This window comes from Rhinopithecus roxellana, chromosome 6 (assembly GCF_007565055.1).
Source record: "Rhinopithecus roxellana isolate Shanxi Qingling chromosome 6, ASM756505v1, whole genome shotgun sequence".
Lineage (NCBI taxonomy): Eukaryota > Metazoa > Chordata > Mammalia > Primates > Cercopithecidae > Rhinopithecus > Rhinopithecus roxellana.
Genome location: NC_044554.1, coordinates 119,983,220 through 120,105,115, shown reverse-complemented (window position 1 = coordinate 120,105,115; position 121,896 = coordinate 119,983,220). Strand labels below are relative to the sequence as shown.

At 36.8% G+C, this 121,896-nt stretch overlaps 2 protein-coding genes across 9 annotated transcripts; both read right to left on the bottom strand.

Moving 5' to 3' along the window:
* Nucleotides 1-4,686: 4,686 nt before the first annotated feature.
* CFAP69 (cilia and flagella associated protein 69) lies at nt 4,687-79,685 on the bottom strand. 3 transcript variants are annotated; one of them, XM_010354659.2, is made up of 23 exons: nt 79,315-79,685; nt 69,390-69,449; nt 66,402-66,467; nt 62,462-62,571; nt 59,484-59,560; nt 56,470-56,568; nt 52,872-53,021; nt 52,589-52,766; nt 50,447-50,570; nt 44,566-44,614; nt 44,353-44,474; nt 41,821-42,037; nt 38,686-38,850; nt 35,363-35,481; nt 33,410-33,528; nt 17,980-18,061; nt 15,761-15,953; nt 11,638-11,775; nt 10,914-10,990; nt 8,590-8,787; nt 7,857-7,943; nt 6,352-6,456; nt 4,687-5,645 (listed from the first exon to the last, which is right to left on the bottom strand). In XM_010354659.2, the coding sequence occupies exons 1-23, from the start codon at nt 79,432-79,434 to the stop codon at nt 5,475-5,477; spliced, it is 2,826 nt and encodes a 941-aa protein (XP_010352961.2). In that variant the 5' UTR covers nt 79,435-79,685; the 3' UTR covers nt 4,687-5,474. The 3 variants fall into 3 exon arrangements, with proteins under 3 accessions (XP_010352961.2, XP_010352962.2, XP_030788610.1); XM_010354660.2 differs by having other exon boundaries at nt 5,353-5,645; nt 56,524-56,568; XM_030932750.1 differs by lacking the exon at nt 8,590-8,787 and having other exon boundaries at nt 5,353-5,645.
* Nucleotides 79,686-84,834: 5,149 nt separating this feature from the next.
* Nucleotides 84,835-113,811, bottom strand: STEAP2 (STEAP2 metalloreductase). 6 transcript variants are annotated; one of them, XM_030933266.1, is made up of 7 exons: nt 113,508-113,666; nt 108,972-109,143; nt 99,804-100,328; nt 97,117-97,644; nt 94,516-94,680; nt 92,049-92,196; nt 84,835-84,917 (listed from the first exon to the last, which is right to left on the bottom strand). In XM_030933266.1, exons 3-7 carry the CDS (start codon nt 100,293-100,295, stop codon nt 84,892-84,894), a joined length of 1,359 nt encoding a protein of 452 aa, XP_030789126.1. In that variant the 5' UTR covers nt 100,296-100,328; nt 108,972-109,143; nt 113,508-113,666; the 3' UTR covers nt 84,835-84,891. The 6 variants fall into 6 exon arrangements, with proteins under 6 accessions (XP_030789126.1, XP_030789124.1, XP_030789125.1 ...); XM_030933264.1 differs by lacking the exon at nt 84,835-84,917 and adding an exon at nt 87,251-87,985; XM_030933265.1 differs by lacking the exons at nt 84,835-84,917; nt 108,972-109,143 and adding an exon at nt 87,251-87,985 and having other exon boundaries at nt 113,508-113,811.
* Between the last annotated feature and the right edge of the window lie 8,085 nt (nt 113,812-121,896).

The window sequence follows — 121,896 nt, the reverse complement described above, 5'->3', positions numbered from 1 at the left end:
TTTTGTGTCCATGAGTTCTCATCATTTAGCTCCCACTTAAGTGAGAACATGCGGTATTCGGTTTTCCGTTCCTGTGTTGGTTTGGTAAGGATAATGGCCTCCACCTCCATCCATGTTCCCTCAAAATACATGATCTCATTGTTTTTATGGCTGCATAGCATTCCATGGTGTATATGGACCACATTTTCTTTATCCAGTCTGTCATCATGGGCATGTTCAAAGACAAGGTTGATTCCATGTCTTCGCTATTGTGAATAGTGCTGCAGTGAACATTCATGTGCGTGTGTCTTTATGGTAGAATGATTTATATTCCTCTGAGCATATACTCAGTCATGGGATTGCTGGGTCGAATAGTAGTTCTGTTTTTAGCTCTCTGGGGAATTGCCCCACTGCTTTCCACAATGGTTGAACTAATTCACACTCCCAGCAACAGTGTATAAGCATTCTCTTTTCTCTGCAACCTTGCCAGCATCTGTTATTTTTTGACTTTTTAATAACAGTCATTCTGACTGGTGTGAGATGGTATCTCATTGTGGCTTGATAGCATTTCTCTAATGATTAGTGATATGGAGCTTTTTTTTTCATATGCTTGTTGGCTGCATGTATGACTTCTTTTGAAAAATGTCTGTTCATGTCCTTTGCCCACTTTTTAATGTTTTCTTCTTGTAAATTTGATAAACTTTTCATTTTAAAATAGTTTCAAATTTGAAGAAAAGCTGCAAGATGGTACAGAGTTCCTATATACCTCTCACTATTTTTTTTTCTTTTTCTTTTTCTTTCTTTCTTTCTTTTTTTTTTTTTGGCAGATCTTGCTGTGTCAGTAATGCAATCACGGTTCACAGCAGCTTCAACCTCCTGGGCTCAATTGATCCTCCTACCTCAGCCTCCCAAATAGCTGGAACTACAGGTGTGGTGTACACCACCACTCCCAGATAATTTTTGTATTTTGTAGATTCAGGATTGCACTCCATTGTCCAAGCTGGTCTCCAACTCCCGGACTCAAGTGATCTGCCTAAGTCAGCCTCCCAAGTGCCAGGATTACAGGCCTGAGCCACTGTGCTGGCCCCATGTTTGTTCTTATTGTTAATATCTTACATTATATATGTCACAACTAATAAACTGAACTCAATACAATATTAACTAAACTTCCCATTTTATTCAGATTTCAGTAGTTTTCCCCTAAGCTCCTTTTTTGTTATTGTTGTTCCAGGATCCCATGTTACACTGAGTTGTCGTGTCTTCTCAGGCTTCTGTGGGTTGTGACAATGTCTGAGACCATGTTTTTGATGACCTTGACAATTTTGAGTACTGCTCAGGTATATTGCAAAATGCCCCTCAATTTGGGTTTGCCTGATGTATTTGTTAGACTGGTATTATAGGCTTTTGGGATGAAGACCACAGAGGTAAATCATACTCAACACGTCATATCAAAGGCACATGTCAGTGACGTGACTTGCCATTGATGGTGTTTAACCTTGGCTAAGGTAGTGTTTGCCAATTTTCTCCATTGTAAAGTTTCTTTCCACTTTCTTTCTATATTATACCCTCTGGAAAGAAGTCACTAAGCATAACCCATACTTGAGAATGGGTAGTTATCTTCTACCTTCTTGAGGAGGGAATATCTACATAAATCATTTAGAATTCTTTGTATGGAGGCTTCCCCCACTTTCTCTCTCTCTTCCTTCCTTTTTTCCTTCCTTTCATCATTTATTTATATCAATATGGAGTTTGAACATTTGTTTATACTTTGGTTTATAATCCAACCCTACATTATTGATTTGTTCAAATCATTCCAGCTTTGGCCACTGGGAGCTCAGTAAGATGCTCCAGAATCATATATTTCTGCCCCAGCCTTAGAATTAGCCATTTCTCCAAGAAGCCCTGGCTCATTTTACTGGAGAATGATATTAGAAACCAAAGTTGGGGTATTGGGTCTATCTATAGAATTTTGACCTGATAGTACCAGGATAGTTCCTGGATGTCAGGGTCTGCTATTCTTTTTCAGAAAGTGTCCCTGACATTTTCCTTGAAAGGCAACTAAATATAAGCAATAAAGAAAATTGGTTGATAATGAAACTAATGAAGTTAAGGTTGTGTTGGCAGAATGCGTGTTAAAAATGAGAGGGACTACGTTGATCCTGCTCACCTGAAAAATCTTTGTTCCGTTTGGTCACAGTTTAGAGGTATATTAACAAATTGTAGCACTTCAGATGGAGCTGACCAGATTCATAAATTCTAGAAATTATATTATCAGAAGAATGATGAAAGAAACTGAATATTTGACCTGAAAAGACTTAAGGTTGATAACATAGTTGTATGTAAAATATACTTTATGTTCCATGAGGCAGACTGAGGATGCCAGATAGATGAAAGTTATTCACCCAATTATTCACTGATTTTTCACCCCATGTTAAGTAAGCACTGTCTGACAATTAGTTTAACCATGCTAGATTGAGCTCCCCCTTGTGGTCAAAGTCTCATTACTGAGATTGTTGAAGCTACTTTTATCTGTGCTCACTGAATTCCACACTTTTATTCTTTTGACTTTCTTTTCATTCAGTTGGTTAGTAAAAATTTCAGTTTGAAAGCTTGAAATTTTGTCTCACTTGACTAATGTAAGAAAATATGCCATCCTTCTCTCAGCCAGGCAGGATCGGGTAGGCATCATGTCCCCTAGGGCTCAGGGGTGGTGTGAGAGTATAGGATGTGATGAGAGACAGAGACTTAGAGTTAGTGACATTGTGAGAGAGATTCACTCACTCATTGTGTGGTGGCTGGAACTATAATACACAAACTTGGGTGAATCTGTCTACCAAGTACAAGTGTCTGCATTAAGGAACATTACTGCTCTCCATCAACTTAAATTTATTTGTCTATTAAATAGCTGTTACATAATAATCTGCCCTGTTTTACCTTTCTTCTTGCTGATGGGCAAAACCTACATGGAAGAAGAAAGGTCCACAGACATCACAAATTATCTAGAGTCAGTCCTAATCAATCTGAGACATTTAGTTGTACTACATACAAAAATGATTCTCAAGCAAGTAGTACTATTTCCACACCTTGGTTATATTTATGTAGATTTTCAAAAATCTATCATGTTATGAAGTAAATACTTTTTTTTTTTTTTTTTTTTTTTTTTTTTTTTTTGAGATGGAGTCTCGCTCTTTCACCCAGGCTGGAGTACAGTGGCGCAATCTTGGCTCACTGCAAGTTCCACCTGCCAGGTTCACGCTATTCTCCTGCTTCAGCCTCCCGAGTAGCTGGGACTACAGGTGCCCGCCATCACACTCAGCTAATTTTTTGTATTTTTAGTAGAGATGGGGTTTCACCGTGTTAGCCAGGATAGTCTCGATCTCCTGACCTCGTGATCTGCCTGCCTCGGCCTCCCAAAGTGCTGGGATTATAGGCATGAGCCACCACGCCCGGCTATGAAGTAAATACATTTAAACTAACATGTTGTCTGTGTTGAGCATTACTTGTATAGTATTTTGTTGGCTGAATCTTCCCTTTGAGCTCAGTACTTTGCTGCATTTGCAGAACTCAAGGGAAAGGCTGCCAGGAGCTGAGGCCACCATCACATTATCTAATAATTTATTTCCTGAGATACTGAGTACAATAATTAATGAGATATGGTGTCTACCTTGTTCTTAGAGAGCTTATAGTCTACAAAATGGAGCAAAGATTCGTTGTTCTTAGCCATGGACACTTTACATCAATTCTGGGTTTACTGACGTGTACCTAAGATGTATCTGGTGCTTTTTGTATGGGCATCTCATTGTTGTATGCTCCTACCCATGCTTAGGCTTTCCTGTGAAGGAAAGAAACAAATTATGCCTTCTAATATCTTCTTGAGGGTGGTAGACTAGAGGAAGGGATTCAGGAGAGAACAAAGCTCACTGATAAACTGATGCATGTTATCTACTCCTATGGGGCACAAGAGGATGGGCATCTGGGCCAGGGTGAGAGGCCGCCAATCAGAGGTGAACTGGCAACTCATTCTAATTAGAACAATAACAACAGCTGCAACCTCTACCCCTCAATGAAGACGTTACTATCTTCACAGACAGGATAATGGAAAATCCCTAGAAGAATATGAGTTGAGGGAAGAGGAGGAGGAGGAGGAGGAGGGGGAGGAGGAAGAAAGAAGAGGGAGGAAAATGTGGGTCCACTGAGGTGATACAGCCTGCTCTTATCTAATAATGAAAGACCCTATCTATGTTTTCCCAACCCTGTATTCAATGGCATCACGTTGGTAGCTTGAGATTGGTAATAGTGGCAGTATTTATACCGTGTGAATTGGTGAGAACATGATGTAAATCAGGGCTTTTCCCTCCTGGAGAGCCAGTAGTTATACATTTACCAGTACACTGCTGAGTGTGCCCCATGGGGCCAGAATCTAGACTCGAATTCGTTTATTTTCCTAAGAAACAGGTCCTTGTTTCTCTGATCCCTGGACATGAACTCAACTTTATGGCTTCCAGGCTGGAGGAGGAGTGTGAAGGGAATGAAGGCAGGAGAGGGAGATTTCATAACAGCATCCAGGGACACAGATTTGCTCTATGTCTAGCATAAAGGCATTTATCTCCTATTCTTTGACAAGATACCTCTACCACCAAATGAGGGAAAACACTTCCCCCATTACACCTTTCTCTTCCCCATTAAAGAAGAGAAGTAGCATTAGAGTTTGCTTTGCATATTTATACATTAAGAGTAAAACCAGCTGTATTTTTCTTTTTTACCATTTAGCTCATGACTAACATTTGCTTTTATAGCAGAGAAAACATAATTTTATTTTGACCAACATATTTGTTGCAGAGTTATTGTTTATCTTGCTGCCCAATATTCATATATACGTGCTTCTGGTAATAGTACCCTGATTCCCCACTCTATCCATGTGTTTTGGATGGAGTTGCCCTGCTTCTGGCTCCAGGAATAGGCAGTACTCAGCCATGGCCAAAGTCATGGTGAATGGCTCAGAAGTAGGCATGTGGGCAATCGGGGTCCTGAGATGCAAAACCAGGAGACACAGGCATGAACCTAAGAGAATATAAGCCAGGAGCTGCTAGGGAAGGAGAAGATCCTACTCATATAGTTTTAGTCCTTAGATTCAGCAATGCCTGTAGTTTAAATTCCTCCTAGATTTGATAGATACAGAGCCTGTAAGAAATTTTTTTTCTGGCTTAAACTAGTTAGAATAGTTCACATGCAACCAACAGAGCCCTAACTGATGTTTTACAATTTCACTTAATAAAATTGGTAGCCTTTCCAAAGAAACTGATGACAACTCTTCTGATACTACATGTTGATGTTTTCCATAAAAATAAATTACATGTCCTTTTATTTTTATAGTATTTTACTAACATATTTATACTAAAATACTTATTCTAAAATATTGGCTTTACATATGTATAAAGATATATTCAACTAAAAAATTACGAGCTGATTTTATTTCAAAAAGTCTGTAGAGTATATTACGTAGGAATACTCTTTTTTGGTGCATCCACAATTTCAACTGCTTTCACCCTCTGCAAGGCTCCTCCTCGAATGGGCAGTTTTTTAAGAGCAATATCCGTATCAGCCAGAGGTCCTCCTACCAATCGGGCAGGAGTGCTTTCCACTGTTACTACCCCACCGGTGGGGACCTAAAAAAGGTAAAAGGTAAATGTCAAAAGTCCATTTACACAATTTTCAACAAGAGAAAAATTCATCCTTCAACTTACTTTTGAAAAGACACTAATGTACATATGAGTAACTAGGAGGTAGTTATGGTATAATAGAAACATAAGGGCATTGGAGCCAGGAAAAGTAGGTTTGAACTCTATTTCTATTGCTTATCAGTTTTGTAACTGGGGGCAAATTAAGTCTAGCAGAGGATACCAGGAACACTTGGGATCTATTTGCCAGGAAAACGAAGCACTGTGTCTTTTCTGCCAAAGAGAGATAAGGACAGTTATAAGCTGACTAGTGTTTATAGCAGTTTCTTAGAAACCCTGGAGGACTGGGCCTACTCTAAACCAGAACTGGGCAAGAATGGATATACCTTGGAGATAAACATGTCTTAATGATGTGAAATTTGAACAGCAAAAAGAAAAAATGTGAGATGAAAATCCCATATAAATAAAATTTTGGGAACCTAAGTTTTTCTTTTTTTTAATTAAATTTTTTAACTTCTAATTTTTAAATTTAAACTTTTTTTCTTTTTTGAGCAGTTTTATTGAGATATAATTAAATACCATATAATCCACCCATTTAAAGTGTAAAATTCAATGGTTTTCAGTACATTTGCACAGTTGTACAAACACCCTAAATTTAATGTCTATTAAGAAAATGTTATGGAGAAAATCTTACCGTTGTGTTAAGGCCTTTAATATCTGTTTGGTGAAATACTGCATTTTGTGGTCGTTTATGGTATCTGGAGGCTTCTATAGCTTTTTCTTGAAGCCTTTTTGCTTTCTGAGGATTTTTTAATTAAAAAGAAAACATTAATTGCTATGAAATCAGTAATGATGGTACTTACAATGAAAAATATATTTAATTGTGTCTAGCTTATGCTTTGGCTGTTTATTAGATAGCGCTGAAATTTGCATTTACTCATTTAGACTAAAAAGACGGTAATTAGTAAGTTAGATACTTTGCACATTGAAGAAGACTCCTGTCACCTAAAAGTCTTCCAGAGATTTCCGGAAGTACTGGTCATACATGACCAAGGAGTCAAGCAGGTCCTAAAGAAATCAGGTTCAATTTTTAGCACATAATTTAATAAGCTATTAAATTTATATCAGGTGATGCATGTTGCAAAATATGTTGCATAAATTACCAACTGATTAAGTACACTTACATATTAAGCATTCAGAATAATATAAATTATGTAATTCATTGCAGTTATATTTAAGCTATTTGAAGTTATTTTCAAGTTATTTGCGACACTAAACAAGTGAAATGTGAAGTAATAAACCATCTGCAGGAAAGGAGCTGATCTTCATTAACTAGTGCTAAAAATACAGGCAGTCATGAAGATATTTTATAAGTAGAGTTGAGAAGAACTATCAGTGAAAAGGGAGATAACTTGGTACCTTGAGTGAGCTTGTTCTTAACTTTGGTTTTGCTATCTTAATATGGTTCCACTGTCTTTGTGGACTAACATAACATTTAGCAATTTTATATCTACAGGAAGAATTGGAACATTAGGTAAAGTGTATCCAAAGTATCAGAAATGAAGGAGAGAATTTTTAAAAAGTGTATCCAATATATTAATGGAAAAAGGATGGGGACAGTAATGAAATTTTGGAAATCCATGGTGTTTCTCACATATTTCAAGTGAATGATTAGCACTATACATTTTTTAGATGAGTTTCTAGCTTACAGTTGAAGTAGCTTACCACATTTTTCTACAAAGGCATATTTATCCCCAGTTCACATTTAAGTTTTAACATAATGCTTCTTTTGGTGATCACAGAGGGGAAAGCTCTATGGGGGAGAGAGTAATACAAGATAGTTGCTCTTTGTGTCCTTTACTTTGCCTCTCACAGAAAAGAAATCAATGAATAAGCAAGTTCAGAATGGAAAGCAGAACACATTTTTCCTGCTCATTCCTGGCTATCATCTTCTTCTTTATGTAGGTCAAGAACATCAGCCTTGCTTCTCCCTGATAAACCAAATGAAACTCAAAGCAGCATCTTCTGTAACTGTGAAATGCAATTTCAGTTATCACTCTAAATTGCATATGAGCATCTAATAGTGTTGGTAGTATATGGAAAGGTCACTAGGAAAAAAACGAATGAATATTTGTTCCTGAAAAAGTCTGTCTGTTAAGAGTTGGCTGTGTGGATACTGTAATACATTAAAAATCCTACCTTTAACGTTTTCGCATTTGATGTTCTAGCCAAGAAATTTTCCCATGATTTATTAGCCAGCTCTCTTTGCTTGTGTGTGGCCTGTATCTGAAATGAGAAAGATAATTAAGTTTCAGTTTCTTTTTTTTTTTTTTGAGACAGAATCTCACTCTGTCACCCAGGCTGGAGTGCAGTGGCATGTCTCAAGTATCTCTCTGCCTTTTAAGACTGTGGAAATAAAATTATAATGCAAAAAAACAGCACTGAATACAGTACTGAATCTCAAACTTTATAGTTTCTTTTAAAACTGCACAGAGACACTGAAAATGACTCTAAGAGAAAATCACAAAATAACTCAAGGCTGACACACAAGTAAGAAAAATAAATCCTATGGATAACTTCATCTGGGTTTATACATTGAAATTAATATCTTGTGCCTTAATGGTATCTGTGGCTTACTTTTTTATTGATATATAATAGTTGTACATATCTATGGCATACATGCGATATTTTGATATGTGCATACAATGTGTAATGATCAGGGTGATTGGGACATCCATCCCCTCAAACGCTTATCATTTCTTTGTGTTAGAAGCATTCCAAGTCTTCTGGGTATTTTGAAATATACAATAAATTATTACTATAGTTGTCCTACTGTGCTATTGAACAACAGAACTTATTCTATCTAACTGTATTTTTGTACCCATTAACCAACCTATCTTCATTCTCCTTCCTCACTACCTATGTAGCTTACTTTTGCATATACTTTTTGTTCATTTTGCACATCTTGGCGTGCTTGGCTTTCAATTATCTCACTTTGCAGAGAAGCAACCATCTTTCCAACATTTTCTGATGCTGTTGTAATAGCTTCCAAAGCTTTTTTATCTGTAGTGACTGGTCTTAATTTTTCTAATTTTATTTCTTCATATATTTCATTCCATATTTCTCCAATCTGTTACAACAAAGTTTAACAAAGTTAAATTAACCAAAAATAAATAATGCAATTGTACAATTATACAATCTTTTAAATGGTTAGTTACTCCTGTTAACACTTAAACTTTTCCTAAATTACTTCTTGGGAATAAGTGCATTGGGAATGATTGAGGGTACCAGCTACATTTGAGTACGCAGTAGGAATTTATCAAATGTTTTTCAATGGAGCCTTATTCATGGATAAGGCTCTCCTATGCCTAGTTCACTGCCATCATCACCATCATCACTGCGTTCTAGTTTATAGTTACCTTGATTTCACAGCTGCAGAAACTGCTGATTTATTCTCATCTTTTTGAACTACTGTTACTTTCCTCCCTAAAGCTATGTATTGAAGGCTAGGTCAAGATGAACTTGTAGGAGAATGAACATGGGGATTACTAGGACCCTAGAACACAGCCACCCTGAGAAAAGGGGCCCTGCCCTTCACCTTCTAGCTAAGGAAAATTATAATGGAATCTCAAGCTTTTAACTCCATAGTTCCATCATGCTAGTGGCTCCATTTCATATTTTAGGCTGTCTAGAAATTAATGTTCTTGAGTGTATTTAGAATTAGAGAAAAAAGAGCAGAGTTGTGCAGCAGAAGTGTGCTGGGCCCATAAAATTAGAGAAAAAAAATATCTATGATAAGGAAAAAATTCATCTTTGGGCTGAGTGGAGTGGGTAGATCACTAGAGCCTAGGAGTTTGAGGGCAGCCTGAGCAACACAGTGAGACCTTGTCTCTATCCAAAAAAAAAAAACAAACAAACAAAAAGCTGGATATGGTGGTACACACTTGTAGTCCCAGCTACTTGGGAGGATGAGGCTGGAGGATCACTTGAGCGTGGGAGGTTGAGGCTGCCGTGAGTTGTGATCATGCAACTGCACTTTAGGCTAGGTGACAGGGTGAGACTCTGCCTCAAAAAAAAAAAAAAAAAAGGAAGAAAGAAATAAAGATGATAGATGTTTACTCATTTACAACATTCAAATACACAGCACTAATATTAGTAGGAGAATGTTAAAAAGACTTTCTTGAGACTTCAAAAGTATTTACTGACAAAATTATAACTAGCAAGGTAAGTAACCTACTATCTTTTAATCAAGATTGGATCATAATATAATGATAAAATAAACTTTAATAAGTATTAATAATTTGTTTTAATAAGTAATAACTTATTTAATTCCAACTCCAAAGAGAAGAAACTTTATGGCCAGGCTGATCCCGAACCCCTGACCTCGTGTGATCTACCCACCTCAGCCTCCCAAGGTGCTGGGATTACAAGCATGAGAATACAAAAATTTAAAAATACAAAAATTAGCTGGGTGTGGTGGCAGGTGCCTGTAATCCCAGCTACTTGGGAGGCTGAGGCAGAAGAATCACTTGAACCTGGGAGGCAGAGGTTGCAGTGAGCCAAGATCATGCCATTGTACTCCAGCCTGGTGACAAGAGCAAAATCTTCATCTCAAAAAAAAAAAAAAAAAAAAAAAAAAAATATATATATATATATATATATATGTATATATGTATATATTTTGGTAGGCTTCTGAATAGTTTTATATCAGGTTTTGTTGTTGTTGTTGTTTGTTTTTGAGACAGAGTCTCGCTCTGTCGCCCAGGCTGGAGTGCAGTGGTGTGATCTTGGCTCACTGCAAGCTCTGCCTCCCGGGTTCACACCATTCTCCTGCCTCAGCCTCCCAAGTAGCTGGGAATATAGGCACCCTCCACCATGCCTGGCTAATTTTTGTATTTTAAGTAGAGACAGGGTTTCACCGTGTTAGCCAGGATGGTCTCGATCTCCTGACCTCATGATCCGCCTGCCTCGGCCTCCCAAAGTGCTGGGATTATAGGCGTGAGCCACCGCGCCCAGCTTATATCAGTTTTGTACATCTTCTTTCATAAACTAAGTTGGATGAAATCTTAACCCATGGAAAACACCCAATCATGGGATGGGTGTATGCTGTATTTCTTCAATAGCATCAGATGCAAAATGAAAAATAAAAACTATATAATATGTAGATGATTGCTTACAACCATGAATAGCTTTTATTTTCCAGTTATTTTTTTGCTATCTAGATTTTAATAATCAGGTTATTAAAAAGATACTTACTTTAAAATCAAGATATCTATGTATGATACAGAGGGTGACAAAATCTTCAGCAGAGAGGCCAGGTAAATTTTCAAAATCTAAAATAAAGTTTATAAAGACAGAATTACTTTAGCAGAGCAAGTGATTAAAAGAATCTATCTATCTTATCTATCTATCTATCTATCTATCTATCTATCTATCTATCTATCTATCTTAAAACAAATGCAAAGTTACTTTTGATTTCATCTTGCTTTATGATAAAGTTAATTCTGTGAGTAGCTTGTGAGTAGGCTTCCTTCTATAACAAATTTCTGCCAGGTCATCCAATATATAGGAATAGTTTCTTGCTGTGTTGTAGTCAGACAATAATATCTTACTTCAGAAGCTGAAAAGTGTTTGATAACTTTTTACTTAATAGAAAGCAAAGTCTTAAAAAAAAACTGAAGTGACTCAGAATGTTAGTATTTTAAGCTTAATCATCTAAACTAACTATCCTTAATCCTATCTGCACATTGGAATTGCCTGGGGAACTTTAAAAAATACTATTGCCTGGATCCCACACACAGAGATTCTGATTTAATTGGTGAGGGGTGCAGTTTGGGAATTGGGGTAACAATGGAAAATACATTTCTCTGTGTAAAGAGACTTTTGCTCATTATATTTGAAAAACTGACTCCAAAGTAAAATCAGTGTGTATACTTAGCAAAACAGACAGACTCTTGCAAATTTGAAGAGAACTTCTTACCTAGTTTGCCCAATATAGCATAAATTTTTGCTCTAATATTCTCAGAAACATCCATAACCGCAACAGATGGGCAGTTAGCAGGCAGTGGGATGATTTTTTGCTCTTCTTGAAAGCTAGTAAATAGAGGTTTTTTTGTATCTAACCATTGGATAGCATGAAAATAGAAAAGGGACAGATCAAAACCATAGTAAACAAATACTTAATTTTGAGATTTTACTCTAGATAACATAAAACACATAAAAATATTGTAGCAAAAAAAAAAAAAAAATAGTGCCTATTACATGGTTACACTTTTGAAATAATAATTAAGCAGCTATTTCTTCCCCACTCTGTGGCAAAACTTAGAGCTTTCATTTTTATTGCTTATGGAAAATATTAAAATTTAACAAAATTACCTTTTAAAAGTAAAACTTCTATGTAGCTAATTTTAAAAATTTTGAAATCCAGAACATGAGTAATGTCAGTTTAACAGTGATGTAATCTTCTTTACTTATGGTTTCTATATATTATGCTATAAATATAAAAACTATTTTATGATGCTATAGGTCAAAATTCAGAAACAATAAAAATAGATTGAAGGAAGATACAAGTCATCAGAAGGGGGAAGTATTTTCATTTAAAAATAAACAATACTTAAAGAAACATATCTAAAAATAATAAGAGCCATCTATGACAAACCCACAGCCAACATTATATGGAATGGAGAAAAGCTGGAAGCATTCCCTTCGTAAACTGGCAGAAGACAGGCATGCGCTCTTTTACCACATAGTATTGGAAATCTTGGCCAGAGCAATCAAGCAAGAGAAAGAAAAAAAAAGGCATCCAAACAGGAAGAGAGGAAGTCAAACTGTCTCTGTTTGCAGATGACATGAGTCTGTATCTAGAAAACTCCATAGTCTCGGCCCAAAAGCTCCTTTAGCTGATAAACAACTTTAGCAAAGTTTTGGGATATGAAATCAATGTACAAAAGTCACTAGCATTCCTACACACCAACAACAGCCAAGCCAACAACCAAGTCAAAAACACAATCCCATTCACAATTGCCATAAAAAGAATAAAATACCTAGGAATACAGCTAACCAGGCAGCCAAAAGATCTCTACGATGAGAATTACAAAATACTGCTTAAAGAAATCAGAGATGACACAAACAAATGGAAAAACATCCCATGCTCAAGGATAGGAAGAATCAATATCATTAAAATGGTTATACTGCCCAAAGCAATTTACAGATTCAATACTATTTCTATAAAACTATCAACAACAATCTTCACACAGCTAGAGAAAACTATTTAAAAACTCCTATGGAACCAGAAAGAGCCCCAATAGCCAAGGAAATTCTAAACAAAAAGAGCAACACTAGAGGCATCACATTACCTAAGTTCAAACTAAACTACAAGACCACAGTAACCAAAACAGCATAGTACTGGTACGAAAACAGACACAGTTCAATGGAACAGAATAGAGACCCCAGAAATAAGGCTACACACCTACAACTATTTGATCTTCAACAAAGCTGACAGAAACAAGCAGTGGGGAAAGAACTCCCTATTTAATAAATGGTGATGGGATAACTGGCCAGGCATATGCAGAAAATTGAAACTGGACCTCTACCTTATGCCATATACAAAAATCAACTCAAGTTGGATTAAAGACTTAAATGTAAAACCCAAAACTATAAGGACCCTGGAAGACAACCTAGGCAATACCAACCTGGACTGAGGAATGGGCAAAGATTTCATGACAAAGATGCCAAAAGGAATTGGAACACAAGCAAAAACTGACAAATGGGATCTAATTAAACTTAAGAACTTCTGCACAGTAAAAGAAACTATCAACGGGATGAAAAGCCATCCAACAGAATGGGAGAAAATTTTTGCAAACTATGCATATGACAAAGGTCTAATATCCAGCATCTATAAGAAACTTAAACAAATTTATAAGAAAAAACACAACCCCATTAAAAAGTGGGCAAAGGACATGAACAGACACTTTTCAAAAGAAGTCATACATGCAGCCAACAAGCATATGAAAAAAGCTCAATATCACTGATTATTAGAAAAATGCAAATTGAAATCACAATGAAATAGCATCTCACATCAGTCAGAATGGCTGTTATTAAAAAGTCAAAAAATAACATGCTGGCAAGGTTGTGGAGAACACGGGATGCTTATACACCATTGCTGGGAGTGTAAATTAATTCAGCCATTGTGGAAAGCAGTGGGGCAATTCCCCGAAGAGCTAAAAACAGAACTACTATTCGACCCAGCAATCCCATGACTGATCATATGCTCAGAGGAATATAAATCATTCTACCTTAAAGACACACACACATGAATGTTCACTGCAGCACTGTTCACAATAGCAAAGACATGGAATCGACCTAAATGTTCATGATGACAGACTGGATAAAGAAAATGTGGTCCATATACACCATGGAATGCTATGCAGCCATATAAACAATGAGATCATGTATTTTGAGGGAACATGGATGGAGGTGGAGGACATTATCCTTAGCAAACTAACACAGGAACAGAAAACTAAACACCGCATGTCCTCACTTATAAGTGGGATCTAAATGATGAGAATTCTTAGACACATAGAGGAGAACAACATACACTGAGGCCTATTAGAAGGTGGAGAGTGGGAGGAGGGAGAGGGTCAGAAAAAAATAACTATTGGGTACTAGGCTTAGTACCTGGGTGACAAAATAATCTGTACAACAAACCCCTGTGACATGAGTTTACCCATATAACCTGCATGTGTGCCCCTGAACCTAAAATAAAATAAATAAAAATGTGAACCATTTAGATGAAACCATAAGAATCTTAAAAGGCTTAGACAATGTAGGCGGGGTACAGTGGCTCACATCTGTAATCCCAGCACTTTGGCAAGTGGTGGCAGGCAGATCCCCTGAGGTCACGAGTTCGAGACCAGCCTAGCCAACATGGTGAAACCCTGTCTCTAATAAAAAAATACAAAAATTAGCTGGGTATGGTGGCACGTGCCTGTAGACCCAGCTACTTGGGAGGCTGAGGCAGAAGGATCCTTTGAACCAGGGAGGCGGAAGTGGCAGTGAGCCGAGATCGTGCCACTGCTCTCCAGCCTGGGCAACAGAGTGAGACTCTGTCTCCAAAAAAAGAAAAAAAAAGAAAGAAAAAAAGAAAATGTAATATATTGAAAGGTGTGGTGGCTCATGCCTATAATCCCAACGCTTGTGGAGGCTGAGGTGAGTGGATCGCTTAAGCCCAGGAGCTTGAGATCAGCCTGGGCAACATGGTGAAACCTCATCTCTACAAAAAATACAAAAATTAGCTGGGTGTGGTAGCGCATGCCTATAGTCCCAGCTACTTGAGAGGCTAAGGCAGGAAAATTGCTTGAGCCTGGGAGGCAGAGGTTTCAGTGAGCCAAGATTGTACCATCACACTCCAGTCTGGGTGACCTGAGTGAAACCCTGTCTCACCAAAAAAAAAAAAAAAAAAAAAAAAGTAATATAGCACTATGGAATATGTAAATGAACTAAAAATTATGATACTGTAAGTATCATTAATTTAGAATCTAGTAACTAAAATTTTTGAACATTTAGACTATTTTTATTTAGGAAATAATATCTTCTTTCATATAAAAAGTAAACTCTGTAAACATTAATCAGATCATGGATTAAATGGATTTAAAAAAAGGAAAAATGGATTTAAAAAATCCATTTTTTATGGATTTTTTATGGATAATACCTAATAGATTTAAAAAAGGAAAAATGAACAGAAATGTATAAAATGCCAAAATATTATTTTGAAGCAATCTATTTACATCTCAATGAAATATTACCGAATCTATCTGTAAAAGCAGAAAACTCAAAGAAGCATCTTTAGGAACTACTTTAATTTTTTTTAGTTAAAGAATACAATTAAATACCATTTCTTAAAAATTTCTCTAATAATATGAACCTACTACTAACTTACTTAGTTTTCTTCCAATCACTTATGATAGCAAATTTTTCAAACTCTTGTTAAAAAAAAAAAAATTTAGACAAAGGAGTGAAAGGCCTGATGCTTTCCTAATACCATTTAAAGATCTTTTAAAATATATACATTAATTGCTTCTACTAACAATTATAAATATACTCACCAATGATCTTCCCATTTTTATCACGTTTTACTCCTAGTTCTTTTTCCTCCTTTCTCCACAATTTAATTAAAAGACTAGCAGCTGTTTGATCCTTCGTCCCTTGCCAAGCATTGACATGAGCTGCAGTTTTGGGATTATCACAAAATTCAACCATTATTCCAAGTATTAGATTACAAAATTTTTTTTGGTTCAACTTTAGCAAGGAAACAGAAAAGGAAAAAAGTTGCAATAAATATTAAGAATTATTGTCTTCAAAAAAAAGAGAGAGAAACACTTGTATTATCATTAAGTTTCTTCTAAACTCAGAGTCAGGAAAATCTGTTAAAATGGACACCCATTGTAATGACTATATTTTCAAACATTAGAAATTTAAAAGGATAAAAAGAAAAAGATTTAATGTAATGCTGAAGTCATTATAAACATATATCATGACCAAAATGTGACTGATGTGGTTGAGTTGGAAAAAGGAGATTTGCAAAAATAAGTGAAGATGCTGTTGGTTTTAAGTGGTGAAGCTCAATAGTGTTATACAGAGTTCACTGTAATTACAGGATCTTTCCAATTTATATGCTTTATTAAGGGTTGCAAAGATTCATACTAACTGTAATCTCTTTGTTATTAAGAGAGTAACTGATGGTAACTGCAAATGACAATCACATGTGAAAATAAAACAAGATGTAATTTGGTTTTGTGGCAATCATCATCCATAAAGAGTATTTAAGGATTCAAAAAAATTCTCCTATTATAAAGCATATTTCCTTTATTTTGCTACAAGTAGTTTTCAGCACACCAAAATTTAGGTATAGAAAATTCCATCCAAAGCAATGGCCTCCATAACCTAATTATTCTGTGTGAAATACTTTTTGTTGATTAACTTTTATAGTATACTGCTATTTGAATATAGCAAAGGAAATATGTAAGGTTTGTTTCAATTGCAAACATCATCGTTTCCTTTTATAAAATGAAAGGATAATAATATTACCTGCAAAGGGTTATTATGAGTTATATGAGACTGCCTGGCACATAGTAAGCTCTCATTAATATTTAACCATGATTAGCAGTTATCATTGCATACTTTTTATTTCAGCAGAATTGTATTAAGCAAAACACTCAAGGAAATGAGTTTTTTTATTTCTCTACAGGAGACAGGCAAATGTGAAAGATTGAAATTGATATAAAATTTCATTAAATAATATTTGTAATTTGCAATTAATTTGGTTGAATCAGCATTAAACATACTCTAGTAATAATATTCATAATAACAGTAAACACAGGAATCATGACTTAGGCACTATATTTAATCCATAATATATATGTATGCATGCACACTCAGATGCACATGCACACATACAATCACTCATTTAATCCTTCCAACAATACAACAAGATATATAATGTTGTTATCTCTGTTTTACAGGTAAAGAAATTGAAAAGAGAGAAATGAACTAACTTTCAGGGAGGTTAAGGGGCACAAATAATTTTAGCACCTTTGCTAAATCAAAGTAGGTTTGTCATTCTGTTAATAAAATCAAGAATGGTGGCAATCACAGAATCACAGGGATCTGGCTAGATCCCTGTGTGAGAATCTCAAAGTTTTATTGAAACAAAATTGTACGTTTCCTCCCATATCATCCTGACTAAGGACTCCGGTTAGAATTGAGGCTATTAAGGGGCTACATTCTTCACAGCTGCTAGATGGCACTATCTCTATTGGAAGGCCTAGCTTGCTCACACCTGCTCATTCTGCAAAACAATGATCTATGACTCACTAGACTTCTTCACATTACCTCCAAATAATACATAGTTCTTTAAAAATGCTTATCTTTGCTCCTTGTCTAACGTGGCCCTTATATTTTAATATCAGGGGAAGAAACTAGAAGTTATTAATAAATGACTATGGGTTTTGATATGGTCGAGCTCTTCACAAGCTGTTTCTTAGTAGGCTGATGGAGTACAAAGAAAAAACAAATTCTTTATTCCCGTGTATTGAAAACATTGAAAAAATACTGGTAAAATGATTTTCCAACCAGAGGAATTTTCAGAGCCTTTAATACACTGTGTATTATGAATCTCTAGGAGCAATTTTGTTTAGGACCATACCTTTGAACATGATTTGGGGCACATTTATTCATAGAATAATGCTCTGTGGCATTCAATTTGGAAGAGGTCTTTATTAGACATATTTGTCTTTTGTCTTACAATTGTTATAGCCATACTTACTGCCAACACATCCAAAAGGAGAAAAATGCCTTCCTTTTCAAGAAAATAATCCTCTGAAGGATAACATCCCAAAATACAGCACCTTAAATTAAAAGAAAGTAATTCATTTGACAAACATTTATCCTTAAACTCAATTTGTACAGCTTTATTTTTATCAAAGCATTTTCAAAGAATATGTTTTCTTCATCTTCTTAAATCAAGTAGCTAATGTTTTTACCTAAAAAAATAGAACTTCGGGAGCAAGATGGCCAAATAGAACAGCTCCAATCTCCAACTCCCAGCGCAAGCGACACAGAAGACCGGTGATTTCTGCATTTTCAACTGAGGTACTGGGGTCATCTCACTAAGGAGTGCCAGACAATCGGTGCTGGTCAGCTGCTGCAGCCTGACCAGCGAGAGCTGAAGCTGGGCGAGGCATCACCTCACCTGGGAAGCACAAGGGGGAAGGGAATCCCTTTTCCTAGCCAGGGGAACTGAGACACACAACACCTGGAAAATCGGGTAACTCCCACCCCAATATTGTGCTTTAAGCAAACGGGCACACCAGGAGAACATATCCCACACCTGGCTGGGAGGGTCCCACGCCCACGGAGCCTCCCTCACTGCTAACACAGCAGTCTGTGATCTAACCGCAAGGCAGCAGCGAGGCTAGGGGAGGGGCGCCCGCCATTGCTGAGGCTTAAGTAGGTGAACAAAGCCACTGGGAAGCTCGAACTGGGTGGAGCTCACAGCAGCTCAAGGAAACCTGCCTGTCTCTGTAGACTCCACCTCTGGGGACAGGGCACAGCTAAAAAAAAAAGCAACAACAAAAAGGCAGCAGAACCTCTGCAGATGCAAACGACTCTGTCTGACAGCTTTGAAGAGAGCAGTGGATCTCCCAACATGGAGGTTGAGATCTAAGAACGGACAGACTGCCTGCTCAAGTGGGTCCCTGACCCCTGAGTAGCCTAACTGGGTGACATCCCCCACTAGGGGCAGTCTGACACCCCACACCTCACAGGGTGGAGTACACCCCTGAGAGGAAGCTTCCAAAGTAAGAATCAGACAGGTACACTCGCTGTTCAGCAATATTCTATCTTCTGCAACCTCTGCTGCTGATACCCAGGCAAACAGGGTCTGGAGTGGACCTCAACCAATCTCCAACAGACCTATAGCTGAGGGTCCTGACTGTCAGAAGGAAAACTATCAAACAGGAAGGACACCTATACCAAAACCCCATCAGTACGTCACCATCATCAAAGACCGGAGACAGATAAAACCACAAAGATGGGGAAAAAGCAGGGCAGAAAAGCTGGAAATTCAAAAAATAAGAGCGCATCTCCCCCTGCAAAGGAGCACAGCCCATCGCCAGCAACGGATCAAAGCTGGTCAGAGAATGACTTTGACGAGATGAGAGAAGAAGGCTTCAGTCCATCAAACTTCTCAGAGCTAAAGGAGGAATTACGTATCCAGCGCAAAGAAACTAAAAATCTTGAAAAAAGAGTGGAAGAATTGACAGCTAGACTAATTAATGCAGAGAAGGTCATCAACGAAATGACAGAGATGAAAACCATGACACGAGAAATAAGTGACAAATGCACAAGCTTCAGTAACCGACTCGATCAACTGGAAGAAAGAGTATCAGCGATTGAGGATCAAATGAATGAAATGAAGCGAGAAGAGAAACCAAAAGAAAAAAGAAGAAAAAGAAATGAACAAAGCTTGCAAGAAGTATGGGATTATGTAAAAAGACTAAATCGACGGCTGATTGGGGTGCCTGAAAGTGAGGGGGAAAATGGAACCAAGTTGGAAAACACTCTTCAGGATATCATCCAGGAGAACTTCCCCAACCTAGTAGGGCAGGCCAACATTCAAATTCAGGAAATACAGAGAACGCCACAAAGATACTCCTCCAGAAGAGCAACTCCAAGACACATAATTGCCAGATTCACCAAAGTTGAAATGAAGGAAAAAATCTTAAGGGCAGCCAGAGAGAAAGGTCGGGTTACCCACAAAGGGAAGCCCATCAGACTAACAGCAGATCTCTCAACAGAAACTCTACAAGCCAGAAGAGAGTGGGGGCCAATATTCAACGTTCTTAAAGAAAAGAATTTTAAACCCAGAATTTCATATCCAGCCAAACTAAGTTTCATAAGTGAAGGAGAAATAAAATCCTTTACAGATAAGCAAATGCTTAGAGATTTTGTCACCAGCAGGCCTGCCTTACAAGAGACCCTGAAGGAAGCCCTAAACATGGAAAGGAACAACCGGTAACAGCCATTGCAAAAACATGCCAAAATGTAAAGACCGTCGAGGTTAGGAAGAAACTGCATCAAATAACGAGCAAAATAACCAGTTAATATCATAATGGCAGGATCAAGTTCACACATAACAATATGAACCTTAAATGTAAATGGACTAAATGGTCCAATTAAAAGACACAGACTGGCAAACTGGATAAAGAGTCAAGACCCATCAGTCTGCTGTATTCAGGAGACCCATCTCACATGCAGAGACATACATAGGCTCAAAATAAAGGGATGGAGGAAGATCTACCAAGCAAATGGAGAACAAAAAAAAGCAGGGGTTGCAATCCTAGTCTCTGATAAAACAGACTTTAAACCATCAAAGATCAAAAGAGACAAAGAAGGCCATTACATAATGGTAAAGGGATCAATTCAACAGGAAGAGCTAACTCTCCTAAATATATATGCACCCAATACAGGAGCACCCAGATTCATAAAGCAAGTCCTTAGAGACTTACAAAGAGACTTAGACTCCCATACAATAATAATGGGAGACTTCAACACTCCACTGTCAACATTAGACAGATCAACGAGACAGAAAGTTAACAAGGATATCCAGGAATTGAACTCATCTCTGCACCAAGCGGACCTAATAGACATCTATAGAACTCTCCACCCCAAATCAACAGAATATACATTCTTCTCAGCACCACATCACACTTATTCTAAAATTGACCACATAATTGGAAGTAAAGCACTCCTTAGCAAATGTACAAGAACAGAAATTATAACAAACTGTCTCTCAGACCACAGTGCAATCAAACTAGAACTCAGGACTAAGAAACTCAATCAAAACCGCTCAACTACATGGAAACTGAACAACCTGCTCCTGAATGACTACTGGGTACATAACGAAATGAAAGCAGAAATAAAGATGTTCTTTGAAACCAATGAGAACAAAGATACAACATACCAGAATCTCTGGGACACATTTAAAGCAGTGTGTAGAGGGAAATTTATAGCACTAAATGCCCACAAGAGAAAGCAGGAAAGATCTAAAATTGACACTCTAACATCACAATTAAAAGAACTAGAGAGGCAAGAGCAAACACATTCAAAAGCTAGCAGAAGGCAAGAAATAACTAAGATCAGAGCAGAACTGAAGGAGATAGAGACACAAAAACCCTCCAAAAAATCAATGAATCCAGGAGTTGGTTTTTTGAAAAGATCAACAAAATTGACAGACCGCTAGCAAGACTAATAAAGAAGAAAAGAGAGAGGAATCAAATAGACGCAATAAAAAATGATAAAGGGGATATCACCACTGACCCCACAGAAATACAAACTACCATCAGAGAATACTATAAACACCTCTATGCAAATCAACTAGAAAATCTAGAAGAAATGGACAATTTCCTGGACACTTACACTCTCCCAAGACTAAACCAGGAAGAAGTTGAATCCCTGAATAGACCAATAGCAGGCTCTGAAATTGAGGCAATAATTAATAGCCTACCCACCAAAAAAAGTCCAGGACCAGATGGATTCACAGCTGAATTCTACCAGAGGTACAAGGAGGAGCTGGTACCATTCCTTCTGAAACGATTCCAATCAATAGAAAAAGAGGGAATCCTCCCTAACTCATTTTATGAGGCCAACCTCATCCTGATACGAAAGCCTGGCAGAGACACAACAAAAAAAGAGAATTTTAGACCAATATCCCTGATGAACATCGATGCAAAAATCCTCAATAAAATACTGGCAAACCGGATTCAGCAGCACATCAAAAAGCTTATCCACCATGATCAAGTGCGCTTCATCCCTGGGATGCAAGGCTGGTTCAACATTCGCAAATCAATAAACGTAATCCAGCATATAAACAGAACCAAAGACAAGAACCACATGATTATCTCAATAGATGCAGAAAAGGCTTTTGACAAAATTCAACAGCCCTTCATGCTAAAAACGCTCAATAAATTCGGTATTGATGGAACGTATCTCAAAATAATAAGAGCTATTTATGACAAACCCACAGCTAATATCATACTGAACGGGCAAAAACTGGAAAAATTCCCTTTGAAAATTGGCACAAGACAGGGATGCCCTCTCTCACCACTCCTATTCAACATAGTGTTGGAAGTTCTGGCTAGGGCAATCAGGCAAGAGAAAGAAATCAAGGGTATCCAGTTAGGAAAAGAAGAAGTCAAATTGTCCCTGTTTGCAGATGACATGATTGTACATTTAGAAAACCCCATTGTCTCAGCCCAAAATCTCCTTAAGCTGATAAGCAACTTCAGCAAAGTCTCAGGATACAAAATTAATGTGCAAAAATCACAAGCATTCTTATACACCAGTAACAGACAAACAGAGAGCCAAATCAGGAATGGACTTCCATTCACAATTGCTTCAAAGAGAATCAAATACCTAGGAATCCAACTTACAAGGGATGTAAAGGACCTCTTCAAGGAGAACTACAAACCACTGCTCAGTGAAATAAAAGAGGACACAAACAAATGGAAGAACATACCATGCTCATGGATAGGAAGAATCAATATCGTGAAAATGGCCATACTGCCCAAGGTTATTTACAGATTCAATGCCATCCCCATCAAGCTACCAATGACTTTCTTCACAGAATTGGAAAAAACTGCTTTAAAGTTCATATGGAACCAAAAAAGAGCCCGCATTGCCAAGACAATCCTAAGTCAAAAGGACAAAGCTGGAGGCGTCACGCTACCTGACTTCAAACTATACTACAAGGCTACAGTAACCAAAACAGCATGGTACTGGTACCAAAACAGAGCTATAGACCAATGGAACAGAACAGAGTCCTCAGAAATAATATCACACATCTACAGCCATCTGATCTTTGACAAACCTGAGAGAAACAAGAAATGGGGAAAGGATTCTGTATTTAATAAATGGTGCTGGGAAAATTGGCTAGCCATAAGTAGAAAGCTGAAACTGGATCCTTTCCTTACTCCTTATACGAAGATTAATTCAAGGTGGATTAGAAACTTAAATGTTAGACCTAATACCATAAAAACCCTAGAAGAAAATCTAGGTAGTACCATTCAGGACATAGGCATGGGCAAGGACTTCATGTCTAAAACACCAAAAGCAACGGCAGCAAAAGCCAAAATTGACAAATGGGATCTAATTAAACTAAAGAGCTTCTGCACAGCAAAAGAAACTACCACCAGAGTGAACAGGCAACCTACAGAATGGGAGAAAATTTTTGCAATCTACTCATCTGATAAAAGGGCTAATATGCAGAATCTACAAAGAACTCAAACAAATATACAAGAAAAAAACAAAGAATCCCATCAAAAAGTGGGCAAAGGATATGAACAGACATTTCTCAAAAGAAGACATTCATACAGCCAACAGACACATGAAAAAATGCTCATCATCACTCGGCCATCAGAGAAATGCAAATCAAAACCACAATGAGATACCATCTCACACCAGTTAGAACGGCAATCATTAAAAAGTCAGGAAACAACAGGTGTTGGAGAGGATGTGGAGAAATAGGAACACTTTTACACTGTTGGTGGGATTGTAAACTAGTTCAACCATTATGGAAAACAGTATGGCAATTCCTCAAGGATCTAGAACTAGATGTACCATATGACCCAGCCATCCCACTACTGGGTATATACCCAAAGGATTCTAAATTATTCTACTACAAAGACACATGCACACGTATGTTTATTGCGGCACTATTCACAATAGCAAAGACTCGGAATCAACCCAAATGTCCATCTGTGACAGACTGGATTAAGAAAATGTGGCACATATACACCATGGAATACTATGCAGTCATAAAAAAGGATGAGTTTGTGTCCTTTGTAGGGACATGGGTGCAGCTGGAAACCATCATTCTTAGCAAACTATCACAAGAACAGAAAACCAAACACCGCATGTTCTCACTCATAGGTGGGAACTGAACAATGAGATCACTTGGACTCGGGAAGGGGAACATCACACAGTGGGGCCTATCATGGGGAGGGGGGAGGGGGGAGGGATTGCATTGGGAGTTATACATGATATAAATGATGAATTGATGGGTGCTGACGAGTTGATGGGTTCAGCACACCAACATGGCATAAGTATATATATGTAACAAACCTGCACGTTATGCACATGTACCCTAGAACTTAAAGTATAATAAAAAAAAAAATAGAACTTCGAAGAAACTTTACCAGCATTGTTTAGTTTCAACGTTTTTAAAAACCAGTATCAATTCTTTTTCATAACTGCCTATTTCTTTCCTACAGAGAAAACATTCTCCTTTGCTTTCGTGATATTAATTATTCTTAGTGATCTTCTCTGGCTGGTCTCGTAACTTTTTTGCAAGATATATCCATTTATTGTTGCTGTAAACCAAAAATAAAATTCTAAGCCCCCCAATCAACTGAACAAACCCTTCTCTCAGCCAAGGCATTCCAAAGTAAACTTGAAAAACTAGTTCAGGCCATGATGGGAAGCAGGGGTTGGACATGCCTCATTATACCTTCCTCCCTTTGGAATTCAGGCACAACTGACCAATGAGTATTAACATTAAAACAGAGATCTTAAGAATGAAAAAACAGACTTCACAGCAATGAGATACCGAATTCCAACTTGACTCTGGTATAGCATCACATGACAGTAGGTTCTCAAAGAAATTGAAGTATTTTGCCCCAAAATATATTCCTTTGACTTATTTTTAAATGGCTCTTCAAAGCAGTCTCTCCTGGGGAAAATCTACATTCTGTAGAGAATCCCCTCCCCTGTCCAAGTATTTTCCTGATCCAGGAGTGATTTAACTAAGTCCGGCACCTTTTAAGGTCTGATAAGAGTACATTTACCAACTATTCTACATAACAAGAAACTTGGCCTCAACAATCCCTTATTTTAACCCAGATACTCCTTTCTATTGATCCCCAGTTTTTAAATAATAACTTACCCATTTCAACAGATAGCAATCAGGAAATTTTTGAATCCACCTCTGACCTGTAAAATCCCGCTTTGAGTTGCCTTTCCTTTCTGAACCAAGCCAATGCATACCTTATGTATATTGATTGATGTCTTATATCTCCATAAAACGTATAAAACCAAGCTGTAGCCCAGTCACCTCAGGCACATTTTCTCAGGACCTCTTAAAACTGTGCCTCAGGCTGTGCGTGGTGATCACGCCTGTAATACCAGCACTTTGGGAGGCTGAGGGGTGAGGATCACCTAAGGTCAGGAGTTCGAGATCAGCCTGACCAACATGGCAAAACGAGGTCTCTAATAATATACAAGAATCAGCCGGGCATGGTAGTGGGCACCTGTAATCCCAGTTACTCAGGAGCCTGAAGCAGGAGAACAGCTTGAACCCAGGAGGTGGAGGTTGCAGTGAGCTGAGATCACGCCACTGACTGGGTGACAGAATGAGACTCTGTCTAAAAAACAAACAAACAAACAAACAAACAAACAACTGTGCCTCAGGCCTTGGTCAATCATATTGGGCTCAGAATGAAACTCTGTAAAATATTTACAGGCCTTGTCAACACTGCTGTTTCAAGATGTTGGTGCACTTCAAACATTGGATAATGATTATATCTCATCTTTGCAGTTGAGATTATTTTGTCAGAGGTGTTTGAACGAGAGCAACTCCATCTTGAATAGGGACTGGGTGAAATAAGGCTGAGACCTACTGGGCTGCATTTCCAGAAGGTTAAGGCAGTCTAAATCAAAGGATGAGACAGGAGTGCAGCACAAGATACAGGTTATCAAGGTCTTGCAGATAAAACAGGTTGCAGTAAAGAAGCCAGCTAAAACCCACCAAAACCAAGATGCTGACAAAAGTGACCTCCGGTCATCCTCACTGCTACACTCCCACCAGCACAATGACAGTTTACAAAGGCCATGGCAACATGAGGATGTTACCCTATATGGACTATAAAGGGGAGGCATAAATAATCCACCCTATGTTTGGCATATCATCAAGAAATAACAATACGAATGGGCAACCAGCAGTCCTCAGGGCTGCTCTGATTATGGAGTAGCCATTCTTTCATTCCTTTACTTTCCTAATAAACTTGCTTTCACTTTACCCTGTGGACTTGCCCTGAATTCTTTCCTGCACCTGATCCAAGAACCTTCCCTTGGGGTCTGGATTGGGACCCCTTTCCTGTAACATCCTTCTGGCAACCATGGGAGGGATGATAGTGAGAAAACCCTGACCTAAAGGCTAATGTTGGGTAAGTGTTGGGGTCTCGTGACATCTTTCTGGCAAGCCCCGAAGGGACAATACTGAAGAAAGCCCTCAGCCCCAATCCAAAGGAAAGAGATGGCAGCACTGGTTGGCTGACCTTGGGTAAGTGGTGGGGTACTCAGCTAAAGGATGGCATTGGGTTAGAGGTCAACTTAGGGGAGTTAGAGTCTCTCCTTAAGTTAAAGTGGGTAAAAGCCTCTCTTATTAAAAAGCAAGGAAACTTGACTGACCCTGGTTTGAAGGCCAATGTAGGAGGGTTAGAATCCCTTATAAGATTTAGGGGGTTAGAGGCCCCTCTCAGTAAAGTCCTTTTTGGCTAAGAATGGGTTTGGCACTATGGGATGTTAACTGTTATTCTCTTTGGAACAATCTGCCTTGCACTTTTGCTTATGGTTACGGGTGAGAGGATTAGGCATGTACAGGACTGTGGGACATAGGGAGCTTTTTCCTCCCTAAAAGGGGAACCTTGAGAGCAAATGGGAATGCTGGAAGGGATCCCTTCTTGACTTAAAAGCGACTGGCTGCACTTTTGATTCAGTGTTGGCACCAATGGGCAGGTCTTTCTCTGGCCTCCCTGAGCACCTCACCTTCCTCACACTACCACAAGCAATGCTCCCTTCCCTTCGTCCCTTCCCTTCCCTTCTGTGCAAACCAGTTGAATGAATGGTAAAATCACTGTCTCCTCTGTAAAGTTTTGATTAATGGAAGAAATGATTTGCAAGCCTAATCTTAAGCTGTAGCCAATCTGGTGTACTTTGTCTTTCTGTATTGTTCTGTCATAAAGAGGGGTACCTTAGGAGAGATCATAGGGCACCTGTAAGCCTGCTTTCAAGATGGCCCAGCAAACTGATCAGTTACAAACTTTGCTGCAGGTCCCCCAAAAATCTAAAACTGGACACGATTTCCCTCTTGCCTTGTATGTCCTTGGGAGCTTGACCTTGTTTAACCGTGTGGCCATGCTTTCTCTTTCCACAATGGTGGCCCAGGTTCAGGGTTCAATTCCTAGCTTAGGGAAGGAGTCCTTTATCATCTGTGTATCTCTGTATTTAAATGTATTATGTGTGTGATGTTTATATATGAAAGAGCTCTAATTAGTTTATTAATAATAAGAGCTTAAATCAAACATTTTTTTGACTAAAAAAATCAAAAGTAAAAAGTAGAATGCCTTTTAGTTCGTGTGACTTTAGTAATCTTTGAGAAATCAAAACGGTTTTAATAAAGATTATTGGTAAAACAAAAATATCTTCAAAAATGTAAACATTTGGTGTAAATTATGCAGGTCAGGTATCAGGTTTTCCAAATGCTGTAAGGTCATAAGTGGCTTCTTTGACTTTTGAAAATTGTTCAATTTATTTAGGAGCATTAGATTGTAGATAGGGCCTGGGGACATGTGAAATTAGCCATGCCCCCTAGCTATGCAAAGAAGGTTATAAAGAAAACAGATTTTATATAAAAAACAATCTTGTATGGTAGATTCTTGTCCTAAGGTAAAACAACTGGTTGTTTAAAAAGAGGGATGTTTAGGACAAGTTGGAAAGTCTAAGCATGTCATAGTCTATCTAAGTTGTGAAAGGATTAGTGAAAGGGAATTTGTGCAAGAAATGTTGTACAGTTTGAAGGTCATTAGGCCACCTTAATACTTCATAAAATGCCACCATGACTCTTACTGTAACTTGCCTGTTTTATGGCTAGGTAAGGCCTGGGACACATGGAATACGATGCTGGAAAGAGTCAGACCTTATCTGTACTTCTGTCTGGGTCCTAGGCTCCATGCTTAGTATATAATTAGAATGCTGAACTTACCGAGCTTTTTGCCAAAAGCAAAAGTCACCAAGAGTTAACAGTGTAACATGTATTTGAGACTACTAAAGAAACAGTTTTATATGTAAGGTGTATAAAGAAAGTGAAATGTGCTTTTGTCAAAAGATTATAAGAAGTCATGGGAATGTGGATTTTTTTTTTTTTTTTTTTTTTTTTTTGCCTATATTAAAGGGTTAAAGGATATTTTACAATTAGATAAGATAAAGCTGAAGGTTTAAGCAAGTTGGGGCAGGTTTGTGAAAAATTGTAAAAGAAATTCTGTGTGTGGCCATTGGCTAAAATTAAAGGGGTATTATTCAAACATTAAAATTGGGTAGATATGTCTATAAGGTTTTATTAAGAATTGAGTTTAAAATAGTACACTCATGTAAAGGTAAAATTTGGCTTATTTGGTATAAACATCATATAGGAAGCATTGTCAAATGTGAAACAGTATTTAGCTTTCTTTGGGCTATATTTGCATAAATGTGTTACTGGCATGTGTTCCAAAATGATGGGAAACTCCTACAATTCTGATATGACTTAGTATAGGTCATTAATAGTTATAATTGCTACATAAAATCATTGTATGCCACCGAGGTGACTAAACTGCTTTGTCAATTGTGTTTTTGACTGTGTGATATTTTGTCATCCATAAACAATTGTTTTGTTTTGATCCTCTTCAAAAGATCATTTATAGTCAGCTATAGAATTGTAATAGGTATTCTTAAATGCAGGTTTCTGATAACTTTGGAGATTGTGACTTCTGAATAGAGGAAAAAATCTTTCAGAACTCTCATAGAGAGCTGAAATGTTCATGAATATCAAACAGAAATTAATTGTGCAGACTAAACTAAACTAATCTTTTTAATTTGTTGCTTAAAACACTGCTGATCCTTTCCCCCCCCCCCAGAGTCAAGACAATTCATCTTTGGAGCTATTTACAGCTTTTAACAATTAGGTAAAGTATGCTCCTGTGAACAGAATTTGGAGCATATTTGTTTTTCTCTACTCAATTTCACCAGAATTTGACAACTATTCCTGAGTATTCTTAATTTATGGCAATATAGATATTTGCAACAAGAAGTGCAATAAGAATCTATTTTCTTTTGCAACAGGACACAACTGGAGACACTGGTTATTTTACTAAGGCTTTGACCAGAATGGTGTGCTTTGAGGAATCAGACTTGATGTGTAAAGCCAATAAAAGTCCTTTGGGAAAACTGGATACTTTATCTACACAGTCTCTGTATAGGGTTCCTGACCTGTGGTAAGTAAAGAATGTCACTTTCTGACAGATACAGGAGCCCCAAGTTATCTTGGGACCTCATGAGAAGAGGAATTTACCCAACTCTTAGGTATGTGAGGGTACAAACCCATGGCTGGGCTTAGCTTTAAAAAAGTCTTATCCGAGATTCCTTATGGAACAGAGTTCCATCAAAGCCAATTCAAATAGTCCATATGGCAAATAATTATTCTTGCTGTACCTTATACAAATAATCAGGCCAAGTATAATAAAGCAAATTGGTCTTACCACCATTTGTCCTTAGGATAAATGAGAAACTGGAGAGAGAAATATGTTTCAAGAACTATGGTACACCTGTTGTAAGGTTCTAGTCTCATCAGCTGTTTTCAAGTTTGTTTCCACAATTTAGACTAATGCTGCTCATTCCTGGGAACCCACCAGTGATCTCTGACTGCTGCTCAGAAGAAACAAGAGGACTAGATAATGGGAAAACCTGAATCAATATTCTATTCATTTTTGTCAATATTAATCAACAATTAATATTCAATTATTAATCTTTCAGATATCGTTTTTGTCAGAACTCAGGAGTTATGAATGACCCTCGACATACCGATGCTTTCTGACTGAGCTCACTGTACCCTGAACACAAGAGACCATAATAGATAGGCAGGAATATTATCACCCCTCTTCAGCCTGAAGGTGTTACAGAAGACGGATCTTCATCCCTCTGCAACCCTTAGGATTAAGGCTTCTCTTATAAAAGGGATGGGGAAAATGTCAGATGCATTTGAACCAGAGCAACTCCATCTTGAATAGGGGCTGGGTAAAATGAAGCTGAGACCTACTGTGCTGCATTCCCAGATGGTTAAGGCATTCTAAGTCACAGGATGAGATAGGTCACAAAAAACACTGGTCATGAAGACCTTGAGGATAAAACAGGTTGCAGTGAATAAGCCAGGTAAAACTCACCAAAACCAAGATGGTGACGCAAGTGACCTCTGCTTGTTCTCACTGCTACATTCCTACCAGTGCAATGGCAGTTTACAAATGCCACAGCAACATCAGGAAGTTACCTTATATGGTCTATAAAGGGGAGGCATGAATAATCCACCCTGTGTTTGGCATGTCATCAGGAAATAACCATACAAATGGGAAACCAGCAGCCCTCAGCGCTGCTCTGATTATGGAGTAACCATTCTTTTATTGCTTTACTTTCCTAATTAACGTGCTTTCCCTTTATCCTTTGGACTCACCCTGAATTCTTTCCTGTGTGTGATCCAAGAACCCTCTCTTTCGGTCTGGATCAGGACCCCTTTTCTGTAACAATTTGTAAAGTGCCTACTTTGGTTTGTGCAGCTCACATGGAATCAGGGGTTAAAGCTGCTGCTGGGGCTACTTACACTTTTTTTCCTGATAGGGAATGTGGACTGAACAAGCTATCACTGGTGGTAGCAACAGATACTATTCTCAGTTCCTCCCAGAAATTGCAAGCCTGCTGTGGTCACTTTCCTGTGTCCCCTTTCTAAACATAGCTTCCTCTTGAAAAAAAAGAAAAGACATTGTTTCTACTGCCTGTTTCATCATGGTGTGTAGACAGTAGGAGTGGGGTAGAGGCTGGTATATAAAATGCCATCAGCTTTGCTCCTCCCATTCAGGTGGTCCCAGGTTTTACCCCTGGGGTGGCCAGAGATTTGGGCAAACATTATTCTGGATGTGTCTGTGAAACTGTTTCTGTATGTAATTAACATTTTAATCAGTAAACTGAAAAAGGTAGCCTGCCCTTACTAACGTGGGTGGGCCTTATGCAAGCAACTGAAGATATAAACAGAACGTAAAGGCTGAGTAAGAAGGAACTCCTCTGCCTGACTGCTGAGCTGGGACTCATACGGATATATTTGCTCTTCTTGTGCTTCAAGCATCCAGCTTTCAGATTGGCACTTAGACCACCGGGTTTTCTGGTCTTTGGGCCTTCAGTCTCAGACTGGAACTGCATCATCGGTAGTCCTGGGTATTCCACTTGCCGACGGTAATTCTTGGGACTTTTCAGTCTTCATAATTGTGTGAGCCAATTCCTTATAATAAATCTCAATCTCTCTCTATGTTTTTTCCTACTGGTTCTGTCTCTCTAGGGAACCTTGATTGTCCAAATGCAAGGGGTCAGCAAAAGCTAAGACAATTTTAATGGAGAAGGAAAAAGTAGAAAGACTTACTCTACCAGATGTCTAGACTTATTAAAAAGACCTAATTATTAAAATAGTACATTACAAAAGGATAGACAAAAGACCAGTAGAACAGTACAGAAAGCCTAGAAATAGATCCAGATATATATGGACATTTGATTTATACAAAGAAGGTACTGCAAAGCAGTGGGTAAAGGATGGTTTATCCAAAAACAGCATTGAATTACATCCACACAAAAAAAGGAAAACTTGTACCTCACCTTACACCATACATACCAATCAATTCTGGGTAGATTGTAGGTCTAAATGTAAAGGGCAAAAACAATAAAGCTTCTAGAAGAAATATAGGCAGTGATCTTCATGACTATGGGGTAAGGAAAGACTGTTTAAACAGGGCACTATAAGTACTGACGATAAAAAAAGACTGGCAAATTAGACCACACTGAAATTAAGACTATTGGTTCAACAAAAAGAGAGTGAAGAGAGTGAAAAATGTAAGCCTGAGAGTGGCAGAATATATTTGACAAACATACAACAGAAAAAGGCTCATGTCCGGGACATATAAAGAACTCTATAAAAAACAATAGGTAATTCAGTAGAAAAGTGAGCAAGAGACTTGAGTAAGGATTTCACAAAAAAGAGGCTATTCAAATGGCAAATGAACTCACTAGCAATCAGAAATATGAAAATTAAAACTACAAAGAGACACTGGCACAAGTCCACAAGAATGGCTGCAATGAAAGATATAATGCAATGTGTTGGTAAGGGTGTGGAGCAAGGAGAAACCTCCACGCTACTGGGAAAGGTGTAACTGATGTAAGTACTTTGGAAAATTTTTTGGTATTATCTCCTAAAGTTGAACAGACATAAAAATGCCCAGATCTAGCCATTTTTACATCTAGGTGTATACTGGACAGAAATATCTATGCATGTTTAATAAAATATATGCACAGAAATAATTTTTTCATAAGCCTAGACTAATTTGTGTTTGAATCTTAGTTTTTAGCAAAATATTTAACAATGTTTAACAAGTAAAAACAATGAAATGTTTTTAAAAACAGAAGAAGCTTACAGAATAAAAAATATAAAGAAAGAAAATATTTTTTGTATGGCTATACAATGTATTTGTATTTTAAGCCAAATGCTATTACGAAAGAGCCAAAAACTTAAAGAAAATTAAAACATCTATAAAGTAAAAAAAAATTACAGTAAGCTAAGGTTAATTTATTGAGAAAAAAAGAAAAAATATTTAAAAAATAAGTTTAGTGTAATCTAAGTGTAGAGTGTTGATAAAGCCTATAGTAATGTATAATATGGCCCTAGGCCTTCACACTCATTCACAATTCACTCACTGACTCACTCACAGCAACTGGTACTGCAAGCTCCATTTATAAGGGCCCTATACAAGTATATTAATTTTTTTTTAATCTTTTATTCTATAGTCTTACTGTACCTTTTTACATGTTTAGGCATGTTTAGATACACAAATACTTACCATTGTGTTACAGTTGCCTAAATCTTCAGTACAGTAACATGACAGTTTGTAGCCTTTAGGTTATACCATCTAGCCTAAGTGTGTAGTAGGCTATACCATCTATGTTTGTGTAACTACACCCTATAATGTTTGCATAAGATGAAATTGCCTAAGGAAACATTTCTCAGAATGTATCCTCACTGTTGTAAAGTGATGCATGACTGCTGTGAGTCTACTTAATTTGAGTACAGTAATACTCACCAAATGCTGTCCAATGTACTAAAAAGAAGTACATTATAGCCTAAGCCACTCTGTAACTTCCTGGGGTCTGTTTTCATCACATGAAGAACTATATCTACTCCTTCGGTTCCGAAAATTTCCTGTTTAAGATATTTGTTTTAAATTATTTCTCAAATAAATAATTCTTCCCTTTCCTACTTTATCTGTCCCCTAAAATTGCTTTTTTACCAGAGAAATATAGCAACATTGTTAGAAAAATACTATTTTTACTACAATTTAAAAAACTGTACTTACTTATTTTCAGGAATTTAAAATAAATTTTTATAAAACTAATCATTTTAAGAGGGGGCATCAATCAACATGCCAGCTTAATAATATCCCTTGATATTTTTTGTTTTATTCCCTTTCTCCTAAAAAAAGTCATAAAACTTGCACCATGATTTTCTTCAACATTATAACGACTGCAGTCTAGCATTATGTCAGATTAATTCTTAGATAGTAAGAATTATCATGCAAGATTTTCTAATGACCCGAAGAGAGAAATAGGATATAAACGTAGTTAAAACCTTTAATAATTTATGCGAAGTTTTAACCACTTAATATTTTTCTCTTACTAATTACCTTTCTCATTGCCTTGATGTTCAGTTCTGGTTCCCAGTAAGGAAGATTATGATTATTTTTCCAGAGGAGCCCAGGCACAGGGTGGTGTAATACAATGAGAAGTTGCATCAAAACTTGGAGCTAAACAGGCATTCACTTAAAATCTATCTACTGAAACCACCATTTTTTTGTTTTTATATTTACAATTCCATCCCTTGCTATTTAATATTTAAATTATCAATCTCTGAGCCTCAGAGTTCACTATGGAGCTACAAAAGATAAAAGGGGATTAAGATCTTGTTCTAACTTTTGGCTTTAGGCTTGAACCCAATTCAAACCCCAAACAACATTTAAAATGGTATAGCCCACTTTGGAAAACTCTTTGGCAGCTTCTTATAAAGATACACCTACTTTATGATACAATCAATTCCAATTATAGATACTTACCCAAGATAAATGAAAGCATTATACCCAGTAGTACAAGACTAGCACAAGAATTTTCACTCAGGCTTTATTCATCATAGCTGTAAATAAAAACAACCCAAGTGTCTACCTATCAATAGGGGAACAGATAAACAAATTTTGGTATATTCACACAATGGAATACAATTTAGCAATAAAAAGAAATGAATTATTGATACACTGCAATGACATGAATTTCTTTTTGTCCCTCTCTCTCTTTCTTTTTTTTTTTTTTTTTTGCTTTGGAGTCTTGCTCTGTCACCCAGGCTGGAGTGCAGTGGTGAGAGCTGGGCTCACTGTAACCTCCTAGGTTCAAGCAATTCTCCTGCCTCAGCCTCCTGAGTAACTGGGATTACAGGCACACACCACAATGCCTGGCTAATTTTTGTATTTTTAGTAGATATGAGGTTTCGCCATGTTGGCCAGGCTGGTCTCGAATTCCTGACCTCAGGCAATCCACCTGCCTCAGCCTCCCAAAGTGCTGAGATTACAGGCCTGAGCCACCATGCCCGGTCAACATGGATATATTTCTAAAATATGATGCTGGATGACAGAATCCAGAATAAAAGAGTAAATATTGTGCGATTCCATTCATATAAACTTAAAGAATAGGCAAAACCAACCTTTAGGAATAGAAAACAGTTTGTCTGGAAGTGAGTGGGGGCATTGCTTCTAATGGGATGAGGAAATTTTATAGACATAGAAATATTCTCTGTTTTAATTGGGGGTATTAGTTAAATGGGTGTATACTGTTGTATATTTTTTACCTTTTACTTTATATAATTATGCTTTAATTATTAACAAAAATGTTTAACTTTCACAAAATTAAATACAATTATAGAAACTTCCAAAAATAGTTTATAGTGTTAGGTGACTGGGAGACCTGAACAAAACTTTCACAGGCATACATACCTTCCTCTGAATGTGATTCTCACAAAGACCAGATAGGATAAGTAAAATATCAGACTGGATTTCCAAAACAATGGCTTCTTCCTTTTCATTAGGCTTGCTTATTATATTTTTAAAGATTCCTGGTATGAAAATGTTCAAAGAATGTATAGTTATTGGACACTACTTTTATTTTGATCAATTACTTTTAGGAAATCTCTTCTAAAAAGTTTCTTTGGCTAGATAAACTTTTATTTTATTTACTTATTTATTTTTATTTGTTATAAAGAGACAGGGTCTCATTATGTTGCCCAGGCTAGTCTTGAATTCCTCGGCTCAAGTAATCCTCCTGTCTCGGCATCGCAAAGTGTTGGGATTACTGGTGTGCACCACCACGCCCAGCCTATAAAAATTATTTTAGAAGAGGATATTTTCATTGCATAGTAACCTAGAGGCTGTGAAAAGAAGATGATAAATGAATTCCTGGAGCTTTCAATACAATCAGTAGCCCTACCTACATATACAGAATTTCTCAGTATAATCCATAGCTTCATATATATAGAAATTCTAGTACAGAATTAATAGTATGTCATTAAAGGATGCCCCAATAACCGGACACTTTGCTCAGCAAACTGTGTTTAAAAATATGCAGCGTTTCATGAGGTAGGAAATGAGTGCCTTTGCAAATGTATGACCAAATTTCCTGACTGTGGTTTGCCTAATCTCTTCTTCTCCTCATGGTTAACAGGGTCAATTCTAGGCAAAGGTGGCAGATCTCTTTAGGTGCGTTTTCTACTCCTGTTATTGCTTTCTGCATCTTTCCTTGATGTCTAACTGAAGGTGTTTTAAACAACTGTAGGTAACAGTATTCCATGTCGTTTAAAATCCCTCTTTTGCTTGTAATTGAAATTGAAAAGGACTGAAGATGGCCACTAACACTGGTGAAATGATATTCATGATACACTTTTGCCCCAAAAAGGATTTTTTAAGCTTCAAATAAAGAAAAAAAGTCACTTTTTCTCTGTTAAAGGGGTAACTGGCATTAGCAGGAAAGTATGGAGCTATGTTCCAAAGCAGAAGGGCCACGGAAATCGCAGCCTATCTCCATAACTGGCCTCAGTGACTATTCGAGGTCCCATTAGATGAATTACAGGTGGGGGATCAGACCCTAAGAGAGGCTAGTTGAGCCTGCTGGAGACCCAGTGCTGGGGTATGCCACGGATAGAGGGGCCTATATTGCTTTATCAGGAACATCTTCTGGGAATCCAATTTGACTGGCCGTATGTCTGCTTCTTCTTTCTAGATCATCTCATTCTTCTTCTGACCTGGGTGCAGGGAGAAACTTTCCCTGCTGCCCGTAACACATAGTATAATGCTCATATTTATGTACCTTTCAACTCCTTGCCTTTATTCTCTCCTTGTTATAGATCATTCTATTTCTCCCAGATTCTTCTTCCTAAAACACAACATTGTACATATATCCTCACTAATCAAAACCCTTTGAGGCTCTCCATGCCTTAAGAGGATGAAGTTCGAACTACTGTCAATCACTCAAAACTCATTCTGTCTTGGCCTCTGACTATACAGTTAATCTGTCTTGTGTTATCTTCATAACACTTTGGCTCCTCTCAAACTAGCTCTGAACACATCACCATGCATATTTCAGGACCATGTCTCTCTGTTCATGGTATTTCCTTGCTTGAGGGCCATCTTTTCCACCTCTAAACTACCCTGATCTCACAGAATCCTAAGACTTCCTAGCCTTGAAAACTACCCAAGATTCTTAGTTTCTGTAACATTTACTCTGTACTACTCACTAAGTGTCTAATTGATGACGTGTAGGACAACACATGCTATCTTTCTATGATATATACATAGTTTCTATTTTCTCATTAAGGAAAAGGTCCTCAGTGTCCTGCTCTATACATGTTTGTAACCCCAGTGTCTACACAGGAAATAAAACATTTATATTTTATTTCAATAGTTTTTGGGGGAACAGGTGGTTTTTGGTTACATGGATAAGTTCTTTATTGGTGGTTTCTGAGACACTGGTGCACCCATCACTGCAGTGTACATTGTACCCAGGAAGGATATAAACATTTACATTTAAAATCTAGTTACTACTTATTGAGCACGTTACTACTACAAAGCTATGTTAGACTCAATAAGACAAGGTCCCTGCCTCTAAGAACTTAACATAAAGATCAGCTTCTTTCCAGTTAAAGGGAAAAGGTTTTAAGAAGAAAAAAACCATTGCTATTTGTTTTCCCTTTTCCCTACCCTATTCCCTAGTGCAGGTAGGATTAAGAGTTCTTCTTAGACATATGAAAGATTACATGTCCTGGATTTCCTCTGGTTAGACTGAGTTTTGTACAACAGAATGTGCACAGGAATGATAAAATGTACTTTCAGGTTTGTTCATCCCAAACAAACTGGGCAAAAAGGTAAATGTTTTCACCTAGCTCCTTTTTAATATACTTCGATTTCCTGTTATTTCCTATATTATTATTATTGGAGAGCACCACTCCACTAATGATGGAAGAGTAATCATCTTAATTCAACAAGTAGAAGAGTTTTTGAGTAGACATTTATAATTAATGGACATCTAGCAGATTATATAATTGACTAGTGAAGCAAAGCCTGAATATGAATGAAATAGCTCTTTTCAAAATCAAGGAAAGGTATGATCTAGAGAATTATTTATTTTTTAAATAACAAAAGACAAAGCAGCTTTTGTTTAGGGGTTCTGAATTTTACACTGAGTTTATGTGTACTTATTTTAGGGGAAACTCATTAAGTGTCTACTTGATGACATATAGGGTAACACATGCTATCTTTCCATGATATACATAGTTTCTATTTTCTCATCTAGCATAGCCAAGTGTTAAGTTGAAAGTCAAGGATATTCTGATATTTCATATCAGAAAAGAAACTCCTCTGTACATATCTGTAAATACCAATGTACCAATGTTCTGTTATGACACATGCATTGGAACATGCCATGTTATCCTGTTTTAAAATAGTTCCAAAAGGCTTGGTCAAAAGTGGTGACCTTTATTACAAAAAGAGTAAAACATAACAATAGCCCATTTTCAAAAAAGATAGAGATAATCCTAAATGAAATGATATCTGAGTTGAAGAAATAAATGTTTAAAGGGTTAATGAGTATGATATTTCAATAAGAAGACACACTGATTTATAGCAACAATATGAAACAAAAATCAAGAAAATATTCAGGAGTTTCTCAGTCATAAAGACAAAATAAATTTTGGAAAAACATTTCAAACAAAACTACTACTATAAAAAATATTTCTCTTTCATCAGTAAACCATCACATTATATTTTACCTATCATTTGCTGAATTGTTCCCTTTTCACAAAGATCTGTGTTTACAGTCTCATCTTCGAGGTAGACCATGGCTCTCAGGAGTCTTAAACTGTAACGCATCTGGGCAAACTTGTTGCCTCGGCCACCTGTACCATGAAAACTGTTACCATGACTGAAAAACAGATCTGTGGAGAAAAATTGATAATTTAAAACATAAACATTTAAAATAAAACAAATATATCAGATATCTTATACATCTATCAAAACTTTAAACAAATGTTAAAATTTTGTCGTATTTGCTTTAGTTTTTTTTTAGAGAAATAAAATATTATCCCTTTTCCTTCTTATTCTCAGAAGTAGGTGTTTTAGAATTTTACTCAAATGTATCATATTATATATATCTTTTGCAATTTGCTTTTGTTACTCAACATGTTTATTTCAAAAATTATTCACGTTGTCACAAGTAGATCTAGATTATTCATTTTAATTGGTTTCAGCATTCATTTTAATAAATGAATTATAGTTTATCCATTTGCTAGTATAAATTGTTACAATAAACATTCTGGTTCATGTCCTCTTATATTCATTGAGAAGAATTTTTCCATGTGCCCAGAATAATACAGGATACATCCACACTGAATTTTACTAAAGATACAATGTATAAGATGAGTTAATTTTTCCTTTTTAAGAGACAGGGTCTTGCTCTGTTGCCCAGGCTAGAGGGCAACGGTATAATAACAGCTCATTGCAGCCTCAATCTCCTGGGTTCAAGTGATACTCCCACCTCAGCCTTCCAAGAAGCTAGGACTACAGGTGTGTGCCACTATGACCAGCTGATTTTTTTTTTCTTTTTTTAAGAGATGGGGTCTCACCATGTTGCCCAGGCTGGTCTTGAACTTCTGGCCTCAAATGATCCTCCTGCCTTGACCTCTCAAAGTGTCAGGATTACAGGTGTGAGCTACTGCACCTGGCCTTGATTTTCCCCCATGAAATCTGTTAAATGTGAAATGGTAGTTCATTGTTGTTGATTTGCACTTACCTGATTGCCTTGGGATTGAGAGTTTTAAAATGGTTTTTGAAAATGTGGGGGTTTCTCGGTGACATGGCAGTTCCTAGTCTTTGTATACTTCTCTACTGAGTTGTTTTCTTGTTGATATATAGGAGTTCTTTATGAACCTGGATTCTAATCTACTATCAGTCACAGGGGTAGTAAATGTCATCTCTCAATCTGTAAATTAGTATTTCACTTAGATTTTGTCAAACAGACATTTGTACGTTTTACAGTAGTTAAACGCATCAATCTTTTCTTATACCTTAAACTCATGAGTATTTTTAAAGAAACCTTTCCTATGCTGATATCTAGCAAAAAGATATTTTCCCATGTTTTCTTCTAAGAGTTTCACTGTATGACTTTTCATATTTACATCTTTATTACTTTTGCAATTGATTTTTAGAAAAAACAAAGTGAAGAGGTCTAATTTTTATCTTTTCACATGGAGGACCAACTGCCCCAACACCACCCTTCCCTCACTGATTGGCAGTATCATCTCTCATAATGCCAACCTTCCATATATTCCATGCCATTGGTCTATCCATGACCCAGTACCACAAATTTTAATTACTATAGCCTTATGGTAGGTCTTGATAAGTAGCAAGGCAAATCCTCCCTTCTGCATGCTATGCTTTCTTTAAAAGCTTCTTTTAGAAGTAGCTTTATGTTTCCAGCTAAAAAAAAAAAGTTGAAAATACTGTTCTAAGTATCGAATGTTGGTTACAATTGTGGGTTCTATTATAGAATCTTGGTTAAATTTTTGCTCTGCCACTTGTGGCCAGGAATAATTATTTAGCTTCTTAGACTGAGTTCTACCCATCTGATACACAGGGATAATAATAGTACCTATACCTCCTAGGTTTGTTGAGAGGATTAAAATGACTTAATACTTGGAAGGTGTTTAAGGCTCACCAGATAGTAGGTTCTGAAAAACTATCAGCTATCAGTCTTTCTCTTATTAGCCAGCATTTCCCCTTTTGCCTTAAAGTTTTCTACGAACATAAATGATATAAAGGATAGACTGAAGACTTGCTTCATTTAGTGGAAAATAATTTTACAAGACTAAATTTAGTAGCTCAGCATATTAGAAACTAGAGAATAAAGAGGCTTTTTTTTTCCTCCTTCATGCATAAATGGGTGGTATTCTTGATCTAATGAAAATGCATCATACAAAATTATTTCCAGAGCAAATTTACTACCAGAAAAGAAGCAATATCTTCCTTATAAACTTTATTAAAAAATGAATGTATTTCTTATTTCCTTTCTAAGAACTGAAACAAAATACAAACAAATTGGGGCTCTACTAATTTGGTAGACCACGTTGGAGTCATCACTTCTGGCTAGAGGTCTAGATTTTAAGCTCCACAGAGAAAACGATGTTTATTTATTTAAAGCCTAACTGTATTTTCAGTAGTTAAGACAGTATCTAGTACCCAGTAGCAAGTCATAAATATTTGTTGAATGAATGTATTATAATACTGCCAGACTGGGCAATATTGTAATTGATTGCAGGCTCACGCCTGTAATCGCAACACTGTGAGAGGCCGAAGTAGGCAGATGGCTTGAACCCAGGAGTTTGAGACCAGTCTGGGCAACATGGCGAAACCTTGTCTACAGAAAATACAAAAATTAGCTTCGCGTGGTGGCATGCACTTGTAGTCTCAGCTACTGGGAAGGCTGGGGTGGGAGGATCGCTAGAGCCCAGGAGGTTGAGGCTGCAGTGAGCCATCAGCATGCCATTGCACTGTAGCCTGGGTGACAGGGTGAGACCCTGTCTCAACAAACAAACAAAGCAAATACAACATTGCCAGGATTTATTTTCTTCCCAAATATAATTTTTAGATAGGTCTAATAATACAAAAATTTAAATTACATGTATGATTTCTTTCAGGTGTGCATCAACTATGAGGTTTACTAATGTCTGACTTTAAATCAAATCTGTGTTTTTCTTAAAACAACATATAAATACATTAAGAAGACAGGTCTATATGTTTTTACTTCTCATAGCTTTAATTGATTTCATTGTTATTTCTACGCATATATTGAGCATTCAGTTGAAATATGAAGATTAAAATTTTGACAAGAATCTTGAAGGGCCACTCACCTTCACTCTCACACCATTCTAGAAATGCAAGGACTCGAGCATTTCCCTGGCATGACATGTATTCTTCTATTAATAAAGGAGCCACTGATGACAAAGTGGCAATTGCATGCAGTTGTAATTCTTCATGCTGTGCTGCAGACCAGTCCATTATTTTTTGTTTCTCAGGCTTCTTAACATAGGTAAACAAAGCCAAAATAACTTTGCCATCAATTAATAGCTGTGAGAAAGAACAAAGGATACTTTGTTAGAAACATAGCTAAAAATCCTTTAAGGCAATTAAATTAAAAATTTACATTTTGATGTTTTATTGAGGATTATTTCAAAATAATTCCTTTATAAAATAATCCTCATCTATGATAGGTATCAAAAAAAATAATAAAAAAACAAAAATTTAATAATGATTATAATCCTCTTTTCTAAGGTATGTACTCTCTGACAATAACATAAAATATGTGTTAATTTTTTGTTTTTGCTGCTCATATATGTAATTTAGTTCCTGCTTATAATAAAACCACAGGAGTAGAATATTTTGGGGTAAGTGCTGACATTTCTTTCCTCACTCTCTTCTTAAAAGGGAACTATCTCACAGACTCAGTTGTGTACCATAAGAAACAATTTTGTGTGAGGTAATGACTAAGTGAATATTTAACCACATGCAACAGAACTTACATAAACATTCTACCAAATAAATGTCAATTAGGTCACAAGCCATGTTTCATTACATGCCTAGTATTTTAAAATTTTATTGAACCCATCATTTTAATAAAAATGAGATTAAAATGCATAGCTATTATGACAACAGAATTAATACAGCTGATTCTGATGGATGCATATTTATGATTCACAAGAGAATAAAACCCCATATGCTATATTATATTTAATTTTCTTTTAATTTAACATTGTTCTAGTAAGATTTTCACAAAAATAGTTAATTTTTCTAATTCCCTACTACTCCATGTGAAAAGAATGCAAGATTTAGGGTTGAGAAAACAGGAATAACTACTAGTTCTAACATAATTGTTAGAATTAAGTATATGATGTTTCAAAAAAAAATCCTGTGTTTTGCAAATGATAGTGTACATATTCATTATCATTACTAGTAATACTACTGGACCACAAATTATGTGACACATAAAAATTGTTGATTTCACTGCTCACAAAGTGTTTTAAGAAGCTCGTCACCATAATCTGTGCTACTTGGCTCTGTTGTCTATAAAATGTTGTTCAATCAATTAGAATTGATTTATAAACTGTAGTGTAAATTTTATTATCTTTATAGGTCTAATTTTAGAATTTATATAATACTCTAGTGGAATAATAAACCATACTTTATGGAATAATTTTCCAAACTGATTTTCCATTTGCATTTTGGAAAATGCATTTAGGTTCTACACAGTATGTATTTTTTTTGTCACAAATAACAAAGTTATAATTGTAAAGACAATTTTTCTTTTCCTGAGCATTAGAAAATATATATATTCCTTAAAGTTGCATTACTAAGAAAATGCTCAATTCAGTTAAATCCTCATAATAATCTCGAGGTAGATGTTATCCCCCTGTTGAAGTTGAGTTCCTGGGATTTAGAGAAATCAAACAACCCATTCAATGCCACATAGCTAGAAAGTGGTAGCACTGAGATTCTGTCTGACTATAAAGCCTTTACTGCTAGACTATCCCATCTTTATATCATTGGTGGTGAAGTTGATTGACTGAATTCTTACTTTTTTACGGTAATCCTTGGAGTTTGGTAGAGTTTTAGACTAGAAGGAAATTTCACTTAATGCAGCAACTAACTAAACTAACAGAATTGTTAATAATACATTTACTATCACTTTATAGTTTAAAAAACCTTCATCTCAACTTCACAATAGACCTGTGAGCAGGGCCGAAGCATTATAATCTTTCCTTTACAGAAGGAGGAAATGAACCACAGATAGATGAGGTAATTTTGCTAAGGCCACGTAGCTAGTAGGTGATAAGCCAGAAGTGAAATTCAGTTCCAATGTTCTTCAAATTACATCATACTGTTATGCAGGAAACAAAGTATTAAGATGAATTCATAGAGAGTAAAAGTAATTAAAGACACTAGATTTGTGTGTTGAAAAAACAGGTTCATAAGAGTTTGAGATTGGCATCACAGAGGTTAATAATTTTCTCCAGCATTAAATCAGTCCTTGTTACTATGGTCAGAGACCATAGTAACCAGATTATTAGGCTGGATGGGCCTATATGAAGCCTATATGAAGCTTCTTTCATTTTATGCTGTCTAATTCAAGAGATCTAACTGTATCATTAAATCTCTTAGGTTCTACTATTTTTCTTTGGTTTATGTAGTTTAAATTTAAGTACTTCACTGTTTACTAACAGATAAGCAAAGAAAAATTTTTAAAGCTAAAATTCAGGTCAGTAAGATTTACTACTTTCTATGGTAAATATACGAATTGATAAAAGATTTACAGTCAGGACTTTAAAATAGTTATACTTTAAAGTGAGACAATTTTTATTGATTTTCCTGCCTTGATTACTCTTTACCTGTACAGTAGGTAAATCTTTACATAAGATCACAATTACATTGAATAGTAATTTCTTCAACTCAAAATCTTCATAGGAATTAGAAAGCTTAAGTCCTTTCACCAAAAGATTTTGACTTTTAACTGTGAGGGAAAAAAAGCAAAATGAAAGCTTAAATGTTGTACAAGACTCATCAAGATAATTATAAGAAGTTGAAAGTTTTATGTTTTTTACCTTCATTAAAGGTGGCAAACAGTATCAAATCCTTGGTAAAGCCACATTCCTAATATAAATACATAAAATAAGCAGAAAGATGAATGAATAAGATGCAAGTTATGATGCACATGCTCATATTTATTACTTATGTACATTTATCAAATTATCCTACTGTCATTCATTTGAATTCATAAAAGATGAATAGTAATAAAGGGTGAAGCAAAAAATAAAAACATACAGCAAGATAAGCTTATTTAAAATTAAATAAGCCAGATTTATTTAATTTTAAACTTACTTCTGTAGGTTCTAAGAAATATTTTATATTATTCTATGAATAGTCCGTTTAAAATTGTTAAGGATCCAAAGTATATTAGGTCTTCATAGTTACTTCTATAATTCATTATCTATACTTCAAATGACACAGTAAGGGAGGAAAATCCAGTTACTCTCAACAGTCTTTCCTCTTAAACACCTCCACTTCTACTCCAGCCATTCTTGCTATGGCAAATGTTTGGTCAAGAGATAATAAAGTAGTTCCTACTTAGCATGAAAAGCCCTGAAGAATCACCAGAGTTGCAAACATTTTAGCATGTCAGCATTCCTGACAGAGATATCCTAGTTGGACTTTGCACATTAGGGAGAGTTTACAGGGGCAAACCCTGGGCTTATGAACTTGTAGTTTTATAGCCCCATTACTTTAGGATCTATATGGTTTCTTTAGATGCTGATGATATTATTTCCTTTGACTCGCATTCGTGAAATTCATCTGAATGTTTGCAAGGACACTAATGAGAAATTACTAACTGAACAGGGGCTTCTAGAGAAACAAAGTTCCACCTGTAAGTCGCAGCTTTAACTAGGATACTATGTAGGACTGTTTCCCTATTTGTACAGTATGAATTCCATGACTCTTATATGGGGACTACTTGACGTCCACTGTTAGTGGGCTGAGGTCTTCATAGCCAGTTCTTCGTAGCACAACTAGAACTTACATGCCTGACTTGTGAATCTTGTTGCCAAGGATCTCTATTAAATAATTTCAATCATTCAATGATTTTTAATTAAAAAATATGTGAAGGCTCAGCTTCTGGTACAGATGAGTAGTAGCTCCGAGAGAAATTCTCCTGCTGGTGACAAATAAAACTATTGTGTGACCAAGAGTAAGCAGACACTGGAGGGATGTCAGAATTTTGTAGAAGGGAATGGCACTAAATTAGTTTCCCATTTTAAAAAAGGCTTTTGGGGCTGGGTGGTGGCTCACGCCTGTAATCCCAGCACTTTCGGTGGCCAAGGTGGGCAGATCACGAGGTCAGGAGATCGAGACCATCTGGCTAACACAGTGAAACCCTGTCTCTACTAAAAATACAAAAAAATTAGCCCGATGTGGTGGCAGGCGCCTGTAGTCCCAGCTACTCAGGAGGCTGAGGCAAGAGAATGGTGTGAACCCAGGAGGCGGAGCTTACAGTGAGCTGAGATCGCACCACTGCACTCCAGCCTGGGTGACAGAGCAAGACTCTGTCTCAGAAGAAAAAAAAAAAGAAGGCTTTTGACCTGAGAGCAGGCCATATTCTATACCTCGTGGGAATGCTAAAACTCAGAGTAACCCTGTGGTCTTAGTGGCCTGAAGAACCAGAAGACAGAGGCAACCATAGACACTAGAAAGTGAAGGGAGAAGTCCCATAAAGGAGAGAGCCAGAGAGAGAGAATGCTAAATTCTGTGTACAAACTCTTCCCAAATATCTGGCTGATGTCTGAATCACACAAGTGCAGAGAATACTCAAGCATCCCAGGCAAGAACTGAATTGAGATTTGGAATGCCATACCTCAAAGGGATGAGTACAGCCAAGTTAAATGTATAGTTATTAAAAACTCATCAGAGGAGTATACCAGAATCTACAGTAAAGATGCTCATAATGAATAGAAAGACAAGAACTCTTAGGAGAGACACTATAAAAAGGAATCAAAATAAATTCTAAAACTGAAAAATATATCTGAAGTAAAAATGTGATGGATGAGATTAACAGCAGAATGGAGACGACAGAAAAAAAAGTCAATGAATTTAAATATATAGATTAATACAAATTATCCAACCTGAAGAATAGAGAGAGAAATGATTGAAATAAGTGAGCAGAGCCTCACAAACCTGTGGGACAATATCAAAAAGTTATCAGAGTCCCTGAAGAAGTGGGGAGAGAGAATGGGACTGAAAAAATATTTGAAGAAATAATGGTCAAGAGTTCTCCAAATCTTATTAAAGACTTAAATTTATATCTCCAAGAAGCTCTATGAAACCTAAGCAGAACAAATACAAAGGAGATCTCACCTTAGCACATCATTTCGAAACTGCTAAAAACCAAAGATAGAGTGAAAATCTTGAAAACAGTGAGAGAAAAAGATGATACGTTATACATAGGGGAATAATGATTTGAAATTATGAATACTTCTCATCAGAGTCCAGGGTACTCACCATTACACCATGGAACCTCACACTGAATATTTCTCATCAGAAACAATAGATTCCAGAAGACAGTAGAACTTTATCTTTGAAACGCGAAACAAAAACTTTTCAGCCTAGAGTTCTTTTTTTTTTTTTTAATTTATTTATTATACTTTAAGTTCGAGGGTACATGTGCATAACGTGCAGATTTGTTACATATGTATACTTGTGCCATGTTGGTGTGCTGCACCCATCAACTCGTCATTTACATCAGGTAAAACTCCCAATGCAATCCCTCCCCCCTCCCCTCTCCCCGTGATAGGCCCCGGTGTGTGATGTTCCCCTTCCCGAGTCCAAGTGATCTCATTGTTCAGTTCCCACTTATGAGTGAGAACATGCGGTGTTTGGTTTTCTGTTCTTGCAATAGTTTGCTGAGAACGATGGTTTCCAGCTGCATCCATGTCCCTACAAAGGACACAAACTCATCCTTTTTTATGGCTGCATAGTATTCCATGGTGTATATGTGCCACATTTTCTTAATCCAGTCTGTCACTGATGGACATTTGGGTTGATTCCAAGTCTTTGCTATTGTGAATAGTGCCGCAATAAACATACATGTGCATGTGTCTTTATAGCAGCATGATTTATAATCCTTTGGGTATATACCCAGTAATGGGATGGCTGGGTCATATGGGACTTCTAGTTCTATATCCTTAAGGAATCGCCATACTGTTTTCCATAATGGTTGAACTAGTTTACAATCCACCAACAGTGTAAAAGTGTTCCTATTTCTCCACATCCTCTCCAACACCTGTTGTTTCCTGTCTTTTTAATGATTGCCATTCTAACTGGTGTGAGATGGTATCTCATGGTGGTTTTGATTTGCATTTCTCTGATGGCCAGTGATGATGAGCATTTTTTCATGTGTCTGTTGGCTGTATGAATGTCTTCTTTTGAGAAATGTCTGTTCATATCTTTTGCCCACTTTTTGATGGGGTTGTTTGTTTTTTTCTTGTAAATTTGCTTGAGTTCTTTGTAGGTTTTGGATATTAGCCCTTTGTCTGATGAGTAGATTGCAAAAATTTTCTCCCATTCTGTAGGTTGCCTGTTCACTCTGATGGTAGTTTCTTTTGCTGTGCAGAAGCTCTTTAGTTTAATTAGATCCCATTTGTCAATTTTGGCTTTTGTTGCTGTTGTTTTTGGTGTTTTAGACATGAAGTCCTTGCCCATGCCTATGTCCTGAATGGTATTACCTAGGTTTTCTTCTAGAGTTTTTATGGTATTAGGTCTAACATTTAAGTCTCTAATCCACTTTGAATTAATCTTCATATAAGGAGTAAGGAAAGGATCCAGTTTCAGCTTTCTACTTGTGGCTAGCCAATTTTCCCAGCACCATTTATTAAATAGGGAATCCTTTCCCCATTTCTTGTTTTTCTCAGGTTTATCAAAGATCAGATGGTTGTAGATGTGTGGTATTATTTCTGAGGACTCTGTTCTGTTCCATTGGTCTGTATCTCTGTTTTGGTACCAGTACCATGCTGTTTTGGTTACTGTAGCCTTGTAGTATAGTTTGAAGTCAGGTATCGTGATGCCTCCAGCTTTGTTCTTTTGACTTCGGATTGTCTTGGAAATGCGGGCTCGTTTTTGGTTCCATATGAACTTTAAAGCAGTTTTTTCCAATTCTGTGAAGAAACTCATTGGTAAAGAAGAAAAGAGAGAAGAATCAAATAGATGCAATTAAAAAATGATAAAGGGGATATCACCACCGACCCCACAGAAATACAAACTACCATCAGAGAATACTATAAACACCTCTACGCAAATCAACTAGAAAATCTAGAAGAAATGGATAATTTCCTGGACACTTATACTCTCCCAAGACTAAACCAGGAAGAAGCTGAATCCCTGAATAGACCAATAGCAGGCTCTGAAATTGAGGCAATAATTAATAGCCTACCAATCAAAAAAAGTCCAGGACCAGATGGATTCACAGCTGAATTCTACCAGAGGTACAAGGAGGAGCTGGCACCATTCCTTCTGAAACTATTCCAATCAATAGAAAAAGAGGGAATCCTCCCTAACTCATTTTATGAGGCCAACATCATCCTGATACCAAAGCCTGGCAGAGATACAACAAAAAAAGAGAATTTTAGACCAATATCCCTGATGAATATCGATGCAAAAATCCTCAATAAAATACTGGCAAACCGGATCCAGCAGCACATCAAAAAGCTTATCCACCATGATCAAGTGGGCTTCATCCCTGGGATGCAAGGCTGGTTCAACATTAGCAAATCAATAAATGTAATCCAGCATATAAACAGAACTAAAGACAAAAACCACATGATTATCTCAATAGATGCAGAAAAGGCTTTTGACAAAATTCAACAGCCCTTCATGCTAAAAATGCTCAATAAATTCGGTATTGATGGAACGTACCTCAAAATAATACGAGCTATTTATGACAAACCCACAGCCAATATCATACTGAATGGGCAAAAACTGGAAAAATTCCCTTTGAAAACTGGCACAAGACAGGGATGCCCTCTCTCACCACTCCTATTCAACATAGTGTTGGAAATTCTGGCTAGGGCAATCAGGCAAGAGAAAGAAATCAAGGGTATTCCGTTAGGAAAAGAAGAAGTCAAATTGTCCCTGTTTGCAGATGACATGATTGTATATTTAGAAAACCCCATTGTCTCAGCCCAAAATCTCCTTAAGCTGATAAGAAACTTCAGCAAAGTTTCAGGATACAAAATTAATGTGCAAAAATCACAAGCATTCTTATACACCAGTAACAAACAGAGAGCCAAATCATGAATGAACTTCCATTCACAATTGCTTCAAAGAGAATAAAATATCTAGGAATCCAACTTGCAAGGGATGTAAAGGACCTCTTCAAGGAGAACTACAAACCACTGCTCAGTGAAATAAAAGAGGACACAAACAAATGGAAGAACATACTATGCTCATGGATAGCAAGAATCAATATCATGAAAATGGCCATACTGCCCAAGGTAATTTATAGATTCAGCCTAGAGTTCTATATTCAATGAGCATAGACTTTAAGAATTAAGATGAATTAAATATATTTTCAGATAAAAAGAAAACTAAGATAATTTGTTGCCAGCAGCCAGCAGGTTTGCACCACAAGAAATTGTAAACAAATTTCTTCCAGTGAAAGAGAAATGATGCCAGATGGAAACTCGAATCATCAAGAAGGAAAGAAAAGCATAAGTGGTAAATACGTGTATAAATCACACAATATGAGAAAGATTCCAAATTTCCAAAGGATTGCAAAGAATTGGCAGAGTGATAAGCATACTGGTGACCATCATGCTATTACAGCATAACTTTAGCATTACAACAAAATACACAAATATTACAACATAATATAGGACTTCTTTCACTCACGCCCACCACTTCCACAATTAAAATTAATGCAATTTGATTCATACTTACAATCATTGGTGCTTCAGGATTTTGAGCTATAATTGTAGTGATCACTAATATGTCATTTCTAAGCTGACGGTCATAATGACTGAAACCTCTCATAAACAGATTTGTAAATACTTCCTTCAAAGCCCTAGAAAGTAAAATCATATTTTAAAAACGATATTGTTATGCACTAAATATTTACGTCCCTCCAAAATTCATATATTGAAATCCTAACCCTCAATGTGACGGTTTTAGGAGTGAGGTCTTAGGGAGGTAATGAGCCCTCGTGAATGGAATTAGTGCCCTTATAAAAGGAACTCCAGAGAGCTGTCTCGCTCTCTTGCCTCCATGTAAGGATACAAGATATTAGCAGTATGTAACCCAGAAGAGGACCCTCATCAGAACCCAACCACACTGGCACCCTGATCTCAGAATTCTAGCCTCCCAAACTATGAAAAATTACTTTCTGTTGTTTACAAACCACCCAGTTTATGGTACTTTGTTATAGCAGCTCAAACTAAAACACATACTTTTATGGAAATATTACCTGAATGTCTATCAACAAAATCTCCCTTTTTATATTATACTATTGATTTGAACATATTTCTAATATTTTTTACACTTCGAAATCTGCCTCTAATTCTCTATGTACCAGATAAGAATCCACTAAACCAGTCTATTACACATGGTGGTCAAAGTGACAGCTCTATAATACATTCAATCATGTCATTTTCCTTTGTAAAACCATTTAAAGACTATTCTTTGTTCTTAGGATTAAGTCCTACCTCCTTAACAAGGTTTATTAGGCCTTTCATGTTATGGGCCCTGATAACATTGTTAGCCTCATCTCTCACCATTGTAACCTGTTCCTTCTGCTCTCACCATACTGAATTTTAGTTTTCTGATTTTGCTAATTATATTTTCACTTGTTTTCCCTGTCTAGGACGCTCTCTGCATGCAAAACTTTTCTGTGTTACCAAGTCATTCAGTTACTAGACTTCAGTTCATTAGGAAGCAGTTATGAATTCTCCAACTCTGAGTTAGGTTCCCTTGTATTAATAGCAGACATCTGTTGCTTTGCCTCCTGGGACCTACTTGCCCTTTTTATAAGAACACCATTCTTATTTTTATTTAGGCATTTACTCCTTCCTGACTTTTGCTCCTGTGAAGCTGCCTTGAGCTGCCTTTTCACCAGTCAGAGCATTTTTTTTTTTGGCATTAATAAATCACTGTGGAATGGGCATTTGACCAATATTAAACCATTCAGGGCCAAACTGGACTCAATTCAAAGACTTTTCTCTGAGCCTTCAGGATAGCAAGGTTTTGCTTCTACTTGATTTGAGGTTGAGATGATGTGATCCTAGACTTCTTAGGTCTTACTACATAGGCTTGGGTATGAAGCCAACACTATGGAAGACAATGTAGCGGGCGGGGGGACCAAGTCCTAATACCTGCTGATCCTTCAATAAAGCTGTACATCAAACCAGTTTTATCCTTGACTTTGTAGTTAAATAAGCCATAAATTTTCTATATTGCTTTGATCAATTGGGTTTTTAGTCACTTGCAAACAAAAATGTGCTGATTGACCTTCTTCTGAAGAACATGCAGCATCTTATAATAACCTGTTTCATAACATTTAGTATGTTCTCTTTAGTTGTCTATTTACTTGTCTATCCCTCCTAACACAATGTAAATTCCACGAATGCAAAGACAATATCTGTATTGTTTTCAGTGGTATTTCTATGGCTTAATACTGAAGCTGGCATAGAGCAGACAATTATTTGTCGAATAAGTGAAGGAGCAACTTGAAGGCTTCCATTTTGTTGCTAATGCTTACTGCAATATCTGGAAGATAGTAAGCACTCAATAATAGATTCACTGGATAAATAAATGAAATTGTTCTTCTAAAGTCTAATTTTACTTTATGTATATTCCAAGGTATAATTTACTGTTAAGAAGCTACTTCAAGAGCCTTCCACATAGAAAAGTGTGGCTTGTTATTGTGCAGATTCATTTATACCATGGCACAAAGAAGATGTCCTGAAACATAGCCATTACATGAATCTAAAACATAATTGAACACAGATTCAAACAAACATGTTAGTTATGTCATTGGCTATCATTTTAAGATTAAAAGAACATTCCTATCTAACCACATACACTTACAGCAAACATTCCAAGTTACTAAGCTGTTGTATGACTTCTTCTTTTGAAGATTTTTCCAACAAGTTCCAAAGTATTTCTGATGAACGAAATAAAAGCTGTCCAGAGGGATCTGGGTCATTGAGGTGAGTACAGATTCCACTGGCTGCTTGTGCTTTCATCATTATAGTACAATTAACTTCTGAAAATAAATTTTAAACACTATTTTTGCTTTATAATATTGACATTTTTAGACAGAAACAAAAGTAGTTGACAATGAAGTGTTTAAACTTAATAATATACAAACCAGAAGTCGAGAGATGCTGCAGAACTTTAAGTACCCAAAGTTTCTCAACAAGTTGATTTTCAAGCAAGGTGATTGACTGGATCATTGTTTTTGCTAATCCTCCAACTTCAGCCATTTGAATCTTGTATGATGAACTCGCTTGCTGGTAACCTAACAACAATTAGTTAATAAATACAAACAGTTACTCACAGAATGATCATTAAGACAAAAGAATGAGTAATTTATTATGAAGCAAAAGCAAGAACAACTTTTCAAAAGTGTATGGAATTTATGAATTGTGCAGCATAGGGATGAGCCATACTTTTTTCTGTAAAGGGGCATATAGTATTTTAAGCTTTGCAGGTTATAACGTTTCTTGTCAACTACTCAGCTCTATAGCACATTGTGGCAAGAAAGCAGTAATAAACAGTACAAATATAAATGGGCATGGCTGTGTTCTAACACAATTTTGTTTTCAGTGGGCCTAGTTTGACCTGGGACCCAGAGTTTGCTGATCCCTGGTGTAGTATTTAAAATAGGACGATGAATTTTGGAAACATCCTAAATTCTAAAAAAGAACAATATTTCTTGTCAGTAGATATGACTTTCTGTAATGGAAGATGATTTGATTACAAATACGGAATGTTTTCACTAGTCAGTTTCATTGTTCGGGTCCAATGCATTACTTCAGTACTTTCAAGGGACAACAATTATGTAGTGTCCGCAATAAAATAAGAGGTGAAAAATGTAATGCTACTCTGATAATTGTGAATGAATTTAATGGTATTTTAGGGAAATTTGATTCTTGGTGACACATTTTATAAAAATTCCTTCTGTCTTAGCACCTGTGAGAAATACTAACTCTCCTTTTGATGCAGGTATACAGGTGCTTACCTAACTACATTCAACTAGAGGGATTAAATAAATACCAAAGGGTCCTCATTTACTGAGATGATGTTTATTTTTTCTTAGTGATCTCACTTATCTAATTCCCTGACTTTTGATTTTTGAGTCCAACTAGATTCCTTAACTTTGCCCTAGTTCTGAGGTATCTGTCAGTTTGTCTTATCTTTCTAAATATGATCTCTGGCTGTGGACAAGACCCTGTCCAATGCTTTGATGAGCTTTCTATGATATGCTCTAGCTACTCACCACATGAATTTTAAAAAGCATTTAAAAAGTAAGAAGAGGAAGATTAAAAATTGCCTGTATTTTCATCATCTAGAGATAACATTAACATTTTCATATATTTGTGATATTGTTAATGTATGCATACAATTTTAACAACATATTAGTATACAGAATTTTATATTCTACTGTACTCATTAAACTGTTATTGTAAGCTTTTCCCTATCCTATAAAATATTTTCTAAAATCATGATTTTTAAGTGCATCATATGGATGGACCAAAATGTACTTTATACTTACTGTATCTTTTTCTATTGCAGGTACATTTTAATAGAGGGATATAACACTATTAAAGCTCATGGACTTAATTCCTGTCTCCAGGACTGTGTCTCTTTCAACTGCTGTACTGAGGACTTTTCAGCTGTGGTCCCAGATGTCTGCCCACACCCATTACTTGAAACCAACTGTGTGATAGTGAGAGCACTGACTCCTAATTTTCAGAGCCTGACCAAATCAACCTCACGTCTTTGCCCCATAATACTCCTCTGTCTTAAGTCCTACAGCACTTGTCTCCCTTTCTTTGAAGGGTGTCTGTATTTTGCCAAGGTTAACTCTAAGCTTGTGCTCTTAATTCCATCCTCTTGTGCTTTCTTTGAGAATTTGGCCTTCCCATTTCTTTCTTACCAGATTCTAGCTCCTCTGCCTACAAATGTGATTTCTTCCTATCCTAAAAACCCAAATAACCTTTCTCTGACTTTGCACTAGTTGAGCTGTTCTCCATCTTTTCTTTTTCTTCACCATCTCATCTTAAGATATATCTGCATTCATGAACTACCACTACTCTCTCAGTCTCAAATCCAGTGCCTCTACTCTCACAATTCTCTGATTCTTTTACGTTGTTGTTGTTTGTTTGTTTTTTGAGACGGAGTCTGGCTCTGTCGCCGAGGCTGGAGTGTAGTGGTGCAATCTCGGCTCTCTGCAAGCTCCGCCTCCCGGGTTCACGCCATTCTCCTGCCTCAGCCTCCCGAGTAGCTGGGACTACAGGCGCCCGCCACCACGCCCGGCTAATTTTTGGTATTCTTTTTAGTACAGACGGGGTTTCACCTTGTTAGCCAGGATGGTCTCGATCTCCTGACCTCGTGATCCGCCCGCCTTGGCCTCGCAAAGTGCTGGGGTTACATGCTGAGCCACCGTGCCCGGCCAATCCTCTGATTCTTTAATTCTGCATCTGCCCTGACCACTGTATATCAATAGATCTGTCAAAGATTAACTACAACTTTTCAGGTGTCACATTGACTTGGCCTTTTAACTCTTCGATTACAGAAAACTCTGCAGCATTTGACACTGAGACAACTTCCTCCTCCTTTGTCAAATATTTCATTCATTGGCACACAAGACATGGCAGTCTTTAGGTTTTCTTCCTCCTCTTTGAACCTCCCTTCACTGCCAATTTCTTTTAATCATTTTTTCCAAACCTCAATATGGACACTCTCCATGTCATTTTTCATGCCTTGCTGCTTATCTGTTTTATCTCTTGGCAGACTCAACCATTCTGGTGGCTTTTCAACTCTATTTGGGTGGATTCCAAACCTGTATTTCTGGTCCCTGTTGCTTTTAGTATCCAATATCTTTTATCTACCAAGACACTCCTACCCATCTATCTCATCAATAGTTCAAATTGGACATTTAAGAATCTCCTTATTCATTTCTCTAGTTTAGCTGTTGTTCCACTTTTTTGTTTTACTTTTTGACTGACTTCTGTTTTCCCTGAATTTCTTTTTTCTTTTTTTAAATTGTCTTTTTAAAATTGACTTCTGGTTCCCATTTTTCCTTAGTCTTAAATAATCTTTCTTTTGAACTACCATAGACTCTTATTTCCACCTATTAAGAATCATATAATTTAAGAAGTTATTGTTTATATCTTCTCTCCCTTCCTAGATTGATTAGAAATTACGGAAACTATGAAGGTAAGAAGTACATCTTAACATTATATCCTCACAGTGCACGTGCCGCTGTCTTGTTCCTGCCCAATTCAGTGTGGTTCACTTACCACTCTATATTAAGGTCCCTTAGCTATAACACACAGAACTATTTTCCCAAACATGATGGAGAATGGCTTTGGTATTGGTAGTTTAACATTTAACTGAGTGGGGGCAGATATTATAAATAATTATAAAGTGTTTAAAAAATAACTTTATCAATAGTATTACATAATATAATAGTAACATTTATGATTATTAATAAACTAAATTGGGCATCACTTTACAAATTTGTTCATATTTAGCATCAGAATAAAAATATGTAAATCAAAAACTGAAAAATACATATATAACTTTTAAAGATGACCAAAGAGATCAAAACTACAAAAAAAGTTTTCTTTTTAATGTGTCACATTTATGAGCCCACTGTGTCTGTCAAATTCCAAGAGAAATGAGAATGTTCTGTTTTTGAAATACACAAGTTATCACTGAAAGACCATTGTAAACTTCACCTGGAATATGCTTCTTTGGTGGTTCTGCATGATAAAAATCAACAATACACTTACAAATTTGTATCCTCAATTCAGAACTTGGTATTTTCATTAAGTCACCTGCCAGAAAGATAAACAGGTCCTACTTAACAACACTGTCATAAGTTTATTTGTAGAATTTAGGCATAAAATGTTAATAATATGATGATTATTAACAACATTCTCAGAGATTCAAACTGGATCATGTTCAATTTATATACATATTTTTATACATATACTCACACACATACATACATATACATATAAACAGTACCCTGAATCCATCCTTATACATTTGGCCCCTCAATCAATTCAGCCTCTCCTTTCTAGGGAGAAAAGAATGATGACTATTAACACAAATGCTAGAACCAGACTGTCTAAGATTAAATCCTGGCTCTGCCATTTACTACCCGTGTAAACTTGTGTCTTACTTTTCTCATCTATTAAACAGGTATAACAATAGTTACCACATTTAAGATTGTTGTGAGGATTAAATTAGCTAATATGAGAAAAGGGCTGAGAAAAGCATCTAGCATATTGTAAGTTCTACATGTGTTAGATACTATTATTACTTTGACAAGATATGGGTTAGCATTTTTCTCCCTAACTAGAGGGTCAGTAATTTTTTGCCTTTACTAATGCATTCTTTGCTTAGAGAAGCTCCAGGTGAACTTTGCTCTTCAATTTGTTGGCAGACTGGAAGAGAGTGAGTTTTTAGGCAGCTGGCCCACAGGCAAGGGTAATAGTTTTATGTTCAAGCTGTCTGCGTGGGGTTGGCGAATAGAAAGGTTCCTTTTCGGTCATATCTAAACTACAATTAAATTGGCTTCAGCCTGTATTTCAAACTGGATTTGCATCTACTCTGTTGAAGTCCTATAAACACGATCCCCAAGGGTATCTGAAAATGATCTGTGGGACTCTGGAAATGATCCAGGTTCTCTGAATGCCCGAGGACAGCTGTAGTCAGTGATATCGACCTTAGAACTAAACTAGAACTGATTGGACTCTCTGAGGGTAAAATAATAATTAGCAATTCCTCTTTTGCATTAGCCCTTGCAAGATGCTCATCTCTGGAGGTGGTTAGCAAGTGGGGTGGCAAGTGGACAGAAGGAGAAAGCACAAAGGAAAGCCTGACCTCTGCAAAAGACATCACTTAAAAAAGACAGTTTTAAGATTATTCTAACTCTAAATTTTATTTATTTTTTGGACTGTTCTTTTGGAGTTGCAAAATCACTACTTAGGTTTTAAAAATTTTACACAACAGGAACAACTAAGCTTTTCCAACAAGACTATCCAAATGTGCAGGCTTATGGGAAATTCTAGGGTCTTTCGTCTGCTTTTCCACTGTTTTAGTTCCTGTAAATTTAGATAATTTATCATAGCTTCCTGTTTCATAATCTCAGGGCAGAGTACCAACTTCTTCCCTCATCCATTTCCAGAATCTTGCTTCTGAGTCAGAAATATCTATGTATCATTTGGAAGAAAATGTAATATAACTTATTAGCACACAGTAGAAACTGGAAGTTCTTACTAAAATCATGAAGAGTTTTTGTTAAACATTTCATCTTATATACAATTATTTTAGTTTAAACTAATGTTTCCAGCCATTAAAAAAAAACCAAGAGACAGAAGAGCAGTACTTGCAGTCAGTAATCAGCAAAGGAAACTCATTTAAAGTTAAGAGTTCATACTGTTGTCATATGAGATAGTAACATGTTGTGCAGGCAGGGTACCAATCATTGAGCAAAGAACAAGCTGACACTCAGTAAAAAACTGGCCTGTATTTATAATACAAGCGACTGTCAACACTTTTGGAAGCAATATTTAAAAATAATGGCAACAGGGGTATTTTAAAAAATGTTACCAACAAAAACTACACTTTTTCTCTGTTAATACTACCATGTCCTCTTTTGGGTTGGCTTCTCGTTGTAAATTTCCACTGATGATAGAGATTCATATAATTAAAAATTCCCATATTTCTGAACCTGCCTGCTTCCTAAGGTGTTTTTCTTTAAACTGCCCCCTCATGTTTAACCTAATCTCCACAAAACCTTCACCTACTCTAGGCTATAGAGTAGGTGAACCCTAAGTAGTTTTCCCAAAGTAACTAAAATTAAAAACTATAAAACCTACTGAGATATAAAAGGGTTAGTGTCTATGTTAAAAATAAAAATCCTTTTTTTTCTTCATTCCAGTTGAATCTCTAACATCTTTCTATATGGAGTGTAATGCTGGGAACATCACTACTCAGCAAATATTTTTAAAGATGTATTGGATCAATTGTGTATCTTTTATTCCTCCTGTACAAATAAAGACCTAAACTAGTAAGTATCGATTTAATGTACGATTTGTTTTGGGAACATGCTGTCATGTCCCAGGAGCTGACTCAAAGTGCCAGTGTTTCCCTAATCTAATTTCCCAGGAAATTGTTTTCTTCCTTTTGAAAATCAAGTGATAACCCGTATGTAAATACCTACCCTTTTATGATATTTTTCATATTTTTGTGTACAAAAACACAGGCATCTGCCTCTTTATGTGCATTATGCTTAAGTTCTTAATATGCTATCATTTTATGATTTGGTTTAAAATTTTAGATCATTTAATGAATAATTCTATGATTGTAGCAATTAAATATTAGAGTTCAAAGTTGAAATGTTTTTGTGATTACTTAAAAAGGGGGATGTATACTTTCTGATTTACAAAAATAGTGAACCAACACTTCAACAAACTAAATAACAAATCATCAAACTACATAACCAGCCTGTCCTTGTACTTAGAAGACGGACTTTTATTGGTATCATGAAACAACCTGAGCAGAATACAATACCAGAATTATCACCAAGCACACTGTGATTAATTCACTACTAGGAAACAACAGAAGATCCTAGACATGGAGAAGGAGTCCTCTTAGTGAAACTTGGGGAAAATAGATACTTCCTTGTCAGTAGGACCTGTCATACATTACATCCGTATACCTAAAGGAAATCTTAACTTACCCAGAAGCGCAATTGAATTAGCAGTATCTTCAGCATAAGTTATTTCATCCGAAACTTTCTTTTTCAAAAATGGCAAGCTTCAATAAGAGTGAAGAATTGTAAGAGTAATTTTTAATAAAGTCTTTGATTGAAGCATCATTTGTAAATGGGGGAGAGTTCATTTCTAAAGAATAAATTAATAATAATATTCTATTCTTTAGCCCTGGGGAATTGACAACTATTAACTACCAGTTGTAATACATAGTATTATAGTTTAATAGTATTGTAACTATTAAAAATGTTTCTTGGGCCGGGTGCAGTGGCTCACACCTGTAATCCCAGCACTTTGGGAGGCTGAGGTGGGTGGATTACGAGGTCAAGAGATTGAGATCATCCTGGCCAACATGGTGAAATTCTGTCTCTTCTAAAAATACAAAAATTCACTGGGCGTGGTGGCATGTGCCAGTAGTCCCAGCTACTTGAGAGGCTGAAGCAGGAGAATTGCTAGAACCTGGGAGGCGGAGGTTGCAGTATGCTGAGATTGCACCACTGCACTCCAGCCTGGTGACAGAGCGAGTGAGCCTCCATCAAAAAAGAAAAGAAAAGAAAAGAAAAGAAAAGAAAAGAAAAGAAAAGAAAAGAAAAAAATGTTTCTAATGAACTGACCAAAAGGAAAATATTATATTAATTATAAAAATTAAGAAATGGATGTAAAAGGCATAGGTTAAGAAAGTCATTTTGCATCACTTCATGAATAAAAAACGTAGGAACCCTCTTTATCTTTGAGGTCAAAATAGTAATAAACTATAGCTATAATTCTATCAAAGTTAGTACGACATTGGATAATCTGATACAAACCATAGATCTAAGCTCACCAATGACTTAAAAACTGGTTAAGAGGTTTTCCTGAAATTTTCAAAACTCTAGGCAAAATCAATAGTTTATTCATTCTTAGAGATCAGTGCATTTTTCCTTATTAGCTGGGTTAGTAACTATCCACAAAGTAACAGAATGCTTTTGCAGACATTAAGGCATTCAAGTTAAGACATATTAATTATAATTAGAATTGCATTTCACAACTACTATAACCAGTTATTTGAAAGTAACTTCTTTATAAATCTTAAAAGATCTGGCACATAAACCTATGTCAGTCTAAATTTCAAAGATAATATAAAAGTTATTTTTTAAATATATAAACTATCTTGACATTTCATGAGTTCAAAATTTGAACCTCCTGTACTATTTAAAGTACAATATATCCTATATAGAGAGGACTTTTCATTCATATTTTTCAAGAAAAGTTAAAGAAGTGGTTGAAAATGGCATTGAGAACTATCACATGAGGATGTATTAATAGCAATATACAGGCCAATTTGAATTTAAAGATAGCTGAAGAGCAAGTTACAAAAAGTACAATTTTATAAATGCCACAGAAGTTCATTTCTAGTGTTTGTCTAAATTTGTCATTTGAAACAAATAACATATTATATTTGTTATCCAGCTGCTTGTTGGATCTCTAAAGTGAAGGACTCTAAAACTAGTACTTTTTGTTCCCAAACTTTTTCCTCTTCTAGCAAAGGAGACAACCTATAAATAAAGCATCAGAAGAGTTTTCAACCAAAAAGTTTATGAAAGAATTAGCATTATACTTCTGATGCAGTGAGAAAACCATACTACTTGGAGGCCAAAATGGAAATATTATTCTATTTTTATTGTTTTTATCTTCCAAAAATGTCTTGAAAAGAGAAACAAGTGAGGGTGAGGCGTAGAGAAGTTATCTAGACATGAGCTGAAGTTAGAAAAGTAGAAAAAATTAACAACGTAAATAATTATGAAATATGAGGGAAAATGAAGACTGCAGCTATACAATTAAACATTCAGTCACAAGTTTTCATAGAGAATGAACTTTGTGCAGAGCTCTGTAGGAGCATAGATGTTGAAAGTAATGCTTATAAACTTGGTGTTCTAGGACTTGCAAAGCCTTGAGATTTAAAAGTTTTACATTATATAATCGTATGTAAATATAATAATAATTTCCAATCTGTTCCTTGAAAACACCAGAGCAACCATTTATTTTCCACTGTCCTTATCTATTAAAAAGCAAGGCATGGTATAGGCATTCAATATATTCTTTTGGTTATTTTATTCAGATATCAAAAAAATAAATTTAAGTGGTTAGAAACATTTTAAATATTGCTGCTAAATCTAAAAGTGAGAGTTAGAACCTACCATGTATGCATCATTCCACTAAACCTTTCAATTATTTATATATTATTTATTAAAGTAAATAATTGCTATCTAAAAAGTTAAATTGGTAGAAAGGTTCAGAAGCTAAAATTGTCAGAAAGGTTTATTCCTCCCTACTACATTACATTAAGCAACTAAAAATGGATATTTTAATATATACCTAGATTAGCCACCATGTGGCACCAAGGGAGCACCATATATTCAGTTCCCAGAGCTTGTTAAAGGACCAACAGTAGAAAGAATAAGGCACGTTAATTTTACAACTCTTACCTCTAACTTACATTTTTAAAATATATATCAAATGTAATTGGTGATATTTTATTCTTCACTCAAATTTCAAAAATCAGATAAAACATGACATATAACCTAATATACCTTTGAGACCCAAATTTTCTAAAGACAGAGAAAAAAACTAGACTGAAACTACAAGCATATCCATAAGTTCACTCAAAGATTCTCTGAAAATACTATAATTCCTTGGTTACATCTAATATTCATCATTTACTTCAGAGTAACTAATTACAAGAAAGCATTTCAATATACTTAGAATTTAATCTCTTGTGGTTAGCAGTCTCAGACCACAGCAAACCGATTACCTGAAATACCAACTGCTGGAATCAAGTGATGAACTGAAGTTTTCCTGAGTTCTGTAGCAATCTGCTACACTATAATGCATAGTATGTTTGTGATACAAGAAACATAACAACACACTCCATGTTAATGCAAAATAAAGTTAAAGAAAGATAACTTACCCACACAGTTTTATGATATCATATGCAGATTCGACAAAACGAGGCTGGTTTTTTATTTTTCCTGCACACAGATTCAGAATTTTAAATATCTGTGCTAAATCCCTTAATGGCTTTAATATTTTTAGTTAAGAAATAAAATTAATAAAATTAAGATTCTTTATTAACATATTCTTTATAGTATTTCTGTGAAGAAAGTCTATAGAATTTCAACTGTTTTGCCAAGTGGTAGATACTGTTTTAATTTTTCTTATTTTGAAGTCTAAAAAAGGAAATTTAGAACCATTTTTTTAAAAAAACATTTCATTTTTGCCTCAGAAAAATGCCTACTCAAATTTTTTTTCCTCTCACAACTTTAGAATTGGATTACCAACTGCTACAACACAGATTCAGTTGATCAATAACTTCCCACTGGCAATGAGTAATAGCACATTGGAAACATTAACTTATTGATTAGGGTCAATCATACCCTTCATCTGCACCCCCAACCCCCACCCACACAAACATATGCTGTCTCAGAATAAGCAACTCAAACCTTACTTTACTCTACTATTTTATTATATTAAACTGAGATGCATTTTCCTGTGTTTAAGGCTTAAATTGGTTAGGATTTTATCTGAAACTAATATGAAAGCAAAATATAGCCTTTCTAGATCTTTAAACAAAAGCATCTTTTATTTTATCTATTAAAAAATCCTGCTGGCTGGGCGTGGTGGCTCATGCCTATAATCCCAGCACTTTAGGAGGCCGAGGCAGGCGGATCACGAGGTCAGGAGTTCGAGACCAGTCTGACCAACATGGTGAAACCCCGTCTCTACTAAAAATACAAAAATTCGCTAGGTGTGGTGGTGCATATCTGTAATCCCAGCTATTCAGGAGGCTGAAGCAGGAGAATCGCTTGAACCCAGGAGGCGGAGGTTGCAGTGAGCTGAGATCGCACCATTGCACTGAAGCCTGAGTGACACAGTGAGACTCCGTCTCAAACAAACAAAACAAAACAAAACAAAAAATCCCATTGGCACATAAACACATTTCATTGATTTTGTTTTATAGCTAAGAAATTATGGTAGATATGACTTATACTTCTTGGTTGAATCTTATTACTTCTAGCCTTTTTCTAGGACATTTTAGGAAAAGATGGGAGAGCAGGGTACACTGGAAATAGAAAGCTCTGTTAACTTCCTAGAGAAGTGACCAAGATACTTCTCCAACTTTGCTAAGTTTTACAATTTATATAGGCAGCCTATGAAAGGGAATGAGAAACAGAGCCAATTGCCACCAACGGTTTACATGAAGAAAAAAAAAAAAAAAATGGAGGTGTTGAAGTATCAGGTTAAAATAGGAAAAGAAATCACCTGCTAGTAGACATTTTCAGCTACCAGTAAATAGGGCTTGATATACACAAGCCCTAAGATTGAACAGGTCCAAATAAAACCAAGAATAAAATACAATAAAAGATTTAGATAAAATTATAAGAAACATTTTTCTGAATGGAAGTCTTAAGAGGCTTTGAACTAGAACGAGCTAATATTAGAGCTTGATAACTTTTTTTTCTTTTTTTTAGAGATGGGGTCTCACTCAGTCACCCATACCCAGGTTGGAGTGCAGTGGAGCAAACATAGCTCACTGCAGCCTCAAATTTCTGGGCTCAAATGACCCTTCCACCTCAGCCTCAGCCTCTGGAGAAGATACAACTACAAGTGTGCATCACCATACATGGCTATTTTTTTCTCTAGAGGTGGGGTCTTGCTATGTTGCCCAGGCTGGTTTTAAACTACTGGCCTCAAATGATCCTCCTGCCCCAGACTCCTAAGGTGCTGAGATTACAGGCATGAGCCACAATGCATGGGCTTAATAACTTCTTTAGACCAAGTCAGACAACTGCTCAAGATCATTTTCGGGGGTGTCCAGTCTTTTGGCTTCTCTGGCCCACACTGGAAGAAGAAGAATTCTCTTGGGTCACACATAAAATACTCAAACACTAATGACAGCTGATGAGCTAAAAAAAATTGTCAAAAAAAATCTCATCATGTTTTAATGAAGTTTACAAATTTGGGTTGGGCCGCATTTAAAGCCATCCTGGGCAGCATGCAGCCCACAGGCTGAGGGTTGGACAAGCTTGATTTAGATGAATACTATTCAAAGTGTGGTCTATGGACCACTGTCAGTTCTGGAAGTGTATTTACCAGTCTGTGACAAAATGAATACAGAAAGTGAGAGTGGGCATATAAAAACTTTTATAACAATCTAATACTTGTGGGATACTTCTATTGTATTTTACAATAGCATATATATGTAAATGTTAAAAAAAAAATGGCCAGCTGCAGTGGCTCACACCAGTAATCCCAGCACTTTGGGAGGCCGAGGCGAGAGGATTGTTTGAGCTCAGGAATTTGAGACCAACCTGGACAACATAATGGGACTCCACAAAAAAAATAAAAATTAACCGGGTGTGGTGGGTGCATTCCTGTATCCCAGTTACTTGGGAGGCTGAGGTAGGAGGGTCGCTTAAGCCCAGGAGTTTGAAGTTGTAGCGAGCTATGACTGCGCCACTGTACTCGAGTCTGGGCAGCTAAGGCTGGATGGAGACTCTGTCTCAAAAACAAACAAACAAACAAACCTCCCAAAACAAAACACAACCCAACAACAAACTGGTTCTTATCCACAGGTAGTATTTGTTTGTTTGTTTTTGAGACAGGGTCTCACTCAGTTGCCCACACTGGAGTATAGTGTCACAATCTTAAATCACTGTAACCTTGAATTCTTGGGTTTCAGCAATCCTCCTGCCTTAGCCTCCGCAGTAGCTAGCACACACCACCACACCTGGTTTTTTTTTTTTTTTTTTTGTAGAGGCCGGGTCTTGGTATGTTGACCAGTCTGGTCTTGAACTCCTAGCCTCAAGCAGTCCTCCTGTCTTGCCCTCCCAAAGTGCTGGGATTATAGGGGTAAGCTATCACACCTGGCTTTTATGTACAGATAGTTTTAAGACACACTGGTTTTCATGTATTCTGATCAGGGTGGTACACTTAGTAGGGATAGTATATTTATATAATATTTTACAGATTATCAAGCACTTGCATGTACATGATCTCATCTAATCTTCCTAACAACCTCATGAGCTTCTATTACTTTACAAGGATGAAGAAATTAAGAAGCTTATCAAAGGTACAACTGTCCATGTAAATTAATAGAAACAATGACTTTGACTTGGCCCTGTAACTACATCCATTGTCTTTCTGAATCTACAAAAACTGATATTATCCACAGTTACTTGTGTTACATTGTTTCTTCAATTTTATTTACATTCTCTGATACAAAATACAGTTTTGTAAAGAACATAAAACCTTAGATATTCTCTGTGGTAGACAGAATAATGGCCTCTCCAGTTTTTCTGTAGTAGACAGATTAATGGCCTTCCCCAAGATGTCCATGTCCTAATTCCCGGAACCTGTAACTATGTTACATAGCAAAGGCACTTTTCACATATGATTAAGAATTTTGAGATAAGAAAATTATACTAGATTATCCAGGTGGGCCCACTGTAATCACAGGGATCCTCATAAAGGAAAGAGGGAGGAAGGGAGGGTCAGAGAGAGAAGATGATGTGATGACAGGCACAGAGGTGAGAATGATGCCAGTGGGGGAAAGAGGGCATGAGGCAAGGAATGCAGGCAGCCTCCAGAAGCTGGGGCAGGCAAGGAAATGATTCTTCTCCAGAGTCTTAAGGAGAAATCAGCCCTGCCAACATCTTGACTTTAGTCCAGTGAGGCTGATTTTGGACTTCTAACCTCCAAAACTGTAAGATAATAACTTTATGTTGCTTTAAGCTATCAAATTTGTGGTAATTTGTTACAAAAGCAATAGAAAACTAATACATTTTCTAATAGAAATTCTCTCGTTTCAGAATAAATGAAATGAACATACATACAAACATAAAGGATACAAGTCCATTCTGAAAACACTGTACCAGTTTCTTGACAAATTTAAGTTGTTTTTCTTCTAAGCCATCCTAAAACAAATGACCTGTTTTAGTTCTTTTGTGCTATTAAATCTGTTGAGATTTTAAAAAATTCTTCAACATAAAAAGTAGATACTTTCAAATTATCAAGTAATTCTTAAGTGACTACATTATAATGTAAGTGTTAAAAAATGTTTTCTGAAACAGTGAAGGTAAAAATAAACTATCAGAACTATTGTATGATCTAGCAATCTCACTACTGGGTATCCAAAGGAAAGGAAATCAGTATATCAATGAGATACCTACAGTCCCATGTTTATTGCAGCACTACTCACAATAGCAAAGATACGGAATCAACTTAAGTGTCCATCAATAAAATATGGTCTATATATACAATGGAATACTATTAAGCCATAAAAAGGAATGAAATCCTGTCATTTGTAGCAGCATGGATGGAACTAGAAGATATTAAGTGAAATAAGCCAGGTGTAGAAAGACAAATATCACACATTTTCACTCATGTGCGGAAGTTAAAAAGTTGTTCTCATGGAGATACAGACTAGAATGATAATTACAAAAGGTAGGAAGACTGTGGTAGCGAATATTTGTTAGCAAAGTAGGGTGACTAAAGTTAACAACAATGTATTGTATATTTCAAACTAGCTAGAAGAGGGGATTTGAAATGCTCCCAACATAGAAATGTAAAAGCTAGAGGTGGTAGATATCCTAAATACTCTGACTTGATCATTATACATTTTATGCATGTAACAAAATACCACATTTTGTTATCATCATAACATCATAAACATTTACAGACATTATGTATCAAAAATAAACTCATTTAAATTTGATTAGGAAATTGGGAATCAAAACTAGGTTAATATAAAAGCAGTAATTGTTTCCAGAGATAATATTAACAACAGCTGAAGTATATTGAATATTTTTTCTATGGCATGTACCACATGGGCACCATATATACATATCACTTCATTAATTTCCAAAATGACCCTATTAGGAAGATACTACTATGATCTCTGTTTTCCAGAATAGGAAACACAAGCTGAAACATTTTAAAGTAATGTGTCCAAAATACACAGCTAAAAAGTGGTGGTGTTAGAAGTCAAATTTGGAAAGCTGTCTGTAGAAATTGTATTTTTAACCTCTAAAATATGCTCAGTGTTCTGTGCAAGCCAAACATCTTCAGTCAATTCAAAATGAAAATAAGCAAGCAAAATTTCTACACAGTGGTTTCCATGACTGAATTCTGTCTGTCCTTTTAATCTTAAATGTTCCTGAAAAGCTGTGATATTGTCTATACTTTTTCTCTGTAGCCTTATTAAACAGCTAATAGGCACTCTATGTAGTTGTCGTTTTTTAAGGAAATGTAGATATAGTCACAATAAAAATACTTTTCACAACAATGATAGCCAGCAAAAGATAAATTATTCCAATAGTCATTTTTTCTCCTTTCTATGTAAAAAATCAGAGAATAAAAAATGTTAAAACAGTGACCAAATTTTTGTGACTCCTATTCATGGGACATTGTTTTCTTTTGATAGGCTATACTAAGAAAATAAACCCATTTTCTTCTTCTTTTTTTTTTTTTTTTTTTTTTTGAGACGGAGTCTCGCTCTGTCGCCCGGGCTGGAGTGCAGTGGCCGGATCTCAGCTCACTGCAAGCTCCGCCTCCCAGGTTCACGCCATTCTCCTGCCTCAGCCTCCCGAGTAGCTGGGACTACAGGCGCCCGCCACCTCGCCCGGCTAGTTTTTTGTATTTTTTAGTAGAGACGGGGTTTCGCCGTGTTAGCCAGGATGGTCTCGATCTCCTGACCTCGTGATCCGCCCGTCTCGGCCTCCCAAAGTGCTGGGATTACAGGCTTGAGCCACCGCGCCCGGCCCATTTTCTTCTTTAAAAAAATTTTTTTTTATTATAATTTAAGTTCTGGGATACACATGAAGAATGTGAAGATTTGTTACATAGGTATACACGTGCCATGTGGTTTGCTGCACCCATCAACCCGTCATCTACATTAGGTATTTTTCCTAACGCTATCCCTCCCCTAGTCCCCCATCCCCTGACAGGCTCTGGTGTGTGATGTTCCCCTCCCTGTATCCATGTGTTCTCATTGTTCACCTTTCACTTATGAGTGAGAACATGCGGGTGTTTGGTTTCCAGTTCCTGTGTTAGTTTGCTGAGAATGGTGGTTTCCAGCTTCATCCATGTCCCTGGAAAGGACAGGAACTCATCCTTTTTTATGGCTCCATAGTATTCCATGGTGTATATGTGCCACATTTTCTTTATCCAGTCTATCATTGATGGACATGTGGGGTCAACTCATTTTCTGTTTACTAACAATATGTATTCCTTTTTGGAAATCACCACATAAGTTCCTAGCGTGTGCTGGCTTTAAGGCATTCAGTCGATTCTTGATAATATCAGGTGGTATACGAGCATGTGTGCATATACATTTGTTATCTTTTCTCTCAATGTCTACTTTCCCAATTTTGAGTCCTGTGTCTAAAATAACTTAATTTCCATTACATCCTATATACGATTGTTCTCAAAATAAATTATCTATGTGTACATGCTTGTGTGTATCTATCCTGATTTCATACTTAGTACACCACAGTACCCTGTTTTCTACCATTCCCCTCCTCCAATCCTACTAGGTTACAAGCACTTAACAGAGGCTAGATGATCCTTTCTCTACTCTTAAAATTCCTTCTGTTACAGCCACCATGGGTTTGTCCATCTCATAAAAGCAAATCTACTCTCTTCCTCCAGTCTCCCCACTTCATTAAATATATTCATAGTAAATTTAAACAGTCCTTGAATATAAGATATGTACTATTTAAAATGTTTTCAACAAAAGGAGATAAATGAGACTTACATTTGAAGGGATATATGTTACCTTTCAGGGAAATAGTTTGTAAGTAATGCAGCGGAGTAATTTTCTCTCAAAGCTTACTCACTTTATCAGTCTCTTCAAGGAGTTTGATGACACGATTAAGGTCCATAGGCTTGAAAACACCCTAAAAAACACACAACTCTTACTATTCTATATCATCTTCTATATCAATAAGTCATATCTAACACACTAATTTATATGATACTTTCCCTTGGTAACTTAAAAAACGTTTTATGACACTAAGATAGTAAGGGGAGAATGAAAAGTAGATGAAAACTTACAGGAATAAGTAGATTTTGGAGTAAAAAACCCCTCCTGAATTCTAGTATTTCGTATAATCTTAACGTTTTAAAATTTCATCAGCCCTGAAGGGTCCAAGAAAATATTTAGAATAATAGTACTTCCATACGTTGAGAAATAAAATTATCTTGTACTTGTATACACATTACACTGTTTGCCTATGCAGATACATGGTAAGAGCAGCTTCTAAACTACAGGTAGGAGATTGCTTTTCTCAACTAGGTATCCCCTTATGTCAGTTAGTACCAGCATTCTTCTAGTCATCCACATTTAAAAAACAGGAACTTCCAGGTTCTACAGATTTTACATCTTAAATATTTCTTGGGCCCATTCCATCTTACTGATTTATTCAGTTCTTAGCTCTTAATTTCAGGGTGTTCCTGCTGTTCTCCCTGACTCCACTCTTGCACCCTTCAACACCATCCTCTATTCCACCATTAGAACAATAAAACTCAAATCTGAACATGACCCGTCTAAACTATTCAATGACTCCCCATTAATGCCTCTCACATCTCCTCTGTTTACACTGATGTTGTTACATTCCTATTCCTCTCCTTGGTTAATTCCCACAGGTCCTTCAAGACATAGCTCAGGTATTACCTTCCCAAAGGATGAAAAAGGCTAGAAAAATACTGTGCTCTCATTGCACCCTAAGTTTAAACCCATTAAAATTACCATTGCATTGTTCTGAAAGGGTCTACATGTTCGTTCCCCAACACTCCCTGCCCCAAAGTTCTCTTAAGAGCAAAAATTTTTGCTTTCAGGCACTCCCAGAATCCAACACTGGGCCTGACATACAATATTGTTAGTTGCTTAATAAATACTTGGAAAATGCAACCAAGAAGAGGCTATATTATAATAAAGTTATTCATTGGTAAACGGGGAAGGAAATGGGTATTATCATCCAAAGTTTAAGTAGCAGACCCCGAGCACCCAAAGCAATCCTGAGTAAAAAGAAAAGAGCTGGAGGCACCACACTACCTGACTTCAAAATATACTTCAAAACTATAGTAACCAACACTGCATGGTACTGGCATAAAAACAGACACATAGGCTAATGGAACAGAACAGAGAACTCAGAAATAAGTCCCTGCATTCATAGCCAAATCATTTTCGACAAAGGTACCAAGAACATTCAGTGGGGAAAGAACAGTTTCTTCAATAAACGGTGTTGGGAAAACTGGATAGACATATGCAGAAGCATGAAAGTAGACTCCTATATTCCACCAAACAAAAAAATAAAATCAAAATGGATTAAAGACTTAAATATAAGACCCTAAACCATGAAGTCACTGGAATAAAACATTGGGGAAACATTTTAGGACACTGGTCTGGGCACAGGTTTTTCTGGGTAGGACCTCAAAAGTGCAGGCCACAAAAGCAAAAATAGACAAACAGGATTACACCAAGCTAAAAAGTGTACCCACAGGAAAGAAAACAGTTAAACAGAGTGAAGAGACAACATAAAATATGGGAGAAAATATTTGCAATCTACCCATCTGACAAGGGATTAATAACAAGAATATACAAGGAACACAAACAACTCAATAGCAAAACAAGGCTGGCCGCGGTGGCTCACGCCTGTAATCCCAGCACCTTGGGAGGCGGAGGCGGGTGGATTCACTGAGGTCAGGAGTTCGAGACCAGCCTAGCAAACATGGTGAAACCCTGTCTCTACTAAAAATACAAAAAAAATTAGCCGGGTGTGATGGCGGGCACCTGTAATTCCAGATATTCGGGAGGCTGAGGCAGAAGAATTGCTTGAACCTGGGAGGTGGAGGTTGCAGTGAGCCAAGATCGCGCCACTGCATTCCAGCCTGGGTGACAGAGTGAGACTCCGTCTCAAAAAACAAACAAACAAATACAAATAGCGAAACAAAACAAAACAGAAAACCCCAACGACAACAAAAAAGAAATGATCCGATCAAAGGTAAAGTGTGATGATACAGAGATCTACAAATTCTAAGTGTGGTTTTGACTATATTTATCTTGGGGGTTAATGCTTTGCTACCTGACATTTTATTCTTAATTCAGTGTTATGTCACAGTGCTTACCCCCATTACAGGAGTTAAGCTCTCCCAGTTTCCTTTGTATCTCTGTCCTGCTTTCACACTTACTTCTACTTTAAAATAAATGTTTGAAAAGATGATGTAATGGTGATACAAAAGATATACAAAAGGGAAAAAAATCCTATTTATTCCTATCATGTAGTAAATGACATCTATTTTTATTTTTATATATTTTGTTTTTCCTTACATGCATAAGTATTTCACATAATTTCACTTAGTTAATACCATGGCAGCTTCTGAGTTTTAAATATGCAATACATACTTTTCCATACTTCTACATAATCATTATTACATTGTCTTAGTTTTAGTATTTCCTTACCCTTAAAAATTACAAATTCATATATTCTGATCTCAAGACATTTCTCTCAAAAACAATTTAAAAAAATTAATCCTAACTGAGATGTCATGGCATCAAAAACAATTTGTAATGAAACATGCTAACTTTAAGTCTGTGGAGTATCTGAATGAGCTCATTTACTCAAAATTATATTGATTTTTATTTATTTTTGACATGGAGTCTTACTCTGTTGCCCAGGCTGGAGTGCAGTGGTGCAATCACGGCTTACTGTATATCTCAACCTCCCTGGGCTCAGGTAATCTTTCCACCTCAGCCTCCTGAGCAGCTGGGACTGCAGAGGCATATCACCTCACACTTCGCTAATTTTTGTTTTTTTTTGTTTTGTAGAGATAGAGTGTCGCCATGTTGCCCAGGCTGTTCTGGAATGCCTGGGCTCAAGCCATCTGCCAGCCTCAGCCTCCCAAAGTTTTGAAATTACAGGCATGAGCCAACATGCCCAGCCATTTTTACTTTTAAAAATAATTTTAAAAAGGATTTACTAAATACTAATCTATACCTGGTCTTATGTTACCATTAAAAATTGTTAAATATTACTGTTAAATAGTTAAATTTACTGTTACCAAAAATTTTGGTAAATAGACTTCTGCCTTTTAAGATTTGGGGATTTGGCAGTGATATCCACCAATACACCTCAGCTGTCTTTTTTCTTTTCCTCCTACACTCTCAAATTATACATACACACACACACACACACACACACACACACACACACACACACACACAGAGTGGGTTTTTCTTTTCTGGTTTTCTGAAATATTTGCTTAGAGGGTTAGACTAGGATATTGGAATGAAATGTCAATGCAGGATTTTTTTTTTTTTTTTTTTTTTTTTTTTTTTTTTTTTTAGGACTAATCAAGGGAAGCAGTGGGAATGGAGAAGGAAGAAATCTGTAACTGGTTGTAATCAATTAGCTGTAAACAGCACTGCACTTGGGCCAGCCCAATGTAGGATTTTCTTTCTAATATTTGTGTGTATTTTCAGATTTTTTTCTCCAAATGACCAGGTATAATTTTTAAAAGAACAGGGAGTAGTAAAGATTAAAGCATAGATTCCTCTTAGATTTATCTCGCATTATCCATTTGATGTTACTCTAGGTTTTACCTGCTTGGCAGATTTTTAAAGATTTCTCTCTCTCCCTCTAGCTTCCCTAGACTTTTCCTCCTATAACTATTTATTAGTAGTTTTTTTTTGTTTGTTTGTTTCAGGAATTGTGCGAGGTGTGGGGAATAACAATGTCCTCATCTCATGCAGCTATTGGTCTGGCATGGGATTTTACAGAAGGCTTTGTATGTAACCCAAGGATCTTAAAAAGCCATTGAACGGTTTGGGACTGAACATATAAACAAAACTGGTCAGACTATATGTGACAAAATAACTCTGGCCGACAACCTCTGCAGCAATTGGCTCAGAAAAGTCAGGATTTGGCCAATGACTGCCAGCTTTCCTGGTTTTTGTCCCTCTGTTTCCAACTTAAGACCAACCAGAGAAAGCCAAATATGCCTTCCAATTCAATCACAGAGGATACCTGCTTCTAGCTAGCCCACCTCCAGGTTTCCCATGTCAGCAACCTACAATCAGAGTAGACCTGAAGTCTTCCCCACATCTTTTTTTTTTTTTTTCCCCACTTTAAAGCTTCCCAGGCTGCATTGGAGTCTGCCAAAAAGTGATAGTGGCTGACTCCCCCCCTACAGCAACCGCTGAATAAACAGTCTCTGTTTATCGTGGTAGTCTTCATTTATTTCCACAATATTTAACCAGAAGAATTTAATTACAAAAAGATCATCTTGTATGCTGTGTGAGACTGAACTGGAGTAGACTGGGTTGGAGGTAGACTGTAACTTTGGGCCTTGAATAGGTAGCAGCAACTGCTATAGACAACATCAAATGGAATTAAAAACATCTAAAGAGGTAGATTTAGCAAGACCTAATGAGTGACTGGATGCAGTGGGAGAAAGAAGGGAAAAGCTGAAGATAATCCCTGGCTTGAGGAAGTATATAAATAATTTCACCATTTCCTGAGACAGGGAAAGCTGGAGGAAGAGGTTTGTGTTGGGGGTTGGAGATGCGAAAAATTTGGGGCAGAGGTTTCTGAATCATAGGCTTAATATGATAATTGAAGATTTGGGGTAAATGAGATCATGCAAGCAGAGAGTAGAAACAAAACAGAACATACATATGTAAATATCAAAATACTGTCATCTTAAGATGTTTATGGAGAAATTGTAAAAGCATTCACAAAACCTTTTAAGATCAAAAGTTTAATAAATTGCTTTGAAGAAAATTAGACTTACTTCATTCAAATTATAGGATGAACTTATTTCCCACTTTACCCAGGGACATTTCAGAGGGGAGAAACCTGCTCATTTGATACTCAGTTACAGGGAGAGAGACTAACACTTACAGTGGTCCTTTTATATGTCTGGCATTTTTGATCTCAATTAATCTTCAAATCTACCAAGTAAAGGTAGTACTATTATCCCTCTTAATGAAACTGAGGCCCTGGGACCTAACTTGTTAAAGCCACATAGCTACTAATAATAAATCGGCCAGCAGGTCTGTCTGATGTAGAAACTCTGGTTCTTTGTTCCTTAGTTCTCTGCCTGACTCCTCAATGGACAACCAAGGAGTCTCTCTCAATCTCTCTCTCTCTCTCTCTCTCAAGAGATGGGGGTCTCCCTATGTTTGACCAGGCTGGCTTCGAATTCCTAGGCTCAAGCGATCTTCCTGCTTCAGCCTCTCAAGTAGCTGGCACTATAGACACATGCAACCAACTACACAGGTTATTTCTTGCAAAAACCCTATAAACAAGGCTAGACAATTTTAAGCACACAGTTCATGGAAGTATTACAGACAGTGACAGGATATGCCATCGACTAAAAGATTGTGGAAGTTCTCATAGGTTCTCAGAGGGAAAGCAAATTTGAGCAAGGAAGTTCAGGCATGATACCTATGCCAGTCAACTAATTACTGTATTAATTGTTATTCAAAGTGGGAAATGAGGTCCTCCAACTAGCAGCACGAGCCTCACCTGGAAACCTGTTAGAAAAGCGGAGTACTGGGGTTCATCTAAGACTGACAGAATCAGAATCCACATTTTAATAAGATCCCCATGTGCTCCATATGCACATTAAGTTTGAGAAGCACTGCTCTAAAGGGGGTTGGGATTCTTTAGAATGAGGGGAACATTAAATAGAAAATAAAGGGTAACCAATTAGATATCTTGTGATTTCAACATATGATTAAGGTGAATTTCACTGCCAATCCCATCACTCTCCAAGGGATGAAGCACTCGTTAAACCACATTACCTCTACCTTCCTGTAGGAAGCCAGACACACATAAACACTGGGATTAATACTAGAAAAACAATCTGAGAACTATCTTCCTATTTGGTAGGTTTTGATACTCAGTGTATTAGTCTGTTTTCACACTGCTATAAAGACACACCTGAGGCTGGGTAATTTATAAAGGAAAGAGGTTTAATTGACTCACAGTTCCACCTGGCTAGGGAGGCCTCAGGAAAAACAATCATGGTGGAAGGCAAAGGGAAAGCAAAGACCTTTACAGGTGGCAGGAAAGACAGAGAGAGAGAGAGCAAAGAGGAAGAGCCCCTTATAAAACCATCAGATCTCGTGAGAACTCACTATCACAAGAACAGCATGGGGGAAATCACACCTATGATCCAATCACCTCCCACCAGGTCCCTCCCTCAACACCTGGGGATTACAATTTGAGATGAGATTTGGGTGGGGACACAAAGCCAAACCATATCACCCTGTAAATATCATCTGAATTTATTTAATAATTTAATAAAGCTGTTATGACAAGAGTCATTAATAATAACAGAAAGTTGCCATTTGTGGGCACTTGGAATGCATGTGCTGGGCACTGTGCTAAATGCCTTACAAATACTTTAATTCTCACAATAATTCAATGAGGTAGGCATTTCTAAAAATATCTTTTACAGATGAGGAAGCAGACACAGAAAGGGCAAGCAACATGTCCTAAGTTCCTCACAATTAGAAAATGGCCACCAAAATTCTGGTACTATTTTATTGTTTTGAAACTGGAAAAATATGATAAATCACTTTAAAAAAGAAGACACTGGAATCACTACAGTAGGGATTATCAAAATTTTTATAGAGAGAAAATTTGAAGATAGAATGCTTACATAGAATATGTCTATGAGAAATTCACAACATGGAACAAAAATAACAATTCAAAATCCCAGATTCCTAAACTATTGTTTCCCTATTTACTAATAACTTTACTCATAACCTATAGTTACATTTTCCATAATTCCATCAAAAAACATTTCAAAGTTACTAAAGTTAGAAAAATCTAATACTCTAGGAATACCATTTGTAGTAGCTTAGATAGAATTTATAAGAGCTATTGCCTTCTACGAAAGTTATTTTTGTGAAAGATGCAGGAAAAAATACCACTTAATGCAGAAGTAAATCATACACACGGAAAAATCAGCAAAATAACCTGTACATTTTACCTGCTGCCTTAGGCAGCAATATTCAAGCCTATTTCCTTAATTACATAAACTAAGGTTAGGGTAACTGAAAGGTTCAATTTAGGTCTGTAATAAAGAAAATGATACAAAACAGCTATCAAAAGCCCAGGTAGCCAAAGTAGCATTTCTATATTAGGAAATCCAGCTGCAACTGAGAAACATCTCTGAAGGGATAAAGTGAGCAGACCAAAATCTGCATTAAAGCAAATAAGATTTCAGGGGCATCTAGTCTCACTCTCACATCCTGGAAGCCAGTGGGTACAATCAGAATTCTAGAGAATCCCTTAGCTTTAAGGCCCAAATAATTTTAGGAGCTCTAGTTCCCTGGATAAAGGATGATTTTGATAACTGCTTGTTTTCAATACATAGGTCACTGTATAAGTTCTCTATATTATTATATCAGTTTGCTATATATGTTATCTCTTTTTGTTTTGTTTTGTTTTGTTTTTTGAGACGGTGTCTCACTCTCTTGCCAGGCTGGAGTGCAGTGGCGCAATCTTGGCTCACTTCAACCTCTGCCTCCCATGTTCAAGTGATTCTCCTGCCTCAGCCTCCCCAGTAGCTGGGACTACAGGCGTGCGTTACCCTGCCCATCTAATTTTTGTATTTTTAGTAGAGACGGGGTTTCACCATGTTGGACAGGATGGTCTTGATCTCCCGACTTCATGATCCGCCCTCCCCGGCCTCCCAAAGTGCTGAGATTACAGGCGTGAGCCACCGTACCTGGCCTATATATATTATTTCATTTAATCGTTACAATGGACACGAGTACTATCATTATCTCCATTTGATAGAAAGTTTAAGATACTTGCCTTTGGTCACATAGCTGGTAAGTGATGATCTGACAATGAACTGAGGTAGATGTGATACTCTCACCTTTAGCCACTAGCATATACTGTCTCGGAAGCACATACAGGCAGAAGAGAAGTTTGCAAATGTCCAGTAGTTGAAAGAACTGGAAACAGTTCCAAGGATCTTTCCTAAACTGGCCTAAGGCAGAGGCCTAAAAGGTTATTATTTTTTCATTCTAGGGTCTCTAGACTCCATTCCATGAGCAAAGAAACTGAGTAACTCAGTTAACTTCTCATGAACTTAGGGTTCTCATTTGTAAAAACAGCCACAGGCAAAAAACAAGAAGGCTGAGGATCACTAAGATTCCTCCCAGCTTTAAAAAGTTCCTCTTCTAATTCTCCTCAGTACTTGGAAAATGTTACTACTCCTAGAATGAGTTATTAACAAGTCAGAAACATGAATTAATGCAAATTGATTGATTTCTTCTTGGAAGAGAATCCTAGGCCCTGGAAAGAGCCATAGTAATGAAAGAAAAGAGAGAAAATTAAAAAGGGGAGAAAATGCACACATATATATACAAATATACTTGTTTTATGTAATATGTTTTGGACTATTTTGGCAACAGCTTTTAAAAAGTATTTCTCCTTAAAAAAAAAAAAAAAAAGAGCCACTCTTGCTTGCCTTGTAGAGCGTTGCCCAATTTTTCTTGGAGCAAGTAAAGGAAGACTGAGAGCCATCAGTTATCAAATTCACATGCTTTTCAGTTTTGCCCGGTGCCTGGGAGTATGGCTGTACTGTTGATCTTTCTTGCAGTCCAGGGAGTGGAGAGTTATTGTTCCTCAAAATTCTCTCCGCCCAGATGAGAACAGGTCAACAAAATGGATTAGGCAAATTCTCCTAACACCTATTTCTCCTCATGCAAAGTGCTGTTGCTCCGCAGGTTACTGCGTAAATGTCAGACCTCAGAGAGCTCAACTCTATTCCCATGGTAGAAGAGGTCCCCAGTCAACTGACCATTCCCAAGGAACTCTACAAGGCTCCAGGATGTGAACGCAAGAGACAGGGTTCCTGACGCAGCTTGAGATTTGAGGAGCCTCAACAGGAATTCCCACAGTGGCCCCACACCATTAGTGTGAGGCAGTACAGGGTTCCTCCAGGAATTCGCGGCTTTTAAGGCACGATCAAGGCTCTTTGGGGGAGCAATGGAATCCTAGTAGGATACAAACAACTTGGGGTTTCTAAACACCTCCGCCTCGAATGGAGATCCAAGGCCCTCAAGTGGAACTTCTCAACAGATCAACTTGCAAGAGTGAATTTTGTATTCATAACAAAAGCAAACCCAAAACCAAATACAGTACAAGCACAATAAAACAAATCAACTCTATTCTCTCCCAGTTCTCTCCGACCCAACCTGTAACAACCAGCTTCCAATTTCAAATTTTAAAAATGCTTAATTTCTAATTTTAACAGCGTTTCCTCCCCTCTGGGTGCAGGCTTTAGTCGCAGCAAATTTAAGCATGGGAAAATTTACACCTACATCAAGAACATCACTCGATAACAGGAATCTACGTATTAAAAAGTTCAGTGCAAACTGATCAGGCCATCAAATCAGATTTTGCTAAGAATGATTCCTTTCCTCCCAGTAGCTCTGTGACCACTTTTCGAAGAAGTGCGGCAGAGCCCCGCTTAGTTTGCTGGGACTCTCCAGGAGGACCACACAGCGCTGGTCCCCGGACAGGATGGTTGACAACAACCAGCCCCTCACAACCGGTGCAGTTCGCAGGGGGTGGGGGATCGGGATTAGCTCTGCGCTTGGAATCTCCATCCCGAGGCTTCCCCCATTTTCACTCCTGTCCCTAATTCCGCCCTTGCCACCCCCAGGTCTGGACCCCGTCTCGAGACCTCATCCCCACCCCCTCCACCTCTGAAAGCCCAGACACCTGCTCATACCTGCGCCTCATCGTCCTCCGTCACCACCCCAACCACCGGGATTTGACTGGAACTGCTAGACTTGTTCCTGATGCCGGATTCCCGGGCCTCGGCAGTCGCCGCGGCTTCCTTTGTCCACATGGCCGGTGGCGGCCGGGTGGAGAGTTGGGGAATCTTCCTGTTCTACAGCGCGCCTGCAGCCGCTGGGCCCAAAGAGGCCCCGCCACTGAGAAGGGAAGGCAGCCTGAGAGTCGGTAGAGTCGCGAAAGGTCCCAAAATTCCGCCAGGGGCCTAGGCCACCGCCATACAGTCCACTTAACGCCGCGGCAGCCCCTCAGCTGTTGCAGGCGTCTGATCCCCGGCCGGTTGTTAACACAAGCCAGCGCGTTGCTAGGGGGCGGGGCCAGAGGCTACGGACAGCCGGAGAGCCAAACCACCTCAAAGCCTAATTGCACTTCGCTCCAGGCAGGGCGAGTTTGCAGGCCTGCGGTAAGGAGCCTGCAGGAGGCACCTTGGTAGGTAGCGGGGAGTGGTGCCTTAGGCGCCCAGTGTGTTTCGGTCTTGATAGTCTTGCTTCGAATAGGCATGAGTGGGTGGAGGGGTGAGGGATGTCTATGGCATATCTTAGGCGTGATACTAGGGACGGATAGTGTTGAAAGCGTTTCTCTCACCCCAGGGAAATGACCAGTCTCGCTTACATTCCCCAGCTTTTGTCTGTACTTTAGTGGCCCAACTAGACAGTTAAACAAACAAACATAAAAGGTATTGTACAAAATGTTAAAAAGACTTTTGAGTCAGATTATTGAATCTAGAGCGAGTTATCCCTGGAATCCCACTTTTCTCATCTGTAAAAGGATTGTTGTGAGGATTGAATGAGATGACAGTGTTTGTTAAGTGGTGCCTGGCATAGCACCCCTTATGGTCAAGATTATCATTATCTTTATTACTGCTTGAGAACTAAAAATTAAATCCTAAGCCTCCCGACCGACTGAACGGATCCCCTTTTGGCCAAGGGGACCCCCCGATAAACCTTAAAAGCTGAATTCCTGGCCCTGACAGGATGGAAGGATGGACACGCCTCGCTATAACCCCCAACCTCCTCCCTTTTCACGCCCCCTCTCACTCCTCGTTTTTTGAGACATGGTCTACTGTGTGCCCCAGGCTGGAGTGCAGTGGCAGGATCGTAGCTCTGCAACCTCCAACCCTTGGCTCAAATGATCCTCCCGCTTCAGCCTCCAGAATAGCTGGGACTACAGGTGCACATGCCACCAAGCTCGGTTCCCCGTCCCTTTGAGGGCTTAGACTCAACAACTGACGAGTATTAATGTTAAAATAGAGATCAGAAGGCTAACAGAATGGACTCTGTGGCAATAACAAATTATAAGCAAGACCTAAGGCCATGCCAGGCAAGAGTTAAGTCACTCACACCTACACTTAAAGAATAACCTATGTTTTAACTGCTGCAATGTTTTTCTTTTTCTCTAGCTGCTAAATAAGAACTGCCCCCGACATAAGCAATATTGAAGTAATTGCAGCTCATCCATGGCCAGATGTTGACTAACAAGATCCTCCTGTTCCACAAGTCATAACTGCAGGTTTGATTGGACAAGAGACTGATTCAGTACCTTTCCCCTGATAAAAGACCACCCACCATGGACTGGTTCTGGCAGGTTTAGAGACTAAGCACTAGTACATTCATGTCTCTGCTTCTCCTTTTGATGTATAGGGACTTAATGCATTTAAATGTTAAGTTTCCACTCCACAGAGAGCACAGGATGCATGTCACATGCATGTTTATTCAGCACTCCTCTTAGTGAAGACTCACAGCTCCTCTTAAATCTGTTGAATATGTCTGTTTAGCCAACTCATTCGGCATAAAGCTTCTGCTCCAACCCCACCTCCTTCAAAGTGCCTGTTGACTGTCTCTGTGGGAGCATGGGCTTCCCAGCCTGCAGAATGGCCAGCCTGCAGGTTGTAACTCATTATAAGAAATAAAGTCTCCTTTCTAAATTTATAGATCTCATGATTTTTCAGTTGACATGTTGTTGCCTATCCATTGTAGCCTGAATAATAATACAAGAAGGGTCAAGACTATAATAGAAAGCTTCTCATGATGATCATCCGTATAATTTAATAACTCAAACACCATAACTGTGAAAATTAAGAAAAACTTTAACTCTTTTAATCTGGTTTTTAAACTTTCAAAGATTATTCAAGATTTAAATGTACATTTTTGTATCATCCATAGAATTTATGAATTTAAAATCACGCATAAACTCAATGAAAATAAATATTACTTCATTTCTTAGGACTTCTCATTTCTAGAATGAGGTTGATAAGTGATTTTGAAGGTTCATTCTACCTCAGATGTTGAATATTTCTGGCCCTAAAAGAAAAATGGGAACACTAGATTGGGACTGGCAGCACGTGATTGTAAATCCTAGCCAAAGAGGCCGAGTTTTGTTGAGACAGTAGTGAGCACTTCTAGCACCTGTTTCCACACTTCTAGTCATTCGTCCACTTTTCTCATTCTCAGCCTTCTGAAACTGAGATCACTGACACTTGGGGTCAAAGTCTATTAACACTTTTCATTTCTCATCCTGTTGTACTAATCTGTAGTATTTTACATTGTTGACCACTCTCCTCTTTTTCCAACCCCCTTGCCTAGGCTTCCACATTCTGTTTTCCTTTCATCTCTACAGCTACTCATTGGTATCTTTATGGCCCCAACACACTTCTGCTGCACCACTCTGCTACCTAGCTACTGATAGATATCTCTTTAGAACCACTCTTAGGCCTTACATCTAGAGGGCAGTTTAGTAGGTCTAAGGTTGCTTCCACCTAGGGAAAGTACAAACTGTGTTAAGTGTTTTATTCATAAGACCTTAATTGCTGTTACACAGTCCCAGTAAACCCCATCAAAAGGAGACCGAAACTACTTGGATGAACACAATGGAGTCCTGTGAGAATGGCATCCCAGACCAAGATGGTGGCAGAGAGCTGACAATTGGATTATTTGCATATCTTTTGTGTGGTCATCCTAGGATCTCAGGATCAGGAAAGATGAAGAGGAGGGAGGGGAAAGGAAAAATTTCCACTTAAGGTAGAGCTTGCCTAGGAGACAGCAACTGACTTTTGTATTTTAACACCACAGGCTGAAGCTGATAAGGGTCTTTAAGCCTCAGTGACCTTAGACAGGCACCTTCCTCACTGGACCTAACTGAAGAGACTTTCCTGACTAGTGAACAATGGGATATTTATTTTATTTAACCAACGGCTTAGAGACCTATATATTCATTCTGCCCTATATCCAGAGTGCCAGTTTCCAATGCTTAATTAGCATAAGCCCCATGAGCTCCCCACTTCTAATATTTAAAAACCCCTGACTTTCCCTCCTCAGTGAAATTCTTCACGGAGTAAGTTCTCTTGCTTGGCAAGTTAATAGACTCAGCTTTGTAATTTTTTTTTTTTTTTTCTAGCTCTAATGGTATTTGTTTACTCATGGACAGATGAGAAGGACAAGGATAGAGAGGTCTTCAAACACCCCACAGCCAGCCATCTTGGGTGAATTACTGCAGTTTTCCAAAGGTGCTAGCAAGATTCCTCCTGCATAACATTTGCATTATGTTGTACATGCCGCTGTCTTCAGATGGCTAATCCCTATGAAATTCAGTTCACGTGACATTTTCTAGGAAACCTTTACATCCTCTGTGTTGGGTGCCACCTTGTCTGTCATTCTGTTTTTGTACTCATCACATACTAAATGGTATCAACTGGTTCAGCAACTGGATCCCTTCCTACTGTACTGAGATTCTTGACAGTCACTGTGATATGCACCCCAGACCCTCAGCATACTGTCTAGAGCAGTAGTTTTCAAAACCTAATGTGTATCAGAATCATCTGGAGAAATAGTTAAAACAGAATCTTGAGCCCTACCTGCAGAGTCTCTGCTTCAATAAGTCTGGGTGAGGCCCAAGGATATGCGTTTTTAACCAGTTCCCAAACAATGTTGATGCTGTTGGTCTAGAGAACATACTTTGGGACTTCCTGGTGCATATCATACTAGTTACTCAAAAAATGTTCATTAAAAGATTTCAAGGATTACAAATTACTTTTTATTTTGATTTGAAGCCAAATTAAAGCATTTTGTAAGTTATCCAAAGTAAGGTAAATACTCCACGTCCTTACTACTCAAAATGGGGTCCTTGGGTTACCTGCACTGGCATTACTAGGGGCTCTGTTAGGAATGGAGACTCTCTTGCCCCATGGTGGACCTACTGACTCAGAATCTCCATTTTAACAAGATCCTCAGGTGATCAGTACACACATCAAAATTTGAGAAGCACTGCTCGTGTGTCTGTGTGTACTTGTGTGTGTGTGTGTGTTGTCATTATTATTGCTTTGGAGTAGTTTTAACAACCTCCATAAAATTGGCTTTCATTAATTATTCCATTTGTGGATTTTCCAAGTCCTTTGTTCCCAAATAATACTGGGTTTACTTTTCTTCTTGGTAAGTGCACAAAGATTAAGCTTCATAAAAGCTTTAACTGTTTATATTAGGTATGTTGACTTAATTTTAATCATTATTCATTGATTCTTCTGTTATGACACAAAAACACAGAAGGGTGAAAGGGTGAAATGACTACTGAATGAGTAAATTATTTCAGCAAAAAGATAAATAGCAGAGAAACATGAGAAATGAGTTATACCTAGAGAAGAGAAATGCTTGAATCTGGTAACAATTCTGCAGAATTTAATATCTCTGTTAAGTTACAAATTGCAATTTCTTAGTAGCACCTGTAGACTTAAAGATTAACTGGAAGTTTTAATAATATATTGACTTACAACTTTTACTTTTAGAGTAACAAAGAAAGCTAAATATGTTTTAAAATAAATATATTACAAATTGTGGTTCTATTTTCCTTCTGATTTTTTCTTGTTTATACTCTGCCTAATTAGCAGTGTTTAGTAAAATTATAATTATTTCTAATCATATGAATAATTATATATTCTTGAATTAAGAATGTGTCTAATAAGTATTTTAGACTACATATGAATTTGGTAGTCTCTAACTGCCAGATGTTCTAAATGTTCAAGCAAATGTTATTCCTTTCTTAATTAGAGTAATTTATTTTAAATAAAGAATGTTTATAGCACATATGAAATCTAATCATAGTTTTTAATAGGTTAGCTTTAGGGAAATTCTATAACAGAAGAAATGCATACAAAACTAGAGTTTATTACACTTAATTTTTTTTTTTTTTTTTGAAACAGGGCTCACTCTGTCACCCAGGCTGGGATGCAGTGGCATGATCTCTGCTCGCTGCAGCCCCGACCTCCCTGGGCTCAGGTGATCCTCCCACTTCCCACCTCTCACCTCCCACCTTAGCCTCCCGAGCAGCTGGAACTACAAGTGCATGCCACCACGTCTGGCTAATTTTTGTTATTTTTTGTAGAGATGGGGTTTCACCATGTTGTCCAGGTTGGTCTTGAACTCCTGAGTTCAAACGATCTGCCCACTTTGGCCTCCCAAAGTGCTAGGATCACAGGCGTGAGCCACCACTCCCAGCCTATACTTCACTGTTTTAAAAAACTTTTTCAGGTTGACAGCATAGAAACAAAGCCTAAAAACAAAACAAAAGTAATTACGTCTTTCCAACAGAATCATTAATGCACATTCGGGAAGAATGAGTACGTGGAACAGAAAACGAAAGTAAAAGAATAGTCACCCCTTAAGTCAACCATTCTAATGAAAATTATACTAACAATAACCCAAACTGCAAGTGATTTTTAAGTAGGAAGCTGCAGAAACTACTCATGTTTAGTGGAAAAGTAAACAAATTGTAATAAATGAAAAGAAGAATTTATAAAGCGCTACTTTTACCCAATCAAAGCTTCAGTTCCATGACATGGGAATAATTATATGAAAAAAAAGTTCCTGAGATTTTAGAATAACTATTATTGTGTTTAAATGGTGGGTGGTTATAGTGCAATAATCCCAGGATGGAACTGTCTTTATTGTGGAGCAAGATTAATCAGACAAGTTTGTTCCAATGACATTAATTATTTGAGTTCTATATCTAAATTGACTTGTTCTGATTCTGTGAACCTTGTGTTAGTTTTTGAGGACTGCTGTAACAAATACCACAGACTGGGTGCCTTTAACAACAGAAATTTATTTTGTTACAGTTCTGGAGGCTAGAAGTTGAAGACTAAGGTGCTGGCAGGATTGGTTTCATCTTGAGGCATCTCTCCTTGGCGTGCCATCTTCTCCCTTTTACTTCATGTGTTCTTCCCTCTGTGCATGCCTGATTCCTAATCTCCTCTTTTTATGAGGACACCAGTCATATTGGATTAGGGCCCAACTGTATGACCTCACTTTACCTCTTTAAAGATCCTGTCACCAAATACATTCTGAGGTAGTGTGGGAGTTAGGATTTCAATGTATCAATTTCGAGGAAATTCAATTCAGCCCATAACAGATTCCAATATCTTTTGAATTATAACTTCAATTCTTACAAACAGCAGATTCAAGAATAGAGTATGTTTAATTAAGGCACAAATGGTATTCTTGACTACAGGACACTAATATTTCACACAGTAGTACTAAGTTACTATTCTGATTTAACAGTGTATCACTGTACATTTGATCAATGTGAATCTGCCCATGAGGGGTTTTTCTACTCTCAGGGATCTCAACAAATCTGGATTTTGAGTCTGCAGGGTCCTGTGCCTGACTTTCTCAAAGTCATCATTTGTCTCTTGTTTCACTTCCCATTAGAAGAATCCACTACCTAAAGTATTGTACTAGTCTAGGTTCCCCAAGCCTGCCATAAATAAACACCAACATTCACCTGCTGCCACTCTATGGGGAGTACTATCTCTGAGAAACAGAAGTGAGGAAAAAAATGGAAGTGAGGCAGTAGGAGAAGGGAACACAAACGCAGATGTTACTGAGCTGGTTATAGTTTGCAACAAGTGCAGTTAATTGCTCAGTCTTTGAGGATATTTTCATGAAGGTCTTCTGAATTATTGCACTTTAGAACACACTATCTGAGGGAAAGGAAGGGAGATTTATCTGCTAGCTTCATTTTGTGCTGTATCTCCTTGTTCAAAGTTCACTCCTTAAGTAGGGTTGCCAGATTTAGAAAAATTTTAAAAAGTCCATGCTTATAATAAAAAGTAATTTCTTGTTTGTCTGCAATTCAAATTTAACTGAGAGTTCTGTATTTTACCTGACAATCCTACTCTCAGGATATTAGCACCTAAGCATTTCCAGGCAGCAGCTGGGGAAGCCAGAACCTCCACGGACAGATCTGGTGCACAGGTACAAAGGTCAGTTTCTCCTTGTCAGTGGCACCGTGTACAGGACTCATCAACATATAGCAGTGTGGCAGGTGGTGATAGTGGCAGCAGCAGCAGAAACTCCTCTTTAGGACAACAGGGTAGCGCTAGGCCACTGGCCAGGAGGCAAGGCATGAGGCAGAAGCAGTGATGGGAAGGGCATGAGGAAGAGGCAAAAGGTTGTAGGCATGGCTGCATGGATGTGGGGTAATAAAAAACATAATTTTCTATAAAAATGAGTAATGGTTTATTATAATATCTCTTTAGTATCCATCATAGACCATATTATACTAGATACTGGGGATTTAGTAGTAAATAAGATAAAATTTCTGCTACCAGGGGGTTTACATAATAGCTTGAATATTGTGTGTGTTCTGATTTAAAGATGCTTAATGAATGCTAGTAAAATGAAATAATGTAATAAAATCAATGTAAATGGAGGTTTTTCTAAATGACTACTTCAGTAAAAACAAACAAAACCCCTCCAAAACTATCACGTATATTGCTTTCTGGATGCTTCTGAAAAGAAATAACTCAGAAAATTATTAGAAGGCCTCCATCAAATACTGGAATTATTATTCAGTAAGAAAAAAAAATCCACGTGTATACAACATTTCAAAACAGAAGTTAAAGCATTAAATTACTTTTTATTTAAATGTTTATAAGGCAGTATGAGAATGATAGAAAACATGTGTAATTTGATAGCAATATTTTGGAGATTACAGAGTTTTAGTAATTACCAATTACACAGTTAAAAAGAAGACAATATATTCCAAGCAGATACAAAATATCTAGTGAAAGATCAAGGCAAGAAAATGAGTATAACTAATTGACAATGGAAAATCAATTTTAATGTGAATTGCACATTATCCTTTAAAAGCTTTCAAAAGTAAGAATTATTGCAGTCTAGTTAATTCAGACAGTGTTAAACGGTATCAGGATAAAGAACTGAAGGGCAGAAAGGATTAATTTTCACGTCATGTAACAAACCCAGATTTACAATGGCTTAAACGCAGGAAAAAGCAGTGGAAGTAGGGAAGTAGTCAAGGTCTTTCTGGTTTCTGATCTGCCTTCCTCTTTTTGGGTGTGGCCTTGATCCTCTGGGGAGAGCTGCCAGGGCTCCCGTTATATCCACAATGCCAGCAGCAAGATGAAGGGATGAAAAAGGACACATGCTGCCTTCCTTTGAGGAGACTTCATCTCACTAGCCAACACTCAGTCACATGTACACCTAACTGCAAGGACAGCTGAGGAATGTAATGGGCAGCAGCTTTTAAAGAAGTAGAGTCAATAGGAAGACAAATTCCAGTTCCAGCTCAGTCTGAATATCTGCAAAGCTGCAAAAGATCTTTAAAGACAATTTCAAGAGAATATTTCCTTAAAGTTGGCAATTTGGAGATCATACAAAAGCATTTGCTTTTGTGATTTAATTTAGCTCATCTGGCCACTGGAAGAATCCATATAGTTTGCCTTAATTTTGGATGAATGCATGATGGAAATTCAATAATTTAGAAAGTTAAAAAAACTCAGTATGTTAGGCTGAACAAAACATTTTTAGTATCATATGGACAGAATCTCTGAAAATTAAGCACTGTATAATTTTCTCATACTAAAAAAAACTGTTTAAAGGTAAAAACAGATTGAGTTTCCACTGAAATTATTACATTTCATTTAGGGCTAATCATTTGTACTGAATATATATCAGAATTTGTTTTACTGATTGATGAACAATTGAAGGTAGGGCATCTCATTTCACAATATAAATCTTAACACTGTGAGGTGTGTTATACTATGTATGTATCCTCCTTTAAGTCATGGATTTACAAAATAATTTCAACACATTTTAGGCTGTTTACTTATTTCAAAACAGGGATTTCATAGACTGACACAGGTATAATTAGTTCAGTGTTCACAGTATTCCTAAATAAATATTTACTTATTACATTCATGATACTTTAAAATATCACATTAGAAACTTTAAATATTTCATAAATAAATCTCTTTTTTTGGGGGAAACTCTGTACAGAATTTATTATGAAATAGCTTAATGGCAAGTGGTAATTTAGAAGAATTAAGTTATCATATTAGATAGGAGATATATGAAAATATTTAAAAATTGTGTATATTCTTGAAGCCCTTTTACACAAGTAATTTCTATAATTTGATTGTAATGAAAGTATAATATACCTTAAGTTATTATTATCAGATTAATTTTTGAAAGTAAAATTCCTTAATCAAGCCAAGGTTATGCTGCTTTATAAGAAATTAATCAGGTAGTTTAACACTAGAGCTCATTAGCCAACCTGTATTTAGCACAAAATAATCATCTCTGATAAATACCTATAAATATATTTTATTCATACTTTTAAATATTTTACAGTTTAAATAAAAACCTTACATGTAGACAATCTGGGCTAAATTTCCATGTATGTTTTGAAAAATAATGTTAGCATGAATATATTCATATTTAAATATGATTTTAAATATTCTTAATAGAGGAGACATATGAAATATTTACAGAAAAGCTAAGTAGCATGATACAGCTCATGGTTATTTTCCTCATAGGAAAAAAGTTACTTGATTTTTTTTTTTTTTTTGCATAGGATTAAGACTGAGTATCTTTTCTACATTCTTTTAATTTTCTAAAGGGCACTTCTCAAAACAAAGACCAGGTAGCAAATCTCCACTGCTCTAAGGTTCTCACCACCACTTTCTCACATCTAGCAATAGTAGAATTCAGTCCAACTTCTGAGGCCAGAAGAATGGTTCAGAAAAATAATGATTATAAAAAAATAACAATTAAGAAAAATAATCACATAGAATTAAAATAAAGCAACTAAACATCATAGTTTTGCATTTTTAGAAAAGCATTTAAACATTTAGAATTATATACATTTATTCTAAAACTTCAAAATCATTCAGTTTTTGTAGTACTGAAAAGAAGATAGTGCCATTTGAAACAACAGATGCATCTTTTATACATTTTCACAAAAGTTTGTTTTTCATATTTTTAAAGGCCTCATTTATCTGTAATAGTGATATTTTTAGAGTATTGGCTACTTAATACATACATGCAACAATATATGCTTTAATGGTCATCTAACTTTTGGGAATGTTTCATTTTGTTGTCACATTAAATGGTTGAGCCTAGTATTAACTGGAATTTAAGGAACAAGAAAATACTGAAAATATGCTATTATTTTTATTAGTTCACTATAATAGGATGTTTAGGTATTTGCCCATAAAAGTTATCATTGCCCAACTGAATTCCTACCAAGAACTAACAAGTGATTATCAGGTGGGGAGAAATATAATTAAAATAAAGAAAATAGAGAGCTCAGAAAGTACAAGATAATAACATTCACCAAGAGGAGAACATTAGAGAATCATGAGTGAATTACCAAACTGACAATGCAGTTGTAGGAAAAGAGCCACTGGTGGGAAAGGTAGTCTATACTAAATGAAAGTCTTTTTATTGTTGGCAGCTGGATTCAGTAGTACTTATGTGGGTAAGTTTAGAAATGTTATAATTTCAGGAAGAGGAATGCATATAATTGTATCTTGTCTATAATTTTCTATTTTAATAAAGAAATAGCAAATGGGGGTGGGGGGAATGTAGGACATTCTACGGTTTGAGCAAAATGCAATTAAATGTGGAAGGACAGCACTGAAAAATTTTATGAATAATCTGTATGATTACATGTCTCTAGAGTAGATTTATAATTAGCCACTTACCCTAATATCCTTCATGCTTGTAAATTGCTACCTAATGAATGGTTATGCAGGCAGGAGAACTTCTCAGGAAGAGAAAAGGAGAAGACCAGGTCTACAGAGATTTTTGAAAGACTCTATGGGATCTCAGCAATTTGTTAACACTGCTAGGGCCCTTCACTGCATAGGGAGGCATATGGACTGCCACGGGTCTCCAGGCTCATGTTACAAGCAAGAATAGGGTAACTGTGAATTACCCTACAAGCAGTCATAAGTTTATTATAATAATATTTTTATACAATTTTTGGATGCACCCAACCCACTCTAAAGGATGTCAGTGACTTTATACAAAAGAGGAAGCATCTAGATTGGCATTGTGAACACAATGCATAGGGGTGCGGCGGGAGCTCTAGAGCCTAGTGGTTAAAACCATGGCCTCTGGAATATGACTACCTGGACTTGAATGCTCACTCCACCATTTATTAACTGCATGACCTTTGGAAAATAACTTTTTATCCTTTGGTCCCTCATATGTAAAATGAAGATAATAACTACTCATCTCACAGGGTTGTTCTAAGTATTAAATGGGATAATACAAGTAAAGTACTTAGCACCACGCCTGGCACATCACAATCCCTCAAAGAACATCAGTATAATCCCATACCATATCAAGTGGTGACTGGTTAAGGTGCGACAAAGGTCAGCTGACAGACTGCTTGTGTGCAAACTTGGTACTTTTGTTCTAAGTATGAACTATTACACAGTTCCCAGGATTGGTAGTGTATTAAGAGATAGCACTTTTGGAGGCCAAATGTTACTGAATCCTCTTCCTGATCAGTATATTAATATGAAAATGAAACTGCTCTGTAACACAATAAAGAATAAAAACTTTCATGAGGTATGTATTATCAGTATGTATTTCATGTCTCCAATATATTTTAAATATAATTTCAGGTTTAATTTGTCTTTTAATTTGTGTCTGTTCATATAATCACATTGCTTCATGCAATTAATTTCATCCTTCAAACCCTATTTTATGATAGAAATATAGGAATGCTATCATGCACCCTTACCTAGATGCTAACATAATATGTCCTTTCTTAAAAATAACATATAATAATGCATTTCTACTTTTTAAGTTGAATATTAAAATCTTAATCTTCAGAAAAAATGTATATCCATTGAATTATTTTAAAAGCTTAAAATTCTGCTGGTTTGCAAATTGTTTTTAAAATTGTATCTATATTATTAACTGTAAGTATTTTTGCCTGATTATGAAATATAAAGTAACAATAGGGTTACAGTTGGGCAAAACAAAACAAAACAAAACAAAACATACCTAAATTACAATAATATATTGACTAGAAAAATTCACATTGGCAAACATGACATTTGTGAAAATTAACTTGAAGAAAACTCTATCACTAATTCAGTTGAAATCTCATTTAACAAATTTCAACCCACGATAATTTGACAGCATACTTGGTAACTGAATGTAGAAGTCATAAAAATAACGGCATGAGTAGAATTTTATATGGCAGCTGTGAACACCATTTATCATCACATTACTGTGACCCTCTCCGGGGAGACATGAGGAATTGTTCCTCCAATACCTTCTTCCAGAAACTGGCTCTTTTCCCAGCCTTTTTTAATTCGTTTTAGCTTTCGGCTTATACATGGAATGAATAAAATGATCTTACCCAGAATTACAACTGAGGGCAAAACAAGAGCAAGAACGAAGTTTGGTGGTGTATAAAATCTGTAGTACTCTTCTTCAAAAGCTCGTTTCCATCCATAAATTAAAACATGGAAAGTACTTATGAGCAGAGCGACATATCCAAGCGTAGACTTGGGCCAGGAGAGAAAGGAAAAGAAACAAAGAATAAGAAACAAATGACTGAAACCCATAAATTAAGTTCAAGATATACCATGTTTATATTTTGATAAAACTATTTTGTCTTAAATTATCAAGTTAACCTTTGTCCTCTACTGAATTAAACAATATTAATATTTTTATATATGCATATATATGTATTATTTATATGCACACCTTATGTTACACAAATGAGGTGTGATTGCATACACTTCAATATTCTTACTACTTCATTTATTTTATCAAGAACATTTTCCTCATGTCATTAAGTATGAAGATGACATTAATACTGTATAATATTCTATTGAATGGATGTGCATAATTTATTCAACCATTCCTTTTTGTTGATAATTTACTGTTTCCAATTTTCCTCAACTATAAATGTCATGTTAGGCCATTTTCCATATTTTGATTTATTTTCTTAGGACTGGTTTCTAATAGTAAGATTATTGGTCAAAACATCTAGCTTTTCCTTAAGGGTACTGATACATACTGCTAAACTCTTCTTTATAAAAATTATTCACATTCCTACCAGTTGTGTATTAAAGACATGTGTGTGTGTGTGTATGTGTGTGTGTGTGTGTGTGTGTACACATACACATAAATACAGTCATGTGCCACATAAGGGCATTTTGGTCAACTATGGACTGCATATACAACGGTGGTCCCATAAGATTATATACCCTATTTTTACTGTACCTTTTCTATGTTTAGATATGTTTAGGCACACAAATATTTACCATTGTGTTACAAGTGCATATAGTATTCAGTACAGTAACATGCTGTACAGGTTTGTAGCCTGGGAGCAATAGGTCACGGTTTGTATAAATATGCTCTATGATGTTCACATGACAAAATTGCCTCATTGCTCAGAATGTTCCCCATTGTTAGGTGACACATCACTGTTAATACATACACAGATATATGATAAAATTAAATAAACTCATTTAAAATTATTAAAATTAATTAAATTAAATTAAAATTAAATGAGCATCCTCATGGACACACGCACACATATACATACTGGTTAATAGGCAGGTATGAAAAATCCTGCAGTATTAATATAAACAATAATTCAAATACAGAGTTTAATAAGAATACTTCAGTTAGGCACTTTACAGGTTAAATTCTAAAAGATCACCATTCTTTAGTTTGCTAAATTATTATGTTTAAGACTGCTTACTTTGAAAAATAGTCTGTTATATAAAAGTAATATTACATCCATATAATGATGTAATGTCTAACTTTACTGAGAAAATATCAACCCTCTGGCAGGCAAAATATTTGCAATTACTCATCTAAATTTATAATGATAATTTGCATCTGCCTAGAACCTTCTATTTCTTTTCAGGTATGTTTAAACTAGCTGTTGGGAAAGTACTCTCCCTTTTCTTCGAAAAGGAAAAATAAATTCAGATAAGCATTATGGCCCTGCTTTGAATGAGATTTTTACATGACCTTAAAAAAAAAAAACAAGCAAATAAGCAACGAAATGAAACAAAACTTAAGTGTACCACCAAAGGACATGAATTTGTCTACTGTGCTGTAAACCATTTGGATACAACCAGTAGAGATTTTGCAAAAATATAGGAAGGGTCTATGTTTCAGTTATATATTTTTAAAATATGCAACCTTATTATTTAGATATTATTGGAGAGGGTGAATGTTTAACTTATTAAAGAATACAATGGTGGTTTGAAATCCCTTTACAGACATCCATACATATTAGTGTACTACTGATACACTAAATACCTGTACTAACAAAATTCTTAAGGCTGGCTGTGTGTTATAATCCATTAATCTAGTTACCTAGTTTGCCACTGCTTGTGTTTGTATGTGTGTGTATATACACACACATTTCTTTAAAATATTCAGATTGACACCCCACTTGAGTTCAAATTAATAAGATTTTTCTGGACAGATCAAGATGACTCAAAACATAAAATAATTTTTCATTAACTTGGCTAATAATAAATTTACTTTCAACATTAAATTTGATCTAAGCTCATCCTTCCCCACTTTCATTTTTTTTTCTCTTTTAAGATAACTTTTCATTCTTAACATAGTATACTGGAAGGCAGTGCTGTCAAAGTCTTCCAATACAATCATATACTGACTGGTGTTTCACTTACTTAACCAGAGCAGTCCTAAGCTGGCTTCCAGCATAATGTATCTAGATGCATAAATACACTCTCAAAGGCACCCTTTTTATAAGGAAAATATTTAAAATTCATTTGTTCTTAACAAGGAAATCCTATCCTGCACAGTCCTTCACCAAACAAAACCCCACATACCTGAATAAAACTGAATTCTCTCCAGTTTAAAGCATTGCTCACTGAAGGGATAGAAGTGACTGCCAGGAGGGAAAGTAAGCCAAGGCTCATTATGCCAAAGGAGATATACATTTCAATTCTCCAAACTTCTTCCTCATTCCAAGAGTTTTCAATATTTGCATGAACCTAACAAGAAAGCAAATGTGAACTTCCTTTGTTTAGTAGAACATTAACTGATTCAGCACAGAGTTCACTCTTGGCATAAGAAGAACCTGGTCATATATGGACATATTTAAGTTGTACTAATTCAATCTAACAAACCATTATAGAGAACATGTTACTGGATGATACTGCTCCAGGTGTAGGGGAAAAGAGAATTAAACAAAAGGAGGACAAAACTTTCTCTTTCCTTGTATACGTGCTAGAATAAAGGGGCAAAGCTTTGCCATCACATTTGTAATACATCATCATTACAGGGACTCTGGAGTCCAACACCATAAAATGCCTAGTGGTTGGTTCTAGGGTGACACAAAAGATGTTACTGGAGTTAAACTTAGTTTTGAAGTACTTTTACAAGCTGGTTTAAACTTGGTTGAATATCTGGGATACAGTCTGGCCTTAGTTCAACTTGGATCTAGGCAGGGAATTTCTAAACTACGTCAGTATCTTCTTCCATCACATGAATAATATATCTCTGTTTTGTCTTTCTTCTCATCTTCTCTTCCTAGAAAGCTATGATTTCCCTGGCTATAAAGGCCAATGGAGCTCAAATATTTCTCCACTTGAACTGCCTCATTTAATATGATTCCCAACTCTCCGACTGTGTCATTTATATACAGTATTTTTCCAAACATCTTTTACTTACATTGATAATGTGTATATAATCAAGTCAGACAGTTAACTCTGAATTTGTGGTATTCTGTGTAGGGACTACCTTTAGAAGTTCTATTTACACTCAGAATATAATTAGAGTATAAATCAAGTATTGGACTCCATCAGCTGAAATTTTTTGTTTAAATAAGTATCTATTAATGGAAACCAGATTCTAACTTAACAACAGTTTAACTTTGTCCAATTCCAGTTAACAAAACATACTTAAAATTTAACAACAACAAAAAGCTGCTTCTTAACCATTAGTTCCCTGAGGCAATCATACCATTATCTTGAAAGAGGCCCCAGAGTTCCTACCATCTTCTTATTTGATATCTATACAATACAAAACAACAGCATTACCCAGTGTACTCAGAGACTACAACCTGGATCTACCTGCTCTTCCAGCTCATTCATTCATCCCACAAATGGGCTGTTTGAGTGTCCACAATGTCTAGGCTCAGATCTAGGCACTGGGTATGTTTTAGTGAAAAAGATAGACAAAGATCCCTCTTCTCATGAACTTACATTCTGATGGGGGAAGGCAAACACTGGTAAATGTATTTTTAACATGGAAATCAAGTGTGTTAGAAGATGGTTTAAGTGTTATTAAAAAAAGAAAGGTAGAGCAGGGTAAGTCAGCGGGATTCGGAATACTGGTTGGGGTGGAAGCAGCAGCATTTAAAATGTTATCCAGCGTAGGACTCACTGAGAAGGTGAGATCTGGGCAAATGACTGGAAGGAGGTAAGGGAGCCAACTGAGCAACTATAAAAGCCTTAGTATCTCACTAAGAGAAGTTTGTTGTTGTTGTTTTTTTTTCAGAAAGTGAATGGCTTAAAGGTTATCAATCTACTAATTAGAAAAATATTATTTTAGGTTTTATTGTTGAAACAAGCTTAAGTACTAGATGCCACACACTCGGACTATGATGCCTTCGATCCTTACAAAATGCATATGCTTTTACACATTTGTTTTGGTGCAATGTTCTTGGCTTTCATTGAGAAATGCTATACCAAACAGCTTCAGGGAAACCCCTTAAATTACATTTGTGGATTGGGAATTATGGAGGAAAACCATAGTCTAGCTTATCATCAAGCCCCTTCCATGAAGTGCTCCCTAAGATTTTTTTTTTTTTTTTTTTTTGAGAGCTAAGTGCTAGAAAAGCTTCACCTGTGGAACTATTATCTTTTCTGGTTTTTGATAACAAGAGCTTTGTAAATAATAGGGTCTCCTTTCTCATTGTGTTGAAAATCTCAAAGCCAAAAGAGAAGCTGTGTAGACACTCTCAGCAGAGGTGTATTCGGCTTTTTTCTCCTGATCTTGTCTTCCTGTTCTGTTTTGTATTTTTACTAGTTCTAATTTTATTGTATATATTTACTGAGAGTTGCCTCATCATTTTGTGGAGCACGACCAATTATAAAACATTAAAATAATGAATTGTTGAATACTGAAAGCACTCATTGCAATTATAACATTGAAAAAAGGGGAGAATCCAACCCTCTACGTTTCTGCTTTTATTCTGTAAGGAAAAGGATGGTAGCAGCCTTTACTGGAAATAAGTTTGAATTAGCCACATAATTCTTATGCGAAAACATTGTTTAAAGAACAATTCTTTCCCCTCCCATAGTATACGAAAATCAAATTTCCATTAAAAGGCATGTAAAATTTTATGTTTTATAATTTATACTAATATAAAGTATAAAATAAAAAAACTATACTAGCATCAGATAAATAACAAGCACGTTCAGTACCTGCTGATAAGCCATGTTGAGAAACAAATATCTCTCTGACCTTCTCATTGGTAAGCAGAGGCTGTAGGCAACATGGACCACAGTGAAGAAAAAACTTAGTAATCCGAGCTGTTTTCTACACTGCAACCAGGTTTCCAACCAAGGTGGAAATCTCCTATACTTAGTGCCATAATGAAGTTGATAAGCAGCTGCCAGGAGACCTGCTAGGTATACCAGGGAGAGCAAAGTAATGGCAACTATAGGTAAGGTTTTATTCACAATCTCAATAGGAATTTTGTAAAAGTCACTCTGTTGGTTTCTAGCATATGGATGAATCACATCTCTGACAAAGGAATAAAGGAAAAAAAATGTGGCCAAGCTTATAGCTACCACCACTGGCCCTCTCCAGAGAGTAAAGAGTCGTAGGGGTAAATTTTCAATCTCTCTGGCTGATGATAAGGATCCCAAGTCAACGGGAATGAAATTCAACTGGCGGGCAAGTTCAATAACCTGTTGTCGGGCTTGAATATTGTTGCTGCATATATAAACCTGTGGGAAAAATAAAAAGACTCAGCATTACCACTGTTGTTTATAAAAATGGTAGCAATCACATGCTCCACTTACGGAGCATCACCTGTGATGACCTTGAGTGATACAAATGGTTAAAGTTCAGGAGATAAGGCATTTATGAATGTATTAACCTACTATTAATAGGTTTTAAACAGTGTCATGAAAACAAAAAAGTCCTTACCACTTATGATAACAGGACAATAAAATGCAGGAAATTGCAGCTGCAACCTTGAGCGTCAGAGGGGATCCCCCAGGTGGGAGGGGGGCAGGTGGAAAGAAAAGTGTACTCTTCTAGGCCACATGGTTCAGCAGCAGCAGCCAGGTAAGGCCTCCTCTCCAGGGGTTTAGGTGGACTTTGAGCTGCTGGTCATGCCCCTGCCCCACTCCACCTCTCTAATTCCCACAGGAGACAGTGTGGGGCTGGCACGCCCTGCTGTCATGAACAATATGTAGTTTTAGGACTGTAGCAGTTCTGTCTAGTAGTATGAGTGCAAACACTGCCCTTTACAGATAGCATGACTGGAAGTGGGCATGCACTTTGGATGGCCATCTGCAATTAAAACCTTTAAATTATGTCATGATGCTGTATTTTTAAATAAAATTTAGTAAGATTTTAAATAAAATTTAGGCTTAGAAACCAATACACCAAGTATCTCAGAAAAACCATAATAATCTCAGGTATACTATTTCATTGGTCAGTATATTAAATTCTTTCATCTCTAAATAATGATGATATACCTGGCAAGTGAAAAAATTATAACGCTTAGTTAATTTAAATAGAAAAGCAACTGTCCTTTTCTAAGACAAAGATATTACTTTTACAGAAACTCTAATGACATGATGGGTGGAGGCAAGGGTAGGCTTTCAAACTATCGAAATCTGTTAGATACTATAATATAGTTGAAAATCCAACAAGTATTTATTGAGCCCCAAGTTCATTACTGGAGTGAGCTGCTAGTACTAATGGGTAGGCCACCTCATTCAAGGCTAGAAAAATATTGCTATAAAGTCTTCAAGTAATGTTTGGGGAAAACAAATTCCTAAATATATCCCTAAAGATATTTGTATAAGGACTCTAAAATAGACCACATAGAAATATTTGCATGTTTCTATTTATGTAATGGTGACAATATAACACTCTTTGGATTATTAATCTCAGATAACATTAGCCAGATGAATGACAAATCCTATTTGAATGAATATTATATAATCATTTGTGAACTTTTAAAATAGAGGTCCTTTTATAACAGAAGTAAGAACAAAGTATTCTAAATTAATTTATTACAGTTGTGACAATGGTGGAATAAATTTTTTTAAAAACTCATTTTGAAAAAATTTTGTATAAGTTATAATATGATATAATACGATATAATAAGTCTAAAAATAAACCAAACATTCAAAATAAAGGCACAAACACTACAAAATACAAATTTAGACTATTTTGTAGCTTATTTTGAATTTCATCACTGTTCCACTTTTCTGTTAAAAATTTAAATTTGGTATAAATATGGGTATATGATTAAATTCAGGTTTGTCTCACAGGTCCTGGTTCTAATTTGCTTATTCTATATCCACTGCTAAACTTTGGTGGATATGCAAAAGAAAAAAAAGATTCAGAAATAGCCTATAGAAAAGCATATGTTCTTTTACTAGTCATTAAAATAAAGACTGGAAAGTAAATGGTTATCATGACTCTGATATACAGCATACAATGATATAATACTTAAACTTATTTTCTAAGGAATCGAATCAACTGTCTTTACAGACAAAAACAGTAAAAGTGTTTTATAATCATGCTTAATTATAATGCATAAGCACATTACAAATTTTTTTAAACATATTTTATGTGTTTATTTATAAAAGCTCATTCCACAATGGTGTTGACTGAGCGCCCCATCTGCTTTATTCTCAAGTTGAACTGGATGAAGTTCACATTATTTTCCCAGATTTCTACATCATTTTGGGAATGGGAATGTGCCCTTACAAGGTCAGGACATTAATCTTCAGGTGCTCATAATTAATTTTCAAATGATAATCATTGGAAAGTGTCAGAATTTGGTTTTAAAATGTTTGATATTTGCTTAGCTGTTTAACTACAAAATACCAGATACATAAGAATAAAAATGTAAAATACATACCTGCCGGCTGGCATCTTTGGGTCCTAATTGAAGTGCCCAAGCTGAGACAACATTAAATCCTTTGACAATCAAAGAATCTGGGAATAATGAAGCCAAATATTCAGCATTGGATTCTGGGTACTGGTTTATCCTCATGTTATTGCTCACATCAATCAGGATTTTACCCACAAGCAGATGTCTTAGGTCCCACAGGGAGGTATAATGTTCTCTGTGTATAGCAACAAATATTATATTTGTTTTTGTGAGAGCATCTTCATGATGGGTGACATCTACCACATGAGGAAAAAATTCAGAAGCAAACTTAGGATTTCTACTTCCTATGACCACATGATAGCCACATCTAATAAGTCGAATGGTCAAGGATTTGGCAAAATCTCCACTTCCAATCACACCTACAGTGACCTTCCTTGCATCTTTGATACCATTTATGCCATTAGGTAAAAAAGTTTCACTAAGGCTCTTAGGGCTTCCCATCATAGAGATTGATTCCATGATACAGGCACTTCCAAGTTCACCAAGAATATCCTAGGGGAGAGAAAATAAAATGTTCATCAGTTACCTATTGCTGAACATTAAAACACTTCTAGACATTGTAATAATGTTCTGTATTTCTAGAGGTAAAATATTTCACCACACTTTAACATAGAGCACAGTAAGACACAATTTGTAAGCTAAAAAAGGATCACTATTCTGGTTTCTCTTCATATCATATAAATCTTTCATTTTTTAAGAAAGCATCTCAATAGAAAAATTAACTGTCACAAAGGTGATGTGCTAAAGTGGAGCTTCTCAAATTTTAATGTGCACACAGATCACTTGGGAATCTCATTAAAATATAGATTCTGATTGAGTAGGTCTGGAGGGAGGTGCGATATTCTGCATTTCTAATGAAAGCAATACCAATGCTGGTCTGAGGACCCCTCTTTGAGCAGCAAGGCACTAGTGACACAGGACAGGAAAGTTCCCAAATTGGGGTTTAGCTCAGGAGGGTACTTGGCTTTGCGTGGGAAAAGCACAAGCTAGTGGTGTTAAACAGTAACGTTTACTGAAGCAGCAGTTTACAGCAGCAGCAGAGGTACTGCTCCTTACAGAGTAGGCCTACCCGGTAGGCAGTGTGCCCAGAGTAGCAGTTCAGCAGCAGCTCTGCACTCATATTTAAACCTAGTTTATTTATATGCAAATTAAGGGGTGATTTATGTAGAAATTTCTAGGATGAGGGTTGTAACTTTTGTTGGGCTGTTGCCATGGAAAGGGGTGGTAACTTCTGGGCATTGCCATGGCAATAGTAAACTGACATGGCACACTGGTGGGCATGTCTTATGGGAAGGTGCTTCTGCCCTGACCTCAGTTTGGTCCAGTGTCTGAACCTTGCCTCTGGAGTCAAGATCTGCCTCCTACCTCACTAGAGCACATGAGAAAAGGGACTGAGGTTTTCACTCAGAACTTTTTTGAAAAACACACTTGTAACAAGCATGATTACCCAGCTTCTGAGCAGATCGGAGGCAGCAAATCACAAATGCTGCCGGAGGCAGAGAGGACTGTGATACTAAGTGATGGATCACAAGACAAGAGAAGAAAGAAAAACCATTTTTTAAAAAGCCATTTAAACCAAAACTGTCCAGAGTCATTTGAGGTGGAGGTTATAAAGTTCCCTATATACTTCAGTAGCTAGTGACTTTATCATTAAATGAGAGCTAGATAAATCAGCTAACAATGAACCCTGGCACTTAAATAATATCTTAAGAAAAATAGGCATCAAAATATAACAAAAGAGTAAATACCATGGACTTCTATCATTCACTCTAGATCTTACAATGTATCATTGAAAAAAATAGCTTACCTATGGAAAAAGGGATTAGTAATATGCTTATGGTCTTAAATTATATAATATTTATGAAATCTTTTTCTTCCCCTTTGTAAGAAACATGGCGGTGCTTTGGTCAAGGACAGGCAGAGGTAAGCATCCAGAGTGAGTTTACAGCACAGGCATATAACTTCACTTGTTATCATAGCCATGTAGACATAACAGAGAAGCTCACCACCATCGCTATAACATAGGGAAAACTCATCGCTTGGCTCTAAGCCACTACTGTCGGTAAAAGGTATAATTGCCCTGCTGACACTGTACAGGCACTCTTGTGTCCAGAGAAAGAGAAAGTCAGAGCTGTCTGTCTTTGCAGATGGAGAGGGGGAGCCAGGACACAGCTTGGTTTGCCCATGCCCAGAGAGAGAAATAGAAATAGTTAAGGTGCTGACTCCAAAGGCAAGGGAAAGCAGGCCCCACAGCTGTGTGTGGGAGCCACCAGACTAAGCAGCTGAGACAGGATGGACAGTGTGAGAAAGTTGTTGATGAGAGTTGCTGTTGAATAAAATCATCTTTCACCTGCCTACAGCTGTCTGAGCATGCTTTCTGCTCATCCACCCACGCCCTTTGGACCTCAACATGACGCCGTTTTATTTGTTGGCTGCATAAACTATGATGCAGTTATTCTTCCTGGAAAAATCTCTCAAATTATTTTTTAGTTGAGAGACTAACATCTGAAATGTTCATATTTGGAATAATTTGCTCAAGAATACAAATCAGGTTGCCATGAATTCGTGTCAAAATTGGGTCTGAAAGAAAAATACTCTTCCATTCTACCCTCATTGCACAATTTCTTTTATGTTTATAGCAGATGTGGACCACTTCAGAGGATTTAATGGACTTTACAGGCACAGGTGGAATGTTTCAAAAATATGTTGGTTTACTAAATGAAATTTGAAATGACTAGAGCCAGGAAAATTCAACTTTTTACCCTAGAAATGAGTCACATCCAGTAACTCCAAATACATCAGTATGTTAAACTTTAGAAAGACAATAATTATAGTAATATTACTTAATGCTTATATAGGACATAATGTATTTCAGCTCTCTTGTGGTTTTTACGTATTAACTGATTGAATCCCCACAACCACTCTAAGAGACAGGTGCTAACACTGTCATACCCACTTTGTAGATGAGAAAACTGAGACCTGCAGAAGATAATTAATTTATCCAAGGACATAAAGACAGAAAACAGGGGTGCCAGGATTTGAACCCAGGTAGTCAGTCCAGCTAAGACATGTGTTATTCAGGTGCATGTACAGAGTTTAGGAAAGGGTATTTTCTTGGGGTTATAAGTATCAAGGTGTAACAATTATGGTTGTACTCAAATTAGTATGTTATTTGAGTACAAAAATTTGTCAAGTCTTATTTTGTGTTCTAACATGGTCATTCTTAGAGAATGTCCATGTGCTGATGAGAATTTGTATTCTGTAACCGTCGTATAAAATGTTCTGTGAATGTTTGTTAGGTCCATTTGGTCTAACGTATAGTTTAAATCCAATTTTTCTTTGGTCATTTCATTTCTTCTCAGCATTACCTAGGAGTAACCAATCCTGGGAAAGAAGAACTTTTACTATTTTTAAATCAATTACATGTTTCATTTCACACCTTTCAAGACAGACCACTCCCTTGGTGTGGTCCATGCACCCAGAAGGGCAGGTAGGAGTCAGAGGTACCAGGGTGGGAAAAAAACTAAATATCCATTTGGAGATGTCACTGGCAATGTTGGGAATCAAGAGTGGTTAAAGAAACCAGAAGTAATGAAAACCATGCTCATTTCATTCAAAAGTTAATGGTAATCATGTGCATTATCTAAGGGTGAAAAAGGTTGCTAGATTCACACAAGGGAATCCGAGTTTCCTATATATCCCAGCCCGGAGTTCTTCTGAGTATATACTGTAGCATCTCCCAAAATATAAGAATTGCAAAATCTTTAAATCTAACAATCATGATGATCAAGACTTTTCCAAACAGAAACAAAAACAAAACAACAATTTTCTGCTTATTTTACAAAGCAAGTTCAAATCCCTTCTGTAAATCAGAATGTGAACAGGTAAAAATTTTAGTTTGCTGGGGGTTCCTTTATAGGTGACTAGTCATTCTTCTCTTGCTGTTTTTAGAATTCACTCTTCGTCTTTTACTTTTGACAATATGGCTATAAAGTGCTGTGGGGAAGACCTTTTTGTATTGTATCTTTTTGGAGATCTCAAGTTACCGGTATCTGGGTGTCTACATCTCTCACTAGACTTGGGAAGTTTTCATTGTTGAATAACTTCAAATGCAAATGGTTAAAATTTCCACTTAAAAGATATAGACTAGCAATAGATAAAAAATCACGACCCAACTATATGCTGGGTACAAGAAACCCATCTAACCTATAAAAACACATATAAGACTGAAAGCAAAGGGATGGAGAAAGATATTCCATGCAAATGGAAACCAAAAGTCACTATACTTATATCAAATAAAACACAGAGTTTGAGTCAAAAACAGTATAAAGAGACAATGAAGCTCATTAAATAATGATAATGGATCAATTCTAGCAAGAGGATATAACAATTCTAAACATATATACACCCAACAACAGACCACTCAGATATATTAATATAAATAAAATGTTATCAGATCTAAAAGGAGAGACAGACTCCAATACAACAACAGTTGGGGACTTCAACACCCTCTGCCAGCATCTGACAGATAATCTAGACAGAAAGTTAACAAAGAAACATTGGATTTAAACTATACGTTAGACCAAATGGACCTAACAAACATTCACGGAACATTTTATACAACGGTTACAGAATACAAATTCTCATCAGCACATGGACATTCTCCAAGAATGACCATGTTAGAACACAAAATAAGACTTGACAAATTTTTTAAAAATCAAAGTCATATCAAGTATTTCCTCAGACCACAATGGAATAAAACTAGAAGTCAATAAGATGAGGACCTTTTGAAACTGTAAAAATAAATGATTAAACAACATGCTTCTAAATGACTACGGTGGCAAAGAATAAATTAAGGAAGAAATCACAAAATTTCCCTCAACAAATACAAACAAAAATGCAACACACCAAAACCTATGAGATACAGCAAAAGCAGTGCTAAGATGGAAGTTTATAGCAATAAGCACCTACACCAAAAATCATAACAATTTCAAATAAACAACATAATGATATACCTCAAGGAACTAGAAAAGCAAAAATAAGCCAAACTCCATATTGGTAAAAGGAAAGTAATAATAAAGATCTGAGCAGAACTAGACAAATTGGGACTTAAAAAACAACACAAAGGATGGATGAAACAAAAAGTTTTGTTTTTTGAATAGATAAAATCGATAAAGCACTTGCTAGACTAACCAAGAAAAAAAGAGGAAATACTCCAATAAAAAATCAGAAATGGAAAAGGAAACATTACAATTGATACCACAGAAATACATAAGATCGTGAGAAGTTATTATGAACAACTACACACCAACAAACTGGAAAACCTAGAGGAAATGGATAAATTGCTACACACATACAACCTACCAAGATTGAAATGGGTAGAAACAGAAAACTTGGACAGACCAATAACAAAAAAGTTGTGGCAGTAATTTAAAAACTACCAATAAAGAAAAGTCCAGGGCCACATGGCTTCACTGTCAAATTCTACCAAACTTTCAAAACAGACCTAACACCAATTCTCTTCAAACTATTCTGAAACATTGAACAGGAGGGAATTCTGCCTAACTCATTCTATGAGATCAGCATTAGCTTCATACCAAATGCAAACAAGCCTCAACCAAAAAGAAAACTACATACTAATATTCCTGATGAGCACAAATACAAAAATTCTCAATAAAATACTAGCAAACCAAGGGCCAGACATGATGGCTCATGCCTGTAATCCCAGAACTTTGGGAGGCCAATGCAGGAGGATCAATTGAAGCTAGGAGTTTAAGCCCAGCCTGGGCAACATAATGAGACCCTCATCTCTACAAAAAATTTAAAAATTAGCTAGGCATGGTGGCACACACCTGAAGTCCTAGCTACTCGGGAGCTGAGGCAGGAGAATCACTTGAGCCTAGAAGTTGAAGGCTGCAGTGATTTATGATTACATAACCACACTCCCTCCTGGGCAACAGAGCAAGACCCTGTCTCCTAAAAAGTGTGTGTGTGTGTGTGTCTGTAGAAGCAAACCAAATCTAACAACTCATAAAAAAAACACATCATGATCAAAGGGGATTTATTACAGGGACACATCCCAGGGATACAAGGATGGTTCAACATATGCAAATCAATAACTGTGATACATCACCTAAAGAAAATGAAGGACAATAACTATATGATCATCTCAATAGATGCAGAAAAAACATTTGAGAAAATTTAGCATCCCCTCATGATAAAACTTTCAACAAACTAGGCATAGAAAAAATATGCTTCAACATAATAAGGGTTTATATGATCTATATAATAATAATAATAGCTATCATTATTTTGAAATAGGGAAAAGCTCAAAGCCTTTCCCCTATGAACAGAAATAAGACAAGGATGCCACTTTCAACACTTCTAATCAACATCGTATTGGAAGTCCTAGCCAGAGCAACCAGGAAAGAGAAAGAATAAAAGGTACCCAAATTGGAAAACAGGAAGGTCAAATTGTCCCTCTTTGCTGATGATATGATCTTAGATCTAGATACACCTAAAGATTTCACAAAAAAAACTCTTAGATCTGATAAATAAATTCAATAAAGTTGCAGGATACAAAATCGACACACAAAAATCGGTACCATTTCTATACACCAACAAGGAACTTGCTGAAAAAGACACCAAGAAGGCAATCCCATTTACGATAGCTATTAAAAACAAAAAACAAACAAACAAAAAAAAAACTAGGAATATATTTAACCAAGGAGGAGAAAGTTTGCTACATGGAAAACTACAAAGCACTGTAGAAAGAAATTAAAGATGATATAAACAAATGGAAAAACATTCCATGCTTATGGAATGAATTAATATCATTAAAATGGCCATACTGCCAAAAGCAATATACAGATTCAATGCAATCCCTATCAAAATACCAATGTCATTTTTCATAGAATTAGAAAAAGCAATCCTAAAATTCATATGAACCAAAAAATATCCTGAATAGCTACAGCAATCCCAAGCAAAAAGAACAAAGCTGAAGGCATCACACTACCTGACTTCAAAATGCATTACAAGGCAATAGTAACCGAAAAAACATGGTACCGGTATAAAAACAGACACACAGACCAATGAATGCAACAGATTAAGAGAATCCACACAAAAAAAATCCACACATTTACAGCCAACTGATTGTCAACAAAGGCACCAGGAATACACACTGGGGAAAGGATATCCTCTTCAAATACATGGTACTTGGAGAACTGGATATCTGTATGCAGAAGAATAAAACTGGACTCCTGTCCCTCACCATATACAAAAATCAACTCAAGGTCAGCTAAAGACTTAAACATAGGACCCAAAACTATATAATTTCAACATAAAAACATTGGAGAAATATTTGAAGACACTGGTCTAGGCAAAGATTTTATGGCTAGGACCTCAAAAGCACAGCAACAACAACAACAACAAAATAGACAAATGGGACTATATTAAACTAAAAGACTTCTGTGCAGCAAAGGAAACAATCAACAGAGTGAAGAGACAACCTACTGAATAGGAGAAAATATTTTCAAACTATTAATCTGACAAGGGACTAATACCCAGAATATACAATGAACTAAAAAAACTCAACAATAAAAAACAAATAATCCCATAAACATGGGTAAAGGTCATGAATAGACATTTTTCTGAAGAAGACAAACAAATGGTCAATAGGTATATGAAAAAATACTCAGCATCACTAATCACCAGGGAAATGCATATCAAAACCACAATGAGATTTCAATTTATCCCAGTTAGAACTGCTATTATTAAAAGACAAAAACAACAGATGCTGACAAGGATTCAGAGAAAAGGGAACCTTTATACGCTGTTGGTGGAAATGTAAATTAGTACCGCCACTATGGACAACAGTATGGGGGTTGTTTCTCAAAAGACTAAAAATAGAACTACCATAAAATCCTGTAATCTCACTACTGGGTATTATCCACAGGAAAAGAAATTAGTATATCAAAGAGATACCCGTCCTCATGTGTGTGTGTGTGTGTGTGTGTGTTTTTTTTTTTTTTTGCGCACTATTCACACTAGCAAAGATATGGAATCAATCTACATGTCCATCAACAAAAGGATAAAGAAAATGTGGTATGTATACACAATGAAATATTATTCAGCCTTAAAAAAATGAAATCATGTCATTTGCAGCAACATGGATAGGAGTGGAGGCCATTATGTTAAGTGAAATAACCCAGGCACAGAAAGGCAAATATCACATGTTTTCACTCATGTGTGGGAGCTAAAAAAGTGGATCCCATGGAGGTAAAGATTAGCATAAGAGATATCAGATGCTGGAAGGATGTGTTGATGGGAGGAGGGGATGAAGAGATGTTGGTTCATGGATACAAATGTACAGTTAGAAGAAATAAGCTCTAATGTTCAATAGCAAAGCAGGTTGCCTATAGTTAGTAACAATGTACTGTGTATTTCAAAGTGGCCAGAAGAGATGACTTGAAATGTTCTTAACACATAGATATGGTAAGTACTCAAGGTGATGAATTCCCCCCAAACCCCAACCAGATCATTACACATTGTATGGATATAACAAATACTCATGTGTACCCCATAAATATGTAACATGTATCAATTTGTTTTAAAAGTTAGTGTAAGCAGGCTTCTTCAAGAAATAAATCCTACTTCCCTCAATGTTCTGAAAGCCCTACTGGCCAGTGAGTGTGACCTGAATATTGCTGACCTGGCTTGGCACTATGCTTATGGCAGTGAGGCAGAGTCACACTGTTTTGGCACATGGAGAAGCAGAACTGCAGTCTCAGAGTTGCTTCTGAATGTAGCTACTGAAGCAGTGTTTCTCAACCCTAAGTGCATGCTCTAATGATCTGGGGAGTTTTAAAACACAGTGATCACAGGTCACCCCCACCACCCAGTTTTCATTTAATTGGTCTGGGGTTCACCCTGAGCCACAGCATTTTTTAAAAAAGATTAGCAGATGTTTTATTACGCAATCAAGATTGAAAATCACTCTACTAAAAGATTCAGAATTCAATCTAATACTTTCATCATTTGGCGATAGTAGATGTGGCTTTTTGACCTTCACTTATGTTAATTTTTATGTTTGTAGTAATGAAAAATTACACTTGCGAAAGAGTAGCAAGCAGTTACCTTTGAATATAGGACGCTGAATAACACGCATGCAGTTCTTTCCCCTTTTCCACTCAAGGAGGAGCAGTATCAGAAGGTCCACTCACTATTTTGCAATTTCCTCTCTTCACTTTCTGGGAAGCGCAATGCCATTCCTTAAAATGCGTCACTCCTTGCACAGCACACTTTGTTCCTGTTGTTTCATAATATTCAAAATTCAGAATGTTTCTATGACTGTATCTCTTCTTTCTGTTCTATAAGGGGATCCCCTCCCCGGTTCTCCAGACATCACGATCCTGCTGACCTGAGCAGACCAGTGTTTCCAAGGGAACGACTCACTAGAAAGGCACTTGTCAAACTTTAATGCAAATATTATCACCTGGGGATCTTTTTAAAATGCACATTCAGATTCTCTAGGTCTAGAGGGAGGTTAGACATTCTGCATTTCTCACAAGCTCCCAGGTGATGCCCATAGTGTCTCTACCTTTTCTTTTGATGTTATTCATAAGGAATCCAAATTAAATAACTGATAAAACTATGTCATTTATAGGCTTGGTGTGGTGGCTTACGTCTGTACTCCCAGCAGTTTGGGAGGCCAAGGCAGGTGGATCACTTGAGGTCAGGAGTTCGAGATCAGACTGGCCAACATGATGAAACCCCGTCTTTACTAAAAATGCACAAAAATTAGCCAGCGGTGGTGGCAGGTACCTGTAATCCCAGCTACTTGGGAGGCTGAGGAAGGAGAATCGCTTGAACCAGGGAAGCAGAGGTTGCAGTGAGCTGAGATCGCACCACTGGACTCCAGCCCGGGCAACAGAGTGAAACTCAGCCTCAAAACAAAAACAAAAACAAAAACAAAAAACAACTATGTCATTTATAGAAAGTTGTGTTTTCATGGTGTAGGGGTGAAAGAGCAGGCCTAAGCTTCTGCAATCACTTTGATCCTCTGAGTCTCGATTTCCTTCGTTAAACGGCAAACAAATAGGTTATACTTGACTCTGGTGGTAGTTTCCAACACTAAATAAGTCTTGAAGCTGTGTGATAATGGTAATATCACCACCCTATAGTTAGCACTTCAACTTCGGGAGCTCAATCTAAAAGTGTGTGTCAAGGACATAGTTTTTTTGAATGGGCATTTGACTTGCTGTACACATTTAATACTTGAGAATGTATTATTATGATAGGGAATTCAGTTACACTCAGCTAGACAGCCTCTTAAGATTTTCAGTTTAGAAGGATTTCCTGAACATTCCTGAAGCTGAATGGCAGCTGTTGTGCTATGTTAATTTTGAAAAATAGAACCTAATTTGTTTCACACATAAATAGGGCATTTATTATTGGATGACAGCAACTCTGAAAGGGCTGTCCACAGAGGTTTTGATGATATTTCACAACCTGCTGATTTGGAGAGGCTATCAAGAAAACATAACTCTCCAGGGTCATGAGATGGGGTGGTGTAACCTTCACTTTGTGAGCCCACATCTGAACATCTCTTCTTCATCATCTCTCCTGCAAACACCCAGCTCCTTTGAAGCTCATGGTACTTCATCATACCCTCTCCCTGTCCTTAATGCTATCCTCACTGCTGTCCTCTACTGATTTCTAGTTTATTCCTTATGACTGCAGACTCTGGCTCCCAGTATACACCAATAACTATCATGTTTTTCCTGGACTTTATCATTCAAGTGGATGAACCATTCAACTTCAGGGGCTCTTATTTCCTTGACTTATTCATTGGAGGTAATGAATTTTTGCCTCTACCCCACCTCAGTCATTCACTTCCTGAAATCTCCAAGCACTATCTCCAGGACTTCCAATAATCTTAGTTTAAATATCCACACTGATAATTCTAGACAGCAAAAGAAATCTGATCTGTTGACCTTGACCTCTCTAATTGCTTAATACCCTGCACTCTCCATCAGCCTGCTCTGGTTTTTCTTTAAAAAGAGACTAGATTTATAGTCACTCCCTTGAAAAGATCCTCAACTCTCTCACTCTCCATCATCTCTGCTTGGCAAAACTCTAGTCCTGGAAGAACCCAGCTATCCATTTTCTCTGTATCTGTATCCACGTTGGTGAAGGTTGTTGGGGAAAAACCAGTAAACTGAGCTCATTAGTTTCACCTTAAATTAACAATCACCAACTTTACCTATCAAAGACCAATCTATCCACTTACATCCTGGAGAGCCTCCCTTTTTTGCCTCCCTAGGGGATATGGTTATGACGTCTTTCTGTGACATCTCAAACTTCACAGGTTCAAACCTGAACTTTTCCCACCCAGACCTGGTCCCATTTGCCTGGAAATGTGTAAATGCCACCATTACCCACCAGTTGCTCCAATCAGAAAATTGTGAGTCATTCTTGAGTCCTTGCTGTCTCTCAGTTTTGACATAAAATCCTGCACCAACTCTTGTTCTCCGATATATTTCATAAATCCCTCTCCACCAATACCAGGCTAGTTCAGGTTTCTATCATCTCACCTGAACTCTGCAAACATTTCCTAATGGGTCAGCCTACTTTCTCTTTGGATCCTTTCCAAACCATCTCCACAGCAGCTAAGATCACCTTAAAATGTAAATCATCATAAAAAGTCTCTCCTTAAAATCAGTGCTCCTTGTACTTAGGACTACAGCCACCTTCCTAACTCATAAAAGGTCCTGAATGAGTTTGCCCCCGCTTCCCCTCTCTAACCTTATCTGTATTGTTCACCCACAGCATCCTCTTCTAGAAGGAGAAAAGAACAACCACTTTATGTACCTTGGGAACTTTTCATATACTGTTCCATCTCTATAGCAGAATAATTCACTCAGCCCTTGTTAAATTTATTTTGTAATATTTTATATAATTGTTTCTTTTCTGTTTACTATTTCTCTCATTGAACAATAAGCTGCATGAGGGAAGAACCATGTTTGTCTTGTCTGTGATCACTGCCTCCACATTGTCTGGCAGTGTAACTTAGGATGCCATAAAAATTCTTTGTTATGTAATGCATCAAAAAAATTCAGGACAAAAAGTGAATAATTCTCTAGATCAGACTTCTCTTTTTGTTGAAAAGACATGTGGGCCCTGAAGGGGTAGGTGATTTATCAATGTTATTGTTATGTTAAAGTCTCAGTTACCTCAATGTCCTGGTTTCTGGCCCAGCAGGAATAAATACATCTCCTGATGTCCTATGTCCTCTATCACACCTGCAGTCTTACTCTTTCGCATTTTTGGTGTATCCTCTTTCTCACTTTTCTAACTCATTTACAATCCTTTCTTTAAAAATTTGTCTTCACCTGTCCTGTTTTTTTTCAGTATTAAAATACAACTATGCTCATTCACCACATTTTCCATAGCACCAGTACAATAAAAAGTGACTTGGATAAAGCTTTTCATTTCTTTACTGCAAATTTGCTCAAGTTATCATTCTCAACATTGTCTCATTTCCCCATATCCTGACAGAGTGACTAGCTAAGAGGCAGAAAGTGCAGCCATCCCAATGGCAGCATATACAGTTCCTCTTATGTTTCTAAACATCCTGCAAATTATTTAGGACGGGTGTTTTGTTTTGTTTTTCCATTAAATAGCCTCAAGCTTTGAAGCAACCGAGAGAGAATCGGAGTAAAAAAAGTTATAGGGTTAAAGAAAGAAAAAATAAACAGAGATCAATAAAATGAAGAAATAATCAAGTGGAGAAAAGGAAGGATGAGGAGGTGCTTTAGAAAACAAAAAGGGTTCCAAACAGCGGGGCTGTTAAAAGGACTAGAATCTAAGTCAGGAGGTTGGGGGTGGGGGTGGGGCAGGAGTCTGAATTCTGTTTCTCCTATAGTGATGAGCGACAATTAACTATGGCCTGGACTGTCTTTCCATCTAAAAAACTAACTGCCCGAGGAGTAAAAACTGACACCAATCCTTCTCCACGGGGTGGGAGAGATAATAAATGGAAATCTCCCAACAAAAATGCTCTTTATCTCTCTGCTCTATTTTAAGAGCAAGATTTTTAGGGCATAATTTTCAACAAGTTTTGTCTGAGGCTGAACACAGGGCTCAAAGATAATTTAGGACAGTCAGAGAAGAGGCCAATTACTTTCTAACAGAAATGGCCTAAACACACCACGATTACATTACTCGGAAATAAACAAAATGACTGCTAGAAATACCTGTTCGCAAGCAGCACTGCACGATCTTCCATGAAATGCCCTGCATCAACCCAAAGTAGCAGGGAGACTACCAAGCGGGCGAAAGTAATCTGCCTGTCCTTTCCTGCTGGGACCCATCCTACCTGGGACAATGTCTTCTGGCCTTTTTTCTCTTGGGCCCAACCTCTAGGACTTGCCCTTAGCTCTAGGAGACCAAGAGGAGGAGGAGGGGGAATCAGTGGAACAGACACCCTTCTCCACCCATCTCACTTTCCACCTCAAGGTGCCAGGAGATCAGGGATCCCGCAGCTCAGGGCGGACGCCCGCAGAGGGTGCGGAATCGGGGAGGATGGATGCAGCTCGTGATGCCGACTGCATCTTGACCCTCAACTCCGCCGCCGCCACCTCCTTTCGCTCTCCTCCCCGACCCGCTCACCTCCGCGCCCCCCGCGCCCTCCACGCCGGGCAGGGGCGAGCCTTGCAGCTCCCCGTGAGCGGCGCCGACTCCCCAGGGCCCACCCGGGGGCCAGGGCCTACGGACTGCACCTCCGACTGGCGGCTGCAGGGTGGCTGCGGCGGCGGTCCCGCTCCAGCTGCTTCCCCGCCTACCCAAGCTGGATCACATACAGCCAGGGAAGAGGAAGGAGGGAGGCGCGCGGAGGCCGGCTTGGCAGTGACGCGCCGCTAGGGGCTGCGCTTCTGGACAGCTCGTGGCACCGAGGGCCGGAGGAACGCCGACTGGAGTCGGGAAGAGCAGTGGAGAGCGGGGGAGGAGTCGGGGAGCTCGGAGGGGGCGGGGGTGTGTTGGGGGAGCTGGGGAGGGCCCAGAGCACCGAGGGGGAGCCAGCAGTGAGTGCACTAGGGAGCCACATACACACACGGCTCCGCAGCTTTGCGCACCCCTCTAATGGGAGCGGCTGAGTATCCGCCTGGCTCGCCTGCAAGATTCCTCCCTGGTCTTCCGGAGATTCTGAAGCAGCTCTAGAAGAGTAAAGCCCATTTTTCTACTCCGTTTCTTTTTGTAATGTGGGGTCACCTTTCCGCTCTAGAAATTGCTTTTCTGACGCGATTCCTACCCCAACTCTCGCCAAAGGGCCCTGATTCCCACCTCCCCAGTCTTAGCTTCTGACAAGCCTCCAAGAAACTGCGCTTTTTTCTTTTGTAAGTGTTCTTTTGCCCCATGTTTGCCCCACCCCAAACGTCTTGTGTCCTTGGAATAAAATGTTCCGAAATACCCTTTCATGAAAACTCCCTCGGATAGGAGGACCCTCACAGACCATGAACTGCTGAGATTATTCTGTTGACTTTGACCTTCACTCTAGCTGGTGCCCCGCGAGCTTTGGTGTGGGGGAAAGGAAGGTTAGGCCTTGAGTCAGGAGACCTGTGTTCCTGCGAAAGCCGTTTTACCTTCTGGGGCAGCTATGGCTTTGAATGTTTCAGGGAATCCCCTGAAAGTACCTTTGGCTCTGGGTTTCTGTACATTTTCTCCCTGCAGATTACCAAGTAAAAGTACCTTTTATCTTTTGTGTAGAAGTTGTCAGTAGAAGAAGCAAGAAATCTTTATTCCCAAATGTAAAATCAATTTACCAAAAATTCTGCAATTTGGGGAAATTTTTTTTCTTACATTAGTAAAGTACCATTTCAACAAATTAAGTTTAAAAATTATCCCTCTAGGTGGTTTATTAACCAGACAAACAATAACAACAACAACAACGAGAAGGAGTCTTAGATCGATCACTGGGGCACTGCACTTTCCCCTTTGTAGTCCATACACAGATTAACCTTTGCAAATGCTGCTTTGGAAATACATCCTTTGTTTGACTTGAAATGTAACCCCTCGCCTATCGCCAAATATTATTAAGGTTTAAAGTTTAGACAGAAGCTCAGGTTTTAACGATGTGTCAGAGTGTGGAACCATCGACAGCTGGTAGAATACTTTCCATTTTGGTTACTGGAAACAAGTCATTAAATCTAATATCAATTTTAATAATTTCGCTTCAACAAAACTGTCAAATAATGAGATTCATGGAGTTTTTTCTAGTAGTTCTTCTGGAGAACTTGTAGAGAAAATTCATGAATCTTAGCAGTTAACGAAAAGTATATAGGTTTTCCATATATTTTAAAAAGCCATAGAATTATATAACTTCCCCACGGGGTTATTAAAACAAATTGCACGTTCTAACTTCTACAGCCATAAATTATAGTGTAAAACATGTAGGTAAGCCATATTTTAAAAATATTTTTAAAAGCTGTCTTAACATGGGCTTTGACTATTGAGAAAATAAAGTAATGTGAAATCCCTTTTCCCAAATGAGAATCAGTGAGTCAACAATTTGCAGTTTCCAGAAGGGATATCTCTTTTTCATGCTTGAACTACTAAAATAAGCAAATATCTTTGATTGAAAATCTAATGTTACCAAATGTCTTCCAGAAGACTGTTGGTGTTAATGCAAAGCACGATTCCTTTAACTTCCATGGTAACTAATTTTGTCATTGTTTTTCAGTTGGAGATGCAGAGTATGAAAATGATTTTGCAAGACTTTTCCAGGTCATGAGGTGCTCTCTGAGAAATCTCTTCTGTTCCCTAAAGTAGTAAGTGACTCAACTGAAGCGAAGCAATAATTATTAAACGGATCTCTAGTGGCCTAGAGGCATTAACACATTTTTTTTTTCCTTTGAAGTTATTATGCAACTGAATGACTTTAGAGTGGTAGTTCTCCAAATGTGTGACTTTAGGCACTAGTTTGCCTAAATGCTGCTCTAGGAACTCATTCACTATAAAAATATTTTTTGAGCCACTTCTATATGCCCTGGCTGGCACTCTAGGAACAGTGGTGAAGAAGACAGATATATTTACCTGTCCTGATAGAAGTTACAGTTTGGTGAAAACGATAAATTAGTAACAAGTGCAAAAAAGATTTATACAGATTTATTTACACAAAATAAATGTAAGTCGTGATGTAAATAGATTTTGAGATAAACAATAAGAGGAATCTCATTTTAGAGATCCACAATGTATGTTAATAAAGGCTCTGAAAATTCCTATAGTAAAAACATTTAACTTAACCTATTCCCCAAAACCCCAACTTTGTTTTGAACAAATTTGTTTGTAAGCAGCGCTTATAATAAAATAGAATAATTTTTGTGAAATGTTGGTTTGTTTTGAAACCAAAGAATTTAATAAACATAAAATTCTGTTAACATCCCCTTACATTTATTTGTCAATGTACATTCATATACTTCAATAGATTTATACATATAAATACAATCTGTTTGAAATAGACTGTGTTTGCACATGTTTATAGCAGCACAATTCACAATTGCAAAAAATATGGAACCAGCCTAAATGCCCATCAACCGAGTGGATAAAGACAATGTAGTATATATACACCACAGAATGCTACTCAGCCATAAAAAGGAATGAAATAATGGCATTCTCAGCAACCTGGATGGAATTGGAGAAGATTATTCTAAGTGAAGTAACTCAGAATGGAAAACCAAACATCATATGTTCTCATTCATAAGCTGGAGCTAAGCTATGAGGATGCAAAGGCATCAGAATGGTATAATGGAGTTTGGAGACTCAGGGGGAAGTGGGGTGAGGGGTAAAATACTACATATTGAGTATAGTGTACACTACTCTGGTGATGGGTACACCAAAATATCAGAAATTACTAGAAAAGAATTTGTCCATGTAACAAAAAACCACGTGTTCCCCAGAAACTATTAAAATAAAAAATGAATTGTTTAAGTATGACAAAAAAATGAAATACACTGTCTTTGAACACAAAATGATACAGAAGGATTTATAAATCTATTAAAATGCCTGAATGTACATCTGTACAAAACACATATTTATAATTAACATTATTTCATGAACTTATTTCCAGAGATCAACCTGGTCTAAAGTCTTATAATTCTTAATGGCCATATAATTTATATATTGGTATAGACTAGTTTTCTTTTTCTTTTCTTTTCTTTCTTTCTTTCTTTCTTTCTTTCTTTCTTTCTTTCTTTCTTTCTTTCTTTCTTTCTTTCTTTCTTTCTTTCTTTCTTTTTGAGACAGGGTCTGAATCTGTAATCTAAGCTAGAGTGCAGTGGCATGATCAAGGCTCACTGCAGCCTCAACCTCTTGAGCTCAAGTGGTTCTCCTGCCTCAGCCTCCCAGAAGCTGGACTACGGGCACACGCCACCATACCTGGCTAATTATTTATTACTTGTAGAGAGGGGATCTCCCTACGTTGCCCAGGCTGATCTTAAACTCCTAGGCTCAAGTGATCGTCCCACATCACCCATCCCCCTCACAAAGTGCTGGGATTACATGTGTGAGCCACTGTGTTTGACCTAGATTAGTTTTCTGAACCCTAAATTTTAGGAAAGTACATTTTCTGATTCTTTAACTATTATAAGTAACACCACTTTAACCTCCTTGAACAAATTACTCTTTGGGGTAATAAGTGATGGGAATATTTTCTTGGGATATATTTTTAAATGTGGGTTTCTTTAATTAAAAGAAATTTTATTTTTCTGTTTACATAGTCTCATATTTCTTTCCATAACAATTGAAAAATCATATATAAAAATATGGATGTACTTTTATCTTTTACATTCAGTCTCTCATTGGCACTGAATTTTATTATTTGTATTTGTTTAAGTTGATTAAGGAAGCTTTAAAATGTGTATAATTTCAATATATCCCTAGGAAATAGCAAAAATACCTGACTGGATAGCTTCGGTCATAAATCCATAAAGGATGTCAAAGCTATTTCCCTCCCAATGTACCTCTCTGCGAATTCTTCTAAACTAATTTTGTGGTAATTTAAAAAATTTATCTAAAGTTAAAGGAATTTTCAGAAAATTTCAGCTATAAGCATTGGCTCTAGATCTGCAGTTGGTATAGACCTGCAAAGTTGACTGACAACCAGTGTAAGAAAGAGGAACCACAATTTGAATAGGGGCTCGGTGTAAGGATAGCTGTGTTTGGGGGATCCCTGTAGGAAGGGAAAACTTTTCAGGCATTTAAAAGAATATATCGTGGCAGACTATCAGCAGGGCTTTGGATTTCTTCATAGCTTTGAAGTTAGCAAGAAAAAATGGAGACAGTCAATCTGACCCATGTGCTTCCAGCATTTGATGACCTGGGCTGAATTCATGGATATTGCCAGCTATAGATTTTAAAATTATAGAGTTTTTCTGATGATAATCAGACTCTCCTTAAATGTAAACATATAATCATGTCCTAGTGTCAAAACATGTCTTCATATTGATTTTTAAATCTTCAAACACTGGTCAAGCCCATTCCCTCACTCAAAGAGCACTCAGCTCCTTCTGTCTGTTGCTAAGGATTTAGTCTATGCATAGAACAGTGTTTACATTGTAGGTATTCTTGAGGATATTAGAGCTCTCTAGCAAATATTTAAAATGTATATTTTCAAAATCAAATTATAAAACATTATAATCTTAAACATTTCATCAAATTTGATTCTGGATCTCATGGATGACCACCTTATAACTGAGTACAACCATGCAATTTCAGAGCCCCTGTTTTTTGCATTTATCATTGCACTGGTGTTGTATTAACCTGTCACATCTTTTTTTTTTTTTTTTTTTTTAAGAGACGGAGTCTCGCTTTGTCGCCCAAACTGGAGTGCAGTGGCCGGATCTCGGCTCACTGCAAGCTCTGCCTTTCGGGTTTATGCCATTCTCCTGCCTCAGCCTCCCGAGTAGCTGGGACTACAGGCGCCTGCCACCTCGCCCGGCTAGTTTTTGTATTTTTTAGTAGAGATGGGGTTTCACCTGGTTAGCCAGGATGGTCTCGATCTCCTGACCTTGTGATCCGCCCGTCTCGGCCTCCCAAAGTGCTGGGATTACAGGCTTGAGCCACCGCGCCCGGCCAACCTGTCACATCTTAATGAGAGAACTCTTTCAGCTGAATAAAAAGACAAATAACCGAATTACAAAATGGCCAAAGAATTTGAATCCACATTTCTTCAAAGAAGATATGCATGGCTAATACACAAGTAAAAAGCTGCTCAATATCCTTAATCCTTAGATAAATGCAAATCAAAACCACCTGAGATACCACTCACACCCACTGGGATGGCTATAATCAGAAAATCAGTATCACAATATGAAGTCTTGGTGAGAAAGTGGAGAAATTAGTATCCTCATACATTGCTGGTGGGAGTGTAAAATGTGCAACTATTTTGGAAAACAGTTGGGCAATTTCACTCCTAGTTATATACCCAAGGGAACTGAAAACATTTTTACACAAAAACTTGCTCTCGAATATTCATCACAGCATTATTATAATAGCTCAAAGGTAGAAACAACCCAAATGTCCATTAATTGATTAAAGTGTAAATGAAATGTATATGATCCCATCCACAAATGAAACATTATTCAGGTATAAAAAGGGATTCAGTGCTGGCATGGATTACAACATAAACCTTGAAAAATTATGCTAAGTGAAAGGTGCCAGACCTAAAGACCCATATATTTTATGATTCCATTTATATAAAATGTTCTGAATAGGAAAATCACCACAGAAAATAGTTGAATAATTGCCAACCTACTGGCTGGTGGGGAAGAGTGTGGGGCATTGCTATAAAGGAATGCCTAGGCTGGGTAGTTTATGAAGAGAAGAATTTTTTTGACTCGGTTCTACAGGCTATACAAGAAGCATGGCCATGGCGCCAGCATCCGCTTCTGGTGAGGGCTTCAGGAAGCTTCCACTCATGGCAGAAGGCGAAGGGGAGCATATTTCCCATGGCAAGAAAGAAGGAAAGAGAGGAGGGAGGTGCCAGGCTGTCTTTAACAACCAGTTCTCATGGGACGAAGAGTGAGAACTCACTGACTCCAATAAGAATGGCACCAAACCATTCGGGGTCTGCCTCTCCATGACTAAAACACCTCCTACTAGGCCTCACTTCCAACACTGGGGATCAAATTTTAACATGAGATTTCGAAGGCAGGAATATCTAAACTGTATTAACTGCTTAATGGGTGTGGGATTTCTTTTTGGTATGATGAAAATATTCTGGAATTAGTGACGATGGCTGCACAAGTTTGTGAATATAGTAAAAGCCACTGAACTGTACTCTTCAAAAGGATAAATTGTGTAGTATGTGAATTAAATCCCAATAATAAAGAAAAATAGTAATCAGGAATTGTAAGAAAAAACTTGAGAGAACAGATGTAGACTTAATTTGTAACAAGCCATTCCCTTAAAATGAAGACCAAATGACGTTAATTTGTGATGTACCAATATATATTTAGCAGTAGACAGAAGAGAAAAACAAGTGGTGGGAAAAATTAGTCACTATCCAGCTCATTTTAATTTATGTATGTTAAAGCCAGAAGATCTACAGTTAAAGTCAATACCATATTCACATTACAAGGAGCAATTTAATTTCTGTAAAACAATATCATTCTTCATATTTGCTTGTCTGTTAACTTTTCTGTGAAACCCAGCTCTGTTATCAGTTTTGAGACATTGGACAAGTTGTTTAACTTCTTCCAGTTTTGGTTTTCTCATCTATTAAATGGCGATAATAATCATGTCCACCTCATTGGGTTGTGAATATTAAGTTGATATATGCAAAGTGCCTAGATTTTATAATTTAACAATTTTGCAATTTTTTTGGTTTTATAGTTGTGTGTAAGCTCTAATCATAAGAAATTTATAATTCATTTTATATTTGAACATATTTATGCAATTTTTAATGTAAAAGTTTTAAGTCAACAGTGTAGTCACTGGGTTTTTTTCCCTTCTTTTTTCTTTAAAATGAGTCATATTTTATTCAAAGTTGGGAAATACTAGTCTACTATATATAGTATAAATATAAATACTATACTGTATAAATACTATACTGTATATAGTATAAATATAAATGTATACATATATAGTATAAATATATTTATACTATATATAGTATATATAAAAGTATAAATATATTTATACTATATATAGTATATATAAAAGTATAAATATATTTATACTATATATAGTATATATAAAAGTATAAATATATTTATACTATATATAGTATATATAAAAGTATAAATATATTTATACTATATATAGTATATATAAAAGTATAAATATATTTATACTATATATAGTATATATAAAAGTATAAATATATAGTATAAATCTAAATGTATAAATATGTATAAATGTATAAATATATAGTATACTATATATAGTATAAATATAAATGTGTAAATATATAGTTACTTAAAAACACTGATCAGTTCTGTGATCAAAGTTCTACATATATAGTATACTATATATACAAATATTATAAATAGAGAGCATATATATGGAATACTATATATAGTATGTATAGTATAGTATAGTGTATACTATATACTATTAAGTAAGTTGATACAGCAGTGGTGTGATCACACCTCACTGCAGCCTCAAACTCCCAAGCTTAAGCAATCCTCCCGCATCAGCCTCCCAAGTAGCTGCGACTACAGACACAAGCACTGCTTTATTCTTTTAAAAAAATCACAAATACATTATTTCATGGTTTCATACCATTTCATCACCTTTTTGATGCCCATTGTTAATACCTGATAAAAGAAACCAGCTTTAAGAAACAAATACAACTTCTGTTTCTAGAAACATAAATGTTTGATCTTCATGACTGTAAAGAGATCAGAGGATTAGTAATGGAGGAGATATTAAAGCAGGAGCTGATTTTAATCTCTCTTTTATTATCTTTTAAAATACATTTAACATAGTTAACTTATTTTTAAAACAAATTTAAGTAAAACAGAAATGTCCTTTGAAACGTTGGAATTTTATGACTCTAAAT

Bases quoted from the DNA above. Each gene is read 5' to 3' on its own strand.
- STEAP2 (XM_030933263.1), bottom strand. From the start codon at position 100,295: ATGGAATCAATCTCTATGATGGGAAGCCCTAAGAGCCTTAGTGAAACT. The intron at 97,645-99,803 runs GTATGTATTTTA...TTTTTCCCACAG, and splicing joins CCAAAGATGCCAGCCGGCAG to GTTTATATATGCAGCAACAA. The intron at 94,681-97,116 runs GTACTGAACGTG...CTTTCTTGTTAG, and splicing joins TCAACATGGCTTATCAGCAG to GTTCATGCAAATATTGAAAA.
- CFAP69 (XM_010354659.2), bottom strand. From the start codon at position 79,434: ATGTGGACAAAGGAAGCCGCGGCGACTGCCGAGGCCCGGGAATCCGGC. The intron at 52,767-52,871 runs GTTTGTATATTA...ATTTATTTTCAG, and splicing joins GCAGCATCTCTCGACTTCTG to AAGTTAATTGTACTATAATG. The intron at 38,851-41,820 runs GTGAGTGGCCCT...TTTTCTCCACAG, and splicing joins AGAATGGTGTGAGAGTGAAG to ATCTGTTTTTCAGTCATGGT.